The sequence below is a fragment of the Mercenaria mercenaria genome, chromosome 19 (genome assembly GCF_021730395.1).
Source record: "Mercenaria mercenaria strain notata chromosome 19, MADL_Memer_1, whole genome shotgun sequence".
Taxonomy (NCBI): Eukaryota; Metazoa; Mollusca; class Bivalvia; order Venerida; family Veneridae; genus Mercenaria; species Mercenaria mercenaria.
In genome coordinates, this window is record NC_069379.1 from 38192380 (window position 1) to 38336558 (window position 144179).

A 144179-nucleotide genomic window follows, 5' to 3' on the forward strand; every position below is an offset into this window, starting at 1 on the left:
TTGCATGTGTTTTTTTTTTGTCTAAAAAATACTATAAAAGTACGAAAATTCAAAGTAGGTAGCAAATTTATTTCCGATCGGAATAATGTTTTAATTTTAACTGGATGTGAAATGTCATTTGCTAGAAGAATATAGTTACTTGCTGAGTGTTTTTTTTTTTTTGTTGTTGTTGTTTTTGTGTTGAAATTATCCTTAATTAGTTACTTTGTCTTCGGAGTTAATCCAAGCCAAATGCATATAATGTTTTACTGTTGGCAATTAGCGCCTTCTATACATGTCAACTGATCTGGATAACGGTTTACATTTACACACGGTCTCTAGCAAACACGATGCTTTCACACTAGTCTCACACTTCAAACACTGCCGGCAGTTTTTACAAGGGTGTCAATCATCAAGAAGTAAACCGATTTGATTGATTTTGTCGTCCTTTAAAAATATCGAAAGTCTTTTGTACGCCTCTGACATTGTGTATTGGCGTATGGATAATAAGTTCTGGCGAATTTACGCCGGGGCGCCGCTTCATGGAAGCCCTGCCCTGTGTGGAATTGCGCTTTTTCCGAGTGCAAATAATAATCTTAATACATACATATATTTCCGTTGCAGTATAAACAAATACTAAGGCTTATAGTACCATTGCCAGTTCTCTCTTACTTTTAGCCTCTGGTGGCCCATTCACGCTTCCGTAGAATCAACCTTTATAACACGAAATTTATTTTGAAAATATTTCTGAAGCTCTCAAATACGAAAATATCTGACATCCGAGGCATTAGTCCAACAAATTTGAGGCGATACTAGGAAATATTGATTTTTTTTTTCATATGGGCAATATCCCCACTCGCATATTGCACAAATATAGATCTCTAAAACAATCTGAACGTCGAATTATTTTGACTACCGAGGCATAAACTGACATTTTTAGAAAACGTCAAAAAGGACCCTTTCAACGATTTGCCGAAGTTCCAAAATTCTCCATACATTCATAACTTTATCATAACATCACAGTACATTAGTGGTTCTAACTGACCAATCAGAGAGTTGCAGTTTCAAAAATCTCCATACATTGTATACCCGTTACGAACCTCTGTGGGAATTGTCTTTTTTTTTCGAGTGCAAACAATAATATTAATACACACATATATTTTAATTGCAATGTAGAAACAAAATTCTTATGGACCGCCGGAAATGTAGCCTTCATCATTTCAGAACGTACGTGTTTCAATGACACTCCATTTTTTTAAAAAGCAAATGTATAGATTTCTTATGTAAAATAATTATGACTATGACTGAGTGAAAATCTAGAAACTAGATACTAATAAAATTATATGAGCCGCGCCATGAGAAAATCAACATAGTGGCTTTGCCACCAGCATGGATCCAGACCAGCCTGAGCATCCGCGCAGTCTGGTCAGGATCCATGTTTTTCGCTAACAGTTTCCCCAATTGCAATATGCTTTGAAAGCGACCAGCATGGATCCCGACCAGACTGTGCTGATGCACAGGCTGGTCTGGATCCATACTGGTTGCAAAGCCATTATGGTGGTTTTCACATGGCGCAGCTCATTTATGACCCTGAAGTTTTTCTACAACAACATCTACGGTTTGTAGGAGTCTACAAATGAGTCGATAGTGAGGTATATGATGGTGTCATCAGCAAATAAGCGTATTCTACTTTTAAGAGTCGAGAAGGTCATTGACAAATCAAAGGAAGAGACAATGACCCAACACTGAACCTTGGGGAACCCCTGAAAGAACTGGTAAAGAATCAGAGTGTGAGCCCTCAACTACTACAGATTGAGAACCATTATTAAGAAAAAATTGAATCCAGGATAGAGATGTTTTGTTGACACCAAGTTTTATAAGTTTATAGAGAAGAAGTTGATGCTCGACTTGTCGAAAGCTTTCGAGAAATCCATTACAATGAGATCTGTTTGTTTTCCAGATTGGAGATTGTCAAAAATTTCCTGTGTGAATGATATTTAGTTGAGTCTCACAGCTATGTTTAGAACGGAAGCCATGTTGGAAAGGTGTGAGAAGATTGTTGTTGTTGAAATGGCACATGATGTTTGAGACCATGATATGCTCCATTAGTTTGGAAGCTATGCAAGTCAAAGAAATTGGCCGGTAGTTGCCGGCTTTATATTTAGGGCCCTTTTTGTTTACAGGTGCAACAATAGCAGTTTTCCAGTCCTCTGGAACTATACCAGTTCTCAGTGAGTTCTGGAAGACTTTACTGGTCGGGGGCCACCAACCGGACACTTTTAAAGGTTTTTCGCCATTTTCTCTTTCATTTCTTTCATTACAACTGTGAAATTTCACATGAACATAGTTAGGTGCACCCTCAAGAAGAAGACTTAATTTGTTTACCCCTAACAAATGATTAATGTCCTTTCCAGGGCCGAATGTAGGGTCAACTAAACTACTTACTTTCACTGCTTGGCAGTACCATACATCTGGACAGTTTTTTTTTACAACTTATGGGAACCTCTGTACTGATGACATTTTGCTATGTAATGTGAAAACGAGTCAAAGTATTCATTATTGGCCTGAAAGATATAAATTTTATACAGATTTTTTTGTGTGGAAAACTGCTATATGATAGTAAGAAATGCAGTGCGGATTTCCAAATCCCCCCATGATGTTTCATGCTTCAGTATGGATGACGAAATCAAAAAATGAAATTTCCTCCTCAATAAGTTATTTTTGTCAGATATAATTCCACATCATTGCTAAAAAATCAAATGTGTGTTTGACTTATAAAAGATTGCTAAAAATGCAGCAAAATTAAGCAGCTACGAAACTGTCCGGTTTGGTGGTCGTCCGGATTTGGTGGTCCTCAACCAGTAGTGAGAAAAGGAGCTGTTTCGAAAGAAAGTTCTTTAAGTAATCTTGGCGATAGCTGATCCAGACCAGACGCCTTGTTTGAATTTAGACCCTTGAGCATTTTCAAAACACCTCCTACAGTTATATCAATGTCAATTGAAATTTTGACTTTCAAAGAGGTTTAATTAATTCACAAAGTTGTTTAAGACTGACGTACTGGTTAAGATTTTGAGAAAACAGATTCAAATTGTTTGTTTTAGCATTGTTGCTTTATCATATGGTTTGGTACAAGTTTTACCTTCAGATTTTAAAAGTGCTACACCATGATTGTCTTTTTTTCTGTTTTACAAAATAATAGAAGTTTTTGTTTTTACCTAGAAAAAATTACCGACTCTAAATATTCCCAATATTTTCAGACGGCATTTAGTCATGACTCCTTATTTTCGAGTTAATTCCCTTGAATATTTTCACACCATTTTTACTAGATATCACAATTTATAATATAGGTATTTTCTTTCCTTATATTGAATTATAGGGTAAACTGGTCGTGATCGGACACATGATTGAGTCTCGGCGCGTTCCTGTGTTACTTGCTCAGGCTGGTAACATTGCCCGATCGGGCTTTAGACATAAAAACTAATGTTTCTTGAAAAATAATGAAGATATTTCTTTCAAACTTGGTCCAATAATTAAGCATAACATATGACACATACTAAGGTAGAAATAACTTTGTTGCCTTCAGTTTTGTTAGTATTACTTCCCTTTTTCAGATTTTTATGATGCATAATTTTTGAAGTCCAAAAAATTATGTTTTAATGCAATTTTTAAAGCAGAAAACACAGGCACGGGTCCAATGTATATTTTTTTTTTGTTTGATATGATTTTTTTCACACAAATATACTTTACATATGTTAGTCAAATGAAAAAAAAAATCGATGACAAAAAATCCGGTCACAATATCATATACATGGAAAAGGTGAACTATGCGAGCGTAACGCTATGGGAAGCTACTCGGCAAACTTGTGGAACATTTCAAAATCGAAGTTTATACACTTGCAGCCGCTACCTGCATGATTGCACCTTTGAAACATTTAAAGCCTTCCATAAATACTAAACTGATCCCATAAATTGCTTTGAAATACACAGTACAAGTCCCAAGGAGCAAAATATTTCAAATATCCCCGACGATTTCAGCTGCCAAACGAAGTGATAAAAACCAGGAACACGTCCGCTATCCGGAATGAAATCACCGGGGATAACTGAAATATTTCGCTCGTAGAGACTTGTACTGTGTTTTTCAAAGCAATTTGTGGGGTCAGTCTAGTATTTATGGAAGGCTTTAAATGTTTCGAAGGTGCAATCATGCAGGTAGCGGCTGCAAGTGTATAAACATCGATTTTGAAATGTTCCACAAGTTTGCCGAGTAGCTTCCCATAGCGTTACGCTCGCGTAGTTCACCTTTTCAATGTATATGATACTGTGACCAGATTTTTTGTCATCGATTTTTTTTTTCATTTGACTAACATATAAAAGGTTAATTGTGTGAAAAAAAAGGATTTTTTATATTAAACAAAAAAAAAAAAAAAATAAATAAATAAACACTGGACCCTTGCCTGTGGCAGAAAAGGGTTTAATTGGTTTCTATTGCTCAAAACTTGTGCGCCAATACCTTTATTCTATGTATTTAGGGTTAATACTTTGTTTCTAGTGCAGATATATGAACAATTTTTTTACGACTAACATTTTTCTATAATGTTGTTAGTGAAAGCACAGTAAAATGTATACATTCATGTACTAGCACAATAATTTAAAGCATTAGAAAGCCATTGAACCCTTTTTGTTTTAAACTTAGCATTAGAACATATTTTGTTTGGACTTCAAAAATTATGCGTCATAAAAATCTGAAAAAGGGGAAATAATTCTACCAAAACTGAAGGCAACCAAGTTATTTTTATTTTAATTTGTGTCATATGAAATGCTTAATAAATGAACCAAGTTTCAAAGAAATATCTAAATTACTATTTTTCAAGAAATATTAGTTTTTATGTCGAAAGCCCGATCGGGCAATGTAACCAGCCTGTTGCTGAAGCCATGCTCCCGCGCATACTGTTGATACACTCAGACGCTTTTATGCCCCCCCTCCTCCCCAGTGGGGGAGGGTGGGGGCATATAGATTTACCCTTGTCAAAAAAAAACGCCATTGTCGACAGTTATCGATGCACAACATCTTGTCTTTCTAAGGAGATCAATACACTAAGGGCACATAAAAAAAATAAAAATTTGTTTTGAATAGTAGCCAAATTTCAGAGTTTTGAATTAAAGTTAAAACAGGCTGGTAACATTGCCCGATCGGGCTTAAGACATAAAAAGTAATACTTCTTGAAAAATAATGAAGATATATATATATATATTTCATTCAAACTTGGTCCAATAATTAAGCATATCATATGACACATACTAAGGTAGAAATAACTTTGTTGCCTTCAGTTTTGTTAGTATTACTTCCCTTTTTCAGATTTTTATGATGCATAATTTTTGAAGTCCAAACAAATTATGTTTTAATGCAATTTTTAAAGCAGAAAAGGGTTTAATTGGTTTCTATTGCTCAAAACTTGTGCACCAATACCTTTATTCTATGTATTTAGGGTTAATACTTTGTTTCTAGTGCAGATATATGAACAATTTTTTACAACTAACATTTTTCTATAATGTTGTTAGTGAAAGCACAGTAAAATGTATACATTCATGTACTAGCGCAGTAATTTAAAGCATTAGAAAGCCATTGAACCCTTTTTGTTTTAAACTTAGCATTAGAACATATTTTGTTTGGACTTCAAAAATTATGCGTCATAAAAATCTGAAAAGGGGAAATAATTCTACCAAAACTGAAGGCAACCAAGTTATTTTTATTTTAGTTTGTGTCATATGAAATGCTTAATAAATGGACCAAGTTTCAAAGAAATATCTTAGAAATATCTTTACTATTTTTCAAGAAATATTAGTTATTATGTCGAAAGCCTGATCGGGCAATGTAACCAGCCTGTTGCTGAAGCCATGCTCCCGCGCATACTGTTGATACACTCGGACGCTTTTATGCCCCCCCTCCTCCCCAGTGGGGGAGGGTGGGGGCATATAGATTTACCCTTGTCAAAAAAAAAAACGCCATTGTCGACAGTTATCGATGCACAACACCTTGTCTTTCTAAGGAGATCAATACACTAAGGGCACATAAAAAAATAAAAATTTGTTTTGAATAGTAGCCAAATTTCAGAGTTTTGAATTAAAGTTAAAACAGGCTGGTAACATTGCCCGATCGGGCTTAAGACATAAAAAGTAATACTTCTTGAAAAATAATGAAGATATTTCATTCAAACTTGGTCCATTTATTAAGCATAACATATGATGCTTATCGAGATAGAAATAACTTTTTGCCTTCAGTTTTTTTAGAATTACTTCCCTTTTTCAGATTTTTATGATGCATAATTTTTGAAGTCCAAAAAAATTATGTTTTAATATGATGTTTAAAATAGAAAAGGTTCAATGGCTTTCTATTGCTCCAGACTTTTGCGCCAATACCTTTATTCTGTATATTTTGGGTACTGGTTCGAATCGTAAAATCGGCCACTTTTTGCGGTTTTTCATAAATATTTTTTTCTTTATATAACGGATTTGTACTGTAACAACATTTCTACCAAATGTGCTTTAATACAAGCAACATTGATTGTTATCATTTACGGCCGTTTACAGTATGGTAAACAATGAAACCTAGCTTAAAATAACGGACAGGTTTAGCCTCCATTTTTTACCTTCTAAAGGTTGTAAATATCCGGCCACTTTTGAAATATAAAGTTAGTTATATTTTCAACATTGTCTTAGAAATAAATCGATGCTACAGCCAAATTGTTCTTTTTTCAACAAACTGTAATCATTTTTCAATAGCATACCTCATGGGAAATATTTGCCAACAGAGATTTCAAAAGCACCTGTCATCCTTCTCACACCAGCATGATGTAGTTTATTTTTTACGTCACTGTTTATCACACATTCTAGCATAAAACTGCTGTTCTTGTCAATTTTTGGGGGTGTTTTAACTGGAGATTAAAGAGATTCTCGCGCTCACGTGCTGTTATAACACCCTTTTATATATGCATGTTCCTTGGCAAAGCATAAACGTTTTACGGCCCCGGAAAGGATCATTCAAAAGGATATGACGTCAGCATGAGAAAAAACAACGTAGACATGTAAATGTCCGTCCGTCCGTTAACAATTTCTCGTTATCGCATCTCCTCAGAAACTACTGGGGGGATTTTGACCAAACTTTGTCAGAATGATGTATTGGTACCCTAGTTGTGTCCCCCTGAAAATCAGACTGGTTCAACAATTTATGAGTGAGTTATGGCCCTTTGTTTATTTCTATAATTTATATAGATTTATATAGGGAAAAACTTTGAAAACCTTCCTGTCCAAAACCACAGAGCCTAGGGCTTTGATATTTGGCATGAAGCATCATCTAGTGGTCCTCTACCAAGATGATTCAAATTATTTCTCTGGGGTCAAATATGGCCCCGCCCTGGGGGTCACATGGTTTATATAGACTTATATAGGGAAAAACTTTGAATAACCTCTTGTCCAAAACCACAGGGCCTAGGGCTTTGATATTTTGTATGTGACATCATCTAGTGGTCTTCAAGTAAGATTATTCAAATTATACCCCTAGGGTCAAATATGGCCCCGCCCTGGGGGTCATATGGTTTACATAGACTTATATAGGGAAAAACTTTGAAAATCTTCTTGTCCAAACCACAAAGCCTAGGGCTTTGATACTTGTAATGTAGCATCATCTAGTGGTTCTCTACCAAGTTTGTTCAAATTATCCTCCTAGGGTTAAATATGGCCCCGCCCCGGGGGGTCACATTGTTCATATAGACTTATATAGGGAAAAGCTTTTAAAATGTTCTTGTCAGTAACTACAACATTCAAACTTGGACCACATGTATATTTTTGAGTGGCAAGATGAACCTTGACATGAGTTGACCTTGATTTTGACCTAGTGACCTACTTTCACATTTCTGTAGCTACAGCCTTCAAATTTGGACCACATGCATAATTTTGCGCACTGGAAAAAACTTTGACCTTTATTTTGACCTAGTGACCTACTTTCACATTTTTGAAGGTACAGGCATCAAATTTGGACCATATGCATAGTTTCATGTTTCAAAATGAAATTTGACATTGATTTTGACCTAGTGACCTACTTTCACATTTCTCAAGCTACAGCCTTCAAATTTGGACTACATGCATAGTTTTGTGTACCGAAAAAAACTTTGACCTTGACATTGACCTAGTGACCTACTTTCACATTTTTGAAGGTACAGGCTTCAAATTTGGACCACATGCATAGTTTTGTATTCTGAAATAAAATTGACCTTGATTTTGACCTAGTGACCTACTTTTACATTTCTCAAGCTACAGCCTTCAAATTTGGACCACTTGCATAGTTTTTTGTACTGAAATGACCTTTGACCTTTACATTGACCTAGTGACCTACTTTCACATTTTTAAGGTACAGGCTTCAAATTTGGACCACATGCATAGTTTTGTATACCGAAATAAAATTTGACCTTGATTTTGACCTAGTGACCTACTTTTACATTTCTCAAGCTACAGCCTTCAAATTTGGACCACATGCATAGTTTTGTGTACCGAAACAAACTTTGACCTTTACATTGACCTAGTGACCTACTTTCACATTTTTGAAGGTACAGGCTTCAAATTTGGACCACATGCATAGTTTTGTATTCCGAAGTAAAATTTGACCTGGATTTTGACCTAGTGACCTACTTTTACATTTCTCAAGCTACAGCCTTCAAATTTGGACCACTTGCATAGTTTTGTGTACCGAAATGAACTTTGACCTTAAGATTGACCTAGTGACCTACTTTCACATTTCTGTAGCTACAGGCTTCAAATTTAGGACCACATGCATAGTTTTGTGTACCGAAACAAACTTTGACCTTGACATTGACCTAGTGACCTACTTTCACATTTTTGAAGGTACAGGCTTCAAATTTGGACCACATGCATAGATTTGTGTTGTGTACGGAAATGAAATTTGACCTTGAGCTAGTCAATAAGTCTTGAAATTTGGAACACTCAAAAATGGCACATTGGTGGGCGCCAAGATCACTCTGTGATCTCTTGTTTTATGTCGTAAGCCCGATCGGGAAATGTTACCAGCCTGTTAAAGTTTAGAATTAAGTTTTGAGAAACAAATGCAATTCATTTTCAAAGGGAGAAAACTTTTTCTTGACTGATACTTAAAATATTCAGAAAAAGGTATCTCCCTTTGAAAATAAATGCCATTTGTACTTAAAGTATTTGGAAAAAGTTGTCTCCCTTTGAAAATGAATGCCATTTGTAAAGAAATAAAGATAAACAATTGATGAAAACTGTGTTCCACCTTGTTATGTAAAATTTCACCACTCGCACGCTGTTGCAAATGCATCAAAACGAACATGTGTAACAGTTCTTTGAAAATGGTGAGTTTTTAAAGGCGTTAGACCGTCCGGAAGTGGGGCCCCTTTAGGCAGTCATTTTCCGGAATTCAATGTTTATATTAGTATACTGACACTTGTTTCATAAAGTAATATACATGTTTTACAAGTTGTTCAGTTTTCATATCAAACAACACTTTCTTTCTATGATTTGGTGCTGTTTGATTTTTATTTCTCAAAGCCTAATTCTAAGCCTTAACCTACAAAAATCATGTGTAGCAGTTGTTAGCTTTTGTGATCGCCCTGTGTCCGTCGTCCGTCTTCAAGAATTTGACTATTAAAACTCTAGAGGTCACACTTTTCGCCCAATCTTAATGAAACTTGGTCAGAATGTTACCCTCAATAAAATCTTGGATGAGTTTGATATTAGGTCATCTAGGGTCAAAAACTAGGTCACCAGATTAAATCAAAGGAAAAGCTTGTTAACACTCTAGAGGTCACATTTTTGGTCCAATCTTAATGAAACTTAGTCAGATTGTTACTCTTAATAAAATCTTGGATGATTATGATATTGGGTCATCTGGGATCAAAAACTAGGCCACCAGGTCAAATCAAAGGAAAAGCTTGTTAACACTTTAGAGGTCACAATTTTCTCCCAATCTTAATGAAACTTGATCAGAGTGTTATCCTCAATACAGTCTTGGACAACTTCGATATTGGGTCATCTGGGATCAAAAACTAGGTCACCAGGTCAAATCAAAGGAAAAGCTTGTTAACACTGTAGAGGCCACATTCATGATATATCTTCATGAAACTTGGTCAGAATGTTAATGTTGATGATCTCAAGGTCCAGTTACAATCTGGATCATGTCGGATCAAAAACTAGGTCACCGGGTCAAATCAAAGAAAAAGCTAATTAACACTTTAGAGGCCACATTTATGACCATATCGTAATGAAACTTGGTCAGAATGTAAATCTTGGTGATTTATAGGTCAAGTTCAAATCTGGGTCAGGTGGGGTCAAAAACTAGGTCACTAGGTCAGATCAAAGGAAAAGCTTGTTAACGACTATCTTCATGAAACTTAGTAAAAATGTTAAACTTGATGATCTTTAGGTCAAGTTCGAATCTGGGTCATGTCGGTTCAGAAACTAGGTCACGGGGTCAAATTAAAGGAAAAGCTAGTTAACTTTTTAGAGGCCACACTTATGACCATATCTTAATGAAACTTGGTCAGAATGTTAATATTGATGATCTTTAGGTTAATAGGTCAGTTGAGCGATACAGAGCCTTCATGGCCCTCTTGTTTTTATAACCCTTGTATCCATAAAATTTGAATAATATGTATTAACCTAGTTCATATTGCTTTCTCGGGGCATGAAACACATTTTTTTTTATCTTCCCACCAAAATATAATGCAGATTGCATCAGCAATAAATTCTTTTTGTGCTCAGAGTTCAGGATTTATGTTTATATAAATGTTTCTGTATTTCAAGTCAAGAAACTTGAGATTCTGAGCTATTTTCTTATAACATCAGATAAATTGACGACATCAAATAAAAATGGCGACATCTGTAAGATTTTTCCAGTGGCACAGCAAGGTGTATTGAATGAATAAGAAAGGTTTTCCTTCTCTGGACCAGAAATGGACAAAAATATTAGTTTCTGCTGTAATTTCTCTTTTGATCCATGTTGATCTGAAAAGACTGGAGTAGCCTTTCCACAAATACAATATCTGCCAGGAAACGCACGTGTCAGATTCTTTCCCACCAAAATTTTAATAATATTTTGTAGAAAGCATGCACAATCGATCTCAAAAAAGAACTCTCAGATGTTAAACAAGAGGTTCTTATAGTTTCGTATTTTATATATATAAGTGCTTGTGTGTGTGTCTGTGTGATTCAGTACGTGTTTTTTTTTTTTCCTTTCTTTAGAACGGAAGCAATATTGCAGCAGATGAATTTGTTTTGTTTTTTTGGTTTACAACACTTTCTATAAAATATAGGTTCTGTAACAAAGAAAGGCAACTCATAACAAATGAGATGTTTATTTTTCGTCCTCTGAAAAAGCTATTTGTGGTCTTATAGCGATATTATGATGAAAATGACTGTCAAAATCGTCTGACAATTGGTGATAAAAAATGGTGCAAAACCTAACACTTTATAGCCCTAAATGTAAAACATGTACATACATAAGCTGTTGTGCAGGAAAAGAGAAATATCAGTTAAAAAAAACAGGATATAAGCAAGTATATATAGTAATGATGGTTGGAACATCAAAGCAGTCAGTGCTGATTTGAATCTGAAGATTGTTTCAGCACTGACTACATGAGATGGTAAAATGTTCCATTCTGCTACAGTTCTAGGGAAAAATGAGTATTAGTAGTAGTCAGCTGTGGTAGAAGGTATTTAAAGAGCTAAGTAATGATAACGTCTAGATTTTCTAGTGATTCGACCGAGATATTGTTTAGGATCGACATCAACATGATTATAAACCATTTTATGAAAGAATACCAACCTGCTATATTTTCTTCTGGATTGAAGCGAATTCCAACTTAAATTTGTTAGTATATTTGTAACTGAGCCCAGGGTCTTGTTATAATTTTTAAAACAATTCTCGCAGCTTGCCTCTGAATGTTTTTTTTTTATTTGTCTATATCCTTCTGATAGTAAGAATCCCAAACACTGGAACAATACAGATGTACCCTAAAGCTGGTCTAACAGTGGTGTTATAGGTAGCTGTTTTGATACTACGCTTTGCGGTATGTATATTAAGTGTTAAGAAACCAAGACTTTGACATGCTTTACTAGATATTTCATTTATATGAGGGGAGCAAGATAAGTTGAATGTCTGACGTACAATAGACATGCTGATCACATTAGGTATAGACAGTATTTACTGGCTCTCTGGATCTAGAAACATGCATGATATGACATTTTCTTATGTTACAGGACATCCTCCATTTCTGCTCCCATAATGACAGGCTGTTGACAGACTGTTAAGGTCCTGTTGCAGCTGAGTGAGTCTGCCTGTGACTTAATTCTTCAGTGGATAACACAGTCATCTGCAAAAAGACACTCATTAGAAGATACAGAACACGGTAGGTCATTTATATAGAGCAGGAATAGTAGAGGTCCCAGGACATGATAAGATAGGTTTGAAAAGTGAACGCGAGCATTTCAGTTTTTTTTTTGTGAACATTTTTAGCTCGACTATTCGAAGAATAGTCTAGCTATTCTACTCACCCTGGCGTCGGCGTCGGCGTCGGCGTCGGCGTCGGCGTCACACCTTGGTTAAGTTTTTGCATGCAAGTACATACAGCTATCATTTAAAGGCATATAGCTTTAAAACTTATTTATTCTTTTTCTAGGTCAATTACCAACCTCACTGGGTCAAGTTCCATAACTCTAACATGTATTTTGAGCAAATTATGCCCCCTTTTGGACTTAGAAAATTCTGGTTAAAGTTTTACATGCAAGTTACTATCTCCAAAACTAATGCAGATATTGAATTGAAACTTCACATGTGTCTTCGGGGTTATAAAACTAGTTGATAGCACCAAGTCCTATAACTCTGACCTTTATTTTGGCCAAATTATGCCCCCTTTTTGACTTAGAAAATTCTGGTTAAAGTTTTGCATGCAAGTACATACAGCTATTACTAAAAGGCATATAGATTTGAAACTTATTTTTTCTTTTTCTAGATCAATTACCTACCTCACTGGGTCAAGTCCCATAACTCTGACATGTATTTTGGCCAAATTATGCCCCCTTTTGGACTTAGAAAATCCTGGTTAAAGTTTTACATGCAAGTAACTATCTCCAAAACTACTACAGATATTAAATTGAAACTTCACATGTGTCTTCGGGGTTATAAAACTAGTTGATAGCACCAAGTCCTATGACTCTGACGTGTATTTTGGGCAAATTATGCCCCCTTTTGGACTTAGAAAATCCTGGTTAAAGTTTTGCGTGCAAGTACATACAGCTATTACCAAAAGGCATATAGCTTTGAAACTTATTTATTCTTTTTCTAGGTCAATTACCAACCTCACTGGGTCAAGTTCCATAACTCTTAACATGTATTTTGAGCAAATTATGCCCCCTTTTGGACTTAGAAAATTCTGGTTAAAGTTTTACATGCAAGTTACTATCCCCAAAACTAATGCAGATATTGAATTGAAACTTAATATGTTTCTTCGGGGTTATAAAACTAGTTGATAGCACCAAGTCCCACAACTCTGATATGTATTTTGGTCAAATTATGTCCCCTTTCGAACTTAAAACTCTTTTGATATTTAACATTTTGGGTAATAATTTCCTGCTTCTGTGACAATATTTCGAATAGTCGAGCTTGGCTGTCTTATGGACAGCTCTTGTTTTTTGAAATCCTGAATTTGAAAGAGTTATTTTTCCTTCGGTTATTGCTACTTATAGCACATAATAATAGAGAAGAATGTTTAGACTTTCATGATAATGAGCCAGGCCATGAGAAAACCAACTAGTGCGTTTACGACCAGCATGCATCCGCGCAGTCTGGTCAGGATTCATGCTGTTCACGTTCAAAGCATTTAACAGTTTGTTAGTGAACAGCATGGATCCTGACCAGACTGCCTGGATGCAGTATGTTGGTATTTTCATGGCGTGGCTCATAACTTACTAACACCTAGAACTATTGCTCGCATTCATAGAAATGTTTGAGTTTTTTGAAACATGGTTGCAAGAGTTATCTACTCATGGAACTAAAATGCATTAGGCTATAGGATAATTATTTACATCTAAAAGACTAAACATCTCTCTTTGTACACAGTTTAAAAAACTGATAAAACAAAGACTGGCATTTAGAATGTGTCTTTATTGAAATAATTGTTTCATTCCAGGTATATTATTCATTTAAACAACTGGTTATGTCAAATGTAAGTAGGCAGTGGCAAGGGGCCATGTAATGGCACCACTAGACCTGGAATCTAGGGGTCCACTTACCAGACCTGTAAACAACCCATACAGATATTTGAAGAGCGGAGACTATAATGCAGAATAGTATTAAGCCTTTTATCTCCCACTTCAGAAGAGCATTTACAATGGAGAAGTTCCTTGTATCAAGTCGCAAAGCCAGTGATCTATTGGCCAGTAAAGTTGGTCCCGACGGGATTTTGCAAGACAGTAAAGTAAGCGGGGATCTCTGTTCGCAGTACAAGTTGGCAACATTGTTGTTGATCAGTGGACACACAGCCAAAGCTCACAGACTACTTGACCGTATCAAAAGGGATTTTATGCAGGTATAATTACTAGGACCAAATATGAGTTAAAGATAAAAGTAGTATTTAGAAATCATTAAATCAGTATACTTAGGTATTTCTTTGCTTGACGTTTTGAAATTTTTCTGATAGTAGAGCTTTTGCCCTTGCCCATTTGGAATCTCAGTAACTGCTTGTTGGAATGATTTGAAACTTGACAGACTTGTTCACTGTGATGATCTGACATACATTGCACAGGTTCAAGACTTCAATAACTCTTGTTTTGCTTTTTAGCCGCCATACGTTGTCGTCTCTCAACAATTTCTTGTCTGCACAATAGTGGATTCATTTATGATTGGATTTTAAAGGACAAAATTGGCTAATTTGATCTTGTTTGCAAAATAGCAGTTATTTATGATTGAATTTTAACCAAACTTGCTTACAACTTGTATAACCTTAAGATCTTGATTCCTTTCTTGAACCAGCAATATTCCATTATGGGTTCTAGAGTAATGGCTTCTGAAAAGGCCAGAAATTGGCTATTTTGGTCTTGTCTGCACAATAGCAGTTTCATTTATGACTGGACTCTAACCAAACTTGCACATAACTTGTATCACCATATTAAGATCTTGGTTCCTTTCTTGTACCAGCCATTTCCCACAATGGGTTCCCGAGTTATAGCCCCTGAAAGGGCAAGTATTGGCTGTTTTGGTATTGTCTGCACAGTAGTGGTTTCATTTATGGCTATATACCAATAAAAGAAATTTTTCTTTGTTTCATATAAAATTCAGCTACTTCAGAACAATTTTGTTACAGTTTCTAGATTTTCACTCTGTCGTAGACCTATTTTCCACAAGATAACCATACATTTGCTTCAGGAAAGCGAAAAGAAAAAGGGGTGTTGAATAGTATGCAGTGAAATGCAAGTCAGCTGAAGTCAGGTACCCTCATATTGCTGCTTTAGGATCTATTTATTAGGGACTTCTTTCGACACGGAAGCACATTTTTGACCGAATTACTGCATTATGACCTTATGACCCTCCTGTTTACTGAACTAAATCCCATTTCTGTCCTTGGCAGTTTTTGGTTTAGTTTTGTAATTCAGTAATTACATGTAGGAATGGATTGAAACTTCACACACTGGTTCCCTGGTATGATCTAATTCAGTATTCACATGTAGGAAGGGACTGAATCTTCACACACTGGTTTCCTGGTGTGATGTAATTCAGTAATCACATGTAGGAAGGGACTGAAACTTCACACACTGGTTCCCTGGTATGATGTAATTCAGCAATCACAGGTAGGAAGGGACTGAATCTTCACACACTGGTTCCCTGGTATGATGTAATTCAGTAATCACATGTAGGAAGGGATGGAAACTCCACACACTGGTTTCCTGGTATGATGTAATTCAGTAATCACATGTAGGAAGGGACTGAATCTTCACACACTAGTTCCCTGGTGTGATGTAATTCAGTAATCACATGTAGGAAGGGACTGAATCTTCACACACTGGTTCCCTGGTGTGATGTAATTCAGTAATCACATGTAGGAAGGGATGGAAACTCCACACACTGGTTTCCTGGTGTGATGTAATTCAGTAATCACATGTAGGAAGGGACTGAAACTTCACACACTGGTTCCCTGGTATGATGTAATTCAGTAATCACATGTAGGAAGGGACTGAATCTTCACACACTGGTTCCCTGGTAAGATGTAATTCAGTAATCACAGGTAGGAAGGGATGGAAACTCCACACACTAGTTCCCTGGTATGATGTAATTCAGTAATCACATGTAGGAAGGGACTGAATCTTCACACACTAGTTCCCTGGTATGATGTAATTCAGTAATCACATGTAGGAAGGGACTGAATCTTCACACACTGGTTCCCTGGTATGATGTAATTCAGTAATCACATGTAGGAAGGGACTGAATCTTCACACACTGGTTCCCTGGTGTGATGTAATTCAGTAATCACATGTAGGAAGGGATGGAAACTCCACACACTGGTTTCCTGGTGTGATGTAATTCAGTAATCACGTGTAGGAAGGGACTGAAACTTCACACACTGGTTCCCTGGTATGATGTAATTCAGTAATCACATGTAGGAAGGGACTGAATCTTCACACACTGGTTCCCTGGTATGATGTAATTCAGTAATCACAGGTAGGAAGGGATGGAAACTCCACACACTGGTTCCCTGGTATGATGTAATTCAGTAATCACAGGTAGGAAAGGACTGAATCTTCACACACTGGTTTCCTGGTATGATGTAATTCAGTAATCACAGGTAGGAAGGGACGGAAACTTCACACACTGGTTCCCTGGTATGATGTAATTCAGTAATCACAGGTAGGAAGGGACTGAATATTCACACACTAGTTCCCTGGTATGATGTTATTCAGTAATCACATGTAGGAAGGGACTGAATCTTCACACTCTAGTTCCCTGGTATGATGTAATTCAGTAATCACAGGTAGGAAAGGACTGAATCTTCACACACTGGTTTCCTGGTATGATGTAATTCAGTAATCACAGGTAGGAAGGGATGGAAACTCCACACACTGGTTTCCTGGTATGATGTAATTCAGTAATCACAGGTAGGAAGGGACTGAATCTTCACACACTGGTTTCCTGGTATGATATATAATGCAATGCACATGTCCCATCACTTTCTATTGCTTTTTCACAAAGTTAATGCCTGTTTTTCAAGGTATTTTTTTTTTGTGTGTGTAATCTATTATCTCATTACCAGTAAGCATCACAATAGTGTAAAGTTCCATGACTGAGAATTATTGACCCTTTTGTACTTATGTTTACATTATTTGAAGTCTTCCTATTGACCTGGCTTTTGAATATTCCAGCATTGCTGTCCTAGAGGTAAAATAACCTCAGAGGGAAGGGTGTGGTCATGACATTTCTTTAAATAAGGCTGTTATGATTGTTATTATAATTATTGTTGTTATCATTTACTGTTATTATGATTATTATGCACAACGTCACAAACTATGTCATTGTATAGAAATAGGCATTTAATCAAATTATTCAGTTTCAATTTTATCCAATAGCTCTTGTTATGTCATAAGTTTTGCTTTTTTATTTCAAATATTAGATGGTACTGCCCAAATTGAAAGATGGACCAGTCCATTTTAGAAATTTAGCAGGGTAAAGGTTAAGGAAGGACGAAGGTTATAAGGAAGGATTAAGTTAAAAGGTAAGAATGAAGGTTGTAACGGAAATCTAGCAATTACTGTGAAATAATTATTATTCGTGGGGAACTAATTTTCGTGGATTTCGTGGTTGAGTCAATCCATGAAAATTAATCCCAACGGACAAGTAAAATTCCCATTCATTTTATGTTAAAAAGTTGAAATCCACGAATTTATATCCAAACGAAATTGCCGTTTTGACCAAAACCACGAAATTTCTTGCCCACGAAATTAAATGATTTCACAGTATCAGGGAAGTTTTGTTTGGTGTTTCTATGGCCACAAGGAATTGTCAACAAGAAATTTTGTGTTACTTTAGGAAGACGGGGATCTGATATCATTCCCAGAGAAAAGTGAGAGAGGAAGGAAAAGCGCAAGTTTTCCGATGTCACATTTTTGGACGTATATGAATGCCTGGATCGCTATGGGTGCCCACAGAATGGGGAGGTAAGGTAAATAATCTTTAGTTGCATTAATTCTGTACTATTTTAGGTTTAAAAATAACCCCAGAAGTGAAAGGAGAGTGTAGATAAATCAGTTGTGAGTTCACCTGTTAGTTCAAGGTGTGCTATTACTAGTAGCATAGACAGATGGACCAGCATCTTTTTTCAGCTTTTTAATTTAGTGGGGGGTCCATGACCCCTTTTTATGTCATTAGAGCTTAAAATAGAAATACAATTTATCTTCTTACAAAATTATTCAATCAGGGCAGTTGACCCCTTTAATGGGCCACTAGAGCTATAAGTGGAAATAATCTCCTATGACCTTCTCGAGAGCCACTTGGGTGATTATTATTTGAGCTGCACCATGACAGAACCAACATAGTGCATTTGCGACCAGCATGGATAGTGCATTTGCAACCAGCATGGATCCAGACCAGCCTGCACATCCACGCAGTCTGGTCAGGATCCATGCTGTTCACTTTCAAAGCCTATTACAAATAGAGAAACTGTTAGCGAACAGCATGGATCTTGACCAGACTGCACGGATGCGCAGGCTGGTCTGGATCCTTACTGGTCGCATATGCACTTTGTTGGTATTCTCATGGCACGGCTCATTTGTTCGGGTAGCATCCTGGTAAGATCCTCTCCCAGTATGTTCAAATGAAAGTCACTTGACATTGTTGATGTTTTTGTTACTATTCATGATTCAGTGTGTCGTACCAATATTTAAGTTAAGTTAAGCAAGTTTTTGTTCTCTGTGAGGCATTACATGTATATAGAGAATAGACACTTCATGTAGATAAATCTCACTCAGGAATACCTAATACAAAAACATTTCACCTAAATAAACCTCATCCTTGACCTTGAACTTCTTACTCAGAAATACCTCATCCAGAAAGTCTTTTCTAAGGAGCTCTTCACCCAGAAACACTTGGCCAAGAAGCACCTCACCCAGAAACACTTGGCCCAGGAATTTTTCTCCCAAGAACTCCTTGCCTATGAACACCTCACCCAGGAACTTTTCTCCCAAGAACTCCTTGCCTATGAACACCTCACCCAGGAACTTTTCTCCCAAGAACTCCTTGCCTATGAACACATCACCCAGGAACTTTTCTCCCAAGAACTCCTTGCCTATGAACACTTCACCCAGGACAGGAACTTTTCTCCCAAGAACTCCTTGCCTATGAACACCTCACCCAGGAACTTTTCTCCCAAGAACTCCTTGCCTATGAACACCTCACCCAGGAAAATCTCACAAAGTAACACCTCACCTAGGAACCTTTCTCCCAAGAACTCCTTGCCTATGAACACCTCACCCAGGAACTTTTCTCCCAAGAACTCCTTGCCTATGAACACCTCACCCAGGAACTTTTCTCCCAAGAACTCCTTGCCTATGAACACCTCACCCAGGAAAATCTCACAAAGTAACACCTCACCCAGGAACCTTTCTCTCAAGAACTCCTTGCCTATGAACACCTCACCCAGGAACTTTTCTCCTAAGAACTCCTTGCCTATGAACATCTCACCCAGGAACTTTTCTCCCAAGTACTCCTTGCCTATGAACACCTCACCCAGGAACTTTTCTCCCAAGAACTCCTTGCCTATGAATACCTCACCCAGGAACTTTTCTCCCAAGAACTCCTTGCCTATGAACACATCACCCAGGAAAATCTCACAAAGTAACACCTCACCCAGGAACTTTTCTCCCAAGAACTCCTTGCCTATGAACACCTCACCCAGGAAAATCTCACAAAGTAACACCTCACCCAGGAACTTTTCTCCCAAGAACTCCTTGCTTATAAACACCTCACCCAGGAACTTTTCTCCCAAGAACTCCTTGCCTATAAACACCTCACCCAGGAACTTTTCTCCCAAGAACTCCTTGCCTATGAACACCTCACCCAGGAACTTTTCTCCCAAGAACTCCTTGCCTATAAACACCTCACCCAGGAACTTTTCTCCCAAGAACTCCTTGCCTATGAACACCTCACCCAGGAACTTTTCTCCCAAGAACTCCTTGCCTATAAACACCTCAACCAGGAACTTTTCTCCCAAAAACTCCACACCTATGAACACCTCACCCAGGAAAATCTCACCAGATAGCAACTCATCGAGGAAAATCTCACCAAGTAGCACCTCACCCAGTAACTTTTCTCTCTAGAATTCTTCACCTATGAAAATCTCACCAAGTAATACCTCACCTAGGAGTCTTTTGTTCTTGTTAATTAAGCTAATCAGGTGGGGAAAAAGTTGAGAGGAATTGGATTGATACTATGTTCAGTGCATAAACTACCGGAAACATGGATGGGCAGAAACATTTTGATATAGTTATTTATTTTACAGGTTTGATATATCATTCCCTGCCTTCAACTTTTGTAAGACTTTCTTCCACCCAGAGTATCAGTTAGTCTGTGTCACTGAGGGGCTTGCTGATGTTAATGATGAATCAACCATGGATTGCTTGTCGACGGCTCACTTTGGATTACTGTGTCTATATATGGGAGGTAAATACATCAATCAGGGTAGCGGTTAATGGTGCAAAAAATCATAAATCTAGGCTGACACTAGGGTTGTAGGATAGGTAGGGGCAGTCTGCAGGAAAACCACCCCTATCTATTTTGAAATCCTGTGCAAGACCTTTAACATACTGTGAAATCATTTAAATTCACTGGCATGAAATTTTGCGCAAGCTTGAGGAAGGACTGTTTCGTGCGGGCTTTAATTCACGCATTTTCAATTTTAGCAATGAAAAATATAATGAAAAATAATAATAGCGTGGTCTTGAATTCGCGCATCGGTCCTAGCGCGAAAATTCGTCCTACGCGAATAAATATTATTTCACAGTAAGCAGTTTTTTAGGGATGCATGCTGGGTATGTCATCTCTAAAGCCATATATGTAAATAGAGATTTGAATTTTCCAATTCAAGAATACTGCAAAATGAAAATCATGATTACTTATACCAACTAATGTTGTGATACATCAGTTTAAAGCTACATCTGCGATACAGTCAATATCTCCAGGGGCAGCAAAATCTGATTTTGACTTTCTTGCCCATTTTTGTCATTTGCTATTTTTACTTGTCCGTATGATAGTTATATAGTAAATTCTGGTCAAATTTCACATGTCCGTACAAGCTTTTGGACAACCTAGGCAATACAGACAATTGAATTTGCCGCCCCTGATCTCTTAGTTAAATTGAATGCAAATAACACAGAGTTATCATGAAAATGACTCTTCATTCTAACATATCCAAATATTCAGATCACAGTATTAATTTTAAAGAGCTTGCTGTAACAAGAAAAGTTTTATTTTCCACAATTCTTTTATTACTTAATGTGTACTAGACATTGTGTGTATGATGTTAGTTAGACATTGAATTTAGGTCTACTACATTTCAACCCAAATCCTACGTTGGTATGTCGGGTGTTCGCTGGGCAGTAAATAACCCGTTGTTGTCAATCTGATTGGATTGGTTTATAAATGATAAAAGATGTTTGATGGGCAGTTGATATATTCACAGATTTAGAAAGAGCGAAGGAGTGTGGAGAGGGCTTGTTAAAATTGATGGCGGCACAACCAAATTTTGAGAAGGAAGTGCTTTTGCGGATGTCTGTGAAAACTGGTACCCTTTTAGAAAACCCACCTGTGAATATGGAACCATTCTATATAGTGAAAAGAGATTCTCCAAATCAGCTATACTTTTTCCTTGGTTACCATGGAATTTTTATGGTAAAGTTATTCCAGACGACAAAAGATCAGAAATTTTTGGAAAGTGCAAAAGCAGTTATAGACTTTTCTCTGACGTGTCACGAAAGTATCTGTATTTTTAGTTTTAGCCACACAGTGGCGTATGCTGCAGCACTTTTGGCAGTTGAAACAAAAGAAGTGAAGTATCGCAGATTTGCTATTGGGATTGGAGAGTATTTAATCTCTATTCAAACTAAAGAAGGTTTTTTCTGTAAAGAAATGGATCTGATAGATAGATATGATCAGACAGCAGAAATAGCAATTTGGTTAAAAGAACTAAACAATGAACTGAAAAAAATTGTTAGTTGATACCAAGCGCAAAGATATATTTATTTTTAACTCAAGTAACTGAAATTTTTCTAATAGTTCTTTCATCAGCCTATGCATTAAAGTTTTGCATGTAAGCTGGCAATTTTTAACCTTCACAGATATATTCAGCATCAAGAGATGACTTCACAAGACAAGTTACATAACTCTAGTTTTTATTACCTCACGGATCACACAGTGACAGGGTGAGCTTTTGTGATCGCATTTTGTTCGTCGTCTGTCGGTCCGCTCACAATTTCTTGTGGACATGATAGAGACCACATTTTGCAATCAGTCTTAATCGAACATGCACACAACTTGTATTGGCGTAATTTCTTGGTTCCTTTCTAAAACTGGCCAGATCCCATTGTGCTTCCCGAGTTTCGGCCTCTTAAAGGCCAAAATGTGCTATTTTGGTTTTGTGAACACGATAGAGACTGCATTTTGTAATGGATTTAAATCAAACTTGCACACAACTTGTATTGACATAATATCTTGGATTCTTTCGAAAACTGGTCAGATCCCACCATGGCTTCCAGAGTTATGGCCCCGTAAAGGGCAAAAATTTGCTATTTTGGCATTTGCAGCAATATAGAGACTTCATTTATAGTTTGATTTGATACAAATTTGCAAAATATCTTTAGCAACAATATATCTTGGATTCCATGATGAATCTGTCAGATCCAATATTAGGTTCTGGAGTTATGGCCCTTGAAAGAGCCAAAATTTATTAATTTTTACCTTGTGAACATGAAATAAGTGACATTTTACATTCGGTTTTAACCACACTTACACACACAATAAGATCTCAGTTCCTTTCGAAAACTGGCTAGATTCCATCATGGGTTCTAGAGTTACTGCTCCTAAATGGGGCACAATTTTCTGTTTTGACCTTTTCAGCCATATAGAGGTTTCATTTATGCTTTGATTTAAGAGAAAACCATGTTGTTTAAATTCTATTACTTTCCTTATGTAAACATGTAATCTTCTTAAATATCTTTGATTTACATTTGCTATTTTTAATTGTAATCCCTTTCATGTCTTTGATTTACTTTCGTTGATTTGTGTTTACTGTATATTATGTACATTTGAGGCTCAAAGGGAAGACTGGGTATACCCGTGTTGCCTCGTTAAATAAAGACTTTATTATTATTGTTATTATTATAGTCTTGCACAGAATGTTTATCTTGATCAGCTCTAAGCCAGTTTGAAACTGGGTCATGTGGGGTCAAAAACTAGGTCACCTGCTCAAATCAAAGGTAAAGCTTGTTTATACTCTGTGGGTCATATTAATAATTCTATCTTCATGAAATTTGGTAAGAATGTTTATCTTGATGATTCCCATGCCAGGTTTGAAACTGGGTCATGTTGGGTCAAAAACTAGGTCACAACTCAATTCAAAGGAAAAGCTTGTTAACACTGTAGAGGTCACATTTATGACCCCATCTTCATGAAACTTGGTTAGAATGTTTATTTTGATGATTCCAAGGTAAAGTTTAACAGGTGAATGATATAGGGTCGTCTTGACCCTCTTGTTTTGTTATAATATTCCTTTTTAGCTTGACTGCGTCTGCATCCTTCTGCATCCATACCTTAGTTAAAGTTCTGATGCTTTTTCTCCCTGTAATTCCTTGATTAATTTGCTTCAAATAGTTTTACCTCATCATCACCCTGATCATATGACATAGGTCTGTACCTCTGACACATTTATCTAGAATTTTAGATTAGGCCTAATTTTGATTTATTTTCACATCATCTCTGTTATTTTAGAAGGGATTTGATTCAAACTTGAACTAATTGTTCCACATCATTTGACACAAGAGCCATAACTCTGGCACCAATATTTAATGAATTATCCCCCTTTTTACTTAAAATTTCAGGTTAAAGTTTTGATGCACTTGCACTCTATCTTTGTTGTTATCAATTGGATTTAATTAAAACTTAAAATAGTTGTGCCTCATTATCACCCACATCCTGTCGCAAAGGATATTATGCTTCCACAAATATTTTATGAATTATGCTCCCTTTTTAGCTCGACTTTTCGAAGAAAAAGTAGAGCTATTGCACTTGCCCCGGCGTCTGTGTCGCCGTTGGTTGAAGTTTTTTATAAAGTCAAATATCTCTGTTACTATCAAAGCTATTGACTTGAAACTTAAAATAGTTATTGACTATCAAAGTCAACACCAGGAGAAACAATCCCCATAACTCTGCTTTGAATTTTGACAGAATTATGCCCCTTTTTAACTTAGAAATTTTAGTTTTTGATAAAGTCAAATATCTCTGTTACTATTAAAGCTTTTTACTTGAAACTCAAAGTAGTTGTTTACAATCAAAGTCTACACCAGGAGACACAATCCCCATAACTCTGATTTGAATTTTGACAGAATTATGCCCCTTTTTAACTTAGAAATTTTTGTTAAAAGTCAAATATTTCTGTTACTATTAAAGCTTTTGACTTGAAACTCTAAATAGTTATTTACTATCAAAGTCTACACCAGGAGACACAATTCCCATAACTCTGATTATAATTTTGACAGAGTTATGTCCCTTTTTAACTTGGAATTTTTTTTTACTGGCAAAGCTCTAATTCAGAGTCAAGCACTGAGAAAAGTCGAGCGCGCTGTCTTACGGACAGCTCTTGTTACTTACAAGTCCAGATTCATTTTCTTTGACATCATCGTCCTCATTACAACTCCGGTACAAATATTTCATATATTATGACCCCATAGAATTTCAGTTAAATTTTGATGATTTTTCACCATATATCTGTTGTTACTAAATGGATATGATTCAAACTTAAAATGTTTATTCCACATCATCATCCACACAAGATTTATAATGTGGCACCAATATATTATACCCACTTTTTACTTAGAATTTCAGGTTAAAGTAGCGCTCAACAAATCCTCTTGTATCCTCATAAATACGAGTATAAACGGATTCCGGGTGAGTGGAATTTTCTGTAGTACTTGTCCTGCAGGCCGAGTGCCATTCTTGACCAAAAAAGATTGTAAATCCAACTAAAACGTAGCCTAGAAACCGGATAGCTAAAAGATCTTAAACGAAAGAATATTTGTTCTAAACTCCGCCCTGCTCTGTTACGGTACCGCATTAGGATCTCCTCAGTGAAATGCTCGACAGTCCAGTACTGTTTTTAACTGATTTTGAAATAAATGCTGTCTATAAAGACTTGTTTTCTTCAGTGAATTGTAGGAGTACAAATTGCAGCAGGTCAAGTGAAACCTCTGTGCTGCTTGTCCTGAATTTGAAAATTTGTCGAGCCCTGTCAAGTCAGGCCTTGGCAGTAACGTTTTTTCAGTGGTGTCCCTACCTCCTATAGACTTTGGTGTCCGTCAGCAAGACTTTGGATCCCACCAGTTGGAAAGGATGAAAATGTACTAAAATCAACTAAAATTGCTAAAGCTAAAATGATATGAGCCGCGCCATGAGAAAACCAAAATAGTGCATTTGCGACCAGCATGGACCCAGACCAGCCTATGCATCTGCGCAGTCTGGTCAGGATCCATGCTGTTTGCTTTCAAAGCCTATTGCAGTTAGAGAAACAGTTAGCGAACAGCAAGGATCCTGACCAGACTGCGCGGATGCGCAGGCTGGTCTGGATCCATGCTGGTAGCAAATGCACTATGTTGGTTTTCTCATGGCGCGGCTCATATTTATTTCTACTTGTGTTTCAAATTGAACTTTTAAAGGCTCTGTCAAGCAATTCTATATTTTTTGGCCTGTTTGTGAAAATTAAGAAACCTGTGACCACAAGTTCTCTCTCTTTGGTATTCAAAATGTAGTGGTTTAATTCACCCAAGATAATGATATTTTGTGCCACATTACTTGAAAACACCGCCAAAATGAATTTTCAGTCATATATTCTGTTAGAATTAAGAAATCACTGAATGTCATTTGGAATAGAATGTAGACTAATACACAACACTGATTTAGAATAGGTATCCTGGGGGAACCCCTTACTAGAAGTTTGGTTCCTTGGGATCCAGGGACACTGTTAGTGTCGAGGCCTGCTGTTTTTAAGATACAGCCTTGAAAATTGGATGACATGACAATGTAGTTTTGCAGACTAATCGTAAAACTGAATTTCAGTGACCACGAATGTGACCTACTGTCTTGTTTTTTAAGATACAGTCTCAGGCCTCCTAGCAGGCCTGAACAAAAATAAAGGTTTTTATAAAGGCTCCAATCTATTGAAATAAAGGCCTTTTAGTGTAAAATATTAAAAAATAAAGAGTAAATAAAGGCTATTTTTGTCGGAATTCTCGTTGAAAACACATAATATATATAGGTATTTACTAAAAAAAGTTAATTTATATATGGAAACCCACACTCTTAAACCAGATATCAGAAATAGGCATTTTTGATATTATCTCATACTGTTTGAATGATATACATACCTAACTTAATGGGTATACCTACTTTCACTGCACATTTATATCACCTATTTTGTATATGGTTCCTGTTTTATACATTGTACAGGCTTTCAAGCACTATTTGGCAAAAAATTAGGGCTGTTTTTGCAAAAAATAAGGGCTAAATTAGGACTAAATGCCCACAGGTCAACATGTCAAGCCCATCCTTTTCTATATTGTTGCTTTTTGCAGGGGCACCATTCTAGAACAAATGTGTCCCAACATAAGTTTTTGATATACAGGTATGAAATGGTGGACACTGGTGCCTTTATTTGTTTAAATATTGAGGTACTGGAGGGGTACTTCTCTCAACTGGGGGGAGGGGGTTAGGGGCTCTCCTGGAAAATTTTAAAATACAGGTAATGAAATAGTGGGTGCTTGTGTATTTTTTGTCTAAATTTTGAGGCATAGGGGGTGTAGCCCCCTAATTTTAGGGAGGTAAGGATGCTGCCACCCCTCTGAAAAAATTTAAAATACAGGTATAAAATGCTTGATTGCAGCGCATGTTTTGGTCTAAATTTGATGTGTGGTAGAGAGTATCCCTGTAGTTTTATGAGGTTCAGGGGAATCTTCCTCTGGAAATGTTTTGAATGTAGATATCAATGGTGGCCTCTGGGGAACTTATATAAATTTTGAGGTACTGAAGAGGCAATCCCCTCATTGGAAGGGCAGTCAGGGGGTCCTCCCCCTGGAAAATTTTGTAATAGAGAAATGGAATGGTGGCCTCTGGTGCGTTTTTGGGCCTAATTTTGAGAAAATATTTATTCTTTGCCAAAATAGTTGAGAGCAACTTTGATGAGCCAATGGGGGCACAGGCCTCCTGGGCCCAGCCATGGATCTAAGCCTGATCACTCAATGAAGTAAATCTATGTTTCATGAAGATGTAGCCTAGGAACTCATGGAAACTGATAGAAGCAACCTCTGAAAATGAATCTTAAAGAAAATAAACTTCAATAAATTAATTGGATCATTATATGCATGACTTTGTGCAAAAACAAATTTAAGTTCAGACAGATTTTCCAAACATAGGGACAATTGAAAAAAATAAGGGTTTTTTTTAGGAATTTGGCCCTTTTTGAGCATTTTTTTAAGGAATTTTAGGGAGACCTAAGAAAATTAGGAATTTTAGTGCCACTTGAAAGCCTGAATTTGTAGTGTCTACATCAACTTTGCTCAGAATGCTGTATCTTCACCAGACCTTGTACACTGTTACCATAGTGTAAACATCATGTCACCAGACCATTTCAAGCATTCAGTCCCTGGTACCTTATGCTGAATACATGGAACACCCATGGTCTGGTGAACACTACTGCAAACATCTACATGTATGTGGTCTGGTGAACACAACAGCATTCTGAAAAACTCCAGATGAAAGATACACAAGCAGTATCCTAATAACAACACTTAAAATGGGGGAAGAAATACTGTAGTATAACCATTACTTGCTTTAAACTGGCGCGGCAAGCAGTCTGAACAAAAATATAGGTTTTGAGTGAAAATTACAGGCTATTTGGCTGTTTTAAAGGTTTTTTCAGAAGATTTAAAGGTTTTAAAGGTTTGCTTTGAAATTAAAGGTTTTTAAAGGTTTTAAAGGTTTCACTAGGAGGCCTGCAGTCTTGAAATTTGGATGGCATGTACAGTTTTGCATACCTATTTTAAAACTGACTTTCAGTAACCATGAATGTGACCTACTGACCTACTTTCTAATATTTTATTATCAGTTTGCCATTTTAAACCTGTTGCTCATATTACTCAGGTGAGTGATTCAGGGTCATCATGACCCTCTTGTTTCAAAATTTATCAGTACTAATAAAAGTGTGTTAAACTTGGTTAACAGATGCAATAATCGCATGACTGTGAAATCATTTAATTTCGTGGGCATGAAATTTCGTGGTTTTTGTCAAATTGGCAATTTCGTGGGGATGTGAATTCGTGGATTTCCACTTTTGAACATAAAATGAATGGGAGTTTTCCTTGTTCGTTGGGATTAAATTTCGTGGATTGACTCAACCGCGAAATCCACGAAAATTAGTCCCCCACGAATATTAATGATTTCACAGTAACTGATGGCAGCCTTAAGCCACTTAACCACTTCTGACACTGATTTAATAAAATACTATGCAAAGTCAAAGGTGCCATGTTTCAAGGCTGGTTGAAGGCGAGACCGATACTACACACCACACAGGCATGATTAGGTTGTATGGTAACCTTGAAGGTTTAAAGGTGGGGGAATTTCTAGGTGCCTCGCTGGGCCTCGTGTCAGTATGGATGGGGCTCCTTGGAATGAAATAATTGTACACATCGTGATATTTGAGACCCATCGCAGTTGGAGGCAAGTGATTTCAAACACTCCTCAGCAGCAGCCAGTACACTACAATGAAGCTTGAATTACTTCTCATTGTATAATGAGCTTGTCTATCGTTAACTGTTAAAAGGGGTGCTTACCAAAAAGTTACTGACTAAATTGCAAACAGTGCCAAATATTGAGGCTTTATGTCTTGCAGTTTTGGACAAGTTTTTTTCAAATTTTTCCTTTTGGTTGTCACAACAGAGTTCTTGATGGAATTCAATTCTTTTAACTTTGAAATTGGGCCACCCAAGGATCATTCCTATGAAGTTTGGTGTAAACCTGCCCAGTGTTTTGAAAAAGTTGTTAGTGGACGCACAACGGACATTGAGCAATCACAAAAGCGCACCACGAGCCTTTGGCCAAGGTGAGCTAAAACTGATGACTTGGTTACAACAGCAATAGGACTCTGTATGGTCATAAGTGGCCACGACTTTTTGCCCATATATGGTCATTATTGGCCATGACCTTTCGGACCATGTATGGTCATTAGTGGCCGTGACCTTTTTGACCATGTATGGTCATTAGTGGCCCTGACCTTTTGACCATATATGGTCAATAGTGGCCATGACCTTTTTGACCATGTATGGTCAATAGTGGCCATGACCTTTTGACCATGTATGGTCAATAGTGGCCCTGACCTTTTTGACCATGTATGGGCATTAGTGGCCATGACCTTTTGACCATGTATGGTCAATAGTGGCCATGACTTTTTGACCATGTATGGTCAGTAGTGGCCTTGACCTTTTGATCATGTATGGTCATTGGGGGGCTTGAGTTTCAAGTTGACACCTGTAATTGCTGAGAAACATTGTAATCAGATTTGGCTCTTAAGCATTAAAACAAACTCCAGTACAATATTCTTGCCTCAGAATTTATTCTTAAAAATACATGATTTCATTACAAGGATGAAATGAAATAAAATATCAATGAATAAAAAAAGTGAAATGTGATGGAAATGTAATTCTTTCTAGTAACCTTAAACACACATTAAAGTAAGGAATTATTCTAGTTATGTTATCAAATATGTAAACTTACACATTTTTTATGTACCTTTACAAATATGTAAAGCTATTTATTTTTTTGTTACCTTAACAAATCTGCAAAGTTAATTTTTCTAGTTTCATAAACAAATGCTCAACTAGAAAATGCTTTTGTAAAAAAGCGCATGTCTCCCCCAATGCAAAGTCCTATAGGCAAGAAGTCAATAGGGGTCAGGAGCAAAAATCAAAGAGACACTGATGGTTGGCTGCAATAGGGATCATCTACTTGGCATGTCCAGTCATCCCGCTAAATTTCAACACTCTTGGCCTAGTGGTTCTCAAGTCACTGTTCAGGCTCCTGTGACCTTGACCTTTGATCAAGTGACCTCAAAATAAATAGGGGTCATCTACTCTGCATGTCCAATCATCCTATTCGTAATTCAACATTGTAGGTCAAGTGGTTCTCAAGTTATTTCCAAAAAATGATTTTACATGAACAGGCCACTGTGACCTTGACCTTTAACAGACTGACCACAAAATCAATAGGGGTCATCTACTCTGCATGTTCAATCATCCTATGAAGTTTCAACATTCTGGGTCAAGTGGTTCTCAAGTTATTGATCAGAACTGGTTATCAATGTTCAGGCCCCTGCGACCTTGACCTTTAACGGAGTGGCCCCAAAAACAATAGGGGTCATTTACTCTGCATGAACAATCATCCTATGAAGTTTCAACATTCTGGGTCGAGAGGTTCTCAAGTTATTGATTGGAAATGGTTTTCCATGTTCAGGCCCCTGTGGCCTTGACCTTTAACAGAGTGACCCTAAAATCATTAGGGGTCATCTACTCTGCATGACCAATCATCCTATGAAGTTTCATCATTCTGGGTCAAGTGGTTCTCAAGTTACTGACCGGAAATGGTTTTCAATGTTCTGGCCCCTGTGACCTTGACCTTTCACAGGGTGACCCCAAAATCGTTAGGGGTCATCTACTCTGCATGACCATTCATCATATTAAGTTTCAACATTCTGGGTCAAGTGGTTCTCAAGTTATTGACCGGAAATGGTTTTCAATGTTCAGGCCCCTGTGACCTTGACCTTTGATGGAGTGACCCCAAAATCGATAGGGATCATCTACTTTGCATGTACAATCATCCTATGAAGTTTCAACATTCTGGGTCAAGTGGTTCTCTTAGTTATTGATTGGAAATGGTTTTCCATGTTCAGGCCCCTGTGACCTTGACCTTTGACGGAGTGACCCCAAAATCAATAGGGGTCATCTACTCTTCATGATCAATCATCCTATGAAGTTTCAACATTCTGGGTCAAGTGGTTCTCTAGTTATTGATCGGAAATGGTTTTCAATGTTCAGGCCCCTGTGACCTTGACCTTTGACGGAGTGACCCCAAAATCAATAGGGGTCATCTACTCTTCATGACCAATCATCCTATGAAGTTTCAACATTCTGGGTCAAGTGGTTCTCTAGTTATTGATCGGAAATGGTTTTCAATGTTCAGGCCCCTGTGACCTTGACCTTTGACGGAGTGACCCCAAAATCAATAGGGGTCATCTACTCTTCATGACCAATCATCCTATGAAGTTTCAACATTCTGGGTCAAGTGGTTCTCTAGTTATTGATCGGAAATGGTTTTCAATGTTCAGGCCCCTGTGACCTTGACCTTTGACCCCAAAAACAATAGGGGTCGTCTACTCCAGCAGCCCTACAACCCTATGAAGTTTGAAGGTTCTCGGTCAAGTGGTTCTCCAGTTATTGCTTGGAAATGAAGTGTGACGTACGGACAGGGCAAAAACAGTATGTCTCCTGGGGGAGACATAATTATGTATTTTTTCTTACTACCTTAACAATTATGTTCAGTAATCACATTCCTAGTTTCCCTTACAAAAACTGCTGCAAAATTCTGCATTGTTCTACTTGCCTTAACTGATATGCCAAGTTGCACATTTTTTTCTAGTTACCTTGACAAATATGCAAAGTTCTGCTTTTTTCTACTTGCCTTAATTCATATGCCAAGTTGCACATTTTTCTAGTTACCTTAACATATATGCAAAGTTATGTAAAGGTAATGAATTTGCATAATTTGCTGATTTTATTTTCAGTGAAGCAATATGATCTCTGACATTGTAATTCTTTAATGCGCTATTTCTTTAACAAGAACTAAGGCTTAAAAAAAAAATTCTTTGTTTCTGGTAACTAGGGTAGGTAGGTCGGAATTTTTTTTTTATTAAGTGAGAGTTTTTGGAAATTATTTTTGTGTCAAAAATACAAATAAGGTGGTTATGCCTTTAAAGCATCAGTAAGTTGATTTTAACAACACTGTTTATGTTTAAAGCATGAAAAAAGCAGTTTTGCAGCTTTTTATTATTGAAACATATTTAACAATAACAGTATACATTTTATTGGGATTTTACTGTGATAGAGATATCCAGAGTTCAAGCGAACGAAGTTTGACTATATTAAAAGATTATCTTGCTGAATTCTATTTCATCGATTATGTATTTTGAACTACGGTTGTCATGCTAATCAAGCCATATAAATTGAACACAAATGGGAAAATACATAAACCTAAATTGGTAAATTAACTGGTGTACGACTTAAAACCTACAAAACCATATAAAACTGTTATATAGTTTATTCACTATATCATGCATGTTGACAGAGAACTTGTGATTTAGAAGTTGCACAATGTATTCAATAAGCTTTGTCCACAATTTTATTTCAAAATTCTGTGTGACGTATATCAGTTGGCAACTCATAGGGCGTGTATTCCATTCTATATGACAATCATTCACATTTCCACACTATTTGTTATTTCAATATGCCCATTAAAGGTGGATTATTGAACCTTCATGTGCAAGAAAGGCATGGAAATGGAGCATCATAAACACAACATAAAGAGACAATCATCAAAGAAAGCTCTAAAGTTCCACTGATCAACTTTGATCAACGGTTGAAGTACTTAACATCTCTCTTGTTCATACATACACAGATTTTCTAGTCCCTTTAAGGGAACTTTAAAATTTCTTCAACAACATGTTTTCCTTCTTCACCATCATAATCTAACATACCAAACAATTGCTTAATCTTTTCTAAAAAGGCAACTGCAGACATAAGCCAATATTTTCAGTCGTTGAAATCTGATCCTCTTTTCACTTGGTCATTCTAGTACAAGATAAATCCCCATAAAAACAAGTTTATTAATAGCGCGCCTGTTTATAACCTCCAGAATATCCACCTCCGTAATTTCCGTAACGGTCATCTCTGTCATCGTACCTACGTTTCATTCCGGCGCTATATCCACCTCCGCCGTAACCACCACCGCCGCTACGGCCACCACCATAACCACCGCCCCCTCCTCCAAATCTGCCACCCCCACCGCCTCCTCCGTAACCACCCCCACCCCCTCCTCCGTAACCACCCCCACCTCCTGATCTGTAACCACCTCCCCCGCCATAACCTCCTCTCCTGTTCTGGTACCCATCATTTCTCTGTCTTGGAGGTGGAGGGGCTTGCCTTTCTTTCCTCTTTCCAAACCCAAACTCGCCTCTCATTCTTGCTTTCTCGTTTTGACGCTTAATTTTCCTCTTCAATGGTCCTGAGGTTGAAATACGACACGTGATTATAAGTCCACCTAATTCTGTCTCATTTGCTTCCTCGATGGCCCTTAAACAGTCATCTCTTTCCTCAAAATGAACAAAAGCGTAATCGCGTACTTTCTGGACATGGAACAGTTTACCATATGCCTCAAACTTCTTACGTAGCATCTCCTCCGTGACCTCTGTGGAGAGGTTGCTGACGTGACAGGCCTTCACCTTGGAAATTTCTTGAGATGACGGCTCGTACTGGGGTTCGCACCATTCTACTTTCAACATGTTCCCTTCAAACAGCTAGAAAAGAAAATATTTTCTCTACAATTTTTCATGATGCAATGTAATAAGTTAGCTCTGCAAGAAACACTTGAACACATACATGATTCATTTTCTTCGTGTACATTTTACAAATGTGCTTCAAAATTTATGTAAACCTTCGGATTTCAAACCTGATTTTCAGTTCCAGAAACTCTAATTTACACACCTGTTTCTCTATCTTTATATACGTAAACAAGAGCTCTGCCAAGTGGGGCAATATACGCCCGAAGGGTTACATCATCCTTCAAGAGGTTCAAGAGTTACAGAGTGGACACGAAATTGCTAACTGACGGACGGACAGACGGACACCAGCGTCATAACATAATACGTCCCTTCGGGCGTATAAAAAACTGTTCTTGCAAGTAAACGGGTCTTTGAAACATTACCAGTCACAGAAACTATCAATCTCCATGTTGTTTATTTTATACAAGGTTTTGGTGTGTGATTTCTACTTCAAATCGAAAAGGACAGATTTAGAACTGTTTTCTTATTAACTGAAAACCTTATCTTAGTAACGGTTCTCATCTGTTATACTACACAAGATGTAATCTGCCAGGTTTTATGAAATAAAAGGTACTCATTTGGTCTGCAAAACAACAATCAACAAGAGGACCATGATGGTCCTGAATCGCTCACCTGTCCCCACATGACCCAGTTTTAAACTGAGTATGATGTCGTTTTTTTAGCTCACCTGTCACAAAGTGACAAGGTGAGCTTTTGTGATCGCGCGGTGTCCGTCGTCCGTGCGTGCGTGCGTGCGTCCGTAAACTTTTGCTTGTGACCACTCTAGAGGTCACATTTTTCATGGGATCTTTATGAAAGTTGGTCAGAATGTTCATCTTGATGATATCTAGGTCAAGTTCGAAACTGGGTCAGGTGCCATCAAAAACTAGGTCAGTAGGTCTAAAAATAGAAAAACCTTGTGACCTCTCTAGAGGCCATATATTTCAAGAGATCTTCATGAAACTTGGTCAGAATGTTCACCTTGATGATATCTAGGTCAAGTTCGAAACTGGGTCACGTGCCATCAAAAACTAGGTCAGTAGGTCTAAAAATAGAAAAACCTTGTGACCTCTCTAGAGGCCATATATTTCCCAAGATCTTCATGAAAATTGGTCAGAATGTTCACCTTGATAATATCTAGGTCAAGTTCGAAACTGGGTCACGTGCCTTCAAAAACTAGGTCAGTAGGTCAAATAATAGAAAAACCTTGTGACCTCTCTAGAGGCCATATATTTCATGGGATCTGTATGAAAGTTGGTCTGAATGTTCATCTTGATGATATCTAGGTCAAGTTCGAAACTGGGTCATGTGCGGTCAAAAACTAGGTCAGTAGGTCTAAAAATAGAAAAACCTTGTGACCTCTCTAGAGGCCATAAATTTCATGAGATCTTCATGAAAATTGGTCAGAATGTTCATCTTGATGATATCTAGGTCAAGTTCGAAAGTGGGTCACCTGCGGTCAAAAACTAGGTCAGTAGGTCAAATAATAGAAAAACCTTGTGACCTCTCTAGAGGCCATATTTTTCATGGGATCTGTATGAAAATTGGTCTGAATGTTCATCTTGATGATATCTAGGTCATATTTGAAAGTGGGTCATGTGCCATCAAAAACTAGGTCAGTAGGTCAAATAATAGAAAAACCTTGTGACCTCTCTAAAGGCCATATTTTTCATGGGATCTGTATGATAATTGGTCTGAATATTCATCTTGATGATATCTAGGTCAAGTTCGAAACAGGGTCATGTGCGGTCAAAAACTAGGTCATTAGGTCTAAAAATAGAAAAACCTTGTGACCTCTCTGGAGACCATACTTGTGAATGGATCTCCATAAAAATTGGTCAGAATGTTCACCTTGATGATATCTAGGTCAAGTTTGAAACTTGGTCACATGCCATAAAAAACTAGGTCAGTAGGTCAAATAATAAAAAAACCTTGTGACCTCTCTAGAGGCCATACTTTTCATGGGATCTGTATGAAAGTTGGTCTGAATGTTCATCTTGATGATATCTATGTCAAGTTTGAAACTGGGTCAACTGCGGTCAAAAACTAGGTCAGTAGGTCTAAAATTATTAAAATCTTTTGACCTCTCTAGAGACCATATTTTTCAATGGATCTTCATGAAAATTGGTCAGAATTTTTATCTTGATAATATCTAGGTCAAGTTCAAAACTGGGTCACATGAGCTCAAAAACTAGGTCACTATGTCAAATAATAGAAAATGACGTCATACTCAAAACTGGGTCATGTGGAAAGAGGTGAGCGATTCAGGACCATCATGGTCCTCTTGTTTATTATTTGACATAGTGACCTAGTTTTATAGCTCATGTGACCAAGTTTTGAACTTGATCTAGATATCATCAAGATATAAATTCTGACAAATTTGCATGAAGATCCATTGAAAAAGTTGGCCTCTAGAGAGGTCACAAGGTTTTTCTATTATTTGACCTAATGACCTAGTTTTTGTAGGGATGTGACCCAGTTTTGAAACTGACCTAGATATCATCAAGGTGAACATTCTCACCAATTGTCATGAAGATCTCATGAAAAATATGGCCTCTAGAGAGGTCACAAGGTTTTACTGTTTTTATACTTACTGACCTAGCTTTTGACCGCACGTGACCCAGTTTTAAATTTTAGCTAGATATCATCAAGGTGAACCATCTGACCGATTTTCATGAAGATCCATTGAAAAATATGGCCTCTAGAGAGGTCAAAAGGTTTTTCTATTTTTAGACCTACTGACCTAGTTTTTGACCGCAGTTGACCCAGTTTCGAACTTGACCTAGACATCATCAAGATGAACATTCAGACCAACTTTCATACAGATCCCATGAAAAATATGGCCTCTAGAGAGGTCACAAGGTTTTTCTATTATTTGACCTACTGACCTAGTTTTTGAAGGCACGTGACCCAGTTTCGAACTTGACCTAGATATCATCAAGGTGAACATTCTTACTAACTTTCATGAAGATCCATTGAAAAGTACGGCCTCTAGAGAGGTCACAAGGTTTTTCTATTATTTGACCTACTGACCTAGTTTTTGACGGCACGTGACCCAGTTTCGCATTTGACCTAGATATCATCAAGGTAAACATTCTGACCAATTTTCATATTTTCATGAAGCTCCATTGAAAAGTATGGCCTCTAGAGAGGTCACAAGGTTTTTCTATTTTTAGACCTAATGACCTAGTTTTCGACCGCACATGACCCAGTTTCGAACCTGACCTAGATATCACCAAGATGAACATTCTGACCAACTTTCATAAAGATCCCATGAAAAATGTGACCTCTAGAGTGGTCACAAGCAAAAGTTTACGGACGGACGGACAACGGACGCCACGCGATCACAAAAGCTCACCTTGTCACTTTGTGACAGGTGAGCTAAAAAGGCGGACATTTCAGTTTCCATGCCTTACCAGTTCTCTATGATTTATTTTCTCTTATCTTGCCCATTGCCAAAGCAAATATAGTTGACAAAGTACATATTTAAAACATCTTAATTACTCCAAATTCTATTGAGTTTCCAATTTACTCCCATGCTTTCAAGCTGAAGGGGTTAGGGTGCATGCTTGATATACACGGAAAACTTGCTGACTCGAAAAATGTTAAGACTGAATTACTGGTAAAGCCTTTTGAAAGTTACATGTTACCTAAATTGAAACTGATTTCACAGGCTCAGACAGACTTCAAACAGCTTTCCAACATTAACAAGGCAGTCTGAAAGACAGCTAAATCCCCCGCCACTGCTATGGATAGTGAAAGGGTAAACCTTTGATTTTAGCTGTGACCTTGACCTTGAACTGACATGGCTGACTCATGAATTCTGCACAACGTCTTGATGAGGTGATCATTTGACACAAGTTTCATGAAAATCCTTCAAGGGGTTTAGAAGATATAGAGCTGAAACCTTTGACCTTCAGTTGTGACCTTGACCTTGAGTTGACATGGCTGACTCATGAGTTCTTGATGAGGTGATCATTTGACCCAAGTTTGATGAAAATCCTTCAAGGGGTTTAGGAGATACAGAGTGGACACAAAATGGAAGGCTCAAACCTTCGACCCTTAGTTGTGACCTTGACCATGAGCTGGCATGGTTGACTCATAATTTCTGCACATCGTTTTGATGAGGTAATCATTTTACCCAAGTTTTATAAAATTCCTTCAAGGGGTTTAGGAGATATAGAGCGGACACGAAATGGAAGGCTCAAACCTTTGACCTTGAGTTGTGACCTTGATCTTGAGCCGACAAGGCTGACCCATGGGTTCTGCACATCATCTTGATGAGGTGATCATTTGACCCAAGTTTCATGAAAATCCTTCAAGGAGTTTAGAAGATATAGAGCGGACACAAAATGGAAGGCTCAAAACCTTTGACCCTAAGTTGTGACCTTGACCTTGAGCCGGCATGGCTGACTCATGGGTTCTGCACATCGTTTTGATGAGGTGATCATTTGACCCAAGTTTTATAAAATTCCTTCAAGGGGTTTATGAGATATAGAGTGGACACAAAATGGAAGGCTCAAACCTTTGACCTTGAGTTGTGACCCTGACCTTGAACCGACAAGGCTGACTCATGGGTTCTGCACATCGTCTTGATGAGGTGATCATTTGACCCAAGTGGCATGGCTGACTCATGGGTTCTGCACATCGTCTTGATGAGGTGATCATTTGACCCAAGTTTTATAAAATTCCTTCAAGAGGTTTATGAGATATAGAGCGGACACAAAATGGCAGGCTCAAACCTTTGACCTTGAGTTGTGACCTTGACCTTGAACCGACAAGGCTGACTCATGGGTTCTGCACATCGTCTTGATGAGGTGATCATTTGACCCAAGTTTCATGAAAATCCTTCAAGGGGTTTAGGAGATATGGACCGGACACGATTTTGTTACGGACGGACGGACGGACGGACGCAGACCATTCCTATAATCCCTCCGCCACAGCGGGGGATTAATAAATGCAGGCTATTGCTTTTAATGAACTACTTTTTTAGAGGATTTGTAAGACTTAAAATACTGCCTAAAATGAAATCTTACCCTAGGTCCAATACCAGCGAGTACTTTTTTGCCCTCCGCAGCCAGACCATGATTTTTAAACTCGAGGAAACAGAAACCTCTATTCTTGTGTCCCATGGCTTCTTTTTCTTCACTTACAAACACTTCTGCATTTGTTATACCTACAAAGTTATTTTCTGTGTTAATTTACATAGTCTATTACCATTAAAACAGACATACAGAAAGGTCATATGAAAATGGTCAACAGTCGAACAAAAACAAGCCATATTGATTAATAATGACAGTGAAATTTTGAGAAAATGACTAAAAAATATTAAAGGTAAGGATAGATTTGGTAGCCATGTACTTTTCATTTATAGTTCTTTTTAAGTGTCTGAAGCAATGTTGAGTTTTCAATAGGAGCTGTTCATACCTATGCCCTTACTAAATAGAAACAACATATTCTAATATGCTTTACTCTGTTAAAACACTACAATGATGTCGCATTAAGGTGCGGTGATGTCAATGTTTTTGTTGCAACCAAGAAAGAGCGCTACCATTTTTTATTTACTGTTTTTAGATTAAAGGCATATTAAAATCAAAATAATCCATAGCAAAACCGTGTTTTAAAACTTTACACTCAGGCAGTAATACGTCTTGCAAATAATTTCACTCAGGCTGCACCCACTAGAAATTAATACGCCCAACGTACAACCGCCCATCGTGCATAAATAGTGTTAAAACACTCTTTTGCTATAAATTATTTCTGAAAGATCAAAAGCTTGGAAAAAAGTAACTGAAGAAACATCTACCATACCTTCTACATATTCGCCGAAAGTCTGTTTTAAGGCCTCGGCTGTCTCTGTTTTTGGAACGTTGCCAACAAAGATGCGTTTGTTACAAGATGAGAAGTTAGCTTTCAGTGTCATACCCTCATCAATCATCAATCTGAAAACGAAATTAAATTTGTTCATTCTTCAATGCTGTAAAATAATTTCATTTTGTGGGCACAGAATTACAAGGTTTCCACCAAGATGGCTATTTCAAATTTTGAATGTAATAGGAATGGAAATTTTACTAATTAATTTTGTGGATTGGCTTGACCGCGAGATTTCTTCCTACATGAATACTGATGATTTCACAGTGGGTTAATATCTTTGTGCATGTTCTTCCTGAAAATTTTCATGTTTTCAAAAGGGAAAACTTTCTCTGTATCTTTTGCAGCTTTAATGGAAATTTTTCTGTTGATGTTTTGAGACAAAAGCGTTCTGTCTGCAGTTACTAACAAAAGACTGTTATTTAAACACTTTCTGACACTTTCTGACACCTGAACGGTAAGTTGGACTTCATTCTTTGTTTTAACAATGATTTAATGTGTAAAAATGCAGAACAACACAGTTATCACATTATTTAGCCACATCCATTCAAATGTATTAGCCAAACTTAAATCTACACTCATATTCATCAACATTCTAAGTCTGAAACTTGGAAATAGCCTCAAGAATGGTAAATGTTCAACATAAAACTAGAGCTGCTTTTGAGAAAAACGCATGTCCCCCACAACTGCCTAATCATCTAAATACTAAGTCAGTCTTTATATACTGTTTACTCACAACAAATATTACCTTTGAGAAGTAAAATGGCTGATATGGGGGAATTCAAGGGCCATAACTCTGAAGTGCCTGGGGTGATTTGGCTAGTTATCTTACTTGGCCGAGGAATTATGGTCAAACACATTTTGTTCAAGTTTGTGAGATCGGATGAGAAATGTTCGACATAGTGCGTGGACAAGCTTTCTGACAGACACACAAAGACAAGAGTAAATAAATATGTCTCTCACACCACTGTGTGGTGGGAGACAATAATGTTAGTTTTTAGTAAATGCAATTAATGAAAGAAGATTCACTTTTTGTCCAAAAAGATGGCCTTAAAACTGAAGGTCTCTAAATGGATTAAATTCCAAATTTCTTTTCATAAAGAACTATTATTTTATGAAATTGCATGCACTAGTTTTAAATATATTCATTACTAAAGAAAACATTAGACTTATAGAATCTGAAATTTTCAATATAGGCACAGCTGTCAACCATCATCAAAGAATGACCATAAGTTCAGTGAAAGAAGCTGGACCTATGGTCAAAATATTTTTGAGGTCTTTGGCTCTGCTCACTACCAAAACATTCCCATATGACCTAAATATGACCAAAACATGTCTATTTTCTTATTAATTAATACATACTCTAATTACAGCTTCCAGAAATTTCTGCGTCAAGCAGGTCACTATCTTTGTAAAATATGGTCTACCTACTAGGTTTCCCAAAATATTCAATGACCAAACCTATTGACAAAGGCCCAGTGCAAGCTGTATGAAGCTCAGTAGATGACGGAATTTCATTATAAAGATTTTGTCTGTTTGTTTGATTTGGGTTTAACGCCGTTTTTCAACAGTATTTCAGTCATGTAACGACGGGCAGTTAACCTAACCGGTGTTCCTGGATTCTGTACCAGTACTAACCTCTTCTCCACAAGTAACTGCCAACTTCCCCACATGAATCAGAGGTGGAGGACTAATGATATCAGACACAATGTCGTTTATCAAATAGTCACGGAGAATATATGCCCTGCCCGAGGATCGAACTCGCGACCCCGAGAACCGTAGACCAACGCTCTTACCTATTGAGCTAAGCGGGCGGGCTTATAAAGATTTTATATACCAGACACTTGAAATATTTCAGCTTTTCTGCTTCGGAGACCAGTTTCAAAATGTAACCTTGCCATTGGTCAATTTACACATTCAGCACCTCTAAACCGACCAAATACTAGTTTCGCTAGTACTAGTCGTCAAACTCTGTTTTATAAACAACCTTTGAACTAGATGCAGAACTTTCAAGAAAGAAACCAATTTTAAACATTTAAACTTACTCATCCAGTTTTCTCAGTGCCCGCTCATTTTCCTCGTCATCGCAGTACTTGATAAAGCAGAAATTTCTCGTCAGTCCAGTTATATTGTCAACCATGATGCGCAGCTCAAATATCTTCCCAAACCTTGTGAAGACTGGGACCAATTTATCTTCATACCAGTCTGATGGAATTTTGCTTACAGAAATTTCTCTATGTTCTGGCGCCTCCCCTTCCCAATCTGGTGGCGGGCCATAACATCTCTGACCTGGAAAGTTCAACAATGTTTTGGTCAGGAAAATACGAACTGGCTGCAATTTGTTCATTTAATTTCTATAGATCTAAACTCTTATTTTAACCGCCTTGATAGCCTAGTGGTAGAGCGTCCGCTTTGAGTGCGGGAGGTTACGGGTTCGATCCCCGGCCGCGTCATACCAAAGACTTGAAAAATGGTACCAGTAGCTCCCTTGCTTGGCGTTCAGCATTAAAAGGAAAACTGGCCTCTTCTCTCATTCCCTCGTGGCAATGGATTCCATCAGGAATGAGGTGTCAGGAGTGATTAATATAAGTTGTAGAACTTCCTTCACAATCAACCTAAAATAAATTATGTATAAACTAAACTCTTGATATAAATAAGAGCTGTCACTAATGGTGACAAATGCCCCCGCAGCGCCTTGACCTTTGACCTGGTGACCCCAAAGTCAGGTAGGGGTCGTGTACACAATAAGTACTATCAGCATGTGAAGTTTGAAGGTCCTGGGTGCAGTGGTTCGCGAGTAAAGTGCCTTCATGCAAAAAGTTAACGTTGTGACGAATGAACGAACTAACGAACGGGCAGACAGTTGAAAACTAATATGCCTCCCTTCGGGGGCATAAAAATACTGGATAGGTCTAGTGTTTGCATACTGATCTATCATTTCCTATCATTCTAAGTATAGCGAGTTCAAACTGACCTGACAATTCCTACCGACTTTCAAGCCTTTAAGGTGGAGGAAGACCCAGATCCCCCCCCCCCCCCCCCCCCTCGTGCATTATTTTATCAGAGGCAGGCACCTGGGTAGAACCACCAACCTTCCTGGAAGGCTTCCTCACATTTGAAGAATTCATCTCCCCGAGCAATGCTCAAACCCTCATCGTTGACAGGCAATAGATTTGAAGACACCTTAGTTTTGTTGATAAACATACACCTATGCAGTGTTGGATACCAAGGAGCTTATATCCCAAACACACTTACAATTAAATTACAGACTTCAATTTACACTAATATCTGTAACGTTATCTGGACAAGTTACTGTAAAATTTGACCTGTCTTTGTAGCAACTTGTTCTGAGAGGGTTAGACATTACACCAATTATGCAATTTCTGCGACATGAACATGGTAACTGATTCAAAGTATAATTGAACCTTGTGACTTGCATACTGTGAAATCATTAATATTGGCTGGGGACTAACTTTTGTGGATTTCGTGGTTAAGTCAATCGATGAAATTCAATCCTAACGAACAAATAAAATTCCTATTGATTTTATGTTCAAAAGTTGAAATCCACGAACCATCTTCACGAAATGGCCGTTTTGACCAAAACCATGAAATTTGATACCCACGAAATTAAATGATTTTACAGTACTTAGTAAGTTTTGCAAGATGCTTGATGAGGTTAACAATTACTGCTAGTTTCATGAAAGTCCTATGTTTATATGGTACGGTCACAAAATATATTTGAGCTTCAAGTTCCACCTTCTCCTTGGATGCAGTGACCCAGGTAATACCCATATTTCTTCCTGTTATGATGGAGAACATTTATGTGTAGTAATTTGAAAATCCAAGAGACTCAAAAGACCCCAACATAGCCCCTATATGCCTGGTATCTTTGAATTTACCTTGAGTAACACTGAGTACTTATCAATAAACTTTACCCTGAGTCACTTTGAGAGGATAACCAGTCTGGATAATCAATGAAATTTACCTTGAGTAACTCTAAGTTGATAATCAGTCTGGATAATCAATGAAATTTACCTTGAGTAACTATGAGTTGATAATCAGTCTGGGTTAGCTATGAAATTTACCTTGAGCAACACTGAGTTGATAATCAGTCTGGGTTAGCAATGAAATTTACCTTGAGAAACATTGACTAGATAACCAGTCTGGATTAGCAATGAAATTTACCTTGAGTAACTTTGAGAGGATAACCAGTCTGGGCTAACAATTCATCAACTTTTGCTTGGTTAGGTCCATTGAAGATTGTGGCATGGTTCTTCACATAGTATCTGAAAAACAGATAATGAAATCAAATCAAATGAAAGAGCTTTACTAAGTGCTGTTGTTGATCTAAACTGTGAATCGATATATCAAGTTACGAATACCAACAAAACAATGATCTATCCCAAGTACACTTAAAAGTACACAAGAAAAAATATTAACATTCTCAGTATTTACAGCATTTGTTTCAGGCATTGATAGAACCGTGACATTCAATAAGACAGATGAACGGCATGGATAGAACCGTTATATTCAATAAGACAGATGAACGGCATGGATAGAACCGTGACATTCTGTAGGCCAGATTGACGGCAAGGATACAGGGATCACTTTTGGCAGATACTATTATGAGATTAATTTCCATTTGCCTTGAATCAATGAGATTTTTGACAAAATGAATGGGATTTTACATCAGCGGACAGCTTTTATTACACTGAAAAGCAAACATCTGTTTATTTGTAAGAACAGTTATCTTGTAAATAAACAAAATAGTTCCTTTCAGAGACACCTTTAACAACTCTAAAATTCAGTGCCAGGAATTGCTGAATAGGTTGATGGAAGTTGTAACCAAGTCTTGGGTCCACATGCATTTTTCCCCTAATGATTTTACTTCAAAGCTCTTTGTCAAAGCTGAAGTTCAGTTATGTTTTAATCTTTCTGGACTTGATATACTTCCATTAGGTCAAAACAATTTTAAAGTCAAACTTATTTATAACCCTACCCTCAACCATTTCGTTTGGAAATTCGGGCGTTCAGCGTTTTTTATGAAGGGACTTCACCGGGGGTTTCTCCACCATCTTGTTATTCTCATCGCTATTCATCCGCGCGAATGGAGGCAGAAAGTTTGGCCTTCCAAATGCTTAAATTTCTGTTTCAGTGGTATTTTGAAACATCGCGAAAACAGATTATTTTTGTCTGGTAGTCATAATCATCGGACGCTCTATGGAGATAAAACGAAATTCAAGCGCCTAAATGAACGTCATACGAAAATTAAGTAACGGCAAGACCGCATTGCAGCGAAAAGTTGCAATTTCGGCAAAAGATCTACGGCCACGCGGATGCAATTTTTAAGCGCATTTGAGCAAAATTTATGCGATTTTCACCAAAATAATGCGAGAATATCGCGAAATCGCGGCCAAAAGTGATCCCTGAGGATAGAAACATTCTGTAAGCCAGATGAACAGCATGGATAGAACTGTGACATTCCATAAGCCAGATGAACAGCATGCATCGAATTTTGACATTCTATAAGCCAGATGAACGGCATGGATAGAATTGTGACATTCTATAAGCCAGATGGACAGCATGGATAGAACCGTGACATTCCATAAGCCAGATGGACAGCATGGATAGAACCGCAACATTCCAGAAGCCTGATGGATGGCATGGATAGAACCGTGACATTCGAAAAGCCAGATGAATGGCATGGATAGAACTGTGACATTCGATAAGCCAGATGAATGGCATGGATAGAACCGTGACATTCGATATGCCAGATGAATGGCATGGATAGAACCGTGACATTCTGTAAGCCAGATGAACAGTTTCCTCACATGAAAGAATTCTTAACTCCATGTGAGGTTTAAAACCCACAGCAGTGAGACAAAAGTAATCGTTATGTCCTCTCTACTCTTTCTCCGCCATCAATAAGTTTGGTAGTTGCCATATGAGCTATAAAAGCCAACAAAACAAAGGAATAGTTACCGAAGTGTCTTCTCTAGGCAAACATTTTTCTGAGTTTTTCATGTAATATGACTCTGACCCTTGTTAGCTAACATACTGTTTCACTGTATATCAACTTGACTAAAGTAAACCTTTGTTAGCTAAGCTAACATATTCTTATATTGTATTATCTCCTTAACTAAACACTACAGTCTCCAACTTCAGTCTACAAACTATGAACAAATCTCACTAGGTACAGACTAGATCGCAGGGTCGTGAGTTCGATCCTCGGGCGGGGCGTATGTTCTCCATGACGATTTGATAAACGAAATTGTGTCTGAAATCATTAGTCCTCCACCTCTTATTCATGTGGGGAATGTGGCAGTTACTTGAGGAGAAAAGGTTTGTACTGGTACAGAATCCAGGAATGCTGGTTAGGTTAACTACCCGCCGTTATATGACCGAAATACTGTTGAAAAATGACATTAAACCAAAACAAACAAACAAACAAAAATTCCTAGCTGGATAAAGTACTTGCCCAAAAATCTTTGTCTGGGCACAGATGTAGGGAGCTTTTCGAGCAATGTGACTCAGATCTTTGTTGGCCAACACCTTGAAGAACTGCACACCCTGCTTCTTCGTAAACCTTGTCAAAGCTTTTCGTACAGTCTCGTCAATATCTTCAAGTTCTAGGAAACCACGTTCAACAAGCTTGAAGATCTCAAATATCACTGCTTCTTCTAAGTTATCTTGTAGGAATTCCTGAATAATGTACAAGGTGTAAACTGATTAATTCGTGACAGTAAACCAGAAACACTACCACGTAATCAATGCAAACAACTGAAAATTTTAGAAAGCATTTAAAAAGAAATTGTTTCCGATAACATGCTAAAAAAATTAGGGTAGGTAGGTCAATAACTTTTTTTAATGAATACAAATAAGGGGGCAATACCTTTAGACCAACAGTAAGTTGATTTTTAACATCTCTATCCATGTTTAAAGCGTAAAAATTTCTCCAAGGCCATAAAAACATTTAGGGTCGGGCCAAAGTTTTAGGGTAGGTTGGGATACCGAAACAAACATTTTTTTTAGGCCTAAGGAATTTTCCAATTATTGTGGCAGTATAATAAAATCCTCCCATTTCAAACATCTAGCACTCATACTTGCACAACACTTGTTCAAAATTCACAATATTGCCTGCCATCTCATAAGATTTTGAATTTTACAATATTCCCCCTACTGAGCTGACTGCGACACTTTATTTTCTGTCTTGACTACAGTTAGGGACAAAGGTCTGGACAAACTAGTAAACAAATCTCACCTAGATTTCACAGCAAAATAAAGTATCAAACAAGACTTTAAATACACTAATTCAATTATTCCAAATGTAGAGTAATTTGAAAGCGGTAACTTCAGCAGGGCAGTAGGGATGATTGGGCCGTTTGTCAAACTTAGCAGAGTTACTATCATAATACTGTGGCAACTATGCCCATAATGATTCTGACCAAGTTTGGTGAAAGTTGGATAAAAAGTGTTTTAGTAAGTCAGGAGACAGTTTTTGAAGAGGGGGGCACCTGGTGGACCTGTTAAAGGTGATCCCAGGTGTGTGTATAAAAGTGTATAAAAGGAAAGTTACCTGAAACTGTGGAGTAGTCCGCACATTATCCTCCCACTGTAACTCCTCTTCTGTTTTCTCTGGTTCTTTTGGCAGATTTAAATCTGTCTGACTCACCTCCATCACCTCACCTGTAAAACACATAACCAGTCTAAAAATCTCCAGTATTTGATTGGTTGTTTCGGAACACATATTTAAAACTGACCAATAGCAAGGCTGCACTGTGAGACTGATTTCCATATCTGTTTTCCGATTGGTCGTTCCCGAACACGTATTTGAAACTGACCAATAGCAAGGCTGGTTTCCATATCTGTTTTCTAGTTTTAACACTTACTATGCTAAATTTCTATAATGAACTTGTCCATCTTTCAATTTGGACGGTACCAGTAACTTGTTAAAAAGGGGCGAATACCAAAAAAAGATACTCGCTGAATGGCGAACAGTGCAGATCTTGGTCTCAGAGGCAGAATCAATTGTGTCCAGGATAAGGGTTGAAACTTAGCATATTTACAAGTTACCTCATAAAACAAACTTAAACATTCTGAAATTTTAAGTTCCAATTAGATGCATTTTCATTCTTTCCAAGTAAGAAGTTAGAACTCCGATTTCCACATGGTCCTAGCAACAAAAAATATATAGATCAGACTGCAGTGTCTGGAGACGTTTCTACACCTGAATAGTGTTGATTAATGTATGCATATCTATTTCATCAATGTCACAATTACGTTAGGATCAATTCAACAAAAACATTCTTACCATCTGCCATCTGCATCTTGAGATATCTTCGTTAACACCACTTTTAATAGAAACTGCAAGAAAAACAAAAAGGGAAAGGTTCAATTTTATACAAATCAAAATATTGTCAAACCTACAAAATTGTATGAATGAACTTTATCAAACACAAAGTTTATTGCCAGTAATCTGTCTAAATTTTCCCTATTCTGCATCTACAGCAGTCTGTGCATTAAAGGATTTGAAACTACTTGTCCGAATCAGCAAAAGTGAATAGCTTTCCTTTATATTCTATTCATAATTCCTGCAGAAATTACTTGTCTGAAACAATAATTACTTGTCCTGGACAACCAGACAAGTGCTAATTTTGCAGACTGATCTACACAGACAGTAACTAATCTCTAAGGTGAAATTTTAACAGATTCTCATTAGGCCTAAAAAAAATAATATTGTTTCCAGTATATGCCCAAAGAAACAACAGTTACTGGGTAGGTAGGAATTTTTTTATTTTTACAATGAAGGAAGAGCAACATAATGCGAAAAGTATAAAAAATAGCGACAATATCATTTTTTTCCCTCCAACTTCAGGTTGAAGCAAATTTTTAAGGTAGGTGGAGATACCGGGCACAAGCAAATTTTTTTAGGCCTTACACAAATGAGCCGCGCCATGAGAAAACCAAACATAGTGGGTTTGCAACCAGCATGGATCCAGACCAGCCTGCGCATCCGCACAGTCTGGTCAGGATCCATGCTGTTCGCTAACAGTTTCTCTAATTGTAATAGGCTTTGAAAGCGAACAGCATGGATCCTTACCAGACTGCATGGATGCGCAGGCTGGTCTGGATCCATGCTGGTCGCAAACCCACTATGTTGGTTTTCTCACGGCAAGGCTCAAATGTTCATGAACATATATAATCTTATGTTCTTCAGCAAGAATCTCATTCCTAAACATATAACATAACCTTGAAAGTTACTGTGAAATCATTAATATTCGTGGGGGACTAATTTTTGTGAATTTCGTGGTTGAGTCAATCCACGAAATTGAATCCCAAGGAACAGGTAAAATTCCCGTTCATTTTATGTTCTGAAGTTGAAATCCACAAATTTATTTCCCCACGAAATTGCCGTTTTGACCAAAACCATGAAATTTCATGCCCACGAAATTAAAATGATTTCACAGTATATCAGAATACATTAAAAAGAGTTAAATGATCAAGATTGATAACAAAGGCAACATCCACAGAGTCTTGCAGAGCTGCTTCTGGCTTTCTCTTGTTTTCATCTTTACCGCCTTGAATTTCACAGTGGTATCTTTCTTACACCACAAGTTATGCTGGGAGTTCAACTTTACCTTCTGAAGTTTCATCTTTACCTCCTTGAGTTTCAATGAGGGTGCAACTTTACTTCATCAAATTTCAGCAAGGAATCAATTTGTGCCTTACTGAGTTTCAATGAGTGTTCACCTTTACCTCCTCGAGTTTCAGTGTGGGTTCAACCATACTTCCTCAAAATCAAGGAAGCATTTGTGCCTCACAGAGTTTCAATGAGGGTTTGTCTTTACCTCCTCAAGTTTCAGTGAGGGTTTAACCACACAGTATACTTCCTCAAATTTCACAGAGGAATCATTTGTGCCTCACCAAGTTTCATTGAGGGTTTGCCTTTACCTCCTTAAGTTTCAATAAGTGTTTAACTATTGTATACTTCCTCAAATTTCATCGAGGAATCATTTGTGCCTCACCGAGTTTCAATGAGGGATTATCTTTACCTCCTTGAGTTTCAGTGAGGGTTCAATCACACTTCCTCAAATTTCATTGAGGAATCATTTGTGCCTCACTGAGTTTCAATGAAGGTTCACTGTTACCTCCTCTAGTTTCAACTTTACCTACTCAAATTCCATTTCAGACTCATCTCTACCTCCTGGAGTTCACCAACGGTTCTTCAACTGTATCTTCTTTGAGTTTCACTGAGGAATCACTTCATCTTTACCTCCTCGAGCTTCACTGAGGAATCATCTTAACCTCCTCGAGTTTCAATGAGGAATCACCTTTACCTCCTCGAGTTTCAATGAGGAATCACCTTAACCTCCTCGAGTTTCAATGAGGAATCACCTTTACCTCCTCGAGTTTCAATGAGGAATCACCTTAACCTCCTCGAGTTTCAATGAGGAATCACCTTAACCTCCTCGAGTTTCAATGAGGAATCATCTCTACCTCCTCAAGTTCAACAACGGTTCTTCAACTATATCTAGAGTTTCATTAAGGAATCACCTTTACCTACTTGAGTTTCAAGTTTCCAAGAGCTACTGTAGGAAGAGTTCAACCTCCAGTTAAACTAAAGTAATCTGTTCTCATTCCTAGAGTTAACCTAGAGGTAATGTCTACTTTCCATGAGTTATTGATGGACAATTGATACCTCGAGTTTTGCTGAGGTAATAACTATTTTCCAAGAGTTACTGATAACCCTTGATACCTTGTGTTTCTCCAAGATAATGTCTACTTTCCATGAGTTATTGATGGACCCTTGATACCTCAAGTTTCGCTAAGGTAATGTCTATTTTCCAAGAGTTATTAATGGATCCTTGATACCTCGAGTTTCGCTGAGGTAATGTCTACTTTCTGTGAGTTATCAATGGACCCTTGATACCTCGAGTTTTCCTGAGGTAAAGTCTACTTTCCAAGAGTGCTTTATGGATCCCCGATACTTCGAGTTTTGCTGAGGCAATATCTACTTTCCACCAGTGCTTGATGGACCCAGATACCTCGAGTTTCACTGAGGTTATGTCTACTTTTCAAGAGTGCTTGATGGACCCCTGATACCTCGAGTTTCCCTGAGGTAATGTCTACTTTCAAAAAGTTACTGATCGATTCCCGATACCCAGAGTTTCACTTAGGTTAAGTCTTCTTTCCATGAGTTACTGGTAGACCCCTTATCATTATACCTTGCCTTTCACTAAGTAAATTTTTACTTTCTGAGACTTACTGATGGACCCCCGCTACCTTGAGTTTCTCTGAGGTGTCTACATTTAGGGAGTTACTGATGGACCCCTGACACCTCGAATTTAGCTGAGGTAATGTCTATTTTCCATGAGTTACTGATAGACACCTAATATCTCGAGTTCCGCTGAGGTAATGTCATCTTTCTAACAATTACTAATGGACCCCTGATACCTCCAATTTTGCTTAAGTAATGTCTACTTTCAGTTTCAAGGAGCCTGAAAGTTTCCCTGATACTTCAACTTTTATTAAGGTAATGTCTGCTTTCCAAGAGTTACTGATGGACTTCTGATACCTCGAGTTACGCTGAGGTTATGTCTGCTTTCCTAGTGTTACTGATACCTCGAGTTACGCTGAGGTAATGTCTGCTTTCCAAGAGTTACTGCTGAACTTCTTTTGTTTGTTTGTTTTGGGTTTAATGCTGTTTTTCAATAGTATTTCAGTCATGTAACGGCGGGCAGTTAACCTAACCAGTGTTCCTGGATTCTGTACCAGTACAAACCTGTTCTCTGCAAGTAACTGCCAAATTCTCCACATGAATTAACAGAGGTGAAGGACGAATGATTTCAGACACAATGACTTTTAAGTTTTACCAAATCGTCATGGAGAACATATGCTCCGCCCATGGAACAAACTCATGACCCCGCGATCCATAGACAAACGCTCTCCCTACTGACCTCGAGTTAGGCTGAGGTAATGTCTGCTTCCCAAGAGTTACTGATGCACTTCTGATACCTCGAGTTACGCTGAGGTAATGTCTGCTTTCCAAGAGTTACTGATGGATTTCTGATACCTCGAGTTACGCTGAGGTAATGTCTGCTTTTCAAGAGTTACTGATGAACTTCTGATACCTCGAGTTACGCTGAGGTAATGTCTGCTTCCCAAGAGTTACTGATGGACTTCTGATACCTCGAGTTACGCTGAGGTAATGTCTGCTTTCGAAGAGTTACTTATGCACTTCTGATACCTCGAGTTATGCTGAGGTAATGTCTGCTTTTCAAGAGTTACTGATGGACTTCTGATACCTCGAGTTATGCTGAGGTAATGTCTGCTTTGCAAGAGTTACTGATGGACTTCTGATACCTCGAGTTACGCTGAGGTAATGTCTGCTTTCCAAGAGTTACTGATGGACTTCTGATACCTGGAGTTACGCTGAGGTAATGTCTGCTTTCCTAGAGTTACTGATGCACTTCTGATACCTCGTGTTACGCTGAGGTAATGTCTGCTTTCCTAGAGTTACTGAAGGACTTCTGATACCTCGAGTTACGCTGAGGTAATGTCTGCTTTCGTAGAAGTACTGAAAGACTTCTGATACCTAGATTACGCTGAGGTAATGTCTGCTTTCCAAGAGTTACTGATGAACTTCTGATACCTTGAGTTATGGTGAGGTAACGTCTGCTTTCCTAGAATTACTGATGGACTTCTGATACCTCGAGTTACGCTGAGGTAATGTCTGCTTTCCTAGAGTTACTGATGGACTTCTGATACCTGGAGTTATGGTGAGGTAACGTCTGCTTTCCTAGAGTTACTGATGGACTTCTGATACCTCGAGTTACGCTGAGGTAATGTCTGCTTTCCTAGAAGTACTGAAGGACTTCTGATACCTAGAGTTACGCTGAGGTAATGTCTGCTTTCCAAGAGTTACTGAAGGACTTCTGATACCTCGAGTTACGCTGAGGTTATGTCTGCTTTCCAAGAGTTACTGATGGACTTCTGATACCTCGAGTTACGCTGAGATAATGTCTGCTTTCCTAGAGTTACTGATGGACTTCTGATACCTAGAGTTACGCTGAGGTAATGTCTGCTTTCCTAGCGTTACTGATGGACTTCTGATACCTCGAGTTACGCTGAGATAATGTCTGCTTTCCTAGAGTTACTGATGCACTTCTGATACGTCAAGTTACGTTGAGGTAATGTCTGCTTTCCTACAGTTACTGATGCACTTCTGATACCTCGAGTTACGCTAAGGTAATGTCTGCTTTCCTAGCGTTACTGAAGGATCACCAGATACAGTATCTTAGAGTTTCTCTCAGGTAAAGTCTACTTCCAATGAGTAAATGGAAGATTCTCTAATACCTTGAGTTTTAGCGATGTTATGTCTGCTCTCCAAGAGTTACTGAGGGAAAAGTTTGGAGATATCGAATGAAAATGCATCAAAGGTTTAACCTAAAATTCTAAGAAGGGATGTAACTCATGGAATATTGGTGCCTGACTTACAGGCCTTGTTTCATACTATGTTGTGATTATGCAGAACAACTCTTTTAAGCATTCAGTAATAGCAGAGATAGAGTGGAAGTGCATCAAAACTTTAATCTGAAATTCTCGGTATATCAAAGCCATTATGCATGAAACAATGGCACTTTTTTAGTATAATGTGGGTGATAAATTGGAAAATTTATTCCAAGTTTGAAGCAAATCCATCACGCCATAGCTAATAGAAAGTGAAAGTGCATCAAACCATTAACCAGGCGGATTTTTGTACTTTGGGAATAATGACAGGGCTTGTAAGGAGGGGAAGCTTGTGCAGTAATTTCACAAGACAAGTTAAAACAGCCAAATCTTTGTTGAAGAGAATAACATCAGATCTGTACTACTGGTTATGTATTTGTTTGTACATTTCATTCTAATATCTCTTCTGAGTTACAGAAAAATCTATCCTTTGTCCAGTTAATCCAGGTTTCCTATCTGGAGTTATAATTTTTTTTTTTTGGGTTGCGTTTAACGTCGCACCGACACAATTATAGGTCATATGGCGACTTTCCAGCTTTGATGGTGGAGGAAGACCCCAGGTGCCCCTCTGTGCATTATTTAATCACGAGTGGGCACCAGAGTAGAACCACTGACCTTCCGTAAGCCAGCTGGATGGCTTCCTCACATGAAGAATTCAAAGCCCCAAGTGAGGCTCAAACCCACATCGACGAGGTGCAAGTGATTTGAAGTAGGGATAAATAGCAGTGTATGTCCTTCAATTGCAAAGAGAGAATTACTTCTTTCTCATATAAGCGTTCAGGTAAGTTTCCGACACTCTTCATGGAGTTTAACACATGAACGTTACTTCTTTCTGAAGCCTCAGGGAAGTGTGTGCATCAAGTCTACATCTGGACTTCAGTTGGCAACAGCCTCTTGTGACAAACCAACATCCAAATTCTGCTCTACGGAGACTTTTTAGGTCCAACAGTTTCTGACTGGATCTGTTTTTAGGAACAAAAAGTAATAACTAAAATAAAAGCTAATTTCAAGGTTCAATTACGAAAACTTTATATTTAACTCAAGTCAGTGTTTTGCCGAGGATCAAGAATGGCGAGGACATAATCATGCCTTTGGTAAGAAAAAAAGTGAGGTAATTTTAAAAATCTTGAAGACAACAACTTTTGTAGCATTATATTAATACTGAAACTAGAAGATGCTTTGAGAAACCCTGACTAAAGCGCATGTCTCCCCCAAATCCCCAATGCATAGTCATATAGGCAAGAAGTCAATAGGGCACAAGAGCGAAAGTCAAAGAGACACTTATCACTGGCTGCAATAGGGATCTGACATCTACTTGGCATGTCCAATCATCCCACTAAGTTTCAACATTCTGGGCCTAGTACCACTGTGGTTTTTCATGTTCAGACCCCTGTGACCTAGACCTTTGATAGAGTGACTGCAAAATCAGTTAGGGGTCATCTACTCTGCAAGTTGAGTCATTTTATTAAGTTTTAACATTCTGGGTCAAGTGGTTCTCAAGTTATTGATTGGAATGCTTTTTATATGTTCAGTCCCCTGTGACCTTGACCTTTGATGGAGTGACCAAAAAACAATACTCAATAGGGGTCATCTACTCTGTAAGTCCTATCACCCTTTGAAGTTTGAAGGTTCTAGCTCAAATGGTTCTCAAGTTATTGACTGGAAAAGGATTTCCATGTTCTGTCTGCTGCGGCTTTGACCTATAACAGAGTGACCCAAAATTCAATAGGGGTCATCTACTCTGCATGATTAATCATACTATGAAGTCTCAACATTCTGGGTCAGGTGGTTCTCAAGTTACTGAGCAGAAATGGTTTTCCATGTTCAGGCCCCTGTGACCTTGACCTTTAATGGAGTGACCCCAAAATCAATAGGGGTCATCTACTCTGCATGTTAAATCATCCTATGAAGTTTCAACATTCTGGGTCAAGTTTTTAAGTTATTGATCTGAAATTGTTTTCCATGTTCAGGCCCCTGTGACCTTTCATGGAGTGACCCCAAAAACAATAGGGGTCGTCTACTCCGTAAGTCCTGCCACTCTATGAAGTCTGAAGGTTCTAGGTCAAATGGTTCTACAGTTATTAATTGGAAATATAAATAGTTTTTTACATAACATGACCTATATTTGAAATTTACCTAAATTTCATCAAAGCAAACATTTTCATCAAATTTCATAAACATCCTGCCTAAAATGTAGCCTCTATTGCATTCACAAAGTTTTTCTTTGATTTTACTGGGTAACCTAGTTCTTGACTCCAGTTGACCCGTATCTGAACTTGACCTACAGATGTAGATAATAGTTTGTCAAGAAAACTAGAGGATCTTTGAGAAAAGTACATGTCTCGCACAACTGCCTAACCATCTGAATAGTAAGTCTGTCTTTTTATACTGTTTGTGGCCTATTGGTATTCACATGTTGGAATAACCAGTCTACAATGATGTGTCGGTAGTGTTGGAGTAACTGGTCTACAATGCTGCCCCAGTCTACAATGCTGTATCGGTAGTGGAGTAACCTGTCTACAATGCTGCACCGGTAGTTGTTGGTAATCATGTTCAAGGGCCATAATTCAGAACTGCCTTAGCCGATCTGGCTAGTTATCAAACCTGGACGGGGTCCTATGGTCAAACATGTTTTGTTCAAGTTTGGTGAAGATCGGATGAGAAATGTTCGACTTACAGAGTGCGGACAAGCTTTGTAACAGACAGACAGACAGGAGAAAATCAACAGTCTTCCACACCACTGTGTGGTGGGAGACATAATGAGTCAAGAAAACATGGCAATTTGAAACAAGAGGGCCAAGATGGCCCTAGGTCGCTCACCAGAGTAACACATCAGAACAGTGACTTAGTAAACATGTTTTATATATACCTAGTGATTTCATGGAGACAAATATTCTGACCAATTTTCATTAAGATTGGACCAAAAAATGTGGCCTGTTGAGTGTAAACAAGCATTTTCTTTGATTTGACCTAGTGACCTAGTTTTTCACCCCACATGACCCAGATTTAAAATCATTCAAGACTTCATAATAACAATATACATTCTGACCAAGTTTTATGAAGATAGAATAAAAATGTGCCCCTAGGGTGTAAACAAGCTTATTCTTTGATTTGACCTGGTGACCTTGTTTTTGACTCCACATAACCCAGATAAAAACATTCTGACCAAGTTTCATGCACATCAAATAAATAAGAGTCTTAACAAGCTTTTCCTTTGATTTGACTAGGTGACCTAGTTTTTGACCCCAATTGACCCAGTTTCAAACTTGGCCTAGGAATCATCAAGATAAACATTCTGACCAAATTTCATGAAGATAGGGTCTTAAATGTGGCCTCAAGAGTGTTAACAAGCTTTTCCTTTGATTTGACCGTGTGACCTAGATTTTGAACCCATTATGACCAAATTTCGACCTAGGCCTAGAAATTATCAAGATAAACATTCTGTTAAAGTTTCATGAAGATAGGGTCATAAATGTGGCCTCTAGATTGTTAACAAGCTTTTCCTTTGATTCAGGGGCAGTAACTCTAGAACCTATGACGGAATTTAGCTGGTTTTCAAAAGAAACCAAGATCTTATTCAGGATTCTCACTAGCAATTTCAAGTTGCAGTCTTGGGTCTCCCAAAGCTGAAAAAGTTGCAGTCCCAACTAGACTGACGGACAAGACTTTAACGTTTCATCAAAACACAGGCCTCTATTGTACAGTCAAATTAAGTGTAGACCGACAGACATTTTGTAATATCACAATTCTTCACCCAAATATTGTTAAGGTGAGATAAAAAAGGTAAAGACTAAATTGGTGAGACAGACAATCAAAAGAGAATGTAGGACAAAATCACACCTGCACAAACTCCACCCCCCCACCACCCCACCCCACACCCCTGCTGTTTCTGATCTACTAGGACAAAATCCCCATGTAGAATTATCAAGGTGGACAAAATCCCCCTTATGAAAATATCAAGTTGGACAAAATCCCCCGTGATATTTTTTCTTTACCTTTTTATTTCAAAATGGAAACATATATAAACATACAGTGAAAAGAAAATATATAAATAATTAATACTTTATTTTGATACCTATTAAGATTATAACATTAAAACATTTGGTCTAAAATACAACAAGAATGCACAGTATGTCTATTCATGATCAACATAATGCTTCTTCAATAACATCAGCAACTTTGCAGAAAAATAATCATGTTAAGACCACACTGACAGCATCTTAAAATTACTCAGACATTCATAATTAAGCCTAATTATCACTTTTTTTTAAAAGTTCTTTCATTCTGCCTTGTAATTAGTACATAAGAAAAAACAATCCACCAGTTCTCAGAATAGACACACAGTTTCATTATAATAATGTCGCCCATAGATATCCTATAGGTATGCTGCATTTATATGTCGCATTTTGTCCCGAGCTGTATAATTTATTGTGTAATAGTAAAATCATAAGCAAGTGTAGCACACATGTTTACAAAAAATAATTTTATATGCCTGAAAGAGGCTAATATCGAGAGAAAATGTCTGTCGCAACCAATAGTGCCCTCAAATAAACATAGTTCATGCAGTAGTATAGTTTTTGCCAGATAAGTTCTTTTCACATGTGATAAAACACTGATGAGTAATGGAACTTTTATGCAACATAAATTTGATCCATCAAATACTCATTGAATTTGTTTCTGACAGGCCGAATTAATGTCGCATAATATGCAGTAATCTACGCTTACACAAAGTTTTACTCATAAGGTAATGCTTATATAGTTCGTAAGCAAGACTATGTTTTATGCATCTTTAAACCAAAATGTATAACTCTATATTGTTTAAAAGTAACTTTCACATTTCTGTCTAAGATTTTCTGACATTCAACGCCCTGTTGTGCTAAGCAAGTGGTTATAGTTAAGAATGTAATCTACGTGATTGCATTAGAAATCTTACTTATGTTATTATGAAAGTTGTGGCAAGTAATAATGAAAGGTTACCTTAAGATGTTCCATTATTAAAGTCGTTGATTATCTTACTTGAAATACAACGGAGAGAACAACATTAATCTTTTCTTCTGTAATAAACGTTACCAGTAATCAACATTACGAATCACTGAAATAGTGCCGTACAGTATTATAATACGGGATATTCTATCGCCGATGCGTTATTCCCCCTTTTTACTGATCTGCCATTATTTTGATCTCGTCTGCATGTTTTGACCTCTAAATTGTTATTCTGATTTGCAACTGAACGTCAGCAAAGGTAAGAATTTTAGTTAGGTACCATCAAATTAAAATTTAAACCATATACATGCTTTGCATTAGAAAATATCCATTTATAAGTCCGTATACGTAATACAAAGTAGATATTATTCATCTAACGTCTAACAAATGACATTGTTTTTGAAAGCAAAATTTAATAAATTGTTTTAGTATTGTTATTTTTGTCGAAGATATAATAAAAAAATATAGTTTTGACTTAGAAATATATAAATAATACTTCAGTGAAGAATAAGTGACCGTTTCCATTGTCTACAATGTATTACAAAAGATATATATTTATCCAAACTGCCATGATAACATGGTAACGTAGATTACCAGTATTAGAAAAAAATTTTTTTACATGAGGTTAATAAGGTATAGTCCTAAAATATTATGGTTTTATTTCGTAATTCTTTCTTCTTACAAACTCTTACATCAATAAGATTACAGAAATTAGCCAATATGAGTCCTGTATAGCAGTAAACACTGTAGTAACGTATATTACCAAGTTGGTAACGTAGATTACAACATTGTTATTGTCATATTTTAGGGCTGATATGGGGAAGACAAGAGCTGAGATCCAAAAAGCTTATCGGGAGAGGAAGAAAGAACAAGATGGGAGCAAATTTCTTGAGAATGAACGAAAACGAACAAAGAAATACTACATACCAATTGATGAAAGATCAGAATCTTCTAAGAAATCTAGAAGGCAGAAAGTAAGAAAATATGTCAGTAATTATCGTGCTAGAAAAGTTTTAGAACAAAGGCAATCAGACCGTGAAAGTGCAGAAGGAAGAGCAGTGCAGTGTGTTGCTGAGTCGGACGAAAATGGCGTAAGTTCATGCACAAGTGGAGACATTTTGCAAATAAAACTGCCTGCTTTTGATCCAAAGAATAGGACAAGGAAACGTATTGCACGAGCGACAGCGAGGCATAGTAAAGAGATGAAAAGTATGAGAGCGGAAAATGAAGCCCTGAAAAGATGAGTGAAAACCGTCCCTAAGAGATATGAACGTTTGAAAAAGAAATGTGACACACCTATAAGTGACAATGCCAAAATAAAAGAAAGTGCCAAGACAGAGCACCAAAATAGTAAAACATCAAGAAAGAGAATTTTACTTGAATCACCATTTGAACATGAAGGTGTGAATAAAATTCCAAGAAGACAAAACGTTTCTGCAACAGTGACTAATACCAGTACAATTCTGAGAAACGAAGTTGAACCAGAAACAGAAGCCAGTATAGAAATTGAACCTGACACAGGAGCCAGTTTAGAAATTGAACCAGAAACAGAAGCTAGTTTAGAAATTGAATCTGAAAAAGACGCTAGTTTAGAACGAGAACATCAAGTCACGGAGGACAAATTTGAAGGTAGCGAAGTTGATGAATCACAATCTAAATCCTGCACTGAACAAGAAGATACGACGTTAACACCAAGAAAAAGAGTTGCTACTGAAATTGCTGAACTTGGTCTTACGCCAAGAAAAGTCCCGAAAAAAATCAGAGATACCATGTTGTTTGCACATGTTATCAGTGATGAGATAAAAAGTGCCAGAAAATCAAATGGTCAGAAAGGTAGAGGCGTAATTGCTAGAGTACTGCCGGGCAAACTTGTAAATAAATACAGAATGAATAGTAAAATGAATAAATTAACCGGGATTCAGAGAGGAAAGAAGGTGGATAGCAAACAGTGTGACATTGTGCCCAAGATCAAAAAGCGTGTAAAAGAGAGAGAAGATACACAGAAGACAGTACGAGAATTCCTCATGAGAGATGACAATAGCCGTGTGATGCCAGGAAAGAATGGCAAAGTAAAAGAAGGAACAAAAGTGAATCAAAAAAGAGTGTTGAACGACAGTATGAAATTTTTGCATTTGAAGTTCAAGACTGAAACAGACAAACAAGTTTCCTTTGCTGTGTTTTGCCGTATGCGACCGAAGAGCATAACAAAAAACCAATGTCTATGTAAGAAACATCAAAACATGGCTTTAACGTTAAAAGCACTGAAATCGTCTGGTGCACGTGTACCACTGAATCCCGACGAATATATCAGAAAGATTAATGAGACACCTGAAGAAGATGTAATGAAAGATGTGTCTGAAATTATACATCACCAGCAGTGGAAAAAAGAAACAATGGAAGATGGCAGAAAGAGGACCAAAATAGTCGGTAAAGATGTTTCTAAAATTGAGTTCACAAAAACTGTTCATGACCAAACCTCTGAATTCCAGGGACATGTGTCCAGAATAAAAAGTCAGTATAAGGCAATGATGAATCTTAAAGACAACCTTGGCAAAGAGCATGCGATCATACAGATGGATTTTGCTGAAAATTTCAGTTGCTCAAGTACAGACGAAGTACAAAGTGCATACTGGAATTCAAATGCTGTAACTTTACACCCTGTTGTTGTGTATTATAGAGAAAACGGTGAAATGAAACATATAAACTATGTTTTTGTATCTGATGAGCTCAGTCACAATATAGGTACTGTCTACGCAATATTGAAACATCTTATACCTAACATAAAAGTGGAAATGAACGGAAAGCTGAATAAGGTCTATTATTGGACCGACAGCCCTAGCTCTCAGTACAGAAACAAGACATCTTTTTATATTGTGTCTGATCATACACAACTACTGAAAACAGAAGCTGAATGGAACTTTTGGGAGACTGGTCACGGTAAAGGCGCGTGTGATGGAATTGGAGGTACGGCAAAACGGATGGCTGATTTGAGTGTAAGGCAAGGTAAACTGAACATACAGGATGGGACAGACTTTTACGTATGGGGTAAGGAATATCACACAAGTGCAAAGTACATCTACGTCACAGAAGACGTCTGTAAGAAGTCAAGAAATGAGCTGGACGAAGCTAGTAAGAGTCTTGTTCCAGTAAAAGGGACAATGAAAATTCACCAAGTGTTTAGTAGTACAAGAGGTATGATAAAAGCACGATCCACATCCTGTTATTGTGAACAGTGTCGAAATGGTACCCATCATGATTTTGATGAACACAAGATTATACAAGAAAGTAACGTACACATCAATGACAAAGCTGACGAAAGAAACGAAGAGCAGATGGAAACACATGTTGTTGAAGTTCATGCACTAGCTGATGAGAGAAACAATGAACAGGCTGATGATACACACGCTGACGTAAATGAAACACTGGGTGATATTGATGAGGATGAATGGGTGGCGGTGCAGTATGAGAAGAAGTGGCATGTAGGACATGTCAAAGAAGTTGACAAAACAGACAAAGATTGTTTAGTTTCATTCATGAAGCGAACAGTAAAACATTAACATTTAATTGGCCATCACCACCTGATGAACTTTGGGTTACTTTTGATTCAGTTTTAATGCTTATTCAGAAGCCAGTATGTATTGGGAGAAGTGGGCGTTCTTTCAGAATACTTGACGAAGAAGCTGAAAAACTCAAAGCGATGATCAAAAAAGCTAAATAGACTTAAACAGTGGTTCAAAAGTGGTTCAATCATTGCACATTTGATGCGAAGCAGTCATTTTTCAGTTAGAGTTATAGAGTTGTGTTAGTATTTTCAGTTGATGTTAAAATACCGTAGAAAGTAATCTACGTTACAAACGTTTTAAGGGTCAAAATACATTCAAATCTTTATTATTTTTTATAAAACTAAGGCAAAAGTATTGCATCTATAAATGGTTTTTACTGGCTATGGCAAATACTGGAACACGCATATATGTAATATAGGTTACCTTTATCTGTAATCTACGTTATACGATTTAGTAAAGTAGTCTTTGAACACTAATGAAAGGAGTGGTTTGAGTGTTTGAATCTTTCAATATACATACCTTTTGACTTCATATTTGTTATAATATAACTAAGATTATTCTACTCTTTTAGAAATGTTAGTAGAAAGTATACGCTTGTTTGTTGGTCCTTTTCTTTTTCAGATAATTTACTAAAAGGGGTTTTCGTGATAAATTCATATAAAACTACATTTAAGATACATTGTAGCAATTATTTGACAACCTGTTATATGTACTTAAAGAATAATAGGAAAAACTGAGATTCATCATGCAAATATCTTTTATTTGAAGCAGGTTTTTGACATACCCGAATTTGTTTGAAAAGAAACTTTTTGGTCTTAGTACCTTTATTCATGATTCTATAGTTTGAGTATTAGTAGGTACTGAGTATAGACATGCTCGTTTCTTAAAGTTTATGTGTTATAGTTATTGGAAATAAATGTTAGAAACTGTTTCAGGAACTTTGACTTTTTTGCAACTTTTAATTCCTAATTGGGTGTCTATTCTGAGAACTGGTGATTCGGAGTTACTTCAAACACTTCATAATCTGCTGTTTACAATTAGAGGTTGTCACCTATGCAATAATGTGCCGACAATCACATGTAATTGAGTTGATCATACATATGCCGCTACCTGTCTCGCGGTGTAGTGGAAACGGGCAACGCTGACTGGTTATATGTAGCTATCGGTGACAAGCGGGTAACTCGCCAGGGTTTTCCCTCGGAAATTTTGATAGGGGGTCATTATGACCCCTAAATGTTTGACTTTGGGGTCATTTTCAATTTCAAAGGGTCATTTTTTAAGTTTCAAAAAAATGAATAAAATGGTAATGAAATCTATACTGTATGAAAAAAATCCAATAGAAAACACTGTTTTTGTTAACTTGCAATTGATGCAGTACGGTTTAGAACAAAAAGAAATACCTGTACATCTACAAATTAACTTTTTACACTTTTTTGAAATCAGACAGTAATTGCAACCTTTTGAATGCATCTGCGTGACTGAGAGAACTTTCATGACGAGTAAGTGTAGTGTTGCAAGAATTTTCGCAGCCCGATAAGAAAGGATTATTTTGATACATCATTACATGGCCAGCATTTCATTTTGCCATTTTCAACAAACAGCCAGTTATTTTTCACAGAACCCTCTCGGTGTGCAGACTTTTATATTAATGTTTGCATTTTCGGTCAAGGACAGACTCAACAGGGTTTTCCCCACGTGCAGATGACAATTAAAGCGTCATCTTTTGTTGATGCGCCATTTTTGTTGAATGGTTTTCAATGGACTTTGAAAATATTTGGGGTGGTACGCAAACTTTAACATTACAATAAACTGGGAACATGATGGTAAACAAGTATGCAAAATATCAACGCACTATCTCAATCAGGTCTAGGAAAGTGGAGTATTTACAGATTATCTGTAAATTTACAGATCTATAATCTATAAATTTACAGATCAAGTGTTTGAAAACTGCTAAAATTATATTTAGACACAAAATCGCAGCTTGAAATTAATTGATTTACTTATGGTATGTATAAATAAAGGTCAATTGTAACTTTCAGTCATTTCTGTTGACTTTGATTTTTCTTAAAATGCCAAAAACTCAAAGTCAACAAAAATGGCTGAAACCCACATTAGACCTTAATTTATGCATGCTGTAAATAAACCAGTTAATTCCAAGCTGCGGTTTTGAGGATAAATGTAATTTCATTAGTTTTCATACACACAATCTGTAAATTTACAGACTGAAAAATCTGTGTGACGCCGACGCCGGGGCGAGTATCAGTAGGATAGTTCCCCTATTCTTTGAATAGTCGAGCCAGGAAGGTCTAATACGGGGAGTAGAAACTCCGTATAAATCAATACATTTATCTGTACTATGCTGTCGTCCATACCTGTAAATATCGACCAGTCGTTAGCGATCGATATTTTGTTTTCGCCACTATCGATTAGCGCGTAATTAGTATATTACCTCATGTTAATCATGGAGCTATAACACTTATTGTTCAAAGGGTTTACCAGTCACATGTTAAGTGGCGATAATTAGATGATCAGAGATTGATCTAAAGGGATTCTGAAACAAAAACAGCATGCGACTGCATGTGGTGATATGTCTAATTATTATGAATTAACTCGAGCTCACTTCCCTGAAGAAATATTTTACCACGTAACTTCAAACCTTTATCAAAGGGCCGATTTTTGTTGGATTTGAATAAAAAAAATGGAAAATAACAGAAAGCTGACACTTTTCTTAATCTTGTAGAGCCATAATTATTATTATTGTTTATCATGTCAGATTTCTACATACAGAAACAAACATTCTTCTTGAACGCAGGGAATGTTTCAAACGAAATTGTTGTTTAAACTCCAAAAATTAGTTTAATAAATTTAATCTTAAAACTGATGTGTGAAAAATACAATGTATTTAAATTAAAATAACAATATTTTTTTTTAAAAAAAGGCCGACAACGAAGTTACATTTAGTATTCCGAACTTTTAGATAAAACTGCAGAAAATCATCTAGGTTTAACACGCATTTAAATGGTGAAGAACAGAGCAATATCATAAACAAATATTTTCAGGCAACAGTTTACAGTTTTGACTTGCTATTTTGATTAAAATATGTCCTATTTTTTTTATTCTAAATACTCTGAATCAACAAGGCAAATATCATGTAAAAAACGACATCTTTCTCTCTGGGTAAGACAAGTCTAGATTTAGCCATTTTCACAGGGCGAAAAGAAACATTAATGTAGATATTTTCCATTTAAAAACAGATGCAGGCAATAATTTCATGGCAGAACTTTTGTTTTCAACAAAAAATTCAACAAATGCTTTCCCAGATTTTCACTGAAAGGACGAGTTAAACTGTAAGGTGTAAGTGTTTGAGTAATAGCAGAATAACCTACGGCATACGCTTCGACTGGACGACAGCATCAGATAAGATAAATGCCTGTTTCCAGTCCCCGTATCAGTTGTTCCAGGTCGAGCTAAAAAAAGAGGGAGACCGGAAACGGAATTTTTATGGCCAGACTCCATTTATAGCTGACAGACTTCTGGCACGATTCCTGGTTAGGTTTCAGTACGGGATACGTTTCAGCTCAGAGACCCGTAACAGCAAATAAACATCTCTTAGCTAGATATAATTTGATAAACTACACGCCACAACGAACAGTTCATACTGAAAATAAAATGTTAGGCCACTGTAATCTAATGATCGGGTAGGCAAAAATATTTTGCACATCATACAATATACAAATGAATTTACATTGTATGCTTATAAATACTAAATTGAGTTAAATATAGCCATAAATCAGCAAGTTTTCCCACCTTACCCACGCTTGAAAGCGGCCGGATGCACAAACCCAATACTAACTTTCCCCAGACTGGTTTAAAGTTCAGAGAAGCAAACTACGAAAAAGAAAAGAAACAACAAGAAAGAAAATAATATATTGGTATCTTTTTGTAACATTCTCTCTAGGTTATAACACACTAAATAGTTGTTGTTCTTTATTCTATATAAAATTGACCTATTTCCAATGGCCGCAGCACACATCAGGACCCATTTTAAATGTCTGTAACCTACATTTTCCTGAAGAGTATTGTCAATGCTAAATAAAAATCAAAAGAAAAGTGGGGGTCATGTTTCGCGCCATTTTTCTATTTAGTGTCTGTATGCCTATAAGAAAAACTTTTTTCTTTGACACTGTGCCAGTTTCATTTGAAATGTACAAGAAACCTAAATGCATGAAAAAATACAAGGTTTTAGCTTGATATCAACAGTTTCTAAGGTTTTATGGCATTTTCAGTACCATAGGACAAAGCATCAGATTTTGTCAAAAATAGCTGTCGCAACATAATTTTGAAGCAGTTACCCTAAATGCAGCCTTGTTCTGCCCTGTTTTGACATTTTCTACTCTGATCTGCATACAAAGTACACATTTAAACTGTTAAATATGTTCACTTTTACCTCTGATGGCCAGAAATTAGCAATCAGTAGGCTATAAATAGGCAGTTTTTGAAAAAAATACACTCAAACAGTGAAAATGTGATATTTTTTGGTTTTATTCTCATTTTCAACATATTGCAATAATTTTGTCATTTTCTATCAAATTCTGATCAAATTAGCCCATTTCCACCATCATCTGGCCAGATTTCATTTTTCACCAATGTCATCTTATAGGTTATATATAACACTCTAAATACTAGTAGTTGTTGTTCTTTATTCTATATAAAATTGACCTATTTCCAATGGCCGCAGCACACATCAGGACCCTTTTAAATGTCTGTAACCTACATTTTCCTGAAAGTATTGTCAATGCTAAATAAAAATCAAAAGAAAAGTGGGGGTCATGTTTGATGCAAGAAAAATAATTTCAGTCAAACACACAAACTGCAAAATCAGCTAAAAAATGAGACCCCAAATTACACTGGTGGTGTATGATCTAAGTTTCCATGAAAAATTTTGTCTTGTTGTTATTCCATTATGAAAATGCTACCTACATGTCAAGCCTAGATCTGTCATGTGATTTTAGCAAAAAAATTGCAAAGAAAATAAGGAAAATAGCTGTACAAAGCAAAAAAGCTGAGAACTATTTGTATCCGCCACTATTTAGTGTCTGTATGCCTCTACCATACTACATTTTATAGTATATAAGGTGGCAGAGGAGTGCAAATTTGCGAATTCCACATTGACGTGTGGGTACCAGTGTTGAAATATCCATAGAAATCTCGTTTTTGCTTATTTTGCTTTGAAACTACTATGGACCATTGCATATACTATAGACTACATAAAGACGCCTCTCCGGTCCTACGCACCTGTCGCTTTCCACGCCAGATGTAGTGAAAATCGGTCACAGCACCCAAATTTTATAGACCAAAAATAGCCTAACCGGGCCTCACTTTGATCTCTGCCATTCATCCATTTCTATTTTTAAATCCAATTTCGTAGCATATGTTTATAGTACGAACATAGATGCATACCCAGGTGGCGTGGAATGTGTCTGCCAACCACCACTTTATTTCCCTAATTTTCACTTGAAAAAAAATGGATGGATGACAGCCGCGCGTCTGGCCGACTTTTTGTTCTGATATTTATGTTTTAGCCTCAACCGGAAGTACAGAGCTAGGAATTTTAAAACACCCGCCATGTAGAATCATTAGCCGTTCCACATTCCCCAGATATATTAAAGAATTAATAATGATAAATAACCAGTAAGATAGATATGCCTTTATATCTACCCTGTCCTTTTAAACAGAAAGTCGACAAGGGCCAAAACTACGAAACCGCTCCCCTGCCACCTAAATAACGTTTCTATTCACGAGCTAAATGTATTACCAACAGCAAATTAAAATATTTCTTTCGTTTTTTATACTGTTAAGCTTATAATTTATGTTTATATCTTAATCACTAATGATTACGCCTGTGTTCGGACGTGACTGAGTTGGACGTAATATCAGACTTATATGAAATGAAAGTGATGAAATTTACGTCACGAGTTGGACTAGGTTTGATTGAGCGTGTTCACGGACGGCAGTGAAAATGCATGCTACTGCCCACATCCTCTAGCCCTGGGTTGTACAGAACTCAACATTTACACATGCTACAAGTACAAAAAATCAATTTAGAAATATTCGCTTTTTTTTCGTAATTCCGAGCATTTTAGCCCGTATTACAGTTCCTGTCAAGTTCCGGTGTTGGTATCGTAAGGCTAACATTTTTGTTACATCGACTAGATATAACTATTCTTCTTCTTCTTCTTTTTCCAATACTGTACATGGCCCACTCTGGAGTAATGTCGTACAAGTGCAACTTTACAAGGTGGATGTGAGGCACAAACAAGTGCAGGTTAAAAATGGTAAAATCATTAAATATTAAACTGACAACATTACCAGAAAGAACAATTCATAGAAATTCAGTTATTGAACAGTCAAAGATTTTACTTTACATCACTACTAATTAAAAACAGCCAGAAGATTTCTCGATGAATCGATACTCGGGGGTCAGAACTTTGTACTGGTTCTACAAAGTGCATGGAGTCACTCTCCGGTAATTTATCTTTGGAAGAGAGACTGCTATATACAGTCTGCATATGAGAAATACCACTCCTGTGAATCTGCGCTGTTTCGGTTGGTGAATGATCGTCTAAGTGGTATGGAGAAAAAGGAAGTCACGGCCCTTATTGCGATTGACTCAAGTGCGGCATTTGGCACTGTTGACCACCATATTTTTCTAGGTGTCCTAAAAGCACAATATGGTGTCTGTGATACAGCTCTTCAAATGGTAGACTCCTATTTAAGGCGACGTACTTGTAAGATTAATATCAACAATGTGTATTTATCAGACTGCCACCTTGAATGCAGTGTGACCCAAGGCAGTTGCCTTGGTCCGTGGCTGTATCTCACCTATGCTGGAACTCTTTCGGCGAATGCTGTTATAAGACCGAATTGGTGACCTTGACCGACCAATGCCACGTGACTTCAGTTTGCAAATCAAACTACTTGATAACGCATTATAGATAATTTATCAAAATGGAAGATTTATGCAACACTCTGCCTGATTGGACGAGAGTGTCAATTTGTTTCACTCTGCTGATTGTGCTACACTGAGTGAAATGTAGACAAAGCGTTTATCCTAAACGACGCTGTTCACAGTTTTAAAGCTAACTTTCGCTCAGTATATTTAGCAAGAATATTGATATATCTCAAAATGATAAGTAAGTTTAATAAATATGATAAAAACCTGTTCAAATACCAACATATATCAAATTAAAGAAAGAGCTGAATACGGTCTGCGTATCACATGAATAAGGGTGTGATAAGCGTCTTCTATGTAGAGAAGTGCTTTTAAAAGATTTTCCTTGTTACAGTTGTCGTCTGTATATGAAAAGGTTTCTTGCTTTTGTGACTTATTCAGATTGCATATTAAAATGAGTACTTGTTTGCTTTGATATATTTGTTATAAATTATTTAATTAACTGATTTATTATATATGGATATTTTTCTTTAGTATGGTATGCAAATATTGAACTCAGTTGAAATCTGTTTTATTATGTATATGCTATATAATGACTGAATCTCATTATATTGAAATGAAGGTACGCTGCATACAGTTTATCTACGTGATATGACTACGGTCAAACTTTGCTTATGAAATAGAAATATTGAAATAATTACAGTTGTATGTGTCCCTTGACCTTCACTTTTTTATAGGTGTGACGTCATTGTCCAAAGATTCATGAATAGCGATTATGTAGTTTTTAAAGCGGGATCAGCTGGCCTATTTTAGGGGCCGCTAAAGCTAAAAATATCTTTAATTGATTTTTTCTCATGTATTCTCATCAAACTTGATTTGTAGCATCTTTATTAGGCCCGCAGCCAACTTTGTTCAGTTGGAACATTTGACCCCTTTTAGGGGCTGCTAGAGCTAAAACTAGAAATGCCTTTAGACAGCGTCTCATGAACAGCTTGACGGATCTTTGTCATACTTGGTCTGGAGCATCATTATAATGTGTATAGAATATGTAAAACTTTCGTTTTGATAACTTTCTGTATTCTTGTATGAGAGTCCTGATCTTGCCATTAATTAAAAGCACAAAACATGCACGCACTTTATAAAATGGCCTCTCTGATTCTGCTCATTAGGGAAGTGCAATATTGCGACTCGCTACATGTAAGCCTGGCCGTGCCCAAAATTTTCGAATCTAAGTGTACCCTGCTACCTAAGGTTAGGATTAGGTCTAACATAGGTTTAATAGTGTACATTCAATTCGTGCGTACATTCAATGCACTGATTATCTGAAGGTTTGCTGATGCGTGTGCAACATTGTAATGGCATAGAATGTTTTGCTCCATAATGGTGACTGAACAGATGAATTGTCTGTACTAAATTTAAATGGATAATATTGACTGAGATCTAGATCTAATGATTTAGAATAGTCGAAAATGAAGAATTGAAATGTTGTACACCACATTTTGTACATTGTCATGATTCATTTGAATGATCAGAATGTATTTTGAAATTAGAACGTCGATGAAGAAACGTGACAGGTTATACAGTAAAGTTAAGAAAAGTAAAACTCACATTCTGTAATCATAAATTATAGTATTCGGCGTGAAAAACCAAATATTACAGTCCTCACAAAATATGCCTCTGTCTGGATGCCATTTCATTTCTAAATTACAAGTGCCACAAAGATCTGACCTACCTAGTCCGGGATATGACTCAGTATCAAAAGCCATTAAAATAAGTATGAAAGATAGGTAAGTGAGTGTAAGACGGTTCTTGTCAAAGAGTTTTTTTTTATCTTATGGCGAGTAATTAGACCAGAACACAGTCCAAAATACAAAGGCAATTTATTATAAGCAAATTATAAGTAGCAGACACATTGACAGGAGACGTCTGTTAAAAGATGTGAGTAATTTGCGTAACTGCAATAGATAAAAGGATAGATTAAACTTCGACAATGCTACTGTAGGCCCTTTGTCTATCACGTCCGTTTTCTTTTGTAAAAAAGAAAAAACTCAGACAGCGCTTTTAAAGTTGATTCAAAAGCACACGGAGTGCTTAGGCTGTATTGTTACCTTTCTTGCCAACTCAAAATAACATTTATCTTGTCTTGTCTACGTATGTATACTTAGTGTAGTTAACATATATATACTTTAATATTTTCTGTGGGTTTGAATCTCGCTTTTGATTTATACAAATAGTCTTCTAGAATGCTGCCAAGGACATAAATATCAACAAGAGTATGTTGTTTCCTATATATTTTGCATGAAATTATATATTCTCTCGCAAAACTCTAGAATGAGTTACAGTGGCATTGTGCGCATCTTACTGCACATATCGTGTGCTTTTGGTGAATGTTTTATAAAAGTAATGTTTGGTTGCTGTGCCTTCAAATGTGCTCAATTTACGATAATGCCGCACAAGTATTTTAAGTCGATGCTTTAGAAATAAAGCAATCGGACAAATATGATAATAATTATTTTCTTCAATCTTCTACGAAGTGATCTGCCTTACCTACAGGTAGAGATTTCGGAAGTCGAAGGGAAGCAACTCGACTGGCTCAGTCAAAATAAGAAAAGTCATATTTGGAAAGTTATTATTTCATTCTAGTAACAAGAAGTGTTTGGTATATTGGGTTAAAAGCTAAAATTTACACAAACATCTATTTCATCTGGAGTTTTACTTGAAAATGCGCATAACTAAACCAATGTGAGATTATCGCATAGTAACGCGTGAAACTACGGGATATTGTTAGCAAAATAAAATGTAAGGGTAGATTTCCCGAAAGCAAAGAGCACCCCAAACACAGCTATAAGGCCATGCAAATTGGCCATTACCGAATGTTATCTTAGCTTCGAACGGTAAACAGCTTTTTGGTGAATTATTTTTTCGTTTCCAATTTTGAAATAAATATATCGTTTATACCATTTATTAAGTGTAATGCATGATCATGTTTTTGTGTAGATGTATACATAGAACTCCGATTTCGGCTACCCCTATCGGGCTTCAGGCATACTGTCACACTATTATACACTTTTATACACAATTTGTCACATCTTTGTTAGATATTTCTGGTAAGATATCTTATTTAGCATTTGCTCCTTTTGAATTCAGTAATAACTTAATAACTGCGAGAGATATATTTTGTGAAATCTGTATTTCTACGTCTGCTACTGTTGCATTGTAATTCGTATTTGTTTTTATTTTCCTGATTTTACTGTTTTATGTTTTTCATCATGAACTACATTGGTACTGTCCTACAAATGAATAGAAGAAATTTTTATATGGTTGTGTCGAACGTCTTTCCAAACTACCACTACTACACTGCCATACACATAAATTATTGACACACTATCATACACATGCATATTGTCAAACTATCATGTTAATACAAAGTGTCACATTAGACACAAAATTGTCACACTATTGCATTATCAGTGTGCCACTGCTATAGTCGAAATTTCTATTGTTACACCATCAAAGTATTTTATACATAAGAAGGCAAAGGTCTCCATTTAACGTGGGTAGTCGACGAAAATCGCCACATGGAATGAATGGAAAAATATCTTACCGGTCAATGTCACTATAGCTATAACTTTTACACCCTATATCTGCACCCAAAGCACCCAGTCTAGGCCGATACTGCTATAAACAGTGCCAAATTAAGCAAATAGCCAGCTGTGAACACAAATCGCCTCAGGATATCAGTCGCAATCGAGACTAAAACCCGGCTAGATAGTAGAGTAGTCTCCCTTTCAGTATTGTCACACTGTCCTTTAGAAAGTAATCAACTGGGAGAGCTAACTCATAAATTATGAATTAAAACATGCAACTACTAAAGTTGCTTCAGATCATTTAGTTAAAGTGAAAGCAATGAACACAAACATACAACTTATACGAAGAATCCGCGCGGTATTTTATGATATGAGCCGCGCCATGGGAAAATCAACATAGTGGCTTTGCGACCAGCATGGATCCAGACCAGCCTGCGCATCTGCGCAGTCTGGTCAGGATCCATGGTGTTCGCTAACGGTTTCTCTAATTGCTATAGGCTTTGAAAGCGAACAGCATGGATCCTGACCAGACTGCGCGGATGCGCAGGCTGGTCTGGATCCATGCTGGTCGCAAACCCACTATGTTGGTTTTCTCATGGCACGGCTCATATAGATAATTAACAAAGACACACTACTTCTTAAAGAAGCATTCTGTTGTCAAAAGTCTTTGCCTTACAGCTCAGAGACCACCAATTCAAAATGTACAGGGAACTAACTGGGAATGAGGTAAGTGTATATCTGGGAATAAGGTAACGTTCGTGCGTTGTGATTGGTCGGTCATGTAAACAAACCCAAGAAGTGATTTTTTGTTTTTCAAAATCGAGATTTTTTATTGCATTTACAGTATTTCATTATACACTTTGACAAAATTTGCTACATTTTATGCGTATTGAAAGAAAGTTTTATCAAACGAATTTCTCCCGCCATGCCCACGATGTAAACAGGGGATCATCTCATTCACACGAAAATTACTTAAATAAAGTATGACTATTCATATTTTTCGTCTGATATTTTGGTAGAAATAAGATAGTTCTTGAAATACATGTATTTTGATACACTCGTTTCGATTTATTGAAGGCCATATACACGTCATAGTGTTATAATGTAATTCTATGGGAAAACAATTCGTGATCTCTAACCTAACAGATAAAATTTTGTCTTTTATTTGCTTTAAATAGTAATACGAAATTAGACACCAGAATCCAGAGTGTCAATTAAAACACAAGTGCATATAGAAATATATAAAAACTTGCTAACTTTTGTCTTTTATTTGCTTTATATAGTAATACAAAATTAGATATCAGAATCCAGAGTGTCAAATAAAACACAAGTGCATATAGAACTAGAAAATGCTTTTGTAAAAAAGCGCATGTCTCCCCCAATGCAAAGTCCTATAGGCAAGAAGTCAATAGGGGTCAGGAGCGAAAGTCAAAGAGACACTGATGGTTGGCTGCAATAGGGATCATCTACTTGGCATGTCCAGTCATCCCGCTAAATTTCAACACTCTTGGCCTAGTGGTTCTCAAGTCACTGTTCAGGCTCCTGTGACCTAGACCTTTGATCAAGTGACCTCAAAATAAATAGGGGTCATCTACTCTGCATGTCCAATCATCCTATTAAGTTTCAACATTGTAGATCAAGTGGTTCTCAAAATATTTCCAAAAAATGATTTTACATGAACAGGCGACTGTGACCTTGACCTTTAATAGACTGACCCCAAAATCAATAGGGGTCATCTACTCTGCATGTTCAATCATCCTATGAAGTTTCAACATTCTGGGTCAAATGGTTCTCAAGTTATTGATCGGAACTGGTTATCAATGTTCTGGCCTCTGTGACCTTGAACTTTAACGGAGTGACCCAAAAACAATAGGGGTCATTTCTGCATGAACAATCATCCTATGAAGTTTCAACTTTCTGGGTCGAGAGGTTCTCAAGTTATTGATTGGAAATGGTTTTCCATGTTCAGGTCCCTGTGACCTTGACCTTTAACGGAGTGATCCTAAAATCGTTAGGGGTCATCTACTCTGCATGACCAATCATCCTATGAAGTTTCATCATTCTGGGTCAAGTGGTTCTCAAGTTACTGACCGGAAATGGTTTTCAATGTTCCGGCCCCTGTGACCTTGACCTTTAACAGAGTGACCCCAAAATCTTTAGGGGTCATCTACTCTGCATGACCAATCATCCTATTAAGTTTCAACATTCTGGGTCAAGTGGTTCTCAAGTTACTGACCGGAAATGGTTTTCAATGTTCAGGCCCCTGTGACCGTGACCTTTAACGGAGTGACCCCAAAATCGATAGAGGTCATCTACTTTGCATGTTCAATCATCCTATGAAGTTTCAACATTCTGGGTCAAGTGGTTCTCTAGTTATTGATCAGAAATGGTTTTCAATGTTCAGGCCCCTGTGACCTTGACCTTTGATGGAGTGACCCCAAAATCAATAGGGGTCATTTACTCTTCATGACCAATCATCCTATGAAGTTTCAACATTCTGGATCAAGTGGTTCTCTAGTTATTGATTGGAAATGGTTTTCAATGTTCAGGCCCCTGTGACCTTGACCTTTAACGGAGTGATCCCAAAATCAATAGGGGTCATCTACTCTTCATGATCAATCATCCTATGAAGTTTCAACATTCTTGGTCAAGTGGTTCTCTAGTTATTGATCGAAAATTGTTTTCAATTTTCAGGCCCCTGTGACCTTGACGTTTGACGGAGTGACCCCAAAATCAATAGGGGTCATCTACTCTTCATGACCAATCACCCTATGAAGTTTCAACATTCTGGGTCAAGTGGTTCTCTAGTTATTGATCGGAAATGGTTTTCAATTTTCAGGCCCCTGTGACCTTGACGTTTGACGGAGTGACCCCAAAATCAATAGGGGTCATCTACTCTTCATGACCAATCACCCTATGAAGTTTGAACATTCTGGGTCAAGTGGTTCTCTAGTTATTGATCGGAAATGGTTTTCAATTTTCAGGCCCCTGTGACCTTGACGTTTGACGGAGTGACCCCAAAATCAATAGGGGTCATCTACTCTTCATGATCAATCACCCTATGAAGTTTCAACATTCTGGGTCAAGTGGTTCTCTAATTATTGATCGGAAATGGTTTTCAATGTTCAGGCCCCTGTGACCTTGACCTTTGACGGAGTGACCCCAAAAACAATAGGGGTCGTCTACTCCAGCAGCCCTACAACCCTATGAAGTTTGAAGGTTCTAGGTCAAACGGTTCTCCAGTTATTGCTCGGAAATGAAGTGTGACGTACGGACGGACGGAAGGACGGACGGACGGACAGGGCAAAAACAATATGTCTCCCCCAGAGGGGAGGGGGGGGGGGGAAAGACATAAATATATGAAAACTTGCTACCGCCCATAAAGCACTCTTCATTGAAACAATTGTACATGTAAATGTATACACGTGTTTGCTTGCCGAACACATGTATACATAGATAAATGGTTACAATTACAAATACAGCGACGTAAAAACAGGCACAAAACATACAAAAATGAGCTTCGCGAGCACGCTATCGATCAGTTTTAACATTGCAACAATTCAATTTTAATTTAATATTTTATTTGTAACAAACAAGCGTATGTACAATAGTAGCACAGCACAACGTTAACAAAAGAGAAAAGAAGAGGAACGTCTACCCCCTTCCCCTGCTGCATTCAGTAATTGCACAAGGAACATAAATTATGTGGTCGCTGTACACGAAAGTTGTACTGTTCTGGATCAACGTGACCTTGATCTTTGAGCTTGAAATCAATAGGCTCATCTGCTGGTCATGGTCAACCTAATAACTTTCATTATCGTAGGCCTAAGCGTTGTCAGGTTATCGTCCAGAAACGGTTTAATTGTTCCCGGTCACTGTGACCTTGACCTTTGATCTACTGATTTAAAAATCAATAGGGGCCTTCTACTGATCATGACTAACCTCTATATCATAGGCTCAAGCGTTCTTGAGTTATCATCCGGAAACCGTTTAACTGTTCCGGGTCACTGTGACCTTGACCTTTGACCTTCTGAACTCAAAATCAATAAGGGTCATCTGCTGGTCATGATCAACCTCCCTATAAATTTTCATGATCGTAGACTTAAGCGATCTTAAGTTATCTTCCAGAAATTGTTTAACTGTTCCAGGTCACTGTGACCTTGACCTTTACCTACTGACCTCAAAATTAATAGGGGTCATCTGCCTTCCAATCAACTTTCATGATTTTAGGTCCAAACGTTCTTGAGTTATCATCTGGAAACAGATTGGGATTGCTCTACATACAGACCAACCAACCGACTGACAGACCGAAGGGGGCGTGTCGATAAAAAGCAAGTTAAATTATACTGTTAAGACAGAATTACAAGAGTAAAATGTATAGTTGTACAGCATAAAGGATAGGCGTGTAAAATGCAAAATTACAAAACAATATGCATACTCAAATCTTAAGAATAGCTAACATTCTATTGAAAGTATTAGCTCCGTAAAATGTTTATTTGTAGAAATATCCGGCTTAATTATTAATCACACTATGTCTGGACTGTAATACTTAAGATAATTTTAAGATAATTTTTCCTTTCACTTTATTTAGCCCGTGGCAGTAAAATTTTGTAAATAATCAAGCCAGTGATGTACATAACCAGAGCTACCACTAAAATTTCGCCATATTGCATTAAACGCTTGTTTGAAAAAGTTTATTATGACATAATGGTCATCCTTTATCTTTAGCATGCAGACCAAGATCAGCATGCACGTCCCTTGGTCTACACTTCGCTATTCGGTCAGCAAATTTTCAGTGAACATCCTTAAAATAATAAATGGTGAAAGATAGCCCAGTTCTTTTCAGAAATTTAGCAGAATAAAGGTTGAAATACTACTCACTGCAACTGTTATGTTCAGTGTTACATACTGCATGAGTTACATTAAATTCCTTTCAGTGGATTAAAAGTTATACCCTCTAACATTATAAATTGTTGAAATTCTGAAAACAATGTGAAAATTTAAAAAAGAGTATCAAAAAAGGGTATTAATTTTAAAAATATTCAATATTAAATCATGGCTTTTCTACTGTAGAGTCCAAGATATTTCCTAACATGTTAATGATTTAGCAAAAATAAGTACTAAAGGGAGACAACTTCATCATTATTCCGGAAACACATCTTGGTAATGAGCTCTAAAGTTCCTCTTTTTTAAATCAACTCAAATTGCACAACTACTTACTCTACCCTTTATGTTCCATCAGAAATGTTGCAGTTCAGTTGTATTCCCTCTTAATATGTTTTGCTTCTGCGTTTGATTTTCCCTTTCCTGGTTGCCTAACCAGGATAGCGTTATTTTAGCATAAATATAAATTTAATAAATACATTTTGCCCCAGGCATGATATGAATATAATCACTACTGTAATAAGGCTGTAAAGATTTGCATTGACAATGTATATATTTTGCCAAAACTTGTTAGAAATGCAATTTTTATAAAATTATTATTACATCCCTTTGTCTATCATGGTTGCGCAACCAAGATAAACTGAAAATAAATTAATTCCGAAGCTACACGTTGTTTTAAAACTTGCTTGTTTCAGGTAGTTGAAATATATCAGTATTTATCAAATGCAAATGTAAATACAAATGTAGAACTAGAAATTATATTGAAATCAAAAGAAATTATCCACTTTTTCAACACTTTTGTATTAAACGGAGGTAATTACGAAATTTCATAAAAAGTAATGTATTACACATGTTCAATAGGAATCTAACAGTATGTAATGGGTCATTTTGTTCCTTAAATAAATAAATCTGTAATAGAATACTAGTACATGAAAACTGAAAATGTTCAAATGTGATTGACCACCTTTAAATGCATGAAATACTGAAAGAAATGGCAATTTTGTGACATTTTCTAGACAATCAGAGCCATACGACCTAGAAAGCATGCCGGACAGACATGTTGTAAAAGGATATCTATACGGATTCCAGAGAAAGGAAAGAACTATTACTCTCAAGCAAAGGTTGGGGTAAGAAATGACATACTAAGAGGAAATACTATTCATTTTCATGTTACATTTAGTGCGTATTCTCATGTTTTTATCTATAATTCCTTTCTTCAGTAAGTAAATTTTGTGCAAAACGTCTAAACAAAGCACAGTCTTAACACTACTGAAACGTTTTTCAGTCTAAAAAAAAAGCTAAATGTTAAAGACATGCCAGTCTATGAATATATAATACAAATTTAATATGCCTCATATCTAAGGTGAACTGTGCCTGACCAAGCTTGTGATGTAACCATGGGCTGGAATACCTTATCATTGATAGATCTTATATAATCTAAATGGTCAGTGTGAGTGGATACAGGTTGAATAAGAACTGCTTGTTCATTGATAATTCATCCGCATTGTTCATGAATGGGACTTTTTTGCGTAGCACATGAACATCCTTTGGATGTGATTCGGAAGAAAATAAAGATGCTATGATTGTCAGAAATACACTTTAACTTTGGTAGCAGGATAAACCCGCAACCAAAAAAATAAAGTCGAAAAAATATTCGAATTTCTTTTTCAACGGCCATGTGACTTCCATAGTCACGTGGTACTTGTAACGGAACACTGGGAGAGATAATCAGTATTAGGGTTTTAGGTCATTTCTTTAAACAACATTGTGGGTACTACGATGATAAGACAACTTGTAAACAAGAAACAACCAATTAAACTTAAAGGGAATTCCTATAGATTTTTATGCGCATCTTTCTGCGCAGCCGGCACTTTCTATGGAAAACTGAAGTGAAGTCAACATTTTTTAAAACATGTGACAGACAATCTTAAATATGAGGAATCTTGAATGAAATAACATTTTTGATAAGTTTTATCAATAATCAAATGTTGATACTGGTTTATGTTGTATTCACAAGTATCATGTCTGACATACCTTGCCATTTTTGTGGTTGTATTTTCACATCGTATTTTAGTACAAAGACAGTGTTGTTCATATAATGTAAGACAATTGACTTAGTACTGATAAGACAATACCACCTTTTAGATTATTTAGTATTCAATTATAGAAAGAATTAAAAAAATTAAAAACTTTTTTGAACTTCTAGCAGATATACATGTAATCAGTTTGGTCAGGTTCGCGCCATTTTTCGTCCGAACAGGTGTTGTATTCAAGCGGTCTTATCATAAAATTTAGCCTGGTGACCCATACATTTTAAGATATCTTTATGCTCACAATACAATTATTTATACACAAGAACAAGAGAACCATGATGCCCCTGAATCGCTCACCTCTTCCCACATGACCCAGTTTTGAGTATGACGTCGTTTTTTCTATTATTTGACATAGTGTCCTAGTTTTTGAGCTCATGTGACCCAGTTATGAACTTGGCCTAGATATTATCAAGATAAAAATTCTGACCAATTTTCATGAAGATCCATTGAAAAATATGGTCTCTAGAGAGGTCACAAGGTTTTTCTATTATTTGACCTATTGACCTAGTTTTCGAAGGTACCTGACCCTGTTTTGAACTTGACCTAGATATCATCAAGGTGAACATTCTCACTAATTTTCATGAAGATCTCATGAAAAATATGGCCTCTAGAGAGGTCACAAGGTTTTTCTATTTTTATATTTACTGGCCTAGTTTTTGATCGCACGTGACCCAATTTCGAAAATGACCTAGATATCATCAAGATGAACATTCACACCAACTTTCATACAGATCCCATGAAAAGTATGGCCTCTAGAGAGGTCACAAGGTTTTTTTTTTTATTATTTGACCTACTGACCTAGTTTTTTAAGGCACGTAACCCAGTTTCAAAATTGACCTAGATATCATCAAGGTGAACATTCTGACCAATTTTCATGAAGATCCATTCAAGGGTATGGCCTCTAGAGAGGTCACAAGGTTTTTCTATTTCAACACCTACTGACCTAGTTTTTTATCGCAGTTGACCCAGTTTCAGATTTGAACTATATATCATCAAGATAAACACTCAGACCAACTTTCATACAGATCCCATGAAAAATATTGCCTCTAGAGATGTCACAACGTTTTTTCATTATTTGACCTACTGACCTATTTTTTGAAGGCACGTAATCCACTTTCAAACTTGACCTAGATATCATCAAGATGAACATTCTGACCAATTTTTATGGAGATCTATTTAAAAGTATGGCCTCTAGAGCGGTCACAAGGTTTTTCTATTTTTAGACCTACTGACCTAGTTTTTGACCGCACATGACCCTGTTTTAAACTTTATCTAGATATCATCAAGATAAACATTCAGACCAACCTTCATACAGATCCCATGAAAAATATGGCCTTTAGAGAGGTCACAAGGTTTTTCTATTATTTGACCTACTGACCTAGCTTTTAATGGCACGTGACCCACTTTAAAACTTGGTCTAGATATCATCAAGATGAACATTCAGACCAAGTTTCATACAGATCCCATGAAAAATATGGCCTCTAGAGAGGTCACAAGGTTTTTCTATTATTTGACCTACTGACCTAGTTTTTAATGGCACGTGACCCACTTTCGAACTTGACCTAGATATCATCAAGTTGAACATTCTGACCAATTTTCATGAAGATCTCGTGTAATATATGGCCTCTACAGAGGTCACAAGGTTTTTCTATTTTTAGACCTACTGACCTAGTTTTTAACCGCACGTGACTCAGTTTCGTACTTGACCTAGATATCATCAAGGTGAACATTCAGACCAACTTTCATACAGATCCCTTGAAAAATATGGCCTTTAGAGAGGTCACAAGGTTTTTCTATTATTTGACCTACTGACCTAGTTTTTGACGGCACGTGACCCAGTTTCAAACTTTACCTAGATATCATCAAGATGAACATTCTGACCAATCTTCATGAAGATCTTATAAAATATATGGCCTCTAGAGAGGTCACAAGGTTTTTCTATTTTTAGACCTACTGACCTAGTTTTTGAGGCACGTGACCCAGTTTCAAACTTGACCTAGATATTATCAAGATGAACACTCTGACCAACTTTCATAAAGATCCCACAAAAAATGTGACCTCTAGAGTGGTCACAAGCAGAAGTTTACGGACGGACGACGGACGCCGCGCGATCACAAAAGCTCACCTTGTCACTTTGTGACAGGTGAGCTAAAAACAGGAAAAAATTCTAAGAAAGAGTTTTTATCAAATTAAAAAAAAAATCTTCACTATGGGTATTTTTCATTGAAAAAAGTTCACAAAAGTGAATATGAAACAGGATTTTTTTTTCATTTGTACCCATTATTGTAAGGATATAGTATTACAAATATGACTATGATATCAAATAAGTATATAATAAAATCTGTAAAAAGAATGAACCTTATTGTGCTGTCTTGATATATATTTTGGTTGGTATTTATAAAAAAAGCAGAAAATTATGAAAATGTTGAAAAATCACTAGCAGTTTCAGCAACAGTGAAACAACAATTTTTCACAAAAACAAACCCATTGCTTTTATTTGTTCATTGTTTTCAGTACAAATTTTCCTATGATATTTGTGAATTTGAAAAAATTCTATGAAAGGAAAAAACTATAGGAATTCTCTTTAAGCAGCTGGAGTTTCGGTCTGGAAATATTAAACAGATTAAATTTTACATTACTTAATCTAAATTTTTTTAGATGGTTAGCCGTAATATCAAGTTACTTTGTCGAAAAATGCTACAAAGGTCAACACATTATAAAATGGAATACATACATACTAACCCTTAAAAGCGATAATTAAGTAAACACATTTCAGTACCAGATATGACATACAACATTAACATAATATACTAGAGTATTTTGCATTGAAACAAAATTATTGCCCAAAAAGTTTTCTGTTTGCTGATGGATCAAATCAGCACACAGCCATTCTATCTAACGTAGATCTTAATGTTTTTTTACGGAAGTGCTTTTTTCCAGCAGTATTATGGGTAATGACGTAATGCGTCATTGACTTCAGAATTTGAGTGTAGATCAGCAGATATACTGAGGTTTTGTGCATTCTTCCCATCTTACAGAAGTGATCGTATAACACCAGAGGTATGCTTCTCCGCCTGACCTACAATAGTTAGCCACTGCAGAAAGGGTAGAGTCCGGAAAATAACCTGCAGTGTTCCATTCGCTATGGGGATGGGGTGACTGAGAATCCCATCTCTGACAAGTATGTCCGGACTTAGTTTTACTCAAAGTTCCCATATAGCTGCCAATCGGCATACATGCTGAAATACAAAAACAAATTGTAGATTAGAGACAGGCTATATTATATTCATAATTTTACCATATCCATTACATTGCGGCACGACACTAATTTCACTTAGGTAATGATTAAATCTTACTCGGACTTTATCATAGACTCCATGTGTAAAATCTCAAAACTTTGAGTAAAATCAAAGTATTAAATCCATATAATATTTTAATTAACTTAAAAAAACTGTAGTTTTTAGCATCTTGTGCGGCTTGTGCAGTCAAAACTCTAAATGATTTCTGAAATAGTGTGATATGTATTTCTAAAGTCACTATATGTTCATTGTAAAAATACTTCATTTTATTCAAGTGGATAATGGCGGGTACTTGAAAATTCTGCTCTCTGGTTGGTCAGTTAGAGTTCCTGATGTCATAATAAAGATGTTATATTCACGTTGAGTTAGGCGTAAAAATGAAATTGTTATTGTCTAAGGTTACAGGCCTTTTCAAAATTTACAGGTAGGTTAGGTAAGTCAATTTGTTTGGAACGGACAGAAGAAATTTCAACTAACACGGGCTGAAAATTAGAACTGCTAATGTTACACTTAATAAATAGAAAACATAAGAAATTGTATAAACAAAGTCTATTCCCCTTCAAAACTTTTTTTGCTAACTTAGGAAAATTTTGTTACAAAACCGGTTACGCGCTATATTTAATAATATTACGGCACTTTATAAGCTGGGTGCTGCTTGACGCAACTGTGTCACAGGTTTTAGAAAGAAAAATGTGATCATTTTATGAACGTTTTGGTGCACTTAAGGGGCGGAAAATGTATCCCCCCACAATGTACCTGTATTCATAAGGCCAACAAAATTAAATTTTAAGGCACATTTCGATTTTAATTTCCATGATATAGTTTGATCCCCTTTGTTATGTTCCCATGACGTTTAATAAAAACAATGTTCTGCAGTCATTCGTTTCTTGCTTTGAACTTGCAGAATTGATTATAATGGTACTTAATCGAAGAACACTGGTGAGGTAAACTATTTGAAACACTGTTGACAAAACGTCTTTAAAGCCTAATAAGCAAAGAAACCAACACGACAAACTTTAATAACAAGAGGGCCAAGATGGCCCTAGGTCGCTCACCTGAACAACACACCACAATTCACCATAACAGTGTAAACATTTTGACCTAGTGATTCATGGAAAATATTCTGACAATACATTGAAATTGGAGCAAAAACAAGTATTTTCTTTGATTTGACCTATGACCTAGCTTTTGACCCCAGATGACCCATATTCGAATTTGACCTAGAATTTCATCAAGGCTATCATTCTGACCAAATTTCATAAAGATCAATTGAAAATACAGCCTCTATCGCATACAGAAGTTTTTTCTTTGATTTGACCTAGACCTAGTTTTAAACCCAGATACCATATTCAAACTTGACCTAGATTTTATCAGGTTATTATCTGACAAATTTCATAAGCTCAGTTGAAAAATGAGCCTAATCACATACACAGGTTTTACTTTGATTTAACCTAGTGACCTACTTTTTGATACAGATGACCCATATTCAAATTCTACCTTGATTTCATCAAGGCAATCATTCTGACTTACTTTCAGGAAGATCAATTAAAAAAAACAGCCTCTATCGCATACACAAGGTTTTCCTTTGATTTGACCTAGTGACCTATTTTGTGACCCTAGATGACCCATTTTCAAACTCGGCCTAGATTTTATCAAGGTAATCATTCTGACCAAATTTCATGAAGATCAGTTGAAAAATACAGCCTCTATCGCATACGCAATCTAAATGTTGACGGACAGACAGACGACAGACAGACGCCGGACATCGAGTGATCAGAAAAACTCACCTGAGCATTGCTCAGGTTAGCTAAAACAGAAAGATTTAATTCTAAATTAGTAATTAGTATGGTGTTATATAGGGTTTAGTCATACATAAACCATACCACAATGCGCTGTTGTCCACTGTTTAGAAGACTGACATTTAATAGAGGGCACGCTCGCAGTGTAGCCGTAATTACACGCCACAACAGCTGTATCAAGGTACAAATTTTGTCCTGCGGAAGCAAGCGTATATTTGCCATTCGCTAAATATGGTACAGATCCGCAACCTGTAAAGTGAAACATTCAATGTATAAGAACAAGTTTGTAATATGCATAAACCTGGTTTATGAAGTAGATTATGAATTTGCAAATGACTTGTATGCGTACAAGTCTGAATATGTGTGCGGGGGTATGTATTTTGCATTTGCAATTTTAACACACTGTACAGCAGAATGAATAAATAATTGACAGTTTTTCTTAGTACAGAAAAGTGGATAAATTATCACCATTTTTTTCTTAGTACAACAATGTTAATGTATTATTGCCCAGCTGTCTTAATTAGTACAGCCTCGGTCAAATTCATCGATAGCCCAAATAGGACTGGTAGCTCAAGAGTTCAATGGATGGCATTTTCATGAGTCAGTTGCCATACAGCCTCATGACTTACGAAAAAAATATACACAACCCTGTTCACACTCAAGTGCCTTTATTCAATCATTAACCCAAATAATGCACAGGAGCTGAACTTTAAGGTAACGTAGATACCCATGTATAATGCGCAGCTTTTTACCCCCCCCCCCCCCCCGGACCATCCCCGAACTGGCGTTGCGTATTAAACACAGGTATAGACGATTTTCAACAGAAAAACAAGTACAATTTTCGCTATTTATTTTGGTAAAGGGAAACTACTCTCCGCGCTAGCTATCTACACTAAAATCTTTGATTGCCGTTACGTTCCGTAAAAGATCGAGTGGTTTATTTTTCTTTCAAGCAAAATTAATTTCATATAAATTTAATAGTATTTTGATGAAATAAATATTAGAAAATAATGTGTACATCTTTGATATATTCCTTTGATTATTCAGAAGGGTCTACACATACTATAACTCAATGGAGTGATAAATGAATAGGGTTCCGGAAGGTTTGCAGTGATAGTGGAGTGTTGGCCTTATTCCTTACTCTAACTCAATGGAGTTAAAATGAATAGTGTTCTGGAAGGTTTACAATGTGTGCGGAGTGTTGGCCTTATTCTTTACTCTAACTCAATGGAGTTAAAATGAATAGTGTTCTGAAAGGTTTACAATGTGTGTGGAGTGTCGACCTTATACTTTACTCTAACTCAATGGAGTGAAAATGAATAGTGTTACAGAAGGTTTACAATATGTGCGGAGTGTTGGCCTTATTCCTTACTATAACTCAATGTGTGCGAGTGTTGGCCTTATTCCTTATTATAACTCAATGGAGTTAAAATGAATAGTGTTCTGGAAAGTTTACAATGTGTGTGGAGTGTCGGCCTTATTCCTTACTCTAATTCAATGGAGTAGTCAGTTTGCATGTGGCTCGTCCTAACCTATCATCACCTTTTTGGAAGTCATTTCCCCAGCTTTAAAGCTAAACGGAGCAGTGACAGTGAAAACGGCAGCATGGTTTAATTATGACTGCTAATCGATATTGGAAAGTTGACAGACCCGACTCGACAGGGTGTAATGCGCATGTGCAAGCAAGAATCGGACACGATCTTAGTAATGCGTAGCGTTTCGGAAGATGACTTCAATTATATTGGTTGACGTTAGCAATAAATATTTCATAGTTTAATCTTGTCGTCTGTAATAGGTTTATATAAACGAATCAACCAAAAAGAACTTTTAATTGGTAATTTTTGCGCATCATTTAGTTTTGCTCATTACATGTATTGTGAACGTCAGAAGTAACATTCTTTATTTATGGCTTTTTAGAATTATGAAAGCTCTGAGAATTATGGCCTACTTAAAGTGATGCATATCGGGAATGTGAAAGTGTCTGTATAACATAACGAAAAAACAATGTTTTGCACTTAATCCTTTGAGAAAACGGGCAAAATCAGCTTTCTATGTGAGGACGGTGAATTTGTTCGAATATATTAGGAACTTAGCGGGTCATTATACTCAAACAAAACCATATGCCTAGGGTCTGAAGGACCGGCAAGTCATTTAATAGGTATTTTATTACATGCCATCAGAAATTAAATTTCACAGTCATACCTTTTAAATTGTGACTAATTAATCCGGTGCATAACGTATGGACCGATGAATTATATAATTGTCTAAAGAAAAACTTGTTATCTTGGAATGAACAACAGCAACAGCACGTAAAATAAATATTAAAGTTTATCAACGCAATACGGTAGTTCGTACCTTCATCAAGGTAAACAAACCTATGTGACTGTAAAACAGACGTCACAATCGTCGGTGGAAAATTATGACGTTACATTTGTAAAGTATACCGAACACGCTTTCCGATTATAACAGTCTTGTTACAGTATCTAATAATGCTATTCACCCCTTGCGTTAGTTTTCAATGTCAAGTATACAACTATTATCCAAGCTAATTATATACATGATTAACATGCGGCCAGAGAGTCGCAGTCTGTTAATTCGTAGTCCGGCACATGAATAATTTTATAATGGGATATAAAATACATAAATAACTTTAAGGTTATTATATAATTCGGCATTCTCGGATTATTACGGAAAGCCGTCTGTGCATTAAAGTAACTTTAGTAAGTATAGAAATACTGAATCTTGAAATTACAGCACTGTTTGGCGTCCTGCCAAAAGTTATCGGATTTTTAACAAACAATTGACACATGACGGATTACTTCGAATAATTGGGTTTGAAGATATCCATGCATATAAATCAAGTTAATAATTCAGCGCTTATATCGTGCCAAAGAGAACTGTGATTAATTAATGGGGCAATATTGATGAAAAATGATTGTTTGTCTGGAAACAAGAGCTGTTACTATTAGCAACAAATGGCCTCGAAACATGCTCAAGAATGAAACAATTGTTTGCGCAAAATATGCCAGAATAGTTTGGTTACATATGGGAAAATTAGACCCATCGATTTTTCACACGAGTGAAAAGTATAGGTTATAGATCATTTATTGAACTTCTAATGCAATTAAGTTTGCCGAAACGGAGCGTAGCGTAGTGAAGGCAAAACTTAATGCATTTAGAAGTTGAATAAGTGTATCTATAACCGGCTTATAGTTTAACGCCCCATTTCATTTAACTGACAGGTCAAAACCAGAAAAAGCTCTCTCTGAAGTAAGCTAACCACGCCTTCTGTGAATTCATTGGCTAGTCTTACCGTCACTCATGGTGGAGAAGTACATGTTTACTACAACTTTATACAAGGTCATTTTAGTGCCAACTTTTAGCAAAACAGCGGTTGATCCAGTGCTGGAAGATTTTAATTTAGTTATCATAAATACATAGTAGACGACAAAGTATTATCGAGCAGTTTGTGGAACACAATTTTATATTCCTATTCAATGGGAATCAGGAAGGTCTAATACGTATCAGTTGTTCTAGATGGGAATACAATATGCAGGTTTAACTCGTAATGATTTAACAGTACACAATTCAAGCAACTACATGTATAAATAAAACAAGACGAAGTAAAATCTAAGTGCACTCTGGTTTATTTTTAGACCAGTAGATGTAGTGAAAAGTGCAAAAAGGTCAAACCTGAACTATGAAAGTACAGCTTATTTTAAAATGAAACTAAAAAACATAATTTGATATTTCAGCCGCGCCAGACTCCATGCAGTTCGCTATCAAAGCCTATTGTAATTAGAGAAACTGTTAGGGAATAGCATAGATCCTGACCAGACTGTGCGGATGCGCAGGCTGGTCTGGATCCATGCTGGTCGCAAACCCACTATGTTGGTTTACTCATGGCACGGCTCATTTATTTTTATTTTACTTTGGTCCGCTTTAGTTCTTGTAAGCAGTCCCTGCTTTGGTATTGCCCCGCCTCCTAGAATGTGGGAAATCCATAGTAGGCGGAACAATACTCATTAATTTTGAACTACTTCATGATTAAGTGGATCAGATTCTTCAGTTATGAAACAATATGAAAATAAGTTGGTTACTTTTTTGAAAATCTAAAAAAGATGTTTGAACTATAATATTTTATATAGCGCAAAGAAGCAGCCCTTTACTTTATTTAAATTCATGGAAAAAGTATTATAGCTATTTTAGCTTTGCAAACGATGTGATGCTATTCAATGCATTGTCTTTTTTATGAATATTTTATTTTAAAAATGAATTTAAAAGAAAATGGTCTTTTCTGCGTATACTTTATGTCTGTCTATCTACAATTAGAAAGATAGTAAAATATGGATAATTTGCTGAAATTTCTTCTGTTTAACAAAGAATAAATAGATTCGTGTGCTTAAAGACCTTTGCAAACGACTTAGTAATCTATATTAATTTAGCTATTGTTTCATACTAATTTCAGTTTTCTAGGTGAGGAAGAAAATGGTCTTTTTTAAGTATTTTGCAGATGAGTTTAGTTTTTTTTCCTAATCGGAAAGAGTTTAGTTTTTTTTCCTAATCGGAAAGACTCGAACATTCTCGTATGTTTCCGTCAATTCTTACGGAATTTAAGCTCCATAACGGTAAAGACTGATATCTTCTCACCCGCTAAACAGCACACATGTACGGATTTATAAATTAGTGGACGCTCCATAATATGATTTGTTTACAGCCAATAGTCAAATTTAAACAGCTTGGGGATCGAAGTTCAAAATTTAATAAAGAAACGTTGAAATTTTAGGCGGCATATTTTAGGCAAGTTAGAAGTAGAAAATCAAAATTCAAATTTTGAAAGGATGATGTTGAATTTCGCTTACATTGAATTTCGTACATACTAGGAAATCGAAATTAAAATAAAAAGAATTCGTCGAATTTCGAGGCAGAATAGAAATTAGATCCAGCAGGATGACCGAAATTCGAATATTTTGAGGGGAGCGGTCGTCCAGGGAATAATGTGTCGGCCTCTCAACCCTGGGGTCGTGGGTTCGAGCATCCGTGAAAGGAGTCACGACCATGACTTTTCATATGACACCAGTACTGGGTTTTCCGGAAGCTGACTGTTTAAAACATAGTTTCACATTCAATACCAGTTTTAAATTCGATTGCTTTGAAAATTCGAACATGCTTGAAATATAATACCGAGAATAATCTATTTAGATTTTTAACAAGGAGCTGTGTACAATAAACGCTTGATGCCCCCGGTGGCATCCTTGTCGATACAAAGCAACCTAAGTCCCAAACAAGGTCAAGTTCAAGGTCAAGGTCAAACTGAGGTCAGGTGATGTCTGAAGATGAGGAATGGTCACAGGTAAGATCTGCATTAGTATCAGGTCATTCTAGTAAGGGGTATTGATGCTAGACGAAACGGTCCTATTTGGTTAACCTCGTACGGACGGACGGACGAAAGAACGAACGAACAAGACAATCACTATATGCCTCCCGCATCAGTAGATGCCGGGGGCATAAAATCTTGAATTTCGATATATCCGATCTTGCACGATTTTTAATCTTTGAATCTTGAGCAGATCGCAGTTTCAGAATTATACTGAAATTCAGCTTTTCAAAATTTGAAGTACGATTTTCGAGATGGCTCGACACTAATTGCTTGCTCGGTATTTGACTTTTTTCATTTCAATATCAATCTTGGAACAGGCTGTTCATTCAATACGAGATCGAAATTTGACTTTTGGAATACAGTCGACATTGTATTAAGAGACCATCCAAGGGACTGCTAAGAAGTGGTCTCTTAATGGAATGGTCTCTTAATGAATTTCAGTCAGATAAAACGAAAAGTTAATTTAACTGTTAATATAACTGTATTTGTTATGAACATACATGTATGATTTCAAAATCTGTTTTAACATGGTCGTGAAGTCAAAAAACCATGAAAATTATAGCTGGATTGTTTGTCAGTTCGACTGATACAAAGGTTGATTGCATTCAGTCACGTGCAAAACGTACTCGCTAATTACACAGGCCAAGAAATGCCCGGTAGAATTTGGTACCCGGTTGCTTAATAGATACTTTTGTCGAATATTTTACCTGTCGGGACTACATTAATGTGGTCGCTAGCCGTTTAATAAAACAGTCGTTTAATGGAATGAATTTATGTACTGAAAACGTTCGGGAGGGATTTTGACCGGTCGTTTAATACAAAAAATCGCTTAATAGAGGTGGTCGCAAGTACGATGTCGACTGTATTGTAAATTTCGATCATTGAGCTGGCCCGAAATTAAAAGCTATTTTGCAACGACTTTTTTCGATCTTCAGGTGTAGCTTAGGATCGATAAGTTATGAAGTTGAATTTCGATATTCGAGCTGGCATAAAATTCTAAGCTAGTTGGACACCGCTCACGACATAATAATAAATGTGCAGTTATTTGATTACATAAAAACTACTTAAAATCTTTATTTCATAATCATGAACATCAAAGAAAGTATTATTAAAGCGAGTTTCCATCTGATTGTATTGTACTATTTAATTGACCTGTCAAAACATGTTCCCGGCTTTCATGTTAATCTTATATAGGCTCGAACAGAATATGAAAGCCGGATCCATTTTTTGACAGGTCAAATAAATTGGACAATAAGAAAGTAGAAATTACTTTTTGAAAGTCATTATTTGGTTTTATAATAATGTGTTTGTTGAGAATACCGTTATAAATGGTATCCTGATTAAACCACCAATAGCCATTTAGGTTTCTATTTTCTAATCTCTTTGTAATCACAGTAAATTTGACTTAACAATATCCCTAAATGTATATGATCAAAAGTATTAATGTAACGGTACATTGGCAAAGAAGGGTTAGACATTGGCCTGAAATACGGAGTAGGCCGAAAACTAGCGAACAGTCTCGACAGCCGATTTACCTGGCCAAACGTATTATCGGCTTTTGTGGTGATTTTCACGATGGGTCTAATTTTCCCATATGGAAATCATTTTGTGACCAGACGAAACAAAAAATCTCGAAAATATAGTCGACGTAAAAAAATAGGCTATAGTAATTGATTCACGTATTGTACAGCAATTAAAGTATCATTTATATAACAGGTGACAAAGAACCGGATTTTAGTCCCGTTGCCATCTATTCCTCAAACTTTTATATGTTTTTGGACCCTTGTCTACATTTACTCAATTTGGCCATCTCCTCCGCACCCAAGCAAAGTAGTGTCAATTTCAGGTTTGAATACGTTCCTGCATGAGATCTGCCAAAAACATTTGGCATGCCATATCGGGTAAAATTGACTGATATCGCTAACATATTATAATCACGTCTCTCTACATTTTCTGGAAGCGTCTCTTTTCCATACTGATGCCGAATCACTGTGGCCGTATAGTAGGTATACACACTATTAAATTTAAGAGGTCTAGGTTAACCTAAATCTATGGAATATTTCATATAGAAAAAAGTATTTCCCCATTTTTCTGGAGCATAGGACTATTATAAATGCAAATGATAAGCAAATATCATACTTATTTTTGAACACTCTACTGGTTCCCACGTTGCAGAGGCTTGACATGTGATCGAAAATGTGGTCGTCTCATATCCTGCATTACATGTGACAGCGGCTGTTGCCATGTAAGTCGTGTTGGCTGGATCTGTAAGGGAGGCTATACCATTTCCTATTATAGGTTCGCCACAGTCTGCAATAAAATACATACCATTTATATTAACTTTCATGTTAAATATTCATATTTACATTAACGCTCATATCTGATATTTACTTGCCATTTACATTAACGCTAATATCTGATATTTACTTACCATTTACATTAACGTTCATATCTGATATTTACTTACCTTTAACATTTACATTAACGTTCATATCTGAATTACTTACCATTAACATTTACATTAACGTTCATATCTGATATTTACTTACCTTTTACATTAACGTTCATATCTGATATTTACTAACCATTTACATTAATGTTCATATCTGATATTTACTAACCATTTACAATAACGTTCATATCTGATATTTACTTACCATTTACATTAACGTTCATATCTGATATTTACATACCATTTACATTAACGTTCATATCTGATATTTACTTACCATTTACATTAACGTTAACATCTGATATTTACTAACCATTTACATTAACGTTCATATCTGATATTTACTTATCATTTACATTAACGTTCACATCTGATATTTACTAACCATTTACATTAACGTTCATATCTGATATTTACTTACCATTTACATTTACGTTCACATCTGATATTTACTAACCATTTACATTTACGTTCATATCTGATATTTACTAACCATTTACATTAACGTTCATATCTCATATTAACTTACAATTAACATTAACGTTCATATCTGGTATTAACTAACAATTTACATTTACGGTTACATCTGATATTTACTAACCATTTACATTAACGTTCATATCTGATATTTACTAACCATTTACATTAGCGATCATATCTGATATTTACTTACAATTTACATTAACGTTCATATCTGATATCATTAACCATTTACATTTACGTTCATATCTGGTATTTACATACCATTAACGTTCATATCTGACATTTTCTTATCTTTTACACTATCGTTCATATCTGATATTTACTTACAATTTACATAACGTTCATATCTAACATTTACTTATCTTTTACACTATCGTTCATATCTGATATTTACTTACAACTTACATTAACGTTCATATCTGATATTTACTTACCATTTACATTAACGTTCATATCTGATATTTACTAACCATTTACATTTACGGTGATATCTGATATTTATTTACCATTTACATTAACGTTCATATCTGATATTTACTTACCATTTACATTAACGTTCATATCTGTTATTTGCTCAATATTTACATTAACGTTCATATCTGTTATTTGCTCAATATTTACATTAACGTTCATATCTGATATTTACTAACCATTTACATTTACGGTCATATATGGTATTTACATACCATTTACATTAACGTTCATATCTGATATTTACTAAACATTTACATTTACGGTCATATATGGTATTTACATACCATTTACATTAACGATCATATCTGTTATTTGCTCAATATTTACATTAACGTTCATATCTGATATTTGCTTACCATTTACATAACGTTCATATCTGATATTTACTTATCTTTTACACTATCGTTCATATCTGATATTTACTTACAATTTACATTAACGTTCATATCTGATATTTACTAACCGTTTACATTTACGGTCATATATGGTATTTACATACCATTTACATTAACGTTAACATCTGACATTTACTTACCATTTACATTAACGTTCATATCTGTTATTTGCTCAGCATTTACATTAACTTTCATATCTGGTATTTACTTACCATTTACATTTACGATCATATCTGATATTTTCTTACCATTTACATTTACGGTCATATCTGATATTTTCTTACCATTTACATTAACGTTTACATCTGATATTTACTTTACCATTTACACTTAAGGTCATATCTGATATTAACTTATCATCATTAACGTTCATATCTGATATTTACTTACTACTTACATTTACGATCATATCTGATATTTTTTTATCATTTACATTAACGTTCATATCTGATATTTACTTACTATTTACATTTACGATCATATCTGACATTTTCTTACCATTTACATTAACGTTCACATCTGATATTTACTTACCATTTATATCAACATTAATGATATTCACTACCATTTACGTTAACATTCAGGTTTATCATCTGCTTATCTTTACTTTGACATTCTTGTTTTAATTGGCTGTTACAATATTATACAAAAACCAACAAAACAACAACAACAACAACAAGAGCAGTCACTATTAGTGACAAATGTCCCCCGAAGCGAGCCCAGGAATTCTACAGTTGTTTGCGCAAAATATGCCAGAATCGTTGAGGTATGAAACATTTTGTGACCAGACTAAAGAAAAAAGGAAAAAAATTTCCAAAGGTAACATTGACATTGGAGCTAGAGGTCTCGGCCTGGCGCATGGTAACTTTGACATTGGAGCTAGAGGTCTCGGCCTGGCGCATGGTAACTTTGACATTGGAGCTAGAGGTCTCGGCCTGGCGCATGGCACATTGACATTGGAGCTAGAGGTCTCGGCCTGGCGCATGGTAACTTTGACATTGGAGCTAGAGGTCTCGGCCTGGCGCATGGCACATTGACATTGGAGCTAGAGGTCTCGGCCTGGCGCATGGTAACTTTGACATTGGAGCTAGAGGTCTCGGCCTGGCGCATGGCACATTGACATTGGAGCTAGAGGTCTCGGCCTGGCGCATGGCACAACAACTCATTTAAAGAAAATAATGAACATTTGTTCCAAGAGATTTAAAAATCACTTGATAAATGGCAGAGTTACTTACCGAACAAGAAACAGACCATGCAAACATTTGATTTAAGTATGACCTTGACCTTGGAGCTAGGGATCTTTTTCTTGCGAATGACACTCCCATAAAATCCCTTTATAGATGGCAGAGTTATAGACCGAAAAAGACACAGATCATGTTAACCTTAAACCTTTAAGTATGACCTTGACCTTGGAGCTCGGGGTCCTGTTCTTGCGCATGGCATGTCGTTTCATTAATCATTATAGTCAACGTTTATGCCAAGTTATTTCAAACTTCCTTTATGAATAACAGATCTATGAACCGGGCACGTCACATACTCTGTTCATATTTGACTGTTAAGTATGACATTGACTTTGGAGCTTAGGATCTTGGTCTTGCATAAAACACATCGTCTCATTATGGCAAACATTTTGCCAAGTTTTTTTAAAGCCTTTCATGGATGGCAGAGTTATGGACCGTATATGAAACATACCCAGTTAACCTTTCACTTCCGAAGGTGACCTTGACCTCGGGGTCTGGGTCTTGCTTACGACATCTCGTCTCATTATGGTGAACATCAATGTCAAGTTATTACAGTATTCCTTCCTGAATGGCAGAGGTACAGCCCGGACAAGAATTTATACGGACGCACAGACGGACGGAATGACAGACAGACAGTGCGATGTTAATATGCCCACCTTCTGGAGCATAAAAGTACCACTTTTTAATATACGGATGAACACATTTTCATTCTTATTTTTACATAAGCGGTTACTATACAAACTCCATGTTTATTTAGGACTACGAATACAATATCGCCTGTTTAACTTAAAGTGCATGCTTAAGAATATCTAGGCAAATTAATAGAATTACTCGAATATGAATTTCATTCTATATTAAAAGATAAATAAATTGATTGCTTGTTATATATATTACATTAGGATGAATGATACAGCCATTTAGGCCAAAAAAAAAATGTTGTTTCCGGTATCCTACCTACCTTAAATTTTCGGCCCGACCCTTAATGGTTTTAAGGCCTTAAAGAAGTCTTTTTCAACAATTTAACAAAAAGTTTCACACTTGCACTCCTTATGCTTCAAACAAAGAAATCAACTTTTACCGATGCACTAAAGGCATAACCCCCTTATTTGTAATCATTGCTTTAAATAAGAATAATTTCCGAAAAGTCGCAATCCAGAAACAAAATACTAACTAACATACCCTTATTTTTTCAGCATGTTACCGGAAACAAACAAACAATCTTTTTTAGGCCTTATACAGAACTTACCCGCCAGCTCACATGTTGACGTCTCCCACTTTCCATTTACATGACATTTTAAAGTATCTAGGTCTGAAGTATAGAAAATATACATATTTAAAATGTTTAAAGTATATCAGGACATGAAATATATAAAATCGCATCGGTAGCCTAGTGGTAAAGCTCCCACTTCGAGTGCGGGAGGTCGTAGGTTCGATCCCTGGCCGCGTCATACCAATGACATTAAAATGGTTTAAGGTAGTTCTGCACGTTACGATCGAAATTTTTTCTACAATGTAGAATTTGATTAAACTCTGATTTTTCAAAACTTTAGAATATACTAAGAAAATTCAGCAAATAAAAAAGATAGGGTCGTGTGCTTGATTTTTTGCTAGACTGATTTGAAAAATTTCGGCCTCATGCAAGTTTTCGTAATGGGAGTCTATGGGAAAATCGCAACTTTCATAACATTTTCGCGAACAGAAATTTTTCTACAACGTAGATTTTAATGAAACTTCTCACAGTTGTAAATAAATATATGGCCTATAATAAGGTGAAATAAAATGTATAGGTCCGTGTGCTTATTTTTGAGATATTTTGCTATGATTAAAGTGAACCGCCTATTTTAAGCTAATTTTAAGACATTATTTTGAATTATTTAAAGTGTCAGATATTTTAATATCATATATTAACTTTATAAAGATAGTAACAGTGCCATTTTAATAAATTTACTCACTGGTTGCCATTAATTCATAAAATGATTTTCGTTTCCGTACGCCGAATCCAGGCATTATTCTACGTTTTCCGGATAAATGACGTTACGCCATGACTTCCGGTTTATCAAACGTGCAGAACTACCTTAAGTAGAGTCCTCGCTTGGCGCTCAGCATTAAGAGGATAGTGTCACTATAATGTGACTTGGTGGGATATCATGTCACGTGTCGACGGCGTTATACTCAAATGTTGTAGCACTATAAAGTTGTGTTAGCCGTTACAAGTAGACACCGTTGCTAATATGACCGAAAAATTATTGAAAAAGACTTTTAACCGCAACACACATACATACTGGAATACATAATATAACCAGGTTATAGTAATTCTCTAGGTCTGAAGCATATAAAACAACCAGGTCATATGAAGTCTCTGAAATATAGAAAATTGCCATGTTATGCAAGTCTCTTAGTCTGAAGTATAGAAAATTGCCATGTTATGCAAGTCTCTTAGTCTGAAATATAGAAAATTGCCATGTTATGCAAGTCTCTTAGTCTGAAATATAGAAAATTGCCATGTTATGCAAGTCTCTTAGTCTGAAGTATAGAACATAGACATCTTACATAAGTCTGAAGATCTAGTATAGAAAATTGCCATGTTATACTAATGTCGCAGGGTCAAGTACACACTGCCCGTAGTTTATGATTTCTGTATGTTTATGCTATGTAAATCCCGTATTGTTCTCTGTAGGCATATTATTGTAATTAGTCCGTAATCGACTTTTGTAGTCTAGTTGTCGTATTTAGTCATGTTTAGGATTTATCCTTCATCCAATACACCTCATATAAATCATATCCAATAGTCCAGTCTTTACCCATATCACTTATTAATTTTCATAATTAATTACATGTATCTATAATAACTATTATGTGGGCATTCCTTCTAATTTTAGATTTCCCGGCTAATTTGCACAACGCATGCGCACTTTGAATGAAATATTGATGGTGAAGGCCACAGATTTTGTTGCTGACAAATAAAATATTATATGGGCGCATATTTTTGTATTTTCAGACCCGTAATCCCTTGATCCGGCCGAGTCTCGAACTCTTGTAAGCAGAACCAAATAATGAGTAATTCAGCCATGGTAATTTTGGACTGCGACGCTTAGTCTTCTAGACTTTGAAGTATAGAAAAAAGTAATATTTGAAGTATAGAAAATAGTCATGTTATAAAAGTCTCTGAGTCTGAATTTTAGAAAATATCCATGCTAAATTAAGTCTCTGGATCAAAAGTATAGAAAATATACAGTTAGATTAGGTCTCTGTATCAGAAGTATAGAAAAAAGTCATGTTATAAAAGTCTTTGGATCTGAAGTATAGAAAATATCCATGCTATTTTCCCTGAAAATGAAGTGTAAGATCTACTCTCGTATAACAACCCTCTCTTCGCGAAGATAGTTTTTAGTCGAAGTTTTCCTAAGAAATGGAAACACTAATTATGAATTTGGACCATTCCCTCCAGAAAAACTTGAAATAATGTAGCATGGGCGTAACCAAACTGGATAACTTTCGGCCAGCTATTTTATTTTAAATGGACTGGTATATCTTTCAAGTTGGGCAATGTCATTTATTATTTAAAGGAGTGTTCACTGAAAAATTACTGACTGAATAGCGAACAGCGCACACCATGATCAGACAGCACAGATGTGCAGACTGATCTTGGTCTGCACAGGTCGAAAAGGCCGAATCACTTGCCGTCAGCAGGCTAAAGGTTAAACTGAGTTTGTTGAAGAGTGACACGTGCATCACCCCGCACGGCTCCTAAATATAATAATAATAATAATAATAATGATAATATATAAATACCATATGGCAGCGTGTGTGACACTGATATTGTCAACCCGAGGACAGAATGTCACCCGAGGTGAAAGCCGAGTGGTGACATTCTGTTCCAAGGGTTGACAATATCAATGTCACACACGCTGCCATATGGTATTTATTTTATTATACCGAACAAAACTAAACAGAAAAAAAAAATAAAAATGTTTTAGATTCATTTAATTCAATAGTTTCATCTTTAGCGCGGTAATCAGTTGTGTACACATTGAACAGCGACGTCATTATCATTACAATATGACATTCTGTACAAGGGAGGCAGTCATATGGCTAAAAAACTGAAGTAGTTATTTGCCCTTATATGACATTCAAAATATCAGCGCGGTCACATGACCTGACAGTCACTTTCGCTTGGTCACGTGTTAAAAAGATTAAAAATGTTTCTGACAGTCAAAATATCTCCTTTTCGGGTAATGGGATTTTACCATTGTAGACAAAAGTGAGGTATAATAATAATAATAATGATAATAATGATAATGATAATAATAATAATGATAATAATGATAATGATAATGATAATGATAATGATATGATGATAATGATAATAATAATGATAATGATAATGATAATGATAATGATGATAATGATAATGATAATGATAATGATAATGATAATGATAATGATAATGATAATGATAATGATAATGATAATAATAATAATAATAATAATAATAATAATGATAATAATAATAATAATAATAATATAAAAACACTCAGCATCTATCCTAAGTAGGTACTACCCTAAGTTCCATTAAATCATGGATTTGAAATTCTGAAAGCCTGATTATCAAAATCAAATATGTATGTAATTTTATAAAATGACTTAATTGGTTGGCAAAAGCTGGCATTGCATCCGCCACATTAATACCAATATCGATGGTTTCCAGTGAAACCCTTGTATAACAACACTCTCTTCGCGATGTTTGTTAGGCACTTGGTTGTCCTTGATAACCCGTGACTACAGATAAGCTTTAAGCTGGTTTTCAAATAATACAACATTTTTTTTTGCAAAAAACAAGACATATTTCTATAAAAGTATTCAGCGTTGGTGTGGATTTAATGCCACGACCGTCAACTACACTGTACAAATTTAGAGTTGTAAGATTCGTGTATTAAAAACCTATCATCGTTCAGGTGACAGTCTAATATTTCATGTATAAATACCTATTTTTTTGTTTGTTACCAGAACAATATTTCCACTGAAGAACTCGTGCACATTTCCCGATACAAAGCTAATAACATATCAGTATCTATTGTATCTATGTAATAATCTAATGAAATGTAACAAAACTTTTTGTGAAACAATATATCAATTTCAGCCAATTAAAAGTATGCATGTATCCATTTTTGTCCAGTCCCGCTGTTTTTATTGGTTACAATGTTTATTGGCTCTTTAAGAAGGTCAAAGGTTGGCATTGACAGCTACGCCGAATAATATACCCTGAGATATGACGACGTTCATCATTTTCCAATTTAATATTAATGCACAAACACTTTAGTAAATTAATCTACAGATTGTGTCGATTGTTACTTATGGTACGTGCGCGTATATGTACCCACGTTCCTATAAAAGTATCGAATAACACTGAACTGATCAAGAATTTAATTTGGCGCTCAGTGATAGGAGGCATAAAGTGCCGCTAATTGTTAAATCTGCCCTGGATTCGAAACTTAAGTCAATTCATTAAAAACTTTTACATGCTATTAGAGACTGACCAAATGTGTATTGAAATAATATAATATTTTAAACAATTGTAATGTTAATTTTGTTTAAACATATGTTATTGCAAACGAAGCAATATTTGTGTATAGTACAAATAAACAGATTTATTTTATGCTAACTAATGAAATGTTCTATCAGTTAGATATATGGGATATTTGTTTTGAGTGAATATGGAATATATCTCACTGAGAAGTGAGAAAATTTCAAATATTTTCATGAGCGCGTACTTCGAGGTGAGATATATTCCATATTCACGAAAAACAAACAAATTTTCTTTTTATTTTATTCTCAATACGTTTTAATGTGCATTTTGCAACAATTTTTAATCTCAGTGCGGGAAACAGACACGCGTAAACAGACATGACGTCAGACGTGTTGTGACGTTCGAAAGACGCACATAACATAAAGTTCCATTTTTTTTGCTGCATAACCTTATGAAATTCTCTTTAAGTAAAATAATTTGAATCGAGAAATAAACTTTAAAGAACAAAGTGCAACTACAGTTTTCATCCTTTTTTAAGCAAAAAATTTAAAATTCATACACAATGTAATGAGGGGGTGGAGCTATATCTCTCACAGTGTGAAAATATAGAATTCATATTTTCACAGTGTGAGCGATGAAATATGAAAATATTTAACTGATAGAATACAGTATTTCATTATATTTTTATATCTCATATTTCACACATCATTTCATTCATATCACCCGGTTTTGTTTCAAGCTTAAGCTGAAAATAACAGCGACTTAGCAGATATACCCAGCTATAATACTCACGTTATTCAAATCTGGAAAAAAAACATACTGGTAAAACGGTCGCATACTTAAAACATCTTAGCCATATTTTACTCTAAACATAAGCAAATATTTTTTCATTTAATGCATTCATTCTAGCTCTGATGGAAAAGAATAATATCAGAAAACATGTGGTTATATCCACTCCCTTTGTGAACTACATGTTTTAATATGACGAAAAACTGGGTCATCAATTAGCAGCAAACACAATGAACCTTACGATACAATTTTCAAAATGACATTAAATTATATACATATCATAAACATGATAAAATCGGCTAAGACCACAACAACAGCCCCTTAAATATGTCTAAAAATAGATTTTCCTTCGGCGTGTGTTTCCGCCACACTCCGTGAAAACCGAAAGTTGCCGAATAAGAATGTACGGTACGGGTACGGTATGGGGATTAGGAACAACCCAAAATGGCGGTCTCCACTAAAGGGGAGTAACTTCGCCTGCCGAAATATGATAACACTGCGCATGCTCTACCGGAACGCGCCAGAACGCCAGAGCAATATTTTCACATTTGGCGTTGTTTCGTTCTGTCGTTGTGGCGGGGGCGCCAGAACGACAGAACGCCAAGACGACATTTTATAGGGCGCCGTTTATAAGTGTCATTCTTTCGTTCTGTCCCGTTGCATTCTTTGTTATTTGGCGGGGGCGCCAAAACGAGGGAACGAAACAAAGCCAAAAAAGGAAAACGTCGTTCTTTCGTTAAGCCGACACTTAATTATTTACGAGGCAATTAGTTTGAAAGTTGTCTCTAGTGGGATAGCTATCTATTAAACCCGTATCATGCTAGACACGATTGATTCTGCCTTTGTGACCAGTGTAGATCATGATCTGCGTGCACATCCGTGCAGTCTGATCAAGATATGCACTGTTCGCCATTCAGTCAGTATCTTTGTAATAAGCACCCCTTTTAACAGTTAATAGTACTGTCCAAATTGAAAGATAGGCAAGTTCATTATAGACATTTAACAGGGTAAATGTTAAAAAAGAACAGCATCATTCTCCGAATAAATAACGTATACTTATTACAAGTCTCTCAAGCAAGCATCAAATATTGCTCTCTTGGTAAAAATATTTGCAATTTAATTACTGACGTTTATGTGAAAAGAAGATGTACATGCATTATAAATTATATGTAGAGAAGCATCTTGAGACTCGCTCAAAATATGCTATTATCCCACTGCTCACATGATCAAATTGTCATGTTGATAAAGATATATAAACCTTTTATCAAGATATATAAACCTTTTATTAGTGCCAATGTAGGCATAACGCATTTTTAGTGTTATAACAACTGTAGAACCCAGAGGAATTGGTTTGTGCTAGAGACCAGTAGGGCGTGGGTACCAACGTATCTCGAGGGATTCTGGAGATGTTATAACACGAAATGAACATGCGTTAATACTATACTAGCATACAACTCGTAAAACCTGATAAATGAATGCATAATCATCCAGCGTAGTAAAATTTCCACTAAATGCGCGAGAATGTCTGAGGATTTTTTTTTACATTGACGTCATTTCGTTTTGAATTTTTGGGGCCGACTGACACGCATATACAGTGCAACCTCTGTAGAGCAATACCCTTTTGGAGATACAAATATTGATTGTTATGTAGAGTTTGTTGTTCTGGAGAGGTAAATTTGATAGTATTTGTCAACTTACGGAAATTTTAATGATGTTGTTATAGAGAGGTTTTTGCTTAAGAGAGGGCCGCTCTGGAGAGGTTGTAATGTGTTTTAGCAGCACATGAGCGCGAGAATTTCTCTGTTAACACACGTTTTTCTCTCCTGTTAAAACACCCCTCCCCCCGAAAAGAGACAAGAACAGCAGTTTTATGCCAGAATATGGCATAAAATCACTAACTCTACGACTACGTTATATTAAACTTGGCCATGGTGTGCAATATATAAGAGGTATATTTTTACTTAATGAAGCTGTGCAGACATTAAGCAATTGCCATAAGAATACGTTTCCTCCGTATACGATTTCGGCATCCTATGGTCATTTTCATAACAACCGGAGCCTACCGAAAACGGAGAATACGCAATCGGGAAGCCTCGGCCATCTCCGGAATCCTCCGTTAGAAGTGATTTTCGCAGAGAATCGATAATGACGTCAAACTGGGAGAATACGTAATAGAATGGTAAAAACCTATTGTCATCAAGGGTTCACTCCCTTTATCAGCTTACATTTTTTATTAAATCGCTATGTATTTACATGTACCTAGAACAATAAATTCAATCTCCACCTACCTTCGTTTACACATATCGCCTTGCCAGGTATTTCAGAGACTTGACAAGTTATACTTGATTGATTTGTCAAGTATCCTTCATTGCACGTTACCACCGCAACGCCAAGGAGCTTGTTTCCTTCCGGAACCACAAGTTCAATGTTACCATTACTTATCGGCGGTACGTCACCACATACTGAAAGTACAGTAATATCTCATCAACAATACAAGACGTTCAACCCGGTTGAATGTATAATTACTTAGAAAGTGCCGGGTACTGCATTGAGTGAAGGCAGATTTGTTTCTGAAAGAAATAGTAAGAATATATAATTTTTCTTACTTGTGAGTTTGGAATTGGCAACTTCCATTTATGTTAATACACAGAAATAAGCACAATGTCTTAAAAAGAAATAGATCAAAATGATGGTTTGAATAGAAGTTAGGAAATTGTAAGAAAATCATACTTCAATAGAAGTGTCCTGGGTCATATTTGCTAACTCGCTTATCCCGCACATCGCGGATTTTCACATGTTTTCTATTTTGAAATTAGGACCTCTGCTGTACTTGTTGTTTTTTCGTCAGGAAGCATTCTCACTATTTTTTGGAACTCCGTGGTTACTGTTTAGGTCAGGAAGCATTCTCACTATTTTTGGAACTCCGTGGTTACTGTTTAGGTCAGGAAGCATTCTCACTATGTTTGGAACTGCGTGGTTACTGTTTAGGTCAGGAAGCATTCTCAATATTTTTGGAACTCCGTGGTTACTGTTTAGGTCAGGAAGCATTCTCACTAGCTTTGGAACTTCATAGTTACTGTTTAGGTCAGGAAGCATTCTCAATATTTTTGGAACTCCGTGGTTACTGTTTAGGTCAGGAAGCATTCTCAATATCTTTGGAACTCCGTGGTAACTGTTTAGGTCAGGAAGCATTCTCACTATTTTTGGAACTCCGTGGTTACTGTTTAGGTCAGGAAGCATTCTCACTATTTTTGGAACTCCGTGGTTAATGTTTAGGTCAGGAAGCATTCTCACTGTTTTTTGGAACTCCGTGGTTACTGTTTAGGTCAGGAAGCATTCTCACTATTTTTGGAACTCCGTGGTTACTATTTAGGTCAGGAAGCATTCTCACTATTTTTGGAACTCCGTGGTTACTGTTTAGGTCAGGAAACGTTCTCACTATCTTTGGAACTCCGCGGTTACTGTTTAGGTCAGGAAGCATTCTCACTATCTTTGGAACTCCTTGGTAACTGTTTAGGTCAGGAAGCATTCTCACTGTTTTTTGGAACTCCGTGGTTACTGTTTAGGTCAGGAAGCATTCTCACTAATTTTGGAACTCCGTGGTTACTGTTTAGGTCAGGAAGCGTTCTCACTATTTTTGGAACTCCGTGGTTACTGTTTAGGTCAGGAAGCGTTCTCACTATCTTTGGAACTCCGTGGTTACTGTTTAGGTCAGGAAGCACAATCACTATCTTTGGAACTCCGTGGTTACTGTTTAGGTCAGGAAGCGTTCTCACTATTTTTGGAACTCCGTGGTTACTGTTTAGGTCAGGAAGCGTTCTCACTATTTTTGGAACTCCGTGGTTACTGTTTAGGTCAGGAAGCGTTCTCACTATTTTTGGAACTCCGTGGTTACTGTTTAGGTCAGGAAGCGTTCTCACTATTTTTGGAACTCCGTGGTCACTGTTTAGATAAGGAAGCATTCTGACTGTTTTTTTTAAACTCCGCGTAGGAAGCATTGTCACTATGTTTTGATTTCCGCGGTACATGTTTAGGCTAGGTAGCATTCTTATCAGATTTTGGAAACTCCGCGTAGGAAGCATTGTCACTGTCTTGAACTCCGCGGTACACGTTTAGTTTAGGAGCATTCTCAATATTTTTGTTTAAACTCCGCGGTACCTGTTTAGGTTAGGAAGCATTGTCACTACTTTTTGGAACTCAACGGTACCTGTTTAGGTTAAAAAGCATTATCACTATTTTTGGAACTCCGTGTTATCTATAGGAAGGAGTGTCTCCATGTTTGGAATTCCGCGGTATCTGTTTAGGTTAGGGACAGTTTAGGTAAGGGGGACATTCTCCCTTGATGTGCAGATGGTCGGCGTTAAAATGAATGGACAAATGCTTTGTTGCTTAATCCAGGTACTATAGTGTATTCAGTTTGTTTATAAAATATTCAAACACTGCTGATGTAACAGGCGGTTAATATACAGTGTAGTTGAAGTTACTTATTTGCTAATTAGGAAATACACAGTTGAGAGACTTCATCAAATTTTCAAAAGCAGTAAAGCAAGGCAAAAACCTAATAATATTGATTTCTCAGTTCTTTGAATATTCTAAAATTCTTTAAAGGTTAGAGGTATCTATTGTTTTTTTGTTTTTTAATATTGGTAAAATTCTTTGGAAATAATTATTATACATGTAACCATTCTCTTTCCTCAGGTAGATTTTTGCGGGTTCTTGTCAGGTATCAATAATACAATCAATTTATTACTTTACTATACAAGGGAAACCGTTTGAAAACAGATTTTTTTAAAATGTATTAATTTTAGTTTGTTGTTGAGCTAAGTATAGAACAGAAATATACACTCGTATACGTCAGTAAATTGTATACAGTTGCAGACGTTGATGTTTCTTTGTGCTTAAATATTTGATTGAATGTCGGACATTTTGTCTCCATGGCAACAGGAAACAAAATGGCGGATTTTTAAATTTCTACAAACATATCTGAGCTGTATTTACTTCTTTCTATAAAATAATTTCTCTACATTTTCCAGTTATAATGAAAGAAATTACTATGTTTTACATCTTGCACTCAAAAATATATGAAATTAATCTACTTAAAAGGTTATTTGCTAAATAAATAATTCAGCAGTGTGTAAATGACGTCATAAACACACTAAAATCGCTGCCTCCATGATCAACCATTTTTTTAAAAAAAATTCAAAATGCCATATCTTTTCGACAGTTGTCCGATTTAAGAAATAATTTCAGTGTTATGAAAGGCTTGAGGAGGATGGCTTTCATATGATATTAGCTTATCGTTAAAATGAAAGGACAAATAAAAAAAAATCATCTTTATGTGGAATATCAATGAGATAAAATAGCGATGTTTTGAACAAAACATGTGTTATAGCACATCAGAGGTTGTATAAACAGAAATACTTACTAATATCCATGCACTGCGGCGGATTTGTGGGAACACACATTTGTGTCGGTGAGCAGGGCCGAGAACCACAACTACCGGCCATTTCCTGGATAAAAATAAGAAATCTTATGGAACGAAATATATATATAACGTCAAAATTTTATTGCAGGGATAACGCATGTTTTTCGTGTTATAACGTCTGCAGAATCTATCTGTCTACACACGTTTTCTCTCCTGTTAAAACACTCCCGAAAAGTGACAAAAACAGCAGTTTTATCCTAGAATTAAGAAATAATAATTATTTACAGCAAGACAGTGTTTTAACACTATTTATACACGATGTGCGGTTATACGTCGAGCTTGATAATTTCACGTGGGCTTAGCAGGAAGAGTGCATAAATAATGTTAAAACGCGGATTTGCTATAAAATTATTTCGATTCTAATACGTCTTTTATTGTAAAAAATTGTTCAAATGTACTAGAACTGTTTCTTCGCATATGTACGGCGCCAAATGGTATACAAATAAGGGAGTTACGCCTTTAAAGCATCGGTAAGTTGATTGCTAACATCAGGGACCATGTTTAAAGCATAAAAAGTGCAGTTTTGCCACTTTTTTGTTAAAAAAGTTGAAAAAAAAATCTCAAAGGCCATAAAATTTTTTAAACATTTAGGGCCGGCCAAATTAAGTATAGGTCGGGATGCCGAAAACAAACAATTTTTATACGCTTAATCAATGAAGATTTTTTAAAAAAAGAATTTAATAAACCTTTATTTTCGCCATGAACATAAATTTCCATGAAAAATTAGTTTGGGATTAATAAGATAAGTTGGTTAAAATCATTTAAATATATTTACCCAAAGACACAATTGAAGGAAAAACGTTACAAAACAGTTTTTAGTTATACTCTAATTATAAAAGAGAAATGATATCAAAAATACATAATTATGCATTGTGTATTTTTTTAGCCGGTACAGTACACTATTTTACAGCAAAATATAAATTAAATGCATCTAAGTGTATTTCAGCGTAAAAAAGACAAGAAAAAAGACACTGCATACATACGCTTGGCCATTCGTTGATGTCCGAGTAGATAGCAAGAGCTCGAGTCTCAAACTCTGTTTCCAGCACGGATGAGGTGTCCGCGTCATTCAGCCTGCACGTGTGTTTGGGTCTGTCATAATCTATGGATTTACATGCGGATAGGTACCAACAGTTTCTTACGCAGTCATGATGCCCCGATTCTAACTCAAAAAACCCGTGCCCCATAAGCTGTTTATCAAAATGCTGTTGATTTAATTTAAAAGGTTTACAAACTCCCAAATTTTCACACCAAATACTTCCAAAATAGAGCATAACTAATAAAATAAACATATTTGCAAAAATTGGACGTCTTTATTCCATGCCTATCAAGATTATGATTAGTTTTTGTATTCTCCGTGCTGTGCACGTTCGTGAATTGATTTTGTACTTTTCACCCATCGTTGGTTATAATACCAGTTTATTTCAAATTCGTTAATATTAATTGCTCTTTATCAGCTAACCCTTCTAATTATCCAATTTATTTTTCACAGTGCAATGGTGAATTGGCAGTGCCTTGAGACTCGCCGTTATTAATATACTCAGTGGTTTGCAAATTTTTAAGAGAGGGTACTCCAAGCATGCAACAAAAAGTTAATTATTTACACAAAAGCCATAACCAGAAATGAGACCGTGTTTTGAAGAGTATTGTCCTTTGATTATTGAGCCATTTTTTTTTGCGTTACACTGGTTTTGTTAATTATGGGTATTGTAACAACATGGAATGAAACTTTTTTACAATTGGATTTTATACCTTGGCCGAGGTTACATAAAATTGCAATTTCTTCATTTTGGTTATTTTGAACGATAATCGGATTTTTATTTCAAAATCGAGTCTGGAAGCATGTTATTGCCATTACTCAGCGTAACTTTTTATAATTTAAATAATTTTATTACTTTTATGTATATATGGCCTAGTTCTCAGTTTCGCACATATTATTAAATTCAACTTAACCATACCTTTCATTAAAATTATAGATAATGTCCCATGTAGTTTGCTACAGTTTTCTACTTCACAGATTCAACAGACTTGTCATTAAAATTAACACTAGATTTGACAGTCTTAGGCCTAAAAATTGTTTGTTCTTCCATGAATTTTGGTCCGACCATAAATGTTTTTATGGCCTTGGAGAATATTTTTTTTTCAACTTTTTAACACAAAGTTTCAAAACTGCACTTTTTATGTTTTAAAAATTGTCAGTGATGTTAGCAATCAACTTCCTGATGCTTTAAAGGCATAACTTCCTAATTCGTATTCATTTTTGACACAAAAATAATTTTCGAAAAGTCCAACTTAATAATAATTTAAGGGGAGCGGTGGTCTAGTAGTTAAGGTGTCGGCCGCTCAACCTAAGGGTCGTGGGTTCGAGCCCCAGTGGGGTCACGACCATGACATCTCAGATGACACCAGCACTGTTTTTTCCAGGAAGCGGACTCGAGATGTTATACTTTAACGTTTACCGTAGGGTAACAGAGAGTGGTTCAAATAAGCTTTAAGCTTTTATCACAATCGAGCTAAAATAAATTAGTATAAACTAAATAATCTCCCCCACCCCACCAAATATCTACCTACCTACCCTATTTGTTTGAGCATGCTACCGGAAACAAACAATCATTTTGTTTATGCCTTATACATATATTCATACTTTTCTACGATATACTAGTTCCTAAATTCCAGAGATTTGAAATGAATTGTAGATATGACTATTACACGTGACAGCGATCTCGTTGGTTCGACTCGTCCGTGTTGTTTCGCCGTGCTCTGTTTTCTTGAAACATCGGACATTTCCGCATTCTTCGGTTCATACACTTGCTTAGCATAAAGACCGGGGTGATCAGATTGGCTCTGTTTTATCATTTTCGGATATCCTCGGGCCCCTCATTAAGCTAAACTACATGGCATTACATGTAAAGTATCGTAATTAGGCACCGATGGATATCCGACGATGCGGTTTTATTTTTACCACAGTATTTACTCAAATACATCAACTTTATCAAATATGTTATTATTAGATAACTGCAATAGACCTTTTTACAGAGAGCTATATTTCCTTAGTAACGCGGGGCAATTTTCGCGCATGCGCACTCTACGTAGGACAAAAAGACATGACCGCACAATATGAATTATGTTAGAGTTTTGCATTTCAATTTATTCGATCAATAATTAGTTTGTTTGACAGTAAAAACCCACCGCAAGACAAAGGAAAATATATGTAGATCTTTGCAAACCCACAGCTGATATATTTTAACTAATGCGCATTATCATTGATGAACTTTTTTCAGCAATTTTAATCTCGACAAATTTAGATTAAGAAAAATGAAAAAAAAAATTCCATGAATTAATAAGGTAATAATAAAGTTTTTGATTTATTTCCTAACATGATCTCACAGAACTTACCACCTGTCGCAATTAGCTTACATGATACTTGTAATATAATTAAAAGAGTCGAAGTTGAAAATAAAATGTCCAATAAACAAAGTTCAGCCTTTGATTTTGTATCCAATTGTACTTAAATGGGGATCAATTCATTCCATATTAAAAAATTGTTTTATTTCTATTGGTTCTTTGAATTTGAAAGTTTTTATTTGACAATATCAAAAGTGGTTCGAATTGTGAATGCAGCGGTCAGATTTAATAGAAAGTTGGGGAGGGGGAGGGAGGCGATTAGCGGGGAAGGGTGTTCTACACTTACCACTTACGTTCTTTATATTTTGTTAAACGATGTTCTATTCCTTGCAGAATTCAAGTTTATCATAAATATTCTATTAATTTACGGGTAATGACTTCCGCGCACAATACATTTTCGATATGAAAATGATCCAGCATGTAAGCATAAGAGATAAAAATTAGAGATTTTTATCAGGTATTTTCCTTCAGTATGTAGTTATATAGTCCTTGATTTGATTCATATCTTACGAATTCAGATTTTTTGTAACTACACTATCATCGTTTCAAAAGGAAATGTCCATTAAAGTTCCAAAATATTGTCACAAATTGACATACGGGCCTTATTTTATCTGTTGTGTAAATGCAGGTATTGCATCATCTTTTTGTAAATTTTTGAGTTATTGAGGTAAATGTCAGGTTTCACGCATAAAATACCTCTCATGTTTTTCTGTATTTCATAACTTAAATTTCCATGTAAATTTCATTAAATTCGGTTCAGTAATAAGAAAGTTGATATTTTATAAACTTCAGTAATTCATGTTTTTATCCCAAAAACCACTATGATGGGCCTCAAATTGTCAATTTCAATCCGCGCCAAAGTAGTTAGATTCCCCGGCTATATCGTGAATCCCGTGGAAATACAAATAGTCAAGAGTTTACGCATAGGCCGTGAATCCTACGAAATTTAGTATTTGGCGGGATATTATCCTTTAAATAGACTGGACTAGATATGCCTTGCGCACACCACCTTCCGACATTATAGACGAATCTATGTCTGAATTATTTTCTTGCTAGAAATTTATGCTCGATCGAGGTAAGAAATTTATTTGTTAGATTTTTGTATGATTTTTGCATTACGATTTTTATTTGGTAAATTTTTGTGCATTCTACAGAATTCTGTAACATTTACTTTTCGGCATATGATTTTAGCTAGTTTCGGTATGTCAGGATAATTTATTAAATTTTTCAGACTTTTGTAAATTATTTAGAACGAGGAGTCTAAACGTTTCGTTTATATAAGATGTTAGATTTGTACTGAAATTTGTATCGTGATAATTGTAAAGCACTGTTTCAAAAACTTATGTCAAACATTTTGTTAATTATGGAACGCCATTACTGCATTGTATTGTTGTGTATAAATCTATATGGCAAGTCTAGCACCATGTATGTAATATATTATTGTAATTTGTAATTGTGTGCCAGTCTATAGCACATCTAATTAATGTCCGTTGTAGTGTATGGCATTAGATATTATATGGATGCCAACTATGATATAACGTTTGATTTATATTGAATTTTGTTAATTTGTAGTTGTAAATAATAGCTGCAGTTTATCATGTCCGTATCTATAATGTTTCATCATATACTTTTCATATCTTTTTCATACTTTAACTTTAGTCTTTTAAGTAAGTAATCTTTGTAATAATGGAAGTAATAAGTGACGTATTTTAATCATGTGACGTCTGAACTTAGTAGCACATATGTTTTGTATAAGTAGCACGTATTATTTATGGGAGCCTACGGAGGTATGGTGTACCCAAAGGAGCAGTTTTATGCCCTGACTTATTTGTTTTGCTATGGTGCTTACCATATGTTATATATTTTAGCTTCTTCCGCCAGACGATTTTCCTGGTGATGTCATAACCCGGAAGTACAATGCCCGAGGTTCACTTGTCTTCACTCGCCTGGATGTGATATTCCCAGCGCAGAGCTTACGTCCCCTGGTTGTGCCGTAAACCGCAAAGACGATGATTTTTGTTATCCTCTGAAGTCAGCTCAGGGATGCAATCACCTACCACCATAGGGAGCCAACACGGAATCAACGTATTCACGGTTTAAAGGGACTGGGTGAGAAGATATGTTGTCATATATTATTTGTGCTACTTAAAGTTCGCAATTAAATTAAAGAACTGTACCACGTCACATTAGAATGGAACTATACGAACTTTTTATCTGGTGATACTGAACTTTTATTTTTTTTTCTTATAATCAGTTTTTTTCTTCATATCATCTATTCATTGTAAATAATCATCTTATGTAAATAAATTTGTAAATATTGTAAAGGGTGTTGATGTGTTCTGATGGTTACTGTCGCCGGTACGGCCTTTCCTGTCACAAATATATTCTTATAATAAAAAGATAGATTTTAAAATACTAGATATCACGTGAAATGTTTATTTTTGATTCACAAAACAGAGATACGAATAAACTTTGATAATGTGGCAGTTGACCCCAATACAATCGACACTGTTTACTTTCCAATACAGGTAAATCCAACGATGGCTTTAATACAATAGATCTGTGACGGATTATCTTTGGACACCCCTGGACTTACTGAACTCAACTGTCACATTATCAAAGCTTATTAGTATATTAATCCGAGTGCGTTCTTAATATGGCATCGATGACCGAAGTATATCACATCAAAGCCATTTTATATGCTCCAGTAACCTTTATGATCCGCTCTAATTATGAGACACCCTCGAAATTAAGTTAGGGTCTTGATTACTTAATATAAGGTGACCAATGTTTTATCATGTCATTTGCATAATACTTACGTAATAATGTCCGGTATATTACTTAAAACAGCAACTTCAGTGACATGGAGCCGCGACCCCTAAATATGTAGATATCATTCAAGTCGAGGAAAATAAATACAACAACTATTTCAAGTTATGGGGGGAAAAAAGATAAAATGAAAGAAAATATGACATTTTTTAAATGTAAGGGACAAGTTTTATATTTGTATGATGTGTGGAAATAGACTGGAAATGTAGTTTCTTTTCTGACGTAAATAAGACTAAAGCAGGCTTTTCAGGTAAGATATGATTAATGACATACATGTCTTTAATCAAAGCATACTGTATAATAAATTACTTGACTGAAATAAACTCTATAGTGGCAAAACAATTCGTAATATAAAGATAATATTATGTAGGTTTTCATATCGTTGAGCGTTCTTTTGCCACACGTAAAGAGCGCATGCGCGTTAAAATCAAAACATCCGTGAAATACCAACCGATAACTTATGTAAAAAGGTCTATAGATCGGCCATTTTATGGTTATTCCAATACGTATGTAATATAATGAAAGAATGTAACAAACTAAGGACGAATGGACATCGTTCAAAGAGATTAAGTCTCCACCAAACCAAAAGCTATATTGGTGGGTCACCATTTCCTATTATGTAGCACCTAAAACTGGTTGAATTTGAAATATATGAACTGGAACAATTGAAACGTATTAGACCTTCCTGATAAGAAATAATACATGTATGAAATTTCCATTTTTTGAAACCTTCTCCCCGCACTGAATTCTGTGCTGTTACACATCCTGGTCGTTTGGAGTCATGAAGCCCATTCAATTTTTACAGAGTTCCATTTAGCCCTTACCCTGCTAAATTTCTATAATGAACTTGTCTATCATTCAGTTTGGACAGTACCACTTATTATTCAAAGGGGTGTTAACTTAAAAAATAGCGAACAGTGCAGACCATAATCAGCTTGTACGGATGTGCAGGCTGATCATGGTCTGTGCTGGTCGCAAAGGCAGAATCACTTGCCGCCAACTGGCTAAAGGTAAAGTCGGTACTCGAGGCATGAGGGGGCTTTGCTCTCATTAACACACTCAATCAAACCGAGTCCACGATTTTTTACTTGGTTGCGTTCTAAAGGATTCTCTTATAGATTTAATTTACTGTTTTTACAGTTGTTTTGCCGTGTTCCGTCTTTCATTTAAATATTCAAAAGGAGCACTGGGTATAAATCATCCCTTGAAAAGAACTCTAATTCAGTCATAAGACTTTTGTTTCATCTGACAAATTTGAATAAAAAAGAAACCAACATTGTGGAAAATAGTTACAAAGAATTTCCCGCAGTTATCTAAGGCTGTCATTAATATTCTAGTACCGGATGCTTCAGTGTAACAAACAAAATCCTTGTTTAAATACAATACGGAATTAATAAATATTTAGTTGTTGATAAACTAGCTCAACTGACCCTGAAAACATCTCAAAGCGTTTTGTAATTTTTCTGTGTCAACGCGGACTCTAGTATAAACATGTCGACATTGTATTTGTTATGAAGTATCACAAATTGATAAAAAATATTTAGGGGTATTGAGAAAATGTAATACGTATTTTCTTTTTATGTAGGTAAAAACACAACAAATACCTTATCTTTCGAGTTTTCGTGTTTTTGTGTTTTTCCCCGCCAACACGAAAACACGAAAACGCAACAAATACATTACTTGTCGGGTTTCGCCTCGCCGGCACGAAAACACGACAAATACTTTTCAGATATCTCTTATAAAACGTAGAGTTATTCTGAAACCAGTGGCAAAGGATTTTAGAAGCATTTTTCTTTCTATTCGAACGAGCCGTCAATTCAGAATTTATTTATTTTCACTAAAGCTGCATTAGGAGATCTGAGATTATTAAACAATACAATAATCATGTCAGATGTCAGTTATTGTTTTAAGAATACAAAGTGTATGTATAACAGACCCGGTTCCAGAAATATTTCAATGGGGTGCGGTGAGTGGCAACAGTTAAAGAATGAAGGCGGCATCGGCAAGCCGAGAGGTGTTAGGTACGGAAGGGGCGTTAGGTAGGACAGGGCGTGTCCGCCTTGAAATATTTGAAATATATAAATAAAATGGTGGGCCCTGCTGCATTTTTTGAGTCCAAAGTTTAAGGTACGGGGGTTAACACCCTCCTGACAGTGGAATCACAGGGTCTCTCCCTTGTCGTTTTTGAAATTAGGTATAAAATTGTGTCACTGTTGCGTTTTTGTCCAAAAATTTGAGGTACGTGAGGGGGTCATGCCCTCCTTTTTAGGGGGTTGGATGGTATTCCTACGGACATTTTTGAAATATAGGAATGCAGTGGTGGCCTCTGGTGCATTTTTGGGTCTAAATTGTGAGAAAATATTATTTTGATATTCGACCTTCGTCTTTCGATATCTTTTTATGTAACAAAATGGTATTTGGTCGAATTATACATAGAACATAAGTCAATTTTTACTCTTAAACTTATAACTAGTACAAAAAGTCTAGCCAATTATTTATATTTAATATACATGTATACTAATTGGATGTTTTAGATTTAGAGCATCACTTCAGGGGAATCATTTTGCATTACTCTGTCTATTTTCGCCCCGCCAACATAAAAACACGACAAATATCTTATTTGTTTAGTTTTTCGTGTTTTCGCCCCGCCGACAATAAACACGACAAATACCTTTTTGTCGAGTTTTCGTGTTATCCGTTAGACATGTGCACAACAATTACTGAACTGAACACAACCTAACTAGAAAATATAAATCAATCGCCCCTGCGCCAACGTTGATATGTAAATCAAGACGCTCGATTGGCAAGTGCAAAGAGTTGCGTAAAACCATTCTACTAGTTTCGAGGATAAAAATGACCGATATAATGTAAGACAAAATAGTGCAATATGTACGAAATGCACTTATACTGAAAATTGTCAGTCATCTATTCTCTTGTTTTGACATATTTCCTATTCCTGAAAAAATATACATTAAAGCTCTGTTTGAAAATGTTTCAGACAGTAATACTCTACTTGTCCAAGCAAGCTGATCAGCAGGAAAATTAATATGTAAGTTAATATGTAAGTTCTTTCTTTCTTTCTTTCTTTCATTTCTTCTTTCCTTCCATTTTTGTTTCTTTTCCTATTGCCTTTTTTTAGCTCAGGTGAGTTTTTCCGATCGCTCGATGTCCGGCGTCCGTCGTCTGTCTGTCGTCTGTCAACATTTAGCTTGTGTATGCAATAGAGGCAGTATTTTTCAACTGATCAATTTGATCAGAATGATTATCTTGATGAAATCTAGGCCAAGTTTGAAAATGGGTTACCTGGGGTCAAAAACTAGGTCACTAGGTTAAATCAAAGAAAAACATTGTGTATGCGATAGAGGCTGTATTTTTCAATTAATCTTCATGAATTTTGGTCAGATTGATTACCTTGATAAAATCTAGGCCGAGTTTGGAAAAAGGTTATCTGGGGTCAAAAACTAGTTCACTAGGTCAAATCAAAGAAAAACCTTGTGTATGGGATAGAGGCTGTATTTTTCAATTAATCTTCATTAATTTTGGTCAGATTAATTACCTTGATGAAATCTAGGCCGATTTCGAAAAGAGGTTATCTGGGGTCAAAAACTAGGTCACTAGGCCAAATCAAAGATAAAACAGTTTGTATGTGATAGAGGCTGTATTTTTCAACTGATCTTCATGAAATTTGGTCAGAATGATAACCTTGATGAAGTCTATGCAGAGTTTGAAAATCGATTATCTGGGGTCAAAAACTAGGTCAAGGTCAAATCAAAGAAAAACCTTGTATATGCGATAGAGGCTGTATTTTTCAATTAATCTTCATGAATTTTGGTCAAAATGATTATCTTGATGAAATCTAGGCCAAGTTTGGAAAGGGGTTATCTGGGGTCAAAAACTAGGTCACTAGGTCAAATCAAAGAAAAACCTTGTGTATGCGATAGAGGCTGTATTTTTCAATTAATCTTCATTAGTTTTGGTTAGAATGATTACCTTGATGAAATCTAGGCCGAGTTTGAAAAAGGATCATCTGGGGTAAAAAAACTAGGTCACTAGGTCAAATCAAAGCAAAACATTGTGTATGTGATAGAGGCTGTATTTTTCAACTGATCTTCATGAAATTTGGTCAGAATGATAACTTTGATAAAATCTAGGTCGAGTTTGAAAATGGATTATCTGGGGTCAGAAACTAGGTCACTAGGTCAAATCAAAGAAAAACATCGTGTCTGCGATAGAGGCTGTATATTTCAATTAATCTTCATAAATTTTGGTCAGAATGATTTCCTTGATAAAATCTAGGCCATGTTTGAAAAGGGGTCATTTGGGGTCAGAAACTAGGTCACTAGGTCAAATCAAAGAAAAACATTGTGTATGTGATAGAGGCTGTATTTTTCAATTAATCTTCATGAATTTTGATCAGAATGATTGCCTTGATAAAATCTAGGTCAAATTTGAATATAAGTGGTCTGAGATCAAAAAATAGGTCACTAGGTCAAATCATATGGAAAGCTTGTATGTGCAATAGAGGCTGTATTTTTCAATTGATCTACAAGAAATTAAGTCAAAATGATAACCTTAATGAAATCTAGGCCGAGTTTGAAAATGAGTCATCTTGGTTCAAAAATTAGGTCAATAGGTCAAATAATTGCCTTGTTAAAATTTACATTAAGTTTGATTATGGGTCATCTTGAGTCAAAAAGTAGTTTAGTTTAAACTGTATTTATTTCCACAAATTGTATATACAAACATGAGTACTATATTTAAATCAACAAAGTTTGATAAAAAGACATACATCAATCAAAATAGTACAAACAAACAAACAAAGAAATTTTCAATCGAATGGATTGGAAAACAAGCTACTTAAAACTTATATGAATTCCGCTCCATATGTGTTATAGTTATTTCAGAAAACAATGATAAATGATGCTTATGCTTTTAGAGTTGACGCGCGGACCGGTAAGAGAACATTATGACGTCAATTATCGTTCAGATGCTTCTTTATTTAACTACTCGGGCTAGCTCCCTTGTGGCTACACATCTGAACTCTGAACCGTGGTAAATTAGACGATAAACCACTCAAAGGCATTGATCATTTGTAAGCAAACATATGAAGGAAACCATTATTTTTTAAGAAAACCGATGTTCTTGATCGCAGAAGATGGAACACATTACTGGCTTGTTTTGCAATTATTTAAACGCATCTGTTTACTTTGAAGTACTACCAAATGCAAATGTCCCTTCGATTAGCATTTGATGTGAAAATGGTTTACCATTCAAATCGAATTCAGTTCAAGTAAACTTATACTTACAGGTTATTATTTTTGAAATATGCATAAGTTCTTAAGCTGATATATTGCGCGACTTTTAGAGAGCGGTACTATTCCGCGAAGAAATGAGTGCATATTTCTCAATACAAATCTAATGTTGTTTTTTCTTTTAAATAATATACGCATCTACTCTTATATATTATTAAAATGTTATATTAACTTGTTCTTTAGCCTGAGTAAAATTGAAAATATTGTCGTAATAGAACTTTTAAATGTGACGACAAACATGAAACTGACGTCAAAAATAATGTCACCGATATGGAATTTAAGCATTACGTTGGCAAAAATAGTCATCTCAGGTCAGCTGTAATTTACTGGAGTTTATAAATAAGTATTAATGTAACGGGTTACCGGTTCCACTCTCACGGCTTTAGGGACACACCCTTGTGGGACCAAAAGACAAAAAGTAATACTGATCAGAAATATTTGGAACCAAGCAATGCTTAGATAATGTAGAACTGATGATTATTATGTCAAGACAGTCTATGCGTTCTATATAAGCACATCACTTTTTCAGAATATTTATATAAGACTGGGTCTAGAGAATATTATTTTAAGACACAATGTAAGATCACATCAGATCAAGTATTTTTTGATGGGTGGGGTGTAATATATATAGCATCTAAAATAAGATTGTTGAGCCTAAAGGGAATTCAATGCGAGAATGTTTCAGTAGCATGATACTTTTTTCTGTTATGTGTACTTTTTGTTTTGTTAATTATATTTTACTTTGTTTACAAAAATTGTTTTTCTTACTTTAGACTGAATTGTAATGCAATTTAGGCAACACATTACAGGTGAGCTTTAAGATAGAAAGAATACCATTAATTTGTTTTACACACAGCATGAATAATTTGCTTGCTTTAACAAAAATATATGTTAAGTAATTATCTTACATTGACCGATGATTCATATATATCACAAATTTTGAATGAATCTCGGGGTCGTGAAGTTCGATCCCCGGGTGAGGTGTTTATTCTCCGTGACGATTTGATAGATGACATTGTGTCTGAAAAAATTCGTCCTTCAACTCGGATTCATGATGAGAAGTTGGCAGTTACTTGCGGAGAACAGGTTGGTACAGGTACAGAATCTAGGAACACTGGTTAGGTAAACTGCCCGCTGTTACACTCAACTTCAATCCAAAACAAACAAATCAAATGAAGTGCATCTATTAGTCCGGGTAAGCATACACTTTACTGCATTTATCTTGGAAATATTATATGTGTATACTTTTAAAAATTCAAATGTAGGGGCAGATTCCCTTCCAGAGCTGTTAACAAGCACTTCCAACGCCATACATAACAAAGCAGGCACACTGTAAATAGAAACTATAGTGGGAAATATAGCAGATGGGTTCTTTCAAAAGTCCATCAACAAGTCCACCAACAAGTAAATTTTAGTTATAAGCAAGATGACAGAAAATAGGATGGGGAAGATAAAGGGTTTTGGGTGTTGGGTGGTGGTAGGGAAAGAAAAACAAGGAAGACAAGTTTAAAGGGAAAGTTATTTGTCTACATAAATTTTACTACTAGATTATAGTTCAACTGTTTTTCTTTGTCATTCTTAGTATTTCGTTTCTGCCATGAATATGAAGAAAAATAGAAGCTCTGTAATACGTGTTTTGTTTTCTGCATGGAACATGCTGTATGGCGCCAAATGACGACTGTATCCTTTAAGTTTGCATTATCCCATTTTTATAGACATCTGACCCAGGAACTGCACAATCTGAAATTGGAAACGCTGACGTATATAAACAAAGAAAACCGCAGTTTCGTATCTGACCCAGGAACTACACACAATATATACTAAGAAACTATGACTTATATAGACGAAGAAAACCGCAGTTTCATATCTGACCCAGGAACTGCACAATATGAACTGGGAAACGTATACGCATATAGACGAAGAAAACCGCACTTTCGTACCTAATTTTCTTTTCTAGCAAAAAGTTGCCCTTTTTATCTTTTCTTCAGCGTGCATTTGAACAAGAAAGAAACTGTGTGTCAACAGTGAGGCTCTCGCGCTTACACGCTGCTAAGACACCTTGACACAACTGCGCGTTCGTAACAAAGCGTATCCCGTAACGGATAATTCAAAAAACGAGATGACGTTAGCGTATTGAAATAACGCTGACATTCCCACATATTTCATGGACAATTAATAATTTAAGTGGAAATAAATTCATCTTTTCTCAGCTTTCTGCCCGTTCTGTGCTGAAATACCGTTAGTACATGTCCAATTCGTGATATTACAGCTGTAGAATCCCTCTCAGGATACGTTGGTACCCTCGCCCTACCGGGTTGGGACACCAACCAGTTCCTCAGGATTCTGCAGCTGTTATAACACGCACTATCCCTACATTATTATTGTATTATTGCGCGGGAATATCTGTGTTGTTTTATCACGTTAGCGTCAGACTTTTCATTTTGACTTATTCGTTTCGGGGCCGTAGTATGTTTACGCTTTGCCATGGATCGCGCATATATAAATAGGCGTTTTAACAGCACGTGAGCACGAGAATCTCTCTGTAAACAAACGTTTACTAACTTGTATAGTAGTCGCAACTTGACCCGATGTTGACCTTAGGCGATTATTCTACGATTATTTATAGTATAAATAAGGGTGCTTAGGGTACCATGTTATTTATGCTAGTTTGTTACAATCACTCCTTTCAATAATAGTTTTGCCTCTTATGTATTATAATACAAGGTCAAACATCGGGTCAAGTTGCGTCACTATAAATAACCAAAATGAAAGAACAGTACTTTTATGCCAGAATACAGGCCTGCGTTATGAAAGAACAATATATAATCGTAATTTAATTCCTCTGGGTCGTGGTAGATCAGACGAGAAACCACGAAATTTATTTTCATTCCTGCATAATGACGAATATGATGAAATTCAATCAACATTGAACTGGCTATTTTGACGTCATATTTGACATCATGAAGTTTTCTCATCGGTCCGCCCATTGTCACAGACTTACAATGTTTGAGTACCTGTTTTGCTTATCGAGCTACGTAAGAATCAAGGATATACCGTATATTTTCGCTTATAAGACGCACTCGCTTATAAGACGTCGGGCATGCAGTCTGGGGTTTCTTTTCTTTTTATTTCCTTGTAGTACACGCTTATAAGATATTCCCCACTCTCTGAAGTGGAAAAATTGACTTCCAATAATGCGTCTTATAAGCGAAAATATACAGTAATTATACCTTCGCCCTTCCAAACATAATTTGCCTGTGGATTCGTGTCATCGACAAACTGCTGGAGGAAGCACTTTTTCATTGTTTTCTCTATATCTCCCCACGGGACGTCATTGAGCCGGATTTGTCGGTCTGGAATTCCATCACCACCTTTAGGCCATTCTCTATCATCCTAAACAGATATCATTATTCTCCCGTTATCCAGCAAATCAATGTAGCCAAATATCAATTGATTACATTGTCGTATACTTTTAAATTGAAGCTAGAAATCTAACTGCTTGCTTGCAGATTAAAGTAAGGATTCCAGTTGTTTATATAGCAGTATATTTTGATACTGAAGCAATAAACACCTACTGTAAACTTGCAAATCGTAGTAGTCAATTGTCAGATGTTTACATTGTAATATATTCTGATACTGAAGCCATAAAACCAGCCAGCTGTTTACGGGCAAATCAAAGTAGTCAATATTCAAATGTACATCTTGATACCGAAGCTACAAAGGCTACTCAGTAGGCCACTGTATACTGGCAAATAAAAATTGCAGATTTACAAATGTTAACATTGTTGTTAATATTATACTGAAACTACATAACCCAAACGAGGTTATTCAATTTTCAAATGTTTACACTGTAATATAATTTATATTGATACTTATAAAACCAACTGCATGCTGGTAATTCAAAGCGGTCAATTTTCAAATGTTTACAATAAGTATATCTTGGTACTTAAGCTAAAGAACCAACTGTTTACTAGTGAATCAAAGCGGTCAATTTTCAAATGTTTACACTGCAGTATATCTTCATACTCAAGCTACAAAACCAGCTGTAAACTGGCAAATCGAAGTAGACAATTTTCAAATGTTTACATATTTACATATCTTCATTTTAACTGTATATTTGAAACTAAACTTGCACAATTTCAGTTGACTGCATTATCATAGGTTTTTATATTCATATTGCAACGGTGTATTGGCAACTAAAGTTGCAAATTTTAGTTGTACATTTTCGAATATCTTTATTTTACCATTCAAACGTTTTACTCGCAAACCAATATAGCCTTTTACAGTTTTTTGCTTTGACTTCTATAATTTATGCTCTTTTCAGGTTAGTTAATACTGATGATGTATCGATACACTATCCAGGTTACTGTTGATGGTTTAGCAATACCTTTTTCAAGTTAATACTAACGGTATATGGACTTATGGAAATGATATATAATGATATATCAATACTGACAGTATATATCGATACATTATCAAGGTAAATGCTGATGATACTAGTATATCGGTACACTATTCAGGCTAATGCTAATTCTTATGGTATACCTATACACTATCTAAACTAAGTTGATTGTTCTCGATACATTATCAGGGTAAATGCTGATGGTATATCGGTTAATATTAATGGTATACCTATACACTATCTAAACTAAGTTGATTGTATTTCGATACATTATCAGGGTAAAATGCTGATGGTATATTGGTTAATACTAATGGTATACCCATACACTATCTATTGATATACCACTAGCAAATTATTCATGATAATTTATCGATATTACAGCATTAACTTAACTTTGAATGTGTATTGACACACCACAAGCATTATCCTTGAAAGTTTATCTATATAACATCATTAGCGTTGATTGAGTATCGATATGCCATCAGCAGGTACTTTGAAGGAGTATTGATGTACCATCAGCATTTGCACTGAAATAGTAACTGAAATGCTTCAAAAAGTGTGTGTTTTAGATGTTTACAGCAGCATTTACAATCTGGTTGCAGCTGTTAGCTCTTACCATGCTGGGCACGATAGATTCTGTCTTTGCGACCGGTGCAGATCATGCACAGGCAATATTTTTTTTGGCAAGCACTCCTTTTAACAGTTAATGGTACTGTCCAAATTGAAAGACAGAGAAGTTCATTACAGACATTAAGATTTTAGCAGGGTATGGGTTAGTGCGAAGTAATATTGATCGAACCAAACAAACAAACAACGAATGAAACAATTGTTCAAAACGAGAACATATTTCGTCAGATTAGGAATTATCCGTTACCTTCAATAGTAGGATTACTATCCCTGACGGACATCTGTCTTCCTTGCGGGTATCATATTCGTAGCAGAAGAAGTAGAAAATGTATCTGCTCGGATCGGAACTAACAACAAAATCTCTTCTACCAGGAAACACGAGAGCATTACCTGTAAAGAAACGTCACAGAAATAACATATGAGCCGCGCCATGAGAAAACCAACATCGTGGCTTTCGAACCAGCGTGGATCCGCGCAGTCTGGTCAGGATCCATGCTGTTCGCTAACAGTTTCTCTAATTGCATTAGGGTTTAAAAGCGAACAGCATGGATCCTGACCAGACTGCGCGGATGCTCGGGCTGGTCTGGATCCATGCTGGTCGCAAAGCCACTATGTTGGTTTTCTCATGGGGCGGCTCATATCAAGTTCCGAATTAGCGTCAGTAAGTCACACAAAATGTCATATTCGAAACAACTTCAGCATGAAGGACTTCATTGAGCGTAAAGATTCGCTGTATACAAAACGTTTCTATTCTAAGGACTTGCTTGTATGTGATATTAATTGCTATGCGATACTAAAAAAAGGACCATGATGGCTCTCAATGGCTCAACTTAGAACTGTGTCCAATCTTAACTGAAAATCTAAAGAATGTGCATTATTAGCCATTAGAATACAATGGGTACGTTGTTTATTGCTGGTAGTATACGACGTATATAAACGCCATCTCAGAAGTCCAAATTAGGCTCTAGCTTTTCATTAGAACTGCTGCATGAATATCCTTGTCAGCGTATGCGCTATACCTGGTTGCCATCAAACCATGTACTTGATATAAGCGGGTACCTTACTGTCCAACGGGTAAAGGGATGAATGTCATATATATTTTTTTGTTTTACACACTTGTAAAACCCGAAACCGAAGTACACATATATACGACAAAAATATGACAACTATTACTTTTGTTTAAGAAATAATATATCTCATCGGTGATTTGTCGCTGAATAAATCACTGTTTGGAGTTCAGATGCGAAGGAATTATATCACGAGGGCGTAGCCCGAGTGATATAATGCTACGCATCTGAACGACAAACAGTGATTTATTCAAGAGCAAATCACTAAATGAGATATATTATTTCGATTCTAACACGTTATCAAGGACTTTAAAGTACACCTTGTCGACATGCATTAGATATTTGCCCGTTTTCAATCGGGTTCTTTTCCAGCGCGCCGAAACGCCGCTTGACGCTATGACGTAATAGTTGTGACGTCAGAACAGTGAATTGTTGTTTAATAAATCACTGTCTCCAGCCTTCTTTGTTTAACAGGAAAATGAATCGGATCGTGTTAGAATTCTTTTTATAGTCATTGTTTCCAAGTCAATCATTTTTAATTTCAAATCTCTGTACTGGCAGTATAAATAAAAAGTGAAAAAAGTAGTCCAACATCGGGAACCGCACAAAAGATATCCGAATAAATTTGTTTTACGCACTTGTAAAAAAATTCTGTTAGCCAATCAAATTGGAGGAAACGGTCCAAAAAAAATAAAAGAAACAATCAATAACGAAATTGGCCCAGCATATTCTGAATGAAACACAGGGCAAATATAGTTCGCGAAAAGTTCAGCTGTTATAAAGTAGCAAAATTATATCTCACTTTTGTCTACAATGATAAAATCCCATTACTTTCGAAAGAGATATTTTGACTATCAAAAACATTTTCAACCTTTTTGTCACGTGACCAAGCAAAAGTGACTGTCAGGTCATGTGAACGCGCTGATGTTTTGAATTTCATACGAGAGCAGATAACTGCTTCATTTTTTTAGCCAAATCATGAAATGACTGCCTCCCTTGTACGCATATAGTAGTGATGTCACTTGTTAATGTGCAAACAGTCGATTCAGACGACAGTAACTGTCAGAAAGAAAACCAAACGAAGAATTAATAACATTTTTAAGTTTTTTATGTACATTGTATTTCATTTTGTTCGGCATAGCAAAATAAATATCATATATGGCAGCGTGTGTGACACTGTTATTGTCAACCCTCGCAACAGAATGTAGCCACCCGGCTTTCGCCTCGGGTGACAATCTGCCCTCAGGTTGACAATATCAATGTCACACACGTTGCCATGTGATCTTTATATGATGTATACGTCATATATGAAGGTCAATAAACGTCTGGGTGTGCATTCGGGTCATGAGAGCACTTAATTTTTGGGAAGCGAAGCCTTCCCAAAGTCGCCATACTACGTTTACCGACATTGGTGAAATTTTACTTACAAATGCCGTTACTTCCTTTCTCCGTACATACGCTATAAAAGTAGTTCAGTGCTTCTATGAAAATCAAGGGTCTGAGAGTAAACAGAACGATACCATTTATTTAGCGAATGCAATAGATGTGAACACTTAAGATTTGTAAACGAAAAATATGGCACCTCTCTTTTATCCTCTCAGAAATCCTTAGAAAACTTTACAGAACGAAGCTAAATTGATCCCCCCCACTCCCCCCATATGAATGAAATATCCGTATGAATGGAACTTTTTCTTCTTTGATAAGGTAAAACTCAATGACAGAATACACAAAATATGTAAAATGCAGAGATAAAGCTAATAAATCATGTGAAATGCGTGTTTAACGAAAAATACATGGAATTGAAATTTAATCGAAACAGATAATGTTTATGTTGTTTAAACGGAAACGGGATTCCAGCGACCACTCTGGCTCTGTTACAGCTTATGACCTTGGTCTATAAATAGCTCATTTCAACAAACTATGGTTCCGAGCAGTTTCATTCATAACAAATTTCGATATGAATTATACTGCGCATTATTGATTATATGTTTAATAAAAGTATTACTTCTACTAGGTATGATTTTTGCATGTAATTCAATAAATAATGAGAACAAAATATGATTAATATAAAGTGGAAGCTTAAGTTTTAAAACTAAATTCTCCCAAATCAGTTGCTATACTGGTTCCAGGGGAGGTAAGTGCTATGTGGAATTGCCACAGTTATGCGAGCGCATTCTACGGTTTGTGTACCGAAATAGCTTACATGTTATAGTTTACTACATAAATAATGTTTACATTTACAATAGAAAGTAATAGTATTATTTGATTTCACGGCAGTTTGTTTGCTTGTTGTTGTTGTTGTTTTTTTTGTCATTTTTTGTAAGATACAAGTTCGTTTTAGAGCCATTCTCACAAATGCTGAAAGTAATATTGTATATACTGAATATAACTATTATATTACATTGTTTCGCACTAGGTTGCATTTTTTAAAGAACTATTACCGCGTCCTTTTTTTTAAAATCCATATGATTTATGTTATTTCCTCAAGCTCAAATTGAGCCAAATTTCAAAGTGAAAAGCACTGCGCAAAACAATCACAGAATTATACCATTTTTTTTATAAAAGCAATTTCAAAATTTTGCATAACAATTATAAAACACAACATAAATCTCTTTTTTTCCTTTTTTTTTATTTAACAATTAAATTAAACAAAGTAGTTTTTAACCGTGGATTTAATGAGACAGAATTCATACTTAAACATTGAAAAGGTCGGATGCTGTGTTTCTGTTTTGAATTTTTGCTTACTCGATTTAAAAATAACCTTAGGGCAGACGCAAAACCTACCCAAATTTCTTCCACAGTATGTAATCTAAGAGAGAATTCACCGCGTGTAACTCAATATTTTCTACCCCTTCTGTTTAACTAGTAAATTCACTTTGAACACCAAGAAATCGCTATTAAGATTCATCTTTTTTCCATTTTTTACAAGAAATCAATAATAAGTCTTGAAAGAAGTAAAAACTTACTAGAATAAAAAGAAAATAAGGAAAAAAAAATTGATCCCAGTAGGGCTTGAACCTACGCCCCCCTAAGAATTGCAGTAAAAGTAGGTTTACGGTTGTAATTGAATACTCTTCAAAAAGGAGGTTTTCTATTAGTGATCTAATACCTTAAGTAAAGTTAAGATTTTCGTACCAGATAGTGGCTCGAATATGGCCTTGTTGGGATCTACACGCTCCTCTATGCCGAAAATATACAAACACATGTCGAGAGCTTCGACCCTGAAAAAGATGCATTTAAGTCATAATCGATTAAACCTCAGCCATTGTTAATCCCAGTTTTCATGAAGTTACTTTTATGAAAGCATTTGAGCAGCACCACAAGAAAACCAACATTCTGCGTTTGCGACCAGCATGGATCCGCGCAGTCTGGTCAGGATCTATAATGTTCGCTTTCAAAACTTATTGAAATTAGAACAACCGTTAGCGAAAAGCATAGAGCCTGACCAGACTGCGCGCAGGCTGGTCTGGATCCATGCTGGTCGCAAAGCCACTATGTTGGTTTTCTCATGGCGCGGCTCATTTATAAAATGTTTTGAACATGAATTGTTGAACAAAAGAGTAAAATAATGGATAAATGAATGTCTTCGGCCGCTGATACTTGCTATGTAGCTGCTCTGTCTAATTTTAGATAGCCTAAATTAGGCCGAGAAGGATGTATCGCGTATTTTTAAGGTAGTTCTACACGTTTTTATCCCTATTATATAGAATATGATTTCAACATTTCAGAATATATACTTAGAACATTTGGCAAATAGGGTAGTGTGCTAGATTTTTTGCATGACTGGTTTGATATGGATCACTTACTTACAAGTTTTCATAATGAGAGTCTATGGGAAAATCACACATGATTTTGATAACATTTTCACGAGATTTTTTCCATTGTTAAGATTTTAATGAAACTTCTCACAGTCGTAAATAAACGTATGGTCTATAAAAGGGTTAAATTAGCTGTATAGATTCGTGTGCTTGTTATTTAGGTAGATAGTTGCTCAAGATAAAAGAGACCTTTCTAGATGATTTTAAGAGACCCCAAAAATGACGTTTTCAAGGGCAGATAACTCTTTTTCGAATCCGGTGACCTATGATTTTTATTGCATTTTTTGTTTCTTAGATGATTGTCTTTCAATATCCAAAGTTTAAAGAAATTCTGTTATTGGGAAAATTTTCGCCCATCTCATATACAGGGAATTCTAGCGTACGCCTTTAAGAGAAAATTTGGAATAATTGGACTTGACAAACTTCTAAATATCATATGAAGTTTGAAGTTTATTTAGTATACAGTCATGATTATACACATTTCATAATATAGTTGATGTAGGTCAACATGACCTATGAACAAAACTTGACAATAACACGTTCTAAAAAGGGATTGCCGATGGCGGAAATATGCTTAAAGAGCTTAAGTACATGCATGAAAAATACACCTCTTTATGACCAAAAAAATTCGCTTATTTAAGTATTTAGTCTCACTAAAGTTTTCTTGACAATTGCAAAGTTTTGACAGGAGACTGTATTTTAGTTCTAGTACGACAGAAGTACAATCAGAAAGAAAGAAAAAAAAAAGATTTAAATACTCTCTGTGTGTTTGTATTTTCTCAATGTGGATTAGCTCAAACATATTTTTATTCAGAAATTCGTGAAATATTTAAAATATGACATTTCAGGAATTAGACAGAAAGCTATTTAGCTTACAGGTGGGTTAAACAATAATGTACGAAAGACCCGTGGTGACATTTCAACTTCATTATTTCACGATTTCTGCTTCATGATTTCACGATTTCCACTTCATGAATTCACGAATTCACGATTTCTGCTTCCTGATTTCACGATTTCCGCTTCATGAATTCACGATTTCACGATTTCACGATAAAACTTCACGGTTTCGCGAATTCACGATTTCGCGATTTCACGATTTCCACTTCACGAATTCACGATTTCACAATTTCCACTTCATGAATTCACGATTTCCATTCATGAATTCACGAATTCACGAATTCACGATTTCACCATTAAACTTCACGAATTCACGATTTCTTGATTTCACGATTTCACGATTTCACCATTAAATTTCACGATTTCACGAATTCACGATTTCCACTTCATGAATTCACGATTTCTCGATTTCACGATTTCATAATTATAGTACAATTTCAACTTTTCGCGGTTTTATTAATCACATGACTAATGTATGACGTAGAAAACCGCGGGTGATATTCGCTACATATAAGATGGCGTGTTATATAATTGTACAACCAGGTTTAGGTACTGAAGGTGAAAACTGGCCGAAAATGCCTCAACTGATGAGGAAATAGACTTACAAACAATACTTTTAGAATGCATTATTGCTTAAAATGTGAAATTGTTCCAGGTCCTTTTTTTTCGGTTTTAGTAAGCTCCTCATCTTTGTGCTATTTAAATGAAAAGCGATGCATCTTATTCACATGTAAGCTATTGCCACCTGCTGTGTAAATGGTATGCAAACTGAGTTGATCAAGAATACGGCCTTACCACGAGGGCCGTTTAAAACGTAAAAAAGCGGCTTCGACGTTACAGGCGTGGAAAGGATATACATACAAAATATAAATTCAATCCATGCAAGCATTCTCTTTTAAATGAACAGAAACCAATGTGTTTATGGACGGAAAGACGGATTCCAAAATAACGGACTGACGGACGGACAACTGCAAGGCTTAATGCTCCGTCGCCATTGTCTAAAACAGTAAAGCTACTTGGGCATCTTATTTTGTTCATACATGTTTTAGTGTTGAAAGTACCCAATACTGTGTTGGTACAGGCACCAGTATCCCTCCCCAACCTCCACACAGACGTATGCAGTAGTATAAACTCATCATCTGTAACCCAGGCCATTCATTACGTTTACACTTCATTGAATAGAGAGTAATGGAATGGATTGGCCAAATAGAACAAGTGAAATCAACAAATCATGAATTCGTGAAGTTTAATGGTGAAATCGTGAATTCATGAAGTGGAAATCGTAAAATCAATCAAGAAATCGTGAAATCAAGAAATCGTGAAATCATGAAATCAAGAAATCGTGAAGTTTTTTCGTGAAATCGTGAATTCGTGAAATCGTGAATTCGTGAAGTTGAAATCGTGAAATCAGGAAGCAGAAATCGTGAAATCGTGAATTCATGAAGTGGAAATCATGAAATCAAGAAATCGTGAAATCAAGAAATTGTGAAATCATGAAATCGTGTAATCAAGAAATCGTGAAGTTTTTTCGTGAAATCGTGAATTCGTGAAATCAGGAAGCAGAAATCGTGAATTCGTGAATTCATGAAGTGGAAATCGTGAAATCATGAAGCAGAAATCGTGAAATAATGAAGTTGAAATGTCACCACGGGTCTTTCGTAATTATGCATACGATTTTCTGTTTTTATAGTCGCTATACATGCACATTGTATATGAAAGTAGCTAGATTCCTTATTGACTTTGATAATTTCAGATGTTTACAATTCGATTGCTTTGTGCATGCTCGGTTTTTTTTTATAAAAATATGTCCTAATATATCCCTTTCTTAAATCATTATACAAAACTAGATCTAGCAAAGAAATGGTATTGTTACAGATAGACATATTGTATTTTCAAACGGTGTATTACTCCAGCTTCCTGTTTCTACTTTAAGCTTATGGGATGAAACTCTAAATCTAGTGAGTGCAATCCTATATTTCTTAAAATTTACTTGATTTAGGTACATGTAATGATTAAAGTTGAAAACAAATCTGTGATATAATGCTCTGCTTGATTCTCTGAGCTTATTAGTCCACTCTTCTAACTATGTGCGAGCCATGCATCGTACAAACCCATAACTGAAAGCACATCTGTAACAAGTGGATCCTAATTTGTCTAATTTGGATAAACAATAAGATCTGTTAACATTAGTTAATATATCATTGATATATATTTTCTTTCAAGTGTATCTACAACTTTCAACCAACATCTTATAATTTTGAATAATAAGATTGAAATATCACCTTTCAAGTTCCCCGTAAATGAGGTCGTTCTGTGCAGTAGTTTAACCACCCCCCATCCCGCCCCGCCCCAAAGAAAAAGAGACTTACAAAATTTTAAATGAACTCTTTCTATTTGATAAGCCTGACAGACTCCTCATGTTTGGCTCCCATAGTTCAAATTTGTTGAAATCAGTTTATCAAATAGTTCTAGAGAATTAGAAACACTAATATTAACAAATTTGTAAAGATATTTTCTAAGTTTAAAAACGGCTTTTTGTGGTTTCATGAGCTTCGCAGAAAGTGACACGTTTAGAAAGATAGTAACGTTGCCGTTTCTATAAGTTTACTCACGAGTTGCCATTAAATCATAAAATGATTTGAGAAATAACTGCGCCCTCATCATCAGAAATTATTTCGAACGACGCATAACCGCCCGAGTGTTCAAACAGGGTTTTCTAGATAATATTGTTTTAAAGAAATTACGATAAAATGCAAGATATAAGATATGGTAAACATCTCTGTTGCCATGGTTACTTTAAACGTTAAGATAAATAGGGTACCATGAAACGTGTTTGGTATTCTGTTAATAACATTGCCCTAATATTCCATGTTGATCATAGAAAGAATGGCACTGAAGCCGTCGAAAAACCCATTATTATACCTAGTGGTTTAAAATTAGAGAATATTCGTTACCAAGCAAACACGAGTCCGCGGAATATACATTTTATGCTTATATTAGAAAACTAACGGGCATACTAGTAAAATTATCAACTACGTAGACTTTTACGAATTGCACAGAAAAGTGTTAATTAGTCGTATTTTCCTTTTTCTTCCAATATGAAATACCTTTGAATGGTAATGTTATTCAAACTTAGATAAGAACTGTACTAGAAGGGACTAAGATGATTAAAAACGCAACGGAATTATGAAACAAGCTGAATTAAAAAAAAACAACACATCACTGCCTAAATTAAAAAAAAAAGGATAGAATTAGTGCATGAATTAAAAGAGCAGTTAGAATCACTGCTAGGGTATGTTTAGATTTTGTAAATTATTTGAACAATTCTAGTCCGCTTCCAGACAAAAATGGTGCCAAATGAGAACCCATGGCCTACGGGTAAAGTGGTCATTACCTTAATCACTAGGTCCCGCTCAGCGTATGTTTGAATTAGCAAAAGCGAATTTATCTAAACAAGTTGAGACTACATGTATATCTGAATATCTCTGAATCAGACTAGTCTAAGTCTAAATGTCGATGCGCATGCGAAGAGGGAATAATATTGTACTACCAACCGGAGGCTTGCTTCTCTTCTAATTGAAGAATCATTGACGATACTGAACTGTAACTGTGCCTTTTTAATGCCGCCTGGAAAACGGTTGTCATCAAAATCGATGTCATAGATCTCGGCATATTGCTTACCAGGTACCTCGCATGAAAAAGAAATATTAGAATTGGAATTACCCCCTATCTTTGCAATCTTCATCATAAATGATATTCTGTTACTGAATGCTCTTGAAATCAGTTTTTTTACTTATGTACATAAAGAAGACTTGAACGATTACTATCATTTTTATTTAGCAACACTTCAATAACCGCAAATGATACATTGCAGCTTAACCCTTACCCTGTTAAATTTCTATAATGAACTTGTCCATCTTTCAATTTGGACAGTACCATTGACTGTTAAAAGGGGTGTTTACCAAAAATACACAGACTGAATAGCGAACAGCGTAGACCATGATCAGACTGCACGGGTGTACAGGCTTATCCTGGTCTGCACTGGTCGCAAAGGCAAAATCATTATTGGAATATTTTGTATCCATTAATGTAGTGATTGCGCATGTTTTTCGTGTTCTACAATCTGCAGATTTTTGAGGGATTGGTTGTTTGCCTGAGCCCGATAGGTTATTTATTGACGTTATGTTCAATATTATTTAAGAAATAATGTATCTCATTTAGAGATTTTTCGCTGAATAAATCATTGTTTGGAGTTCAGATGCGAAGGAGTTAGCTCTATAATCTCTTGCACAGCCCGAGTGATATAATAATACGCATCTGAACGACATATATTGAACTTGTACAGCTGAATTCTTTGAAAACGGAATTGCTATGAACTCTGACGTGAAAACATCTAAGTTGTTTTTTAGTTGATTTAGCTGGAACCAGCTGTCCACATGGGACGCTCTTCTAGTAATGTTAGCGTTTCAGGAGTTACAAGAGTGTGGGCAATACATTAAAAGGTGTTCCGATTCCAGAATCCCCCCACCTTTTGTCCTGACAAGATATAAAGCACTCTGCATAGCACTTGGATTTAAATTCTCATCGTGAGAAATAACATTATTTCACTACGAAGAGCCGAGCACTCGATTGGGATTCGAATACACACCCTTCTACTTGTAAAGTCAATGCGTATATACGACTCCTTTTCATTTAGTGAAATATTGAATGAAATCCTGCTTGTACGCATACCCGCGCAAAGTATAAAATATCAAATATCTTTTTTTTAATGTTTTGACCTTGTGAATCAGTGCTACAAATTATAAACAAATATACGTAATATTCTTTAAAATGTACATGGGTTCTTAATATAAATATACCAAAGAGTTTAACACGTACGTTTTCTTTAAACTGATCCCATGAAATGATGCATTCATGCGGTGGAATTTTTATGCCAAACTCTGACGCCTTCTTGTCATCTTCTTCACTAACCATCATAATGTTTGGGGTGGTCATCGGCTGCGATGTCGTTGACTGGGTGGTGGTAGGAAATGGCGGGAAATTGGTAGGAAATGGCGGGAAATAGTTTGGTGGCCTATAATATGGGTTTCGTCCGCCATAGGATTGATACTTACGGGATGGTTTGCCGCTGCTGGCCTGCACAAGCAGTAAGAGTAAAACCGCAACAATTTTCCTGAAAAGAAAAGAAAAGAAAGCGTGATTGGACTGGTATTATTTTGAAATAAAGCGTGAATGGTTTGGTACTATTTTGAAAGAAAGCGTGAAGGACTGGTACTATTTTGAAAGAAAGCATGAATGGACTGGTACTATTTTGAAAGAAAGCGTGAATGGAGTGGTACTGTTTTGAAAGAAAGCGTGATTAGACTGGTACTATTTTGAAAGAAAGCGTGAATGGAATGGTACTGTTTTGAAAGAAAGCGTGATTAGACTGGTACTATTTTGAAAGAAAGCGTGAATGGAGTGGTACTATTTTGAAAGAAAGCGTGATTGGACTGGTACTATTTTGACAAAGTATGTGATCATTTTTATATTGAATAAAGTGATATTCCCATTTTCTTAGGCCTACTAAAATAACGAACACAATGTTGATGGGTGAGGTAGTATTTTTTTTGTTCGATAATGTGGTCCGCAGGTTAAATGTCATCGTCAAACTGCTTAAAGACCTGCTCCAGTCCTACCTTTTAACCTAAAATTGTCACTGAAAAAAAACATGAAAATCCTGACTAAGAACAGTGACGCCTATCAAAATAGAGTCTATTTTATATAACATTCTATATAAAATACCTGAGGTTTTGCGTGCTAAAGTGTGGCGCGTGGCCGTTAACTGTTACCTATTGTAATCATGGGATGCATACACACAATAGAATTTGAATAGCCGCGGAGCAGGGCTTTAACAATCGTTTTATGGTTTAAGGAAAAGCAGATAATACTACATAGTATGGCCTGATTGTGTATCAGTTGCGCAATGGTTAAAACAATTCCTTCTTTTATCATGTTTATCACTTGCAACTTGGCAGTCTGTATACTGTGAAAGTGCTAATGTTCTTCAGGGTGGGGAGGGGAGGCTAATTCTTGTAAATTTCGCGGTAACGCCGATCCATAAAATTAACCACTAACGTGCATTCTTGTCAAACAAAATTCCCATTTATTTGATCTCTTTAAGCCGAAATCCGCGAATTCATATCAAATAATATAATGTAACAACTATTGTCGTTCTATATTCCAATTGTTCCTTCTGGTTAAAACCGACCATTGTTGAATGTTTTCCTTAATCTATTTTTGTTTTTGCTGCGCATCCGCGGTACACATTGCAACCACGAAACATATTAACAACTATTTCAAAATATTCATAGCAATTTCAAAAACATGTCAACGAAAACGTCCATAATGTACTCATATAATCGAATCAATCACTATTGGCTATTTTCGTAAATACATTACCGGTACAGAAACAAGCAAAATCTAATAAACAAAACATTCGACTGTGATTCACTTTGCTTAAGTTGTTAACAAAACAATATGCTGACCAGGTAAACAAACTAGTTAACATTTCTGAACAATTAATGAAAGTTCCATCGAAAAACATAACAAAATAATTAAGGTCAACTGAATCATTTTCTGTTGGGAACATAACAATATCTAACTAGGTATGATAGTAAACAAAGTCATTTAGGACAGACCTTAATGGATGAAATATTCCACTATTACGGAATTTGTTAGTGTAGTAAATACCAACAATGATATAAACATGTAAACAAAATGATTAGTATTTCTAAGAAGTGTTAAAAGTATATACAATGATGAATTAGCCGAAAGCTGTCCTGCGCTCTATCATTGTGTGACAGATGGAATGGTGAAGCAAAGATATAACTATACTATATCCGAAAATGAAAACCTCTTACTTAGCAACTTATATATTAAATGATATTTAAGAGTAATGAAATATTTACGAACAAAAAAATCATACAAACGAAATCGTATATGCGACCTTTTCTTATAATGCGACCGCTTCAAATTCATCTTAAACGTTTTAAGGGTATAAATACATTCCGTTTAACGACTTTTTTATTACGCGACATCCAACCCAGTCTCCAAAAATATGTATTAAACGACCGTCAACGAAACTTCCTTCAACCGTGTAATAGCAAATGTATACAATTAGCCGTTCTAATTGTCAAACAAAGAAAAAAATTCGTCACAGTAAGTAGACTGCGAGAATGTTTGCATCCTTTAAACACATTTTGAACAATATTTATCACGGTTTCAAACTTTGATGCGCATGGTATATCTGCATATTTTGGTATATCAGCATATTTCTTGTCTTGCAAAAATTTACCAAATCTATTAAGGGACCATTTCATCAGGAGACAACTTTTTGGTTGTTCCTTGTGTGGTCACTTATTACAATATCCACTTAATATATACATACATAATCCAACCGACTTTAAGTCACCGCGAAGATGTTTCCACGTGGAGTAAAGAAATTTATACTGAGATACACGAATAAACTATTTCCCCAATATATTTTCTTACGCATTTTATATTTCCGGAAGAGGAAGTGCATTTTAAATAGGTTGTGGTTCGCTGAGGCAAGTTTGTACCTTTTTTTTCAAATAAAATTCTTTGAAGTAAAGTCTAGACTATGTGTTTTACGAACTCTGAAATAAGATGGTGTAAATCAGAATCAGTCACTACAAACGGCGATATATTTAAATATTGGCAAAATATGTTTCAGATTTTCCTAATCCACCCTACCTCTCCCAAAACAATCTCCAACAATTCTTAAAAGGTCGACTAATACCTTTATTCTGGGAAGCAGATCCATGGGGGAAAATAGCAATATTAACGTCATATATAATATTAAACTAGCTACATTTATCTTTTTTTTTAGTTTCAGTCATACTTTGATCTTTTCTTCATTCAATCTTTTGTAATACATGATATAATTGTTTATTTCGTAAAAGTAATTAATTTTATGTAATAGTTAATTTTCAAAGGAAGGGCCGTTTACTGATGTTGGCAGAACTTGTGGTCCGACCCTATTGCTATATTTCAATAGATTGTTAATATCTATATGTTGATGTAATGATATACATACATGTATTATAAGCAATAAAATATGTTTAAACTAATACCTTTACATGAGAGATGTTGCACATTTTAGTTACCTCTCATGAACAGACTCAGTCAAACCGAGTTTGCTATTATTCTTCTTGGTCGCATTCATCGCTTCCAAAGGATCTTTTTACAGATTTTATTATTTGTATTTCTCATGCAAAATTTATTTAGCTGGAAAGGTCTTACTTATGGACTCATATCCATGTCATTCGAGAGAGATGGGAGACGGCAATCATGCGCTGCAGATGTTCAGGAGTTTGTTCCCCATTCCCCTTGGCAGTCTGAGTTACAATTTGATATTTAGAATAAACAAATCCGTGGTAAAACTGATATACATGACGGAACTATTTGAATTGCGCATGAAATGATTTATGTTGTCAGTCTCAGCACTCGGTTGATCTTTGTGACTTTTGATTTGTGGTAATAATAGTCTGGCGAACGAGTTCGCCAGCCTAATTATCTTACACTATGTAAGTCCTGATTCGTGTAAGGTCGCACAGAGTTCAACTGATATCACAGGTGCTTTCCCATTTATTGCTCACCTTTTCGTTGTAGCTGCTCTTGGCAATTTGTGAATATGTTGGCATTTTATTTATAAACAGATGGGAGTTATATGATCTATAAATACAACATTCATAAAGCGGATGTCAATATATCATTGTGAGGCTGTTTTTATTTTCTTTATCTCTAAAGTTGAATAACTTTCTCCCGTTTCCTTACAGATAATATGTGTTGTTCTTTTTCTAAACGATTTTATTAAAATGTATATATATTTTACAAGTGACCAGGTATAAGTTAACAGTCAAACCGTAAATGTAGCTGTTCCCTTCTTCATTTGGGCAAGCAGTCATCGACATATACAAAAAGAATTCTACAAAATCTCGCCCCACCAGTCCTCTCAGGCTTTGATTCATTACTAGTGACCGTCGTTTCCAAGAGTTAATTATCTCACTATCAAGCGATAATTATCATTATTTCGTGGCCAAGACATGATAATTCGGTCCAAGGACTTGGCATTTTATTCCCACGATTGTATCTCACTCCCGTGAGATAAAGTATATAGAATTATTACGACGACGTAAATGTATGCTTTTTGTTACAGTATCTATTAAATTTTTTTACCTATAAACTACAATAATTTTACATACCAACAGCAGTACATATCGTTATTATTTAACTTTTATTTACTTAAAATTATTATTTCTGTGGTTTCCTCATATTCACGGAAAACCACAGCGTCAAAAAAACTTGAACCATATTTATTTTGAGTTTCCGTTTGTGTATACATGATATATATCACATATCCGCCGGTCATATGCGAATGTTCATTTATTTTAGTTGTAAATACTGGAAACCAATAGCTAATGCCTTAACAGACAGTGAGAAAAACAATTAATTAATATCACTATTATACCAGATTAAATGAAAACATTTTTATTTGGTTTCTACTTACGTGATATAGTATAAAAGTACTTATCAGCATTTTGTAATAATATACTGAATTTTAATATGGCATTGAAGCCAGTCAAAATGTACGGTCTTTATTACATTAAATAAAGCGAATATTTATGCCCTTGGTAGAATTAGCAACTTTTTAAAATGTGTTTTTAAAGATGCATATCTATATCCCATAATGTCCTAACATTAAAGGCACTGGCCTGCAGATCGGACGACAACAACAACAGAGAAAATCTTGGGTTATAAGGAAATTAATGTGGTACATGTATTTATTTAGACAGCTTTGAAAGTTAATTACTGACAGACTATTTGTTATGGAAACAAGCTGTTTTTACTATTTTTTTTTTACATTGAAAAGCATTTGTAACACTTTATTCGAGGAAAACTCCCTTAATTATAAATATCTATATGAGCCGTGCCATGAGAAAACCAACATAGTGGGTATGCGACCATCATGGATCCAGACCAGCCTGCGCATCCGCGCAGTCTGGTCAGGCTCCATGCTGTTCGCTTTTAAAGCCTATTGGAATTGGAGAAACTGTTAGCGAACAGCATGGATCCTGAGCAGACTGCGCGGATGCGCAGGCTGGTCTGGATCCATGCTGGTCGCATACCCACTATGTTGGTTTTCCCATGGCATGGCTCATATATTGATCGTATTGGTAAAGACAGCGGAAAAGTTTATATTGTCGCGGTGGCCCGGGTTCAATTCACGACTCGGGCATCTTAATTTCCTTGATTTGGCATCTTTAAGACAGTTTAGAAACAAAAACACATATTCTGATGTTCATAATATGACCAAACTCCAATTTTAAAGAAGAAAGATCATTTTAGCCAAAATCTTGAGATCATTGCCTTTAACTAATGAAACAACAGAGGTCTATGATATTATTGTCAATGATCAATGTTCTAATGTCCATTTTGTTTGGTCGATCGACCTAAATCATTTAAGACAGGTTCACATTTCTCAAAATCGACCACAAAAAGTAAGTTATAATTATTCAATAGTTGATCAAAATGCCATTTTGAATCGATGAAAACGTAGAACAAAATGGTGGTCTACATTTAATTGAACCCGTATTTAATATTTCGTAATTTCTAATTTTTCAATTAGAATGAAAGAAATTATCATGTTTTAAATCTTTACCTAAATTATGATAAAAATTAATATATTTAAAGGGTATTTGCTAAATAAACTTTTTCAGAAGTGTGTCAATGACGCCAATAGAATGCCAGCGATCCCTTCTGAGAATGTAGAAAAATAACAATAATTTCAGTTTGTGCACATTTCAAACAAATATACAACAAGTTACGCTTTAAATTCAATCTTAATAAAATTGACAAGACAGAAATAAATTTCCTTTTTACATTGATAAGTTTAAAGTCGTTAACATTAAACTTGGAAAAATTAAAAACATTGATTTCTTCTTAAAGAGCTTGGTATAATTAGAATATATTCCTTAATAATTTGGTATTATTACTATCATTATTATAATGCTTAAAACAACTTTTTTCTTTTAAGGAAAAAATGCATAGTATATAAATGTTTAGATTAAGTGCATAGTATACAAACTTTTTGTTTTATGAAATATTTATCAAATAAAATTTTGATTATAAAGTAATTTCGCGGTTTCATCTTCACATATTGAAACAGTTATTAGGTCGACTGACTTTCAAATAAATATACAATTCTAGTATTTTCATAGGTTAAAAGTGGTCACGTGGTGACCATCCTATATTTCTGTTGAGGGCCGGTAGAGTTTTACGTCTGTCTGGGCTAAGGCCTCGCCCCCACTCCCCATTTATCATAATGACCCCAAATATTTAAATGGCGGGTCACTAACAAACCCAATAATTAATAATGGCAACCATACTGTGGAAGTCATTAACCTCAAATTGTGCCAATGAACATATACATCCATTTGTCCACTGTCAAGATCTAGTGCTTACCTTATACATGTATAGCTAAGAGCAATATAAATGTGTAGTTCTACTAAAATGGGAAGTTTTTTTATTGATAAATGACTGTTGTGCATGACAATAAATTGTGAATGTAGCTAGTTCATACATGACTGCTTCAAAATTTTCCAACATATATAAATGTCTCTTAATTTTTCGCATGCATACCCCTAGCTTTGTCGCCTAACCAAGGATCACATTCAAGCGCATAAATGAATTTGCAAAAATGTATACATTGTTTGACTGGAAATGCGACACTGTAAATTTCAGTCAGATTGCTTGAAGAAGACAAGATTTATGACCGTTTTTACTTATATAGTTGTCGTATGTTATGTTTTGTATTCAATTCTGTTCCGCACAGAGTCATTTCTCAGGTTTGGGTCCCCGATCATTAATCTACTGACACCTACAACGGTAGGTTTTTTTTTTTTACTTTATGAGTCTAATCATGCAACAAAGTTCGAAGGTCCTTGGATCAGTTGTTGTCAAGTTTTTTTTTTGGCCGAAACCCTTTTCAAATTTGGGTCCTGTGAATATGACCTTTGACCTAATGATCCCAAAAACTGTAGAGCTCAACATCTTTATAAATCAAGCTATTAAGTTTGAATGTATAGGATTTAGTTGTTTTCAAGTTATTGGGCGGAAGTCGTTTTCAAGGTTCTGGATCTTTCACCTACTTCCTCCAAAATCAAAATGCGTCATTTACTTTATAAGCCTATATACACGTTTGCTACCAAGTTTTAAAGTCCTTGGTCAAGTAATTTCAAATAAAATCAAGTTATGTGCGGAAACCTTTCACTATACTCGCTGGACCCCCGGAGCCCATAATTACTGTTTGTAACTGTTCAGTATTCAAATAATTATGTAAAACCTACATATATTGTAATAACATGCAAGACAACTACATTTTATTATGTACAAGGAATCCAATAAATACAAAGATAATTATACTTTAACATAATTGTTATTTTATTAAGGTATAAGACTCATAATAGTGTACCTTCTTTAGAAGAGTATTCAATTCCTACCAAAAACCTTCTTCACCGCCTTAAAGTTTGCGGTTGTCATAAGTTCGAGTCCCACTGGGATATTTTCCCCTTATAATCTTTCTTTTTAGTTTCAAGACTTTTTTTATTGATTTATTGTACACAAAGTTTTCATTTGATAAGCAAAAGTGAAAATACCTCCAAAACAGAAAGGGGAAGAGTTAGGCACTTTAATACTGAGTTACATGCGTTTTGCCTTTACTGTTAAAATTACATATTGTGGAAGAAATGTAGTACTTATAGGTTATTAGCTTTGTATCAGGAAATATGCACGAGTTCTTCGGTGGAAATATTGCGCAATATTCTTCCGCTGAAGAACGAGTGCATATTTCCCGATGCAATGATATTAACCTTTTTATTACATACGCAACAACGCTTATAAATATTATGTAAATATCATAAATATATTCAATAGCCTGAATAAGATTGACAATACTGAACAAAATAGAAAACAAATAGTGCAACAACAGACACTGAATTAGTTTTGGATAATAACAACATTTCTAATGAGTTGTCAGATGTGTTGAATAAGTGGAAGTCTGATTATAGTTCTCTATTTAGCACTAGACATACTAATTTCCCAACTGTTGATAACAATACTACTGTTGACAGTGAACATATTTCTTTTTTCGATAACTGTGTAAGTGTTATGGAGGTTAAGAAGGCTGTGAGAATGCAAAGTCTGGTAAAGCTTGTGGTGTGGATGAACTCCCAGCAGAAGTTATTAAAAATGATGCTTCAATTATGTTTTTACATATATTATTCAATATATGTTATAATAAGGGTATTGTTCCTGCTATATGGAGTAAATCAATTATAAATCCAATTGTTAAATCTTCAACCGCTGACCCAAGGGATCCAATGTCATATAGAAGTATTGCTCTTGCCTCAGCCTTATATAAGATGTACTGTAGCATTTTGAATACACGCCTTAGTGGTTGGGTAGAAGCTAATAATTTGCTTGTTGATGAACAAAACGGGTTTCGGAAACAAAGAAGTACCGTTGATCAAATTTCTTCGTTAACATCTATTATTGATACGAGGAAGAAACATAAACTGAGTACAATATGCTCTTTCATTGACTTCCGTAAGGCGTATGATTTTATCAATAGGGATAAGCTCTGGGTTCGGCTCAATAACTATGGCGTGGCCGGTAAGATGTTGGTAGCTATTAAGGCAATTTATTCATCTGTAATGTCATGTGTGAGGATAAAAGGTTTCAAAACTGACTGGTATGAAACACACTGTGGTTTACGACAAGGTTGTATTTTGTCGCCTCTATTATTTAATATGTATATTAATGATCTGGCAGTATACTTGAAATCTTTTGGTAAAGGTATATCAATGAATAATGACGTAATTTGTATAATGTTATATGCAGATGATATTGTCTTGCTGACTGAAAATTCAGCAGATATGCATTTTCTGCTAGATAAGCTATATGACTGGTGTTGTAGGAATGACATGGAAATTAACTCTAGTAAAAGTAAAGTGGTCCATTTTCGACCAAATTCACACAGTAGAACAGACTGTATATATAAATGTGGTCAAGATACTATCCAGGTTGTTGATAGGTACATTTGCCTTGGTTTAATATTGCATGAGTTTCTAGATTGGAATATTACTGCTAAATCTGTAGCTCAGAGTGCTAGCCGCGCATTAGGGCTTGTAATTGCCAAGTGCAAGTACATTAGTGGGGTTCCTTTTGATGTGTAATGTAAACTTTTTGATTCTGTTGTATGGCCTGTTATCAATTATGGCATAGTTATTTATGGATGCAAGTATAAATGCTGTGTTTAACAGAGCTATGCGGTTTTACCTAGGTTTAGGGAAATATACCGCAAATGCAGCAGTTATAGGAGAAATGGGGTGGTTACCAATTGAAGTTCGACAATGGAAGTCGAAATGTACTTATTGGTCACGCCTTTCAAATTTAAAGTCATCACGCCTTAATAAACAAATTGCGCTCTGGGCGTGTTCGAAGGGCAATAACTCGTGTCGTAATTGGTTTTATTGTGTTAAACAGAAATTGAGTTCTCTGAACCTTGATATATATTGTAGTATTGATACAGATATACCCAAACATGTTATTTTAAGTAAAGTAGAAGAGTTATTACTGCAGCAGTTTAGGCAAAGTTGGTTGACTCAGATTAACAGCATTGTAGGTACATCTGGTAGGGGGCGTAATAAACTGCGTACATACAGTCTTTTCAAGAAAGAATTTTGCACAGAAAGTTATTGTAAGTTAATTATGCCTATCCAACATAGGTCAGCATTGAGTAAATTTAGGTGCGGAGTAGCACCATTACGTATAGAAACTGGTAGAGTTGAAAATTTACCTGTTGAAGATAGAAAATGTCAATTTTGTGAAGCTGTAGAAGATGAGTCTCATGTAATTTTACACTGTAGAGCATATGATGAGTATCGCATACCTTTGTTTGCTAAAGCTGTTGAAATAGATCATTCTTTTTTGTCTCATAGCGATACGGAAAAACTAACGTTTATACTCTGTAATTCTGCATTGT

General features: G+C 36.0%; 5 protein-coding genes across 9 annotated transcripts; 2 read left to right on the forward strand and 3 right to left on the reverse strand.

The window, feature by feature from the left end:
• Window positions 1-14325: 14325 nt before the first annotated feature.
• On the forward strand, window positions 14326-18211 carry LOC128551030 (uncharacterized). Its single transcript, XM_053531301.1, has 2 exons — window positions 14326-14591; window positions 18080-18211. The coding sequence occupies exons 1-2, from the start codon at window positions 14343-14345 to the stop codon at window positions 18209-18211; spliced, it is 381 nt and encodes a 126-aa protein (XP_053387276.1). The 5' UTR covers window positions 14326-14342.
• Window positions 18212-20550: 2339 nt separating this feature from the next.
• LOC128551133 (uncharacterized) lies at window positions 20551-24209 on the forward strand. Its single transcript, XM_053531585.1, has 2 exons — window positions 20551-20707; window positions 21726-24209. Exons 1-2 carry the CDS (start codon window positions 20656-20658, stop codon window positions 22259-22261), a joined length of 588 nt encoding a protein of 195 aa, XP_053387560.1. The 5' UTR covers window positions 20551-20655; the 3' UTR covers window positions 22262-24209.
• Window positions 24210-32118: 7909 nt separating this feature from the next.
• LOC123542866 (heterogeneous nuclear ribonucleoprotein Q-like) lies at window positions 32119-65766 on the reverse strand. 5 transcript variants are annotated; one of them, XM_045328890.2, is made up of 10 exons: window positions 65684-65734; window positions 54089-54292; window positions 48133-48185; window positions 47398-47507; window positions 46300-46523; window positions 44007-44107; window positions 41867-42110; window positions 39762-39892; window positions 38987-39126; window positions 32119-33926 (listed from the first exon to the last, which is right to left on the reverse strand). In XM_045328890.2, the coding sequence occupies exons 3-10, from the start codon at window positions 48146-48148 to the stop codon at window positions 33237-33239; spliced, it is 1656 nt and encodes a 551-aa protein (XP_045184825.2). In that variant the 5' UTR covers window positions 48149-48185; window positions 54089-54292; window positions 65684-65734; the 3' UTR covers window positions 32119-33236. The 5 variants fall into 5 exon arrangements, with proteins under 5 accessions (XP_045184825.2, XP_045184826.2, XP_045184828.2 ...); XM_045328891.2 differs by having other exon boundaries at window positions 65689-65716; XM_045328893.2 differs by lacking the exon at window positions 54089-54292 and having other exon boundaries at window positions 65689-65766.
• Window positions 65767-81549: 15783 nt separating this feature from the next.
• LOC123542770 (uncharacterized) lies at window positions 81550-108027 on the reverse strand. Its single transcript, XM_045328760.2, has 7 exons — window positions 107700-108027; window positions 106657-106741; window positions 103520-103693; window positions 96162-96224; window positions 92010-92180; window positions 84575-84739; window positions 81550-82631 (listed from the first exon to the last, which is right to left on the reverse strand). The coding sequence occupies exons 1-7, from the start codon at window positions 108006-108008 to the stop codon at window positions 82387-82389; spliced, it is 1212 nt and encodes a 403-aa protein (XP_045184695.2). The 5' UTR covers window positions 108009-108027; the 3' UTR covers window positions 81550-82386.
• Window positions 108028-119430: 11403 nt separating this feature from the next.
• Window positions 119431-136601, reverse strand: LOC123542386 (uncharacterized). The gene is made up of 7 exons (XM_045328215.2): window positions 136503-136601; window positions 133952-134246; window positions 132628-132761; window positions 127494-127579; window positions 123539-123681; window positions 121493-121655; window positions 119431-120002 (listed from the first exon to the last, which is right to left on the reverse strand). Coding segments are annotated over exons 1-7 (876 nt in total). The 5' UTR covers window positions 136505-136601; the 3' UTR covers window positions 119431-119949.
• Between the last annotated feature and the right edge of the window lie 7578 nt (window positions 136602-144179).

Excerpts from the sequence above, each read along its gene's own strand:
- LOC128551030 (XM_053531301.1), top strand. The coding sequence starts at position 14,343 with ATGCAGAATAGTATTAAGCCTTTTATCTCCCACTTCAGAAGAGCATTT. Across the intron at positions 14,592-18,079 it reads TCAAAAGGGATTTTATGCAG|GAAGACGGGGATCTGATATC; the intron begins GTATAATTACTA and ends GTGTTACTTTAG.
- LOC128551133 (XM_053531585.1), top strand. The coding sequence starts at position 20,656 with ATGGATTGCTTGTCGACGGCTCACTTTGGATTACTGTGTCTATATATG. Across the intron at positions 20,708-21,725 it reads ACTGTGTCTATATATGGGAG|ATTTAGAAAGAGCGAAGGAG; the intron begins GTAAATACATCA and ends ATATATTCACAG.
- LOC123542866 (XM_045328893.2), bottom strand. Across the intron at positions 39,127-39,761 it reads TTTCGGCGAATATGTAGAAG|GTATAACAAATGCAGAAGTG; the intron begins GTATGGTAGATG and ends ATAACTTTGTAG. Across the intron at positions 33,927-38,986 it reads TCGCTGGTATTGGACCTAGG|CTGTTTGAAGGGAACATGTT; the intron begins GTAAGATTTCAT and ends TTTCTTTTCTAG.
- LOC123542770 (XM_045328760.2), bottom strand. The coding sequence starts at position 108,008 with ATGTTTATTTTATTAGTTATGCTCTATTTTGGAAGTATTTGGTGTGAA. Across the intron at positions 96,225-103,519 it reads GGCGATATGTGTAAACGAAG|ACCTAGATACTTTAAAATGT; the intron begins GTAGGTGGAGAT and ends TCTATACTTCAG. Across the intron at positions 82,632-84,574 it reads GTGGACAACAGCGCATTGTG|CATGTATGCCGATTGGCAGC; the intron begins GTATGGTTTATG and ends TTTGTATTTCAG.
- LOC123542386 (XM_045328215.2), bottom strand. Across the intron at positions 127,580-132,627 it reads AGAAGAGAAGCAAGCCTCCG|GGTCGAAGCTCTCGACATGT; the intron begins GTTGGTAGTACA and ends CATCTTTTTCAG. Across the intron at positions 121,656-123,538 it reads TAGTAATCCTACTATTGAAG|GATGATAGAGAATGGCCTAA; the intron begins GTAACGGATAAT and ends ATATCTGTTTAG.